General features: G+C 48.3%; 1 protein-coding gene across 2 annotated transcripts; it reads left to right on the top strand.

The window, feature by feature from the left end:
• The first annotated feature begins 39,627 nt into the window (after positions 1–39,627).
• cnmd (chondromodulin) lies at positions 39,628–140,499 on the top strand. Of its 2 annotated transcripts, none has more exons than XM_072476307.1 (7): positions 39,628–39,792; positions 40,335–40,472; positions 55,496–55,636; positions 60,928–61,041; positions 84,156–84,309; positions 99,441–99,688; positions 121,993–122,364. In XM_072476307.1, exons 1-7 carry the CDS (start codon positions 39,721–39,723, stop codon positions 122,083–122,085), a joined length of 960 nt encoding a protein of 319 aa, XP_072332408.1. In that variant the 5' UTR covers positions 39,628–39,720; the 3' UTR covers positions 122,086–122,364. The 2 variants fall into 2 exon arrangements, with proteins under 2 accessions (XP_072332408.1, XP_072332407.1); XM_072476306.1 differs by lacking the exon at positions 121,993–122,364 and adding an exon at positions 139,765–140,499 and having other exon boundaries at positions 39,629–39,792.
• The last annotated feature ends 3,680 nt before the right edge of the window (positions 140,500–144,179 follow it).

The raw sequence follows: 144,179 nt of genomic DNA, 5'->3' as shown, positions 1-144,179 counted from the left end.
TGCTAAGGAAGGCTCAGTCTTGAAATGATTTGCCAATTGCATGGCCCAAGGCAATCACCCCTCCCTTGCACCACTGCCTTTCCCTGGCACCAGAAGCCAGTCATGAAGAAGCTGCTGTGAAGACTTGCTTCTGAGCCCTGCCACCACCACCACACTGAATCTGCAGAGTCACATCCCTGTGTTCTGTTCCTCACGAGAGCTGCACTATGTTCTGTATACTCACATCGGAGTCCCCTTGAAGCTCTGGCCACCAGATGCATATCTTTCAATGACAGTGGGGAATCACGCCATTCTGAAAGCATGACTCATGGAATTTAAATTTGACGTGGGAGAATTATTCCGCCGTCTTGGCATTCTCATAAGATGCAATTTTATTACACACACACCCCACTCAAGCTCAACACAGCACGGACACCCCCCATCCCCCACACACAAAACCTTCCAAACACACACACCCTCACACCCCAGTCAAACAAACTGAACATAGATACCCACATGCCACTCAGAACAACAGTACACCCCCCTCGCAACAACACACACAAACACACAAAGTGCCTCCACACCCGCCCCCCCCACCCCCGCACTCACACACATAAAACACTCTGACAACCATGTGCACGCATGGTGTAAAATTCAGCCCCCTAGTGCTGCTGGAGCTGGAGTTCCAGAAGCCAGAGTTCCTCTTAGTGCGGTGTGCAATGCTTCAGCCGTTACGGCTTGGACAGTGCCCATGTGGGGAAGGGTGCTGCCACGGGTGTGCCAAATCTAGATGTCAAATGGCCAGTCCGGCCACTTTGATACGTACAGTCCAAGCTTTTACCATGCCAGTCTGCTCAGTGGCTTAGTTTTTTACTCACCAAAGAAAAGTCAGACAGCTGCAAGAGGGACCGACCAACTAGGATTATTTAAAGTGCCAGGTAACCAACATTTGGGGAATGAGATTTGGAAAAAATTATGCTGTTGCAGTTTCTGGAAGTAATCTGGAGTACTTTTTCCCAGCGTTGTGGTGAGTTTTGCATTTGCCAGGAGTGTTGGTGCATCCTCGACAGGAAAATCCGAGGATTCGGTGACCTTGCCACACAAAGGCTGCAAAAGGGCTGAAGGTTTCAGTTGCAGTGCCTCCAGGTCTGCAACACAAGGAGTGGGCGGAGAGGCTGCAGAGAGAGGAGGCCCTGGGTGATGCCCTCAGGATTCATACTTCTCCACGGAGAATGGGCAAGAATGTGGAGTTGAGGTTGTGGATGAACTTTGGTCTCATTCAATGGAGTAGACGCGAGGCACACTCGGCATCTATTCCTTAAGTCTTTATGTTCTGATGTTAAACGAGGGGAGAAAGTTGGAGAGGCAGGTGTGCCAACAGAAGGAATATAAGAACTTAGGAGGGAAAAGCTGGTGACATGACTGCTAATGGGGGAGGTGAAGAAAATGAGGGATGTGCAAGAGACTAGAAATGGAAATGCAGTGCTCTGGAGGCAATGTAGGACTGAAATGAAGGCAATAAAGGTGGCGCGGTGGCACAGCGCCAGGGACCTGCGGTCAATTCTAGCCTCGGGTGACTGTCAGTGTGGAGTTTTTACATTCTCCCCGTGTCTGCGTGGGTTTCCTCCGGGTGCTCCAGTTTCCTCCCATAGTCCAAAGATGTGCAGGTTAGATGGATTGACCATGACAAATTAACCCTTAATGTCCAGGAATGCGCAGGTTCGGTTATGGAGATAGGGCGGGGTGAACAGGTTAGTGGACATGGCTCATTCGAAGGGCCAGCACAGACGCCGTGGGTCAGATGGCCTCCATTGATTCTATGAAAGAGATGACTGAGATATGAAGGGGTAAGGTCATAGACAAATTTAAACACAACAATGGGAATTTTAACATTGAAGCATTGGCATACTGGGCACCAATGTAGGTCAATACCCACAGGGTGAATGGGATTTGGTACAAGTTAGGATAAGGGCAGCAGAGTATTGGATGTGCTCCCATTTAAGGAAGGTCAAGTGAGAAGGTGGTGAGATAGAACTGGATGTCGTCAGCACATGTGCAGAAGCTGATCATTCACCAGTTTGATTTGATTCTCAATAGGATATAGAAACACAGGAACGCAGACATGAGCCAGTAATTCAGCAACTCAAGCTTGTTTCAACGTTCAAACAGCTCATGGCTGAGCTGGGCCTGGTGTCCATTTACTTACCATTGCTCCTCAACACCCTTTCCTCCTCAACACCCTTTCCTCGCATTGCATTCAAGAATGCACGACTCAAATCCAACATCATTTAGCAGCTCTAGAAATAGACTAGAACACAACTCTTTAGAAGAATTTAATTGGTAGCGATTCAGTAAGAATGGATGAGAGCAAGCAAAACTAATTTGCAGCAGACAAATGTGAACAGAGATAAGATGGAACCACCCTTGACCGTTGTAGCACCGTCAATATGACGCGAGGCAGGTTGAGGTAATGTCAATTGAAGGCTTTATTAAGCAGAACTTTATCCCCAGCAGCGTGGTTACAGAATGCAGCTGCTGAGGGAAATGGAGTGAAAAACTGGGTTCTTATACCGGCATTTCTGGGTGGAGTCCAGTAGATGGCAGATCCTATCAGGACCTGGCATCCCTCCACCAATAGCCTGTCGACACGTGGTGTACCGTATTACCCCTAATACATACCACCAAATTCACCCCTTGTTGAAAAAGAACCCGGCAGGATGGTGGTTTGCATGGTGGTAGGGGTTTACAGAGTCTGTGCCGTAACTTTGAACAAAACACAAAATTATCGCTTCAACTGGGCCAACGGGCCAAACAGGGTCGGCATGATGCCATAACTATAACAAGACACAATAACTGAAAACGTTGAGAGTTAAAGTGATTCGATGAGCCGGATGGGCGCCCTGGTCGTCCGTTCCGATCGTCTCGGGCGTGGTGGTGATGGCGCTGGCTCGAGTCCCATTGACTCTGGGAGCGTAGCGCTGTCCCCTGTGTCCTTACTCCTGGGCGGGTCTGGGAGGAGAACCAAACTCCCCGGGAAGGGGGTGGCTGCGGGATGAACCGGCGGGAGTGAGGAGGTGGTGATTGGCGTTGGGGGGGGGGGTGGGTAGCTCCGGCGGGCGCCAGGTCTCGCAGGGCCATCGGGCTACTCCACATAGGCGTATTGCGCGTTGCCGTGAAGGAGATGCACCCGTTCCACCAACGGATCTGACTTGTGTGCCCGCACATGTTTCTGGAGCAGAATGGGTCCCGGAGCTGCTAGCCAGGTCGGAAGTGGTGTTCCAGAGGAGGACTTCCTAGGAAAGAGGAGGAGGCGCTCGTGAGGCATTTGATTCGTGGTGGTGCACAGCAGGGACCGGATAGAGTGAAGGGCATCCGGGAGGACTTCCTGCCAGCGGGAAATTGGGAGACTCCTAGACCGGAGGGCCAGCAGGACGGCCTTCCAGACCGTTCCATTCTCCCTTTCTACCTGCCCGTTCCCCCGGGGGTTGTAACTGACCGTCCTGCTCGAGGCTATGCCCTTGCTGAGCAGGAATTGACACAGTTCGTCACTCATAAAGGAGGACCCCCTGTCGCTATGGATATAGTCGGGGAAACCGAACAGTGTAAAAATGGTACCGAGGGCTTTAATGACCGTGGACGTGGATGGAGTGGACTCGATGGGCCGAATGGCCTTACTTCCGCTCCTATGTCTTATGGTCTTATGGTCTTATGGACGCTGTCATGTCGGGGCAGGGGATGGCGAAAGGGAAACGGGAGTATTCGTCAACGACGTTCAGGAAGTACGCGTTGCGATCGGTGGAGGGGAGGGGGCCTTTGAAATCCAAACTGAGGCGTTCAAAGGGTCGAGAGGCCTTAACCAGGTGCGCTCTATCTGGCCTGAAAAAGTGCGGTTTGCACTCAGCGCAGATCTGGCAGTTTCTGGTGACTGTTCGGACGTCCTCGATGGAGTAAGGGAGGTTGCGGGCCTTAAGGAAGTGGTAGAAACGAGTGACCCCCGGGTGGCAGAGGTCCTCGTGGAGGGCTTGTAGACGGTCCACTTGCACATTGGCACATGTGCCGCGAGATAGGGCATCGGATGGCTCGTTCAGCTTTCCGGGACGGTACAAGATCTCATAATTGAAGGTGGAGAGTTCGATCCTCCACCGCAAGATCTTGTCGTTCTTGATCTTGCCCCGCTGTGCATTATCGAACATGAAGGCAACCGACCGTTGGTCAGTGAGGAGAGTGAGTCTCCTACCGGCCAGGTAATGCCTCCAGTGTCGCACAGCTTCCAGTATTGCTTGTGCCTCCTTTTCCACTGAGGAGTGGCGGATTTCTGAAGCGTGGTGGGTTCGGGAGAAGAAGGCTACGGGTCTGCCTGCTTGGTTGAGGGTGGCCGCCAGAGCTCCATCCGATGCATCGCTCTCGACCTGGAAGGGGAGGGACTCGTCGATGGCGCACATCGTGGCCTTTGCGGTATCCACTTTGATGCGGGTAAAGACCTGGCATGCCTCTGTCGACAGGGGAAAGTAGTGGACTGGATTAGCGCACGAGCCTTAGCAGCGGCATTCTGTAACCACGCTGCTGGGGATAAAGTTCTGCTTAATAAATTGTAGCACCGTCAATATGACGCGAGGCAGGTTGAGGTAATGTCAATTGAAGGCTTTATTAAGCAGAACTGTGGTTACAGAATGCAGCTGCTGAGGGAAATGGAGGGAAAAGCTGGGTTCTTATACCGGCATTTCTGGGTGGAGTCCAGTAGGTGGCAGATCCTATCAGGACCTGGCATCCCTCCACCAATAGCCTGTCGACACGTGGTGTACCGTATTACCCCTAATACATCCCACCACAACCGTGTTGCACAATACCATCCTTGAAGTGCACGTGGACATTAAGGGTGCCATTCCCTAATTTTAATTCTAGAGCACAGAGGCATATTGCATCATACAGGAACTAGGAACTAAACAGAATCAACATGCGCAATGAATCACTTCCATTTAATAAGCCTGGGCTATGCACTGATAACAAGGTCCAAAGATCTGTAATGGTGTTTTGTGTTTGATAATGAAGGAGAGATGTTCTGATAATGACATGATGAGAGGCAGAAAAACCCCACTGGGATGAAAGGCAGATGGTAGTTTTAGAAGGATTCACAGGTAGGAGAGCAACTTACTTCCAATTTGTCTACATACAACTGGGATTTGCATACATCTGTATTTGCTTTAGTGATTATGTATAAGGACACAAGAATAAGCAGCATTCCACTGGGATTTGCCTACCTCTAAATGACATGGATAATAATACCCCTTCCACTCTTCTCTTGGCCTACATGCATTTAATATATTTTCACAGATAATTTTCACATGCCGACAATTATACTGTCAACCTCAATACTGTTTCTGCTGATGTGCATTTGATGAGCACACAGGCCACGTTCACCCCCTGCCGGCTCCTGAGTCAATACATCCCACTCTTGCGATGCCAGATGACACTGCATTGAGATGCTCGTATACCTAATTTAACAGTTATTACATTAATAGTTGCATACTGGCTGAGAATCATCACTTTTATGAACACCCATGAAGACTAAGGGCATCTAGAGAGTTTCCTCAAATTTCTCAAAAGCCTGCCTACCTAGTGCTCCCAGGCCCAGGAGTCTCCTCCCCCATCGCACCTACGTGAAGCATGGGGGTCACTTGCAGAGGGATGAAGGAGTTGCTGTTCACATCAAAAGATGACCTCGGACGTGGAAGTCAGCCTCTCCTCCTCTATCGCAAGGCACACGTGGATCTGCCTGCTGACATTGGTGAAGACACCATGCCCCATCCCACCCCCTTTACCCCTGTCTTGTCACCGCTCCCTTGTGTTCAGGGGCAAGATGATGGAATACATATTTGCGTGCATCTCCAGCAGCACTGACTGGTCTGTTAGATGTGGTTTCCCATGAAAATTGTTAATCTCTCCATGGGGTAGGCAAGCATGACCTGGATGAACACTTCCACTGTCCAAGTGGATATCTTCTAAATGTTTTGGGAGGTGGTGGTGGAGTGGTATTGTCACTGGACTAGTTAGTCCAGCAAACCAAGGATAATGATCTGGGGACCTGGGTTCGAATCCCAGCATGGCAGGCCATTTAAACTCAATAAAAACAATATCTGGAGTTAAAAGTATAAATTTAGAGAATCCAATTTTTTTTTTCCAATTATGGGGCAACATAGCATGGCCAATCCTCTACCCTGCACATCTTTGGGTTGGGGGGGTGAGACCCACACAGACACGGGCAGAATGTGCAAACTCCACACGGACAGTGACCTGGAGCCGGGATCGAACCCGGGTTCTCAGCGCCGTGAGGCAGCAGTGCTAACGATTGCGCCACCATTCCGCCCAAGTTTAAAGTCTAATGATGATCATGAAACTATTGTCAATTCTAGTAAAAACCCACCTGGTTCACTAATGTCCTTTAGGGAAGGTAATCTGCCATCATAACCTGGTCTGGCCTACATATGACTCCAGACACAACAATCTGGTTGACCCTTAACGGCCCCCTCAAGGGCAATTAAGGATGGGCAATAAATTCTGGCACACTCTGTGATGCTCAGGTCCCATGAACAAATTTTAAAAAACCTTGTGCGAGATTCTCCGACCCCGCCGGTTGCCGAATTCTCCGGTACCGGAGATTCGGCGGGGGCGGGAATCGCGCCGCGCCAGTTGGCGGGGCCCCCCCCGCGCGATTCTCCAGCCCGGATGGGCCGAAGTCCCGCTGCTAGAATGCCTGTCCCGTCGGCGTGGATTAAACCACCTACCTTACCGGCAGGACAAGGCGGGCTCCGGGGTGCCGCCACGGTGGCCTGGCCCACGATCGGGACCCACCGATCTGCAGGCGGGCCTGTGCCTTAGGGGCACTCTTTTCCTTCCGCCTTCACCACGGTCTCCACCATGGCGGAGGCGGAAGAGACTCCCTCCACAGCGCATGCTAATGCTCCCGCGCATTCGCCGCCCGGCAATGTCATTTCCGCACCAGCTGGCGGGGCACTTCTGCCAGCTGGCGGGGCGGAAATCAGTCCGGCACGGGCCTAGGCCCTCAAGGTTAGGGCTCAGCCTCCCAAGATGCGGAGGATTCCACACCTTTGGGGCGGGCGATGCCCGACTGATTTGCGCCGTTTTTGGCGCCGGTCGGCGGACATCGTGCTGATACCGGAGAATTTTGCCCCTCATGCTGAAATTCCAGAATTTGCCACCTCACGGATGATCCCAGAGATGCGTCATCAGCCTGGGGCTGCATGGGCCTAGCCTGCCACACTCCTCCAACTGTCAGTGACCTTGACTCTCACAATGTCTGACAGTTGATGAGTCACGTGTGTGGTGCTAAAACCAGGGTGTGACCCTGAATCTACTCACGAATGCTTACCCACTGAGGTGACAGTATTTGAGCTGGTGCTGGGGGGGCAAAGATGTGATGCTCTGCCCTCTTAAGTCCCTCCCTCCTCCTCAGAGGTGGGTGAATGTCTCCCAGAGATGGCAGCTCTCTGGTCTAGTGATTGACCTGCGTGAAAGAACACAATAATCAGGCCCACTTAATCCTCCAGACTGGAGCCCTCAGAATCGGTTACAGCTCAAACTTATGTCTGTCACTTGGAAGTCGTATCCATCCATCATTACACCTGATACATGCCCTGTACCTGTTTCTGTGATGACTCACTCTCACTGATTGCACTGCAGCCTCACTGCCTGTAATGGAGCTGCCTCCCTGCTAAGCTGCCACCTCCAGTTCCTCCTCCTCCATTGGGATCAGGAATGCAATGAGTGGAACACTGTCACTGCTCTATGCCAATTCCTTGGTATTCTGGGCCCTCTTCTGCTGCAGAAACACAGGAGATTTATATGAGTGGCTTCACTCAAACAAGCAAAACACCTGATCACTTTGCATAGTTACTGCAGTGCCTGTAACTAGCGGGTTTCATTTGGCATTGAGCCACACTCAATGCCAAAGTGTGGAGCAGCGATTTGGTGATGCCAGGCTCGCATCCCCTGACAGAGCTGCAGCTATGCCTATCCCAGGAGGTGCTGCAGCCTTAACCCATTGCCAGTCTCATGGTGGACTCTCCTTCCCCATCATCCACACTTCACGTCTGCCTTCATTCTGGCCCCATCAAAGAAGACTGAGATTTGTGATTCACCTTTGCAGAGCGGAGAAGGTCATTGAGTGGCTTGAGGTGCTGCAGTCCGATTCTCTGGTGAACACACGGCTGCTGACCTCCTCTGTGACCTCTATGCATACTTGGTTGGCTAGGCGGGGAGGTCTCCTTCTCCCTTGGTTCCGGGAAAAACAACTTCCCATTTTTCCAAGCAGCCTGAATGAGGACATGCAGGAAGTTGTCACTGAACCGGGGGAGTAAGGGAGGTTTTGACTTCCAATGTGCTCACAAGCGGGCTCCAACTGCATTCTGGTTGGCCAATTCGATGGCGGTTGTTTGTTCGAGGCTGATAGGAGTTTCCTTGTACGCTGGCAGAAGGAGTTCCTTTGGCTGAGTAGAGTGGTGATCAGTGGAGAATGGATGGTGTCAAGATTCTGGGGGCTGCAGGCTTCCTACTGAACACAGTTTCATTCAGGTAATGAGGCAGTCTTGGCCTCATGTCCCAGCTCCAGTTCCGTGTTGTGAGTGACCCCATCTGTCGGCTGTTAACTGACGACATGAGATTGCTAAGCAAATGGAGATTGAAGCACAGGCCCTTTGCCACAACTTCTGGTTCTGCCTTCACGACCATGTCAGTACAGGTACAATTCTGACCTGTGAGTACACCACTTGCCACATTGGTGAAGATGGATATAGAGGCATCCAAAACCTGAGGTGGATACATTTCCTCTGTAACGTACAATCGGGGCATTAGTGCCTAGTAAGAATATAGGAGATAGGGTCAGGAGTAGGACATTCGACCCCTCAAGCCTGCTATTCCAATGGATTAGATCATGTCTGATCTCCTACCTCAACTTTAGTTGGCCAAACTATCCCACATCCTGTGATGCTTTCACCATCTGTGAATCTGTTGACCTCTGCCTTGAACATATTCAATGACTGAGCTCCACAATCCTTGAGGGTAGAGAATTCCAAAGAGAGAAGAAATTCCTCCTCATCTCAGTCCTAAATGGCCTGCCCTTATTCTGAGACTGTGTCCCCTGGTGCTAGACACCACCCCACCCCTCCCCTGCCCCCTAGCTAAGGGAGACATCCTTCCTTTCCATCCACCAATGTAGAATTGAGCTACACCAAATGTGTTCAGATCATTATCAACCCCTGACTGACATCTCCCTCATTCCTGGTTGCCTCCTTCCATTCTGGTCATTCCGGTGCGTTCCATTTGCTTTCCCCAACTCTTCCAGTCACTTGCCCCATGCCCCAACTCCTGCCTCCCTCCCAGTTGTGACCCCTCCCTCCCGATCTCTTCAATCCCTTCAATAGGACCCAACTGAGGGACAGTAGTCGAAAGTCAGAGCAAGGAATTCTAATCTTTTTTCGACAAACTGCCTGAGGATACTCATCAAGTGTCTGCATCTCACTGGTCTCATGTAAATGAGGGCAAGTATTGTGCCCCCACACCTGTCTCTGCTGACAGATAGATGCAGACCAATTTTTAATCCAATAAATCATGAAAGAATGAACACTGTTTTAATAGAGATGGCAAAGGAAAGATGGAAATCAGTAACAGAACACGGCTGGTAGTCTTCAAAATTTTCCTCAAAAATGACTTATTTGTCTTTCCCTACTCCATTTTATTCCTGGATTCTTACTACACAGATATTTAAGACAACTCAATAAACAGATTGAATTATGTGCTTACTGTCTCAGAATGCTATGTACATCTTTTTGGAAAACAAGTTGAATTCATAATTGTTTACCTTAGCTTTCATTCGGGAATACTAATCATGATAATGTGCTGCTGCTGTCAAAGAAGTGGCTCTCCTGGTAGACGTACCGTTTCCTCATTGAAGCAGTTCTTTCTCTCTCAAGGCACCATTTCATTTTAATGTACTCAAATCTCTTCGCATATCTACAAAAAAGACTGGAGAAATATATTTCTTCCTGGTCTTTAAGCTGCATTTCCAATTCCTTTTTTGATTTTCCTTACCGCATGGTGGCACAGTGGTTAGCACTGCTGCCTCACAGCTCCAGGGTGCTCCAGTTTCCTCCCACAGTCCAAAGATGTGCAGGTTAGGTGGATTGGCAATGCTAAATTGCCCTTAGTGTCCTAAAGGGTAGTTGGAGTTACTGGGTTACGGGGATAGGGTGGAGGTGAGGGCTTAAGTAGGACGCTTTGACAAAGGGCCGGTGGAAACTCGATGGCCCAAATGACCTCCTTCTGCACTGTAGGAATTCTATGATTCTTAAGATACTACTTAGAATCTTCTGAGATATGTAGGATGACTACTTACTCAAGTGTTATATTTTGCTTGGCTTCTATGATGGCCAACAAAAGTCACTGAATCAAATAGTACTTTGTTAAAGAATCAAGGAGACTAGAAATCTGTACTTTTCCTACCATTTCCAAGAATGATCTTCATGTCCTTATATATGACAGCCCTTTCCAGTTGTATGATCAATTTTCTCCTCGTGGAGAATTATTTGCAACTTCTCATTACACTGAGAAGCTAGACTGGTCGAAAGCTTTTTGAAGTTCTTTTTTCCCTCCAGAGGAGTAAAAAATAGAGGATTTTTTTCTGACTTTTCTCCACAGGATGCCTGGGCCTGCACAGCTGCAATTGCTTTCGGCTTTTTAGATTTAAATTGTATTTATTGCGATTATTATAGAATATTTTCTAACCTAATTGCTTATTTCCAAAGGAAAGAGATCATTATTATTTCAGGAGCTGGAATTGCTTTGTTCACATCAGTGCCTACCCCATCAGGATTAATGGTACTGATGCATATTTAGTCATTATGGCGCAACTTTTCAGTCCAATGTTTCAAATAATTTTTTTTACTGTACCTTTGAGGCATCGTTAGATCCAATAAAATATGGGCTCCCTGGATCAGCTATTTATTTTTCAAGTTTTCATCTTTCATACTTTAAAACTAAAACCAGCCTGAAAGTTTTAGCGACTGAGATTCAACATCTGGATCATTGATGGGCAAACTAGGCGAGTGAGTGGGTCGCATGAGTGGTCCTCCTTCATCTCAGTGGGCTGCAAGATTGAAATAACTCCTGTTCACTGACTAAGACCCCATGAATAAGATTAAGTGCACACCAAGTATTTCATAATGAGTTATAGAAAGTGCGACATCACATATATTAATAGAACTAGCGTCAACTTCAAATGGTAAATACAAAGGAAATCATAGAATTTACTGTCCAGAAGGAGTCCATTCGGCCCATCGAGTCTGCACCGGCCCTGAGAAAGAGCACCCTGCTTAAGCACACACCTCCACCCTATCCCTGTAACCCAGCAACCCCACCTAACCTTCTTGCACACTAAGGGCAATTTAGCATGGCCAATCCGCCTAACAAGCACATGTTTGGACTGTGGGAGGAAATCGGAGAACCCATACAGACACGGGGAGAACGTGCAGACTCCATACAGACAGTGACCCAAGCCGGGAATTGAACCTGGGACTCTGGAACTGTGAAGCAACTGTGCTAACCACTGTGCTACCATTGCACTTTGGATGCAGGGGGGTGCACATTTATCACAGCCAATGCTGTGTGCAATCAACAAGCACCTCACTTAACTTACCCTTGCTTCACATGCGAATTACTTCAGTTATACCGGCAGGAAAAAAAGCTAAGTGGATGGAAATCAGTGTAATTCGGCAAACCTGCGCATTGGTAATGGTCAACAGAATGTCTCATGGGCTGCGCTCTGCACCCAGATGGGCCTCATGTGGCGCTGGGCTGCAGATGGCCCACCATTGATCTGGATATTTACTTATATTTTACAGTAATAGGCTTACTTTAGTTTTAAGCCCACCATTGATCTGGACACTTACTTATATTTTACAGTAATAGGCCTACTTTAGATGTCAGCCTTAGTGGTGGTCCCATTACCTCAGTCAGAAAATTGTGTGTTCCTGTATTTCCATATCCTTTTGAGAAACAAATCGTGAATAATCAGCTTCTGCATATATGCTGACAACGTCCAGTTCTATCTCACCACCTTCTCTCTTGGCCCTCCATAAACAGGATCACATCCAAAGCTCTGCTGCCCCTATCCTAACTCTTATCAAGTCTCATTCACCCTGTGTGCACTAACATATATTGGTATCTTGTAGGCCAATGCTTCAATTTTAATATTCTCGGGCTGGATTCTCCGGTCGCCGACGCCGAAATCACGTTCGAAGAAGGGCCGGAGAATCCATGGGCGAAATTCTCCCCCAACGGCGCGATGTCCGCCGACTGGCGCCAAAGATGGCGCCAATCAGACGGGCATCGCGCTGGCCCAAAGGTGCGGAATGCTCCGCATCTTTGGCGGCCTAGCCCCAACATTGAGGGGCTAGGCCGACGCCGGAGGGACTTCCGCCCCGCCAGCTGGCGGAAATGGCGTTTGTTGCCCCGCCAGCTGGCGCGGAAATGCAGCGCATGCGCGGGAGCGTCAGCGGCCGCTGAAGGTTTCCCGCGCATGCGCAGTGGGGAGAGTCTCTTCCACCTCCGCCATGGTGGAGGCCGTGGCGGAGGCGGAAGGGAAAGAGTGCCCCCACGGCACAGGCCCGCTTGCGGATCGGTGGGCCCCGATCGCGGGCCAGGCCACCGTGGGGGCACCCCCCGGGGTCAGATCGCCCCGCGCCCCCCCCCAGGACCCCGGAGCCCGCCCACGCCGTCTGGTCCCGCCGGTAAATACCAGGTTTGATTTACGTCGGCGGGACAGGCAATTTGTGGGCGGGACTTCGGCCCATCCGGGCCGGAGAATCCAGCGGGGGGTCCCGCCAACCGGCGAGGCCCGATTCCCGCCCCCGCCCAATATCCGGTACCGGAGACTTCGGCGGGGGCGGGGGCGGGATTCACGGCGGCCAACGGCCATTCTCCGACCCGGCGGGGGGTCGGAGAATGACGCCCCATATTCCCGACAGAATTGGGGGCGGCGCCCCTCCGCGATGCTCCGCCCCCTCCAAAGCCACGTATCCATGGCCTCAGGCCATTGCATGAGGCACACCCCCTGAAGCTCAGCCCCTACCGGCCGAGTTCCCGACGGCGCGGGACACGTGTTGTCTCTCCCGTCCCTAACTCGGCGTGGCAGCTGCGGACTCAGTCCAACGCCGCCAAAGTCGGGGAGGGCCGATCCGCGGGCAGATGTGGACATATTCAGGAATGGGGGCACTGTGTTGGGGCGGTCGGGGAACGCGAGCAAGCCGAAGGGGGACTATTTTGCGGGCCGGGTCCGCGAGCACCATCCGCCATGAAGCACGACACGGCCGCTATAGCCCGCCACCATGCGCATGCAGGCCACAGCCACGGACCTGGCAGTTCTCAAGGCCGTATCGGCAGCTAGAGCTGGGAGCGCTTCGCTGCCTGGCTGCGAGCCTCCCCCCCTCTCCCACCGGAACAAGAAATTGGTTGCCATTTTGCGGTAGTTTTCCTGGCGTAAAAGACCATCATTCCCATGACGGCGTGGACATGTAGGGCGTCATTCTCCGACCCCCCAGTGGGTCGGAGAATGGCCGTTGCCCGCCGTGAATCCCGCCCCCGCCGGTTGCCGAAGTCTCCGAAGGGAGAAAAGTCGGCGGGGCGTTAATGGCGCCGCAGACGTCGGAGAATGGCACGGGTGGGCGCAAGGCAGCCGATTTTGGGCCTGCCGATATTCTCCCGTCCGGATGGGCCGAAGTCCCGTCGACATGATGACAGGTCACGTCGATGTAAATCAAACCTCCTTTTAATCGACGTCAACCTGTGCTCCAGGTTCACGCCGACCAGCGTGGAGGTGAGTGACGGCCTGGGGGGTTGGCTCTGGGCAGGCGATGGCGTGGCCGCAGTCTGAATGTGTGGGGAGAGGTGTGTCTAGGGTTGTGTGTGTGTGTGTGTGCGGCGGGGGGGGGTGGTTAGAGTGGGCTGGGCTCCGGGGGAGTGCCGGGAGGGGGGGTCAGTGCCGGGGAGGGGGATGGGGGGGTCCATGCCGGGGAGGAGGATGGGGGGGTGGTCCGTGCCGGGGAGGGGGATGGGAGGGTCCGTGCCGGGGAGGAGGATGGGGGGCCCGTGCCGGGGAGGGGGATGGGGGGCCCGTGCCGGGGAGGGGGATGGGGGGCCCGTGCCGGGGAGGAGGATGGGGGGCCCGTGCCGGGGAGGAGGATGGGGGGGGGTCCGTGCCGGGGAGGAGGATGGCGTCCGTGCTGGGGAGGGGGATGGGGGGGGTCCTTGCCGGGGAGGAGGATGGGGGGGTCCGTGCCGGGGAGGAGGATGGGGGGCCCGTGCCGGGGAGGAGGATGGGGGTCCATGCCGGGGAGGTGGATGGGGGGGCCGTGCCGGGGAGGGGGATGGGGGCCCGTGCCGGGGAGGGCGATGGGGGGGTCCGTGCCGGGGAGGCGGATGGGGGGACCGTGCCGGGGAGGAGGGTGGGGGGGGGGGTCCGTGCCGGGGAGGAGGATGGGGTCCGTGCCGGGGAGGGGGATGGGGGGGCGTCCTTGCCGGGGAGGAGGATGGGGGGTCCGTGCCGGAGAGGGGGGGTGCGAGGGCAAGTGAGTTGGTCCACCTGGCCAGGTGCCAGCCTCCAACAGTTGGACCCATGCGGTCAATGCCACCTGGCTGGGGGGAGGAGGGGGTATGGGCAGCGGGGCAGGCGGCAGCCGCCCAGGCTGGAGGGACACCTGACCGACAGGACGAGGAGGGGGAGAAGGACGTCGCGGCCCCACGGAAACGGAGGCACCTGAGGGCGCCCCGTGTGTATCGGCCCTGGCAGTCATACCAGGACCTCGCGGACCGGGAATGCAGGAGGAGACTCTGGATGAGGCGGGAAACCGTGGCACACATCTGCCACCTGCTGGCACACCTGTCACCGCGTTGCACTGGCGGGGGACACCCTCTCCCCGTGTCCGTCAAGGTTACGGTGGCCCTGAACTTTTATGCAACGGGGTCATTCCAGGCACCGAGTGGGGACCTGTCCGGCATATCGCAGACATCGGTGCATCCGGGCAGTGACAGACGCCCTATATGCCATGGCGCACCGCTACATCCGCTTCCCTGTGGACCGGGCCAGCCAAGATGCCCGGGCCGTGGGCTTCTCTGCCGTGGCCGGGTTCCCCATGGTCCAGGGCGCGATTGATGGGATGCACGTCGCGGTGCAGCCACCTGCAGATAACAGGGCCGTGTTCACCAGTAGGAAGGGGACCTATTCGATGAACATACAGGGGGTCTGCGACCACCGCATGATGATCCTGCACGTGTGCGCCCGTTACCCGGGCAGTGTATACTACTCATACGTGTTGTCGCGGTCATCCATCACCGGCATGTACGAGGGACGCCATCCCCGGCTGAGGGGCTGGTTGCTGGGCGACAGGGGCTACCCATTGCGATCGTGGCTGATGACGCCTATACGGAGGCCACGCAATGAGGCGGAGAACCGCTACAATGATGCCCATGTAGCGACAAGGGGAGTGCTAGAGAGGGGGGGCGCCCTCCAGTATCGGATAGATACTGGGGGGCGCCCTCCAGTATCGGTCAGATAGGGTCGGCCGCATCATTGTGGTGTGCTGCGTCCTGCACAACATAGCCCAGCAGAGGGGCGATGTGCCGCAGGCAGAGGAGGGCGGAGTGGAGGAGCAGCAGGAAGAGGCGCAGTCCTCCCCAGATGAGGGGGATGGGGGCAATGGTCAGGGCAGACGGGCTAGACACAGGCGGGTGGCTGTCCACCGTTACCGGCTGGCCCAGCGGGCACGGGACAGGCTGATAGCCGCCCGCTTCACTGACTAGATGGGCGTGGGAATCGGGTAGTATGGCCACGACCGCACACCATGGCAACAGCCGACCACCCACACCCCCCACCCATCCACCCACCCAGCACCCTCACCCCCCTCCCCAACTCCACCCACCCGCCCTGCGATGAGCTCCTGGCTCCACATCGTTGGACTATGTCTGACCCATGGCCACAGTACTACCATCCACCGGACCATCCCTGCATGCGGCTGTGACGCTGCAGCGCACGGTCCCGTCCTCTGCCTGGGGGGATGTTGATGGCGGCCCAGGGGGAAGGGGCAGACTCAACTGGGGCTGAGGTAAGACCACCCCTCACACACACACACTTGCGCTCAACGTACATGATACCCCCGCACGCTTTGGACAGAGCACAAAGGCAACTTCTGTAGGCGTAACATTGACTTTAATAACCAAAGGAGTTCATGCACGTGCCCTAGCCCCTAAAACTCATCTGTGCCCTGCACCCGTGCCAACTTACTCAGTGTCTAATTGTTTGGCCTTACGGGCCCTTTGACTATGTCTACGTGGTTCCCCAGACGGTACAGCAGAACTGGAGGTGGACTCCTGTGATTCCTGCCCTCTGACACTGGATCCCTTTGGCGGCCGTTTCCTGGGGCGTCCTGGCCTAGATGAGCCAGGATGCGGCCCGGGCGACTGGGATGGCGAGCTGCCAGCCTGTCCTGCCCGTTGCCCACCCGATGCACCTGGGACGGAAGGGGGGGAGTCCGAGGTGTCGCGGTGTTCCGGGACCTTCCCTACAGGGGGACCCGGGACGGACCACAGCACCTCCTCCTCCCTCGGGGTGCCCGATGGCCCCCAGGCCTCTACATGGGTGGGGGATGCAAACGGACTGGCCATCCGACGCCCCCCCGACATCTGGCGCTGCCAGTCCTGGAGGCCCGTGCTGGTATCGACAGGGGTCTGCAGGTTTGCAGCCATGGAGCCCAGGGGATTGGCAAACCCTGTCTGTGACTGTGCGACGCCGGCTCGCACATGGCCAATGGCGCCGATGCCCTCAGCGATGGCCTGCAGAGACTGGGCTATGGCCTGCTGAGACTGGGCTATGACCTGCTGAGACTGGGCCATGGCCTGCTGAGACTGGGCTATGGCCTGCTGAGACTGGGCTATGGCCTGCTGAGACTGGGCCATGGCCTGCTGAGACTGGGCCATGGCGTTGAGCGCCTCTGCCATCTGGCGCTGGCACTGGCTCATGGCCTCCTGTGAGAGGGCAGCCATGTCCTGGGCCACAGACGCCGCCTGCACGGAAAGCCCCAGGCCTCGCAAACCGTTCCCCATGTCTGACACCGTCGCACCCATGCCTCCACCGCGGATGCCACCCGTGTGGTGTCGGCCTGGGTGGCACGTATGACCGGCACCACTCCCAGCTCCTGGACGCGGGTGGACTCCTCCACCTGCGACTGCAGCCGCCGCATGCAGGCCGTCACCCTCTTCGCTCGTCTCCGGGTCGGTGGTTGCATCGGATCTATGTGTGGGTGTGGTAACTCCAGGAACCCGGGCTCCATCTGGGCGGCAGATGTTCGCTTGGGCTGGGCTGCCCTCCGACCGCCCGGCCCCTCTGCTGCTCCTACCTCCACCTGCTGTACCGGGACGGCTGTGTTGTGCGCACGAGTGAGTGTGCCAGACGCCTCATCACTAAAGTGCCCAACCGAGGTGAGTGTTTCTGCGATGGTGGAGGGTGTTGGTGACAGCAGTGGCGTTGTGTCGTGCTCTTCGTCCCACTCTGAATCCATGGCACTTTGGGGTGGGGGTTCGTCTCCACCCATCCACTCTGTGTCACTGTCCGGTATTTCGTCTTCCTGGGTAGTGCTGTCCCGGGTAGGGGTGTCCCAGGTAGGGGTGTCCTGGGTAGGGGTGTCCTGGGTAGTGGTGCCCTGGATAGTGGTGTCCTGGCTCGGCTGTGACGGGGGCCTGTGGCTACCCCTCTCGTCGCTGGGTGGCACACGCCTGCGTCGTCGCACCCGCACGAGACGGGGGCGTCGTCTCCCTGTTGCTCCAGGTCTCTCCGTCTCCCGTGATCTCCAAGGGACATCCTGCGGGCGTCGCATGCCGGAGGGTCCGGGTCTCTCCGTCTCCCGTTGTGTGCGAGGGGCATCCTGCGGGCGTCGCATGCCGGAGGGTCCGGGTCTCTCCGTCTCCTGTGGTGTGCGAGGGGCATCCTGCGGGCGTCGCATGCCAGAGGGTCCGGGTCTCTCCGTCTCCCGTGGCCTCCGAGCGGCATCGTTTTGGCGGTCTGCATCTGCGGGGATGGGTGCCTCGACGTTTGCTCCTGCGATACACAATGAAGCATGCATGGTTAGACACGCAGGCAGTGATCAGGTGATATGGGGGAGGGGGGATATGGGGGAGGGGGGATATGGGGGAGGGGGGATATGGGGACAGGCTGTCGGTGGCTCACTGGCTAGTGGGCCCCCGACCTCTGCATCAGCAACCTCCCGGTCCTCATGTCCGCCAGCCACTTCCAGGGCCCTTCCCTCATGTTCGGTCAGTGGCCTCTCATCAGCAGGGCCTCCTCCAGTCCTCACATGCTCCCTGGTGTTGTGTGCGCGTTTCTCCTGTGGGGGGTGGTGGCAGGGGTAAAAGGCAACAGTGTTAGACAGGTATATGAATGCACGCCATCAGTTGCGCGTGTATTGCAGAGGTGGGGGATATGGGGAGGGGGGATATGGGGGAGGGGGTATATGGGGGATCTGGGGGAGGGGGATATGGGGAGGGGGGATATGGGGGAGGGGGGATATGGGGGAGGGGGGGATATGGGGGAGGGGGGGATATGGATATCGGGCAGGGGGGGGAGGCTCACCCTGGCTGCTCTGACAAGGTCGTTCACCTTCTTGTGGCACTGGCTGCCTGTCCGTGGTGTCAGGGCCACAGTGCTGACGGCCTCTGCCACTTCCCTCCACAGACGCCGGCTGTGGCGTGGGGCAACTCTGCGGCCGTGTTCGGGATACAGGGTCTCCCTCCTCTGCTCCACTGCGTCCAGGAGCGCCTCGATGTCGCGGGACTGGAACCTCGGGGCTGAGCGGCTGGCGGCCATCCGGTCGGGTCTTCTGGTCGGGTGGGGGGGAGCAGCGCGTCTTATGAGCCGTCACGCCGTGCGGCGTGTATGATGCCGCACGGCGTGAACCACGTGAGCCAGCGCGGATAGCGTCACGTTGCTGCAAGCCCATTCCGGGCCGGAGACTTTGCGATGTTTGGGGCGGCGTGATGCAGGTGGGATTTGCGCCGTTTTTGGCGCCGGTCGGCGGACATCGCGCCAATAACGGAGAATTTCGCCCCTGATACTTCAACGCAACACTGAGGGGGTGCTGCATGCAACAGATCGCGTGACACTTTGTGAAAAACAGGGAGCTCCTCTTCAATTTCCTAACTAAAATTCGTCTTTCAATCACCATTACTAAGGACAAATTATCTGTTTTATCTCACTTGTGGTTGTGGGACCTTCCTGTGAGTAAATTGACTGTCATGGGTTTGTGTATTACAATAATGACAATATTTCAGAACTAGGGTCCATAAATATGAGGTAGCCATGAATAAATCCAATTAAATTTTCAGGCGAAACCGAGAGAGTGGATTGAATGTGGAACTCACCACCACAAGATGCAGTTGAGTTGAATAATCGAGTTGTATGTAAAGGGAAGCTGGATTAAGATATGAAGGAGAAAGTTAGTTGAAGTTAGTTGGTTTGAAAAGGGTGGAGCATAAACATTGGTATAGATTGAATATTGGGCCAAATGGCCTCTATCTGTGCGTAAACCCCAACCATGTGTGAACTATGTTCATCTGGCTGAGGGTACTCATGAAGGCCCGCCTTCTGAACCCTGACCCCGCCTGAAGTGTGGTGGTCCTCAGGTTTAAATCACCATCAGTCAGCAAACCCCCTCAAGCAGCCTGTGGTCATCTGGGACTATGGTGACTTTGCTTTACTTTTACTTCACTATGAACTGTGTTATATTATGCATGCAATTGGATGTGAAGCAATTAGGATGTCTTGAGATTGTGAATAGTGTTATATCAATGCATGTCTCTCCCTCTCTCATTATCCTAGTTTCTAACCAATGGATTCAAAGTAGGTCATAGCAGTCACTGATACAACTAAATTCCCTGCTACTAATTGATCTTCACGGCTGTTATCTGCCAGTTTTGGTTACGTGGTTTTGTAGGCCATGCATGAAAAGGTTCCTTAGCACATAAAATGTTGTCACAAAAGAACAGAAACATTTCCCAACATTTTAAATTCAAACTGTGCCTTTCTAACATTGTTAACATTTCAGTGACCTGCACTATTTTGATTTTCCTTTAATCCAAACAGAGCTCTAGCTTTATAGCAGGTCAGCCATACCTCCTTAGATATTCTGGGCTTATAAACAGTAGATGAGAGGTATTCATGGACTGTCATAGCATACGGTTTGCCTGGTGCCTTTACATAAAGAATATGCTGGTTGGTACCCGCCTATTCTATTTATTATAAATGTTACCCGTCTCCCAAACATGACCCATTAGATTTTAATGTCCTATATGCTGATATTTTCAAAAGCAGAATAAGATATTTGCAATGTGTTTCAAAGAAGACATGAGCATGGAGGACAATATTGTTTGTCTACTGATATTAATAATTTCTTATGTTAAAAAATTCAATCACCCAATCATTCAAATGTAGGAAAGTAAGAAGTTAGTGCTAATGAATGAGTCACCCAGTAATTCAAATGAACCAAGCAAACGGGACAGACTTTTATCAGTACGAATCCAGCATTGTGTTCACAGTTTAATTAAATATCTGAAATCCTCAGCAAATATCCACTGCAGAGGAATTTAGAAAGACCCTCTCTGATTTAATGATGACTAATAATTCATCAGGTCACTCTGTTCATGTTTTTAAAAGAGCCTAAAAAATATTATATAATTTCCTCAAATATTTATTTGTTCAAGTATTTATTTAGTTCCTGAATAACCTTCTCTTCTGTTGATCAGCAGGTGAAGTTACAAAAATAATCCCATCACCACAATTTCAGCAGATACTTGCTGAGCCCAAGTAAACAGTTGACCTTTTTTTAAAATCCGGAAATCGCGCACATGGATTCAGACAATCACAGGTCAGAACCCAAGTATGCGAAAATGTTTTGGAAAATCCTGAAGCATTCAGCAAATATTAACCATACATAGATACGTAGAAGATAGGAGCAGGAGGAGGTCTTTTGGCCCTTCGAGCCTGCTCCGCCATTCATCACGATCATGGCTGATCATCCAACTCAATAGCCTAATCCTGCTTTCTCCCCATAGCCTCTGATCCCATTCTCCCCAAGTGCTATATCTCACCACCTCTTGAATATATTCAATGTTTTAGCATCAACTACTTCCTGTGGTAATGAATTCCTCAGGCTCACCACTCTTTGGGTGAAGAAATGTCTCCTCATCTCTGTCCGAAATGGTTTACCCTGAATCCTCAGACTGTGACCCTTGGTTCTGGATTAGTGGATTAATGCCTGAATCATAAAGCCAATTGTACAAACTGATTTCCCATGTATTGACAGCCCACATCAAGGTCTGCATTTAATGACTATGGTGGCAGCCCTCTCCAACGAGTAGAAAGCTGAGGGCAATGTGCTGTGCCCACTTCCGAAAGCCCCGAAAGAAGTCAATGCCTATCTAGCAGTTAAATGCCTGCTATCGGGGCTTCCTTGCCTTGAAGAGCATAGGTCCTGCCTCTAAGAGCTGACAGCCAATGGGCGGGCAGGCAGCTCTTCATGCCCAACAGCACCACCAGAAATGGTCACTAATGTAATGTAGGAAACACAGCAGCCACTTTGTGCACAGCAAGTTTCCATAAACAGTAAAATGATAATGATCAGATAATCTGTTTGAATGATGTTGATTGAGGGATAAATGTTGGACAATACATCAAGTTCTGATGTTCAGAAGTTCATGGGGGGTGGTCTGATACGAAAACAAAAAGCGTGCCAGTCTCGTGTCCATTGACCCGGAAGACTGCTTCTTTAGGCCTCGTTTGAATGTCTGCACTGCGTGCTCCGCCAACCCATTTGAAGCCGGGTGCTAAGGGGCAGTGCGGATATGGCGTATGCCGTTCATCTTTATGAACTTCGCAAACTCCTCACTGGTGAATGGAGTGCCGTTATCCGTGACCAGCCCCTCGTGGAGGCCATGTGTACTAAAAAACAAATGCATCTTCTCAATTGTTGCGCAGGACGTTGTGCCTAGCATCTTATGCACCTCTAGCCATTTAGACTGGGCGTCGATTAATAAAAGGAACATGGATCCTTGAAAAGGGCTGGCGAAATCCGCATGCAAGCATGCCCAAGGCCGTCCTGGCCATTCCCAGTGATGTAGGGGCGCGGCTGGCGGAAGCTTTCTGATGCTCCTGACAAATGGAGCAGTTTTGGGCCACCTTCTCAATGTCGGCGTCGAGGCCTGGCCACCAAACATAACTCCGGACCAACATTTTCATTTTGGTCACACCTGGATGTCCATTGTGTAAGTCTCTTAGTATTAGCTCCTGGCCTTTTTTCGGGACAATCACACGCGTTCCCCACAAGAGGATGCCGTCTTCCATGCTGAATTCTGACAGCTTGGAGGAAAATGTCCGCAATTCGCCTGGGAGTTGTCTATGCTGCCCACCATACAGGACTATGTGTCGAACCTTTGACAGTACTGGCTCCGTCTGGGTCCACTCACGGATCTGTGATGCAGTGACAGGCACTGGGCGCGATTCTCCACTCCCACACCGGTTGGCAGAATCGCCTGGGCCGCCAAAATTTCCGGGGACGCCGGTCCGACGCCCTCCCGCAATTCTCCCAAGCGGCGGGAACGGCCCGGTCGGGTTTCACGGGCAGCAGGCCGGAGAATCGCCGGAGATACCGAAAATGGCGATTCTCCGGCACCCCCGCTATTCTGAGGCCCGGATGGGCCGAGCGGCCAGGCCAAAACGGCGGGTTCCCCCCGGCGCCGTCCACACATGGTCGCTGCAGTCATGGGCGGTGCGTGAACGCTGGGGGGGCGGCCTGTGGGGGGGCGAGGGGGGATCCTGCACCGGGCTTCACCTGGAATGTGGGGTGGCCCGCGATCGGTGCCCACCGATCGTCGGGCCGTCCTCTCTGAAGGAGGACCTCCTTCCTTCCGCGGCCCCGCAAGATCCGTCCCCCATCTTCTTGCGGGGCGGACTTAGAGAGGACGGCAACCACGCATGCGCGGGTTGACGCCGGCCAACCCGCGCATGCGCGGATGACGTCCGTTATGCGGCGCCGGCCGCGTCATCTATGTGGCGCCGCTTTTACGCGGGTGACAAGGCCTGGCGCGTGTAGATGACGCGGCCCCGATACTGGCCCATTGTCAGGGCCTGAATCGGTCGGGACCGGGGCCGTTCCGCGCCGTCGTGAACCTCGACGGCCACTTCGGCGTGGGAGTGGAGAATCCCACCCAAGGTGTCCATAAAATTTAGGGTTACAACCACCTCACCGGTTGTGGGGGTCAACATGGGTCCGGTTGATAAAGGCAATCGGCTCAGTGCGTCGGCATTCGCTATCTGCGTTCCTGGTTTGTGCTCCAGAGAATACTCGTATGCAGTATATCCTCTCTGAAAAGTCCCAGCAGAGGCTGATGATCAGTCACGATAGTGAAGTGGCGGCCATACAAGTACTGGTGGAAACGTTTCACTGCAAAGACCACTGCCAGGCCCTCCTTCTCGATCTGCGCGTACATTTTTTCCGCTGCAGTCAATGTGCGGGAGGCGAAAGCTATCGGCCGCTTGGCCCCGTTCTCCATCTTGTGGGACAGGACGGCCCCAATACCATACGGGGATGCATCACATGTGACGAGCAAAGGCTTTCCAGGATCATAGTAGGTTAGTAACCCAGACGACGACAATTGTTGTTTTACCCGCCGGAAAGCGGTTTCTTGCGGCTGACCCCAAACCCAGGTGTGATTTTTCTTTAACAGAAGGTGCAAAGGGGCCACGTAGTTGCCAGATTGGGGAGGAACTTCCCGTAATAGTTTACGAGGCCGAGAAAAGAACGAAGATACGAAGTGTCAGTTGGGGCGGGGGCTTGTTGAATCGCGCGCACCTTCTCTGCGACGGGGTGCAAACCTTCGCGGTCCACCCGATAACCCAGGTAGACTACTTCCTTCACCTGAAAGACGCACTTTGTGCGATGTCAACGGACTCCAGCCTCCAAAAAGCGTCTAAGGACAGCCTCCAGATTTTCTAAATGTTCCTGCTCCGACGTCCCTGTGATCAAAACGTCATCTAGGTGGACAGAGACACGTGGTAAATCTCTCAAAATGCCCTCCATAATGCGTTGAAAAATAGTGCAGGCAGAGGATACTCCAAAGGGTAAATGTGTATATTCATACAGGCCCCGGTGTGTATTAATCGTTACATATGGCCGGGAGACACGGTCCAGCTCCAACTGTAGGCAGGCGTGACTCATATCGAATTTTGTGAACGAGAGTCCACCTGCAAGCTTTGTGTAGAGATCCTCTATGCGTGGCATTGGATATCGGTCGAGTCGGGAAGCCATATTCACTGTAAGTATATAGTCCCCGCACAAGCGAACTGTGGCATCTGGCTTCATTACAGGTACAATTGGTGCTGCCCAGTCAGCGAAATGGATGGGCCTGATAATACCCAAAGTTTCCAAACGAGTGAGCTCCCCTTCTACCTTCTCGAGCAAGGCGTAAGGCACCAGGCGCGGCGTGGCTCCTGGTTCGACTTGGATACGGGCTACGGCCCCTTTTAATTTCCCCAAACTGGGCTGGAATACATCTGGGTATCGTCCTAGCACCTCAGTCAACCCTCCAGAAACTGTTTGGAGGATGCGCTGCCACTGCGAGCACAAATGGTGCAACCAGTCCCGACCCAACAGGCTGGGCCCATGGCCGCGCACCACGATAAGTGGGAATCGCCCCTCCTGGTGTCCATAAACACCAGGGGTCATCGTAGTTCCTGCAATGTCCAATGGTTACCCCATGTAGGTGGCCAACCTGGCCTGTGTGTCGGTTAATGTAAGGGTCTGTATACCGTGCTTGATGCGGTCGAATGTCCTCTGGGCGATCACGGAGACCGCTGCGCCAGTATCCAACTCCATCTCAAGCGGTTGACCATTGACCCGTACTGTCACCTTAATGGGGGCCACACGTGGAGCTGCCACACAATACAGCTGCAGGCAATCGTCCTCCGTCTCCACGTCCTCAGGAGTAGTCGCCGCAGGTTCATCCACATGGAAAGTACGGCCCCTGGGCTGGTCCCAGTTTCGGGCGGAACGACGGTGCCTCTGGCATCCCCAGGACCGGCGTCCGTGATGGGGTCGGCGCCTACAAGTCTGACACGGACATGGCTTCTCATCCATTGGTTCTGGAGAAGGCTCTCTTCGGGGAGGAATGTCCGACGGCGACTGGCGTCGATCCGGACATCGTCTCGCCCTAGGTACCGCAGGAGTGCGGGGGGTCGTTTTCGGACAGAAGGGGTTGCGCCCCAAGGCATGCACTTCTATTCCCTGTATCTCCTGCACTCCCTGTTCTGCGCTCTCTCGGGACAATACTATTTGAATGGCCTGTTGAAGAGTCAATGTTGGCTGAGCTAACAACTTTCTCTGGGTGGCCGCATTGTTAATACCGCAAACCAAACGGCCGCGTAACATTTCTGACAAGGTCTCACCATAGTCACAGTACTCCGCAATCCTGCGTAGCCTGGATAGAAAGTCGGCAAGGGATTCTCCTGGGGTCCTCTCAGCGGTATTAAACCGGTAACGTTGGACTATCGTGTACAGGGTTGGGTTAAAATGCTGCCCCACTAAATTCACAAGTTCATCAAATGTTTTGGTGTCCGGCGCCGCTGGGTATGTAAGGCTCCTAATTACCCCAAATGTATGCGGGCCGCAAGCGGTGAGCAATATGACCACCTGGCGCTCGTTTTCAGTGATATTGTTTGCCCGGAAATAGTAGCGCATCCGTTGTGCGTACTGGTTCCAGCTTTCCAGCGCAGCATCAAAAACATCCAAACATCCGTACAGAGGCATGGTGTAATAAAAAATAACTTCCAACCTGTATCCAACAAAAATCCAGGGAGGTGGCTTCAGAAGTGTAGACAGCTATTCACTTTAACCCTCGTCGCCAGTTTTGTGAGGGCCACGAAGAATCCAGCACGAGTTTCAAGGATTCAAAGAAATAACATTTATTTACAATAATATATATACACACATTGCAGCAACCTCGCTTGCTGCTTACTCCTTCCTGCTGGTTCCAAACTGGCCAGCTTTATTTATACAGGGAGTATACTAATCATTTCTCCGCCCTTCTCATTGGGGAAGCTCATACTCCCACAGGATTGTGGGATTGTCATTAGACCCCAGCCAATGGTAAGCAGGCAGGTTATAACACAGGGGCTCAGTCCTTGCCACCCAAAGAGTCAGTGGAGAACACATCCTTGCTGATCCAGGAGTCAAGATGCCATATTGGATTGGATTGGATTGGATTTGTTTATTGTCACGTGTACCGAGGTACAATGAAAAGTATTTTTCTGCAAGCAGCTCAACAGATCATTAAGTACATGAGAAGAAAAGGGAAGAAAAGAAAATACATAATAGGGCAACACAAGATATACAATGTAACTACATAAGCACTGGCATCGGATGAAGCATACAGGGGTGTAGTGTTAATGAGGTCAGTCCATAAGAGGGTCATTTAGGAGTCTGGTGACAGTGGGGAAGAAGCTGTTTTTGAGTCTGTTCGTGCGTGTTCTCGGACTTCTGTATCTACCTGTATCTTCTGTATTACACTCTAACCAGAGGTGATAGGAATAAGGTGAAATTCCAATCTCACACAAAAGGAAGTTCTGTCTTGGACAGCAGTCAGCCAATCAGAATGGCTGGCAGCTCCCCAGTTTCTCCAAGTACAGCGCTGCAGTGGCTGGTGGAGGTACTGCAGGAAGCTGCCTGGGGCTACGGTCCAGGCCCTGGAGGACAGGCAAGTGGCCCCAGGGTAGGGGGGATAGGGAATGTCTGGGGAATCACCCGGGCAGTCGGGGTCTATGGGGATAGGCTGCGTTGGGAGGGTCGGAGGTCCGGAATTCTTTCCCCTCCTCCCCCCTCCCCATCAACAGAACTGTCATCCATCCATCAGCTTAAAAATTGACGCTGGGCGGGAAAAGGCCTATAAGTAGCCATTAAGTGGCCACTTAAGTGCCTTCACAGGTGGAAAGGTGATCTAAAATTGCAATCAGGTCAGGGTGGGTGGAAGCCTGGAGGGAATCCTGCCCATGCAGTTTCACACTGCTGGGGGAGCCTAAAACACTTCCCGGAATTGAGCCGGGGTCCCTGCTGCTGCCGCTGAGAGGCATCAGTGCTAACCACTGTGCCACCATGCCGCCCAAGTGCTGTTCTTTGAAACAACACCATAGGATCTTTTACAGCCACTTGGGAGGACATGCAGGGCCTTGGTTTCATGTCTCATGTGAAAGAAGACACCTCTGACCCTGCCACAAACCTTCAGTATACAATGGTATGTCAGCCTTGATTTTTGTGTTCAAATCCTGGGGTGGGACTTCAATCCGGAACTTTCCAACTTAGAGGTGAGAGTACTACCATGTAAAGACTGGGGGACTGTGGGGGAGGGGGTGCATATTTGTCAACCTCACCCCACCACCACTCACCACCGTCCCCTGTGGAAAAGTGAAAAGTTGGTTGTGAGCTGACCGACTTTAGAAAAAGGCTGCCCCGCAGTGATTATATGCTGGGGGAGGGAACCCAGCCTTCTAGAGCTATTGGTCAATCTGATTAGCCAGCAGCCGACTAGATCCAGCAGTGCCAGAACTCAGTAGTGGCTGCTGTTGGGACTGCACCATCAAGTGCCGGGAAGAAGATTATGGCAACCAGACTCAAAGGTGCGTCCCAGGGGTTTAGGATGGGACGAGATTGTGGGCCCGAGGGAGGGGATGGAGGGGTTTGGGGGCTTGGGTTTTGAAGGCCAGGAGGGAGGCACAAAGGCGGGGTCCCATCTTGCAGGGAGTGCTCCCAATACGCACTGAGCACCCCACAAAAGAGGGACATCCCCTTCCTTCTCTTCTTTTCATCTCTGAAAAATTGAGTTGGCCACTTTCCTCCACCTCCGAACACCCACTGTATTATATCTGCAGGGCCAGAATTAGGCTCTTAACTTCCCATTAATTGACCAGCTGAAGACCTCAATAGGCCTAAGGTTGGGCAGGCTGGCTGATGCCTTACCCACCCATTGTATTATTGCAGGCAGCTCCGGGAAAGGCTGGTTTTGATGGACTAGCGACCCCATTCTATTTCATGTGCCCCCACCTCATTCAGCTCACTGAACCCCGCAACCTCGCTCCACCCCGCCCCACTTGGCTGAAACATTTAGACAACAGTGGGCAAAAGCCAGATTTGATATCATAGTTTAGACAGGACATTCGATGTTTCCACAGTGAAATAAGGAGGCAGAATGAACCAAGCACACAGCATAGATTAAGTTTGGCAGCATTGATCAAAGTCTCTGAACATTACATAACTAAACAAGAACTAATGGCAAACCTTTCCACTTTATCATCTGGAGAATAGAACACTGAATACAAGTAGCGAATGTTTATTGACCAATGGAAAAATCATCAATCACTATAATACTCTGAGACAGAGCGATATTGAAAGAATTTGCATTGATATTAACACAGCATTGCATCTCTCAGGAATATCCTAGAATATTTCACATTCAATGCATGTCTTCAAAGGGCAATCACTAGTTATGGAAGGAAATGCAGTAGCCATTTTGTACATCCTACAAACCAATGAATTAATAATCAGCTAAGCTATTTAGCATGGAGTTTCCTTTTGATTGCATTTGATTTTGGCACAATTCGACTGAAATTCACTTCTGATAATGTAAAATGTCCTTTCCGGAAGGAGATCTGTCATCCTTACCCACTCTGGCCTACATGAGACGCCAGACTCACAGCAATGTGGTTGACCCTCTGAAATGGCCTAGCAAGCCATTCATTTCAAAGAAAATTAGGAATGGGCAACAAATACTGGCCCAGCCAGTGACACTCACATTCCATGAAAGAAATTTTTAAAAATAACTATCAAGGAACTTTAAGCAGTTTGCATCCAGTACAATTCAAGTTTCCATGACCTTTTGCATTATCTTTGAAGATGTTGGGCGGGATTCTCCGTCTAGAGACGCCCGGCTCATGTTCTCCAATGGGACAGAGAATCGGGATCGATGCCAGTCGCCAACCCAATCGCGATGCTCTCACCCCCCCACCGGCAGCAGGAACGAGGTCCACGCCGCATGCCAGCAGGAGAATGTAAATAAATGCAAATTAGTCTTAGTGACCATTTGCATGCATTTACTGAGCCTGGCACCCTGTGCTCCGGCCTTCTGTGACTCTCCAATCCCCGCGGCTGGGAATCACGTGAACACGGATCTCTATCAGCATGGTCCTGGTGTGGTCGACCTCACGGTGTGCCAAGGCAGCCCCTTAGCCCACCTCGAGGTCCACCGCGCCAGGGCCACATTGGTAGAGACTAAACACGTCCATCTGAGACCCCACACCCCACCATCAATGCACTGCTGCCCATACCTCCTCTACCAGACACCCCACATAGGGACAACCTGCGGTGATTCCGCAGGAACTCCTGTCATAGGGAGACCCCCCCACTGGCACCCCTGTAATAGGGGGCCCACTCGTGGGACCCCTGTAATAGGGAGACACTTCACAGGGACCTCTGGAATAGGAGGTCCCCCTTTGGAAAGCCTGTAATAGGGGGACCTCCCACAGGGACTTTCGATTGATTGATTGATTGACAGAGTACATTGACAGTGGTGCATCAACAAATAGTGATTGGTTACAGTGTGGAATAAGGCCAAACAAGAGCAGCATAGGGCATCATGAATAGTGTTCTTACAGGGAACAGACCAGTCCAAGGGAGAGTCATTGAGGAGTCTAGTAGCTGTGGGGAAGAAGCTGTTCCTATGTCTGGATGTGCGGGTCTTCAGACTTTTGTATCTTCTGCCTGATGGAAGGGTCTGGAAGCCTGGGTGTGAGGGATCTCTGACAATGCTGTCTGCCTTTCTGAGGCAGCGCGAGGTGTATACAGAATCAATGAGAGGGTGGCAAGCTTGCGTGATGCGTTGGGCTGAGTTCACCACACTCTTCAGTTTCTCGCAATCTTGGGCCGAGCAGTTGCCATACCAAGGCTGTAATGCAGGCGGATAGGATGCCCTCTATGGCTCATCTGTAGAGGTTTGTAAGAGTCGATGCAGACATGCCAAATTTCTTTAGCTTTCGTAGGAAGTAGAGACGTTGTTGGGCTTTCTTGACTGTTGCATCAACGTGAGTGGACCAGGACAGACTGTTGGTAATGGAGACCCCCAGGAACTGAAAGCTATCGACCATCTCCACTTTGGAGCCATTGATGCAGACGGAGGGAGGAGGGGTGGGGGTGGGGGTGGGGGGGGGTGGGGGGGGGGGGGGGGTTGTCGTGCTACGCTTCCTGAAGTTGATGATCAATTCCTTGGTCTTTCCAGCATTTAGAGACAGGTTGTTTTCGGTACACCAGGCAACCCAAGTGATCTATCTCCCTTCTGTAGTCTGATTTGTCGTTGTTTGAGTTACGACCCACCACAGACGTATCATCTGCAAATTTATAGATTGAATTGGAATTGAATCTCACCACACAGTCATGTGTGTATAGGGAGTACAGTAGAGGACTGAGCACACATCCTTGCGGAGCCCCGGTGTTGAGGACTATTGTGGAGGAGGTGTTGTTACCTATCCTGACAGATTGCGGTCTGTTGGTGAGGAAGTCAAGGATCCAGCTGTACAGGGAGGGGTCAAGTCCAAGGTTGCAGAGTTTGGTTATCAGTCTTGTTGGGGTAATGGTATTGAAGGCAGAGCTGTAGTCTATGAACAGCAATAGGTGTCCTTGTTGTCGAGATGATCGAGCATTGATTGTAGGGCCAGAGAGATAGTATCTGCTGTGGATCGGTTGCCGCGGTAGGTGAACTGCAACAGATCGAGACCATCTGGGAGGCTGGCGTCGATCCGTCTCATGACTAGCCGCTCAAAGAATTTCATGATATCAGACGTCAAGGCCATCGGCCGGTAGTCATTGAGGCAGGCTACCTTGTTCTTCTGTGATACTGGTACTATGGTGGTCTTCTTGAAGCAAGTAAGCAGGTAGAGACACCCTGCCTAAAGGGACCCCGCCCCCCAACACACAGACACCTCCTCTCTCCCCCCCCCCCCCCCCCCACCCCCCGAAAAGAAACCCTTGCCTGGAAACTAGAGAGCAGACCATATAGGGGCAGTGATAGGAATTACAACTATGTCACTTACCTTGCTGTTCCATATTTTCATTTCTGGAAGGAGAGCGGCCATGACTTGAATCTGGTTCCCACAGATCCATTAGCTGCGAGTGATTTATAGCTTTCTAGTAGTGGCCTGTGATTGACAGCTTGTACAAGCTTTGATTCATTCATCTTCCTTCATGGTTCAGTGGCCTAAATGATGAAACCCCAATGTTTGTAAACATTGACCACATCAACAGAGGTCAGTGCAGTGAAATCACATTCTTGAGTAATTGGAAGGCACTTTATGTTTGGAATGCACTTACCTCTCTTTTATGTGATCAATGTTTACAAACATTTACAAACACCACATGTTATCAGCAACATAACAATTCACACCAGACTTGGAGTAAAATTTGCCTCCCAATATCACTTGTTAGATCTGATGATCATTCATCTTATTTTCACTCCAACAATTCAACAATAAAGGTCACTTTGCTCAGTATCAGATTTAGCACATGAAGCAAACATGTATTAAGTAGGTTTTTTTCTTTATTTGTCTTTCTGAATCAGATTTAACATTGAATTCCCCCGCTCTAATTTGCCTCATTTCTCAGTCCTTCCTGTTTATTTCTCAATCTTACCTAGTTGATTGAGAAGATGCACGTTATCCTGTTGCTCATCAAGCTCATAGATGCCGTGCTTCCCTCCATGGATGGGTTGCTCACAATTCCAACAACTTTGATATGCGTGAACCAGCCTACCGAACGAGCACACCATGGGATGCTCTGCTGCAGCAAGATCAGGCCAAAGATCAAATCAGATATGGGAAAAGGCATAAGTAGAGAAAGATGAGTTGGATTCTGAAAGAGAATAAGGGATAAACCTAAAAAATTACAGTTTCTACACCTCCAATAATTCACTGCCTGAAGGAATGAAACCCAACATTTTAATTGTTCACTTTATGGGCCAGAGGAGTTGACTGGCAGTCCATAACAATTATCATGTCATTAAAAGAGTACTTATGTTACCAAACCAACCAAAAATGTCAAAATAGCAGTGAGGCTATTGGCACCCATTGTTATTTATGCGCGAGTGGCACAGTAAATTCAGACTGATTAAATGTGAAAATCTAAAATTGTTCCCAGAGATGATTCACTGCTGCTAGTTACAGTCAAATGGAATCTTGTCGTCTGATTCACCATTCAAGTGCATTGAGGGTCATCAAGTTTCAATACTTCCGCTGTAGATATGAAATAAATTTTCCACAGACATTTAAGTCAAGTTATTTCAAGCCTAAATACCTTTTTAGCAATATATGTATTAATCATTACCAGCCAATCTCCCAGACAATGGAAATTAACTATTACAAACATGGGCCGGGGTTATCCCCTACCCGGCGGGGCGGGGGGTCCCGGCGGGATGGAGTGGCGGGAACCACTCCGGCGTCGGGTCACCCCAAAGGCGCAGATTTCTCCGCACCTTTAGGGGCCAAGCCCTCACCTTGAAGGGCTAGGCCCGCGCCGGAGTGGTTGGCGCGCCGCCGGCTGGTGGGAAAGGCCTTTGGCGCCACGCCAGCCGGGGCCGAAAGGACTTCGCCGGCCGACGGAAGTCTGTGCATGCACGGGAGCATCAGCGGATGCGTAGGGGTGGTGTCTCTTCCACGTCGGCCATGATGAAGGCTGTGGCCGAGGCGAAGGGAAAAGAGTGCCCCCACGGCACAGGCCCGCCCGCGGATCGGTGGGCCCCGATCGCGGGCCAGGCCACCGTGGGGGCACCCCCCGGGGCCAGATCGCCCCGCGCCCCCCCCCCAGGACCCCGGAGCCCGCCTGCGTCGCCTGGTCCCACCAGTAAGAGAGTTGATTTGATTCTCGCTGGCGGGACTGGCATTCCAGCAGCGGGACTTCGGCCCAAGTAAGAGAGTTGATTTGATTCTCGCTGGAGGGACTGGCATTCCAGCAGCGGGACTTCGGCCCAAGTAAGAGAGTTGATTTGATTCTCGCTGGAGGGACTGGCATTCCAGCAGCGGGACTTCGGCCCAAGTAAGAGAGTTGATTTGATTCTCGCGGGCGGGACTGGCATTCCAGCAGCGGGACTTCGGCCCATCGCGGGCTGGAGAATCGCCGGGTGGAGCTCGCCGACCAGCGTGGCGCGATTCCCGCCCCCGCCAAATATCCGGTGCCGGAGAATTCGGCAACGGGCGGGGGCGGGATTCACACCAGCCCCCGGCGATTCTCCGACCCGGCGGGGGGTCAGAGAATCCCGACCATGGAGTCTCATTCTTTCTGATTTAAATTGTTACTTGAGATTGCAAAGAAAATAACATTTTTAAAATCTCATTCTTTCTGGGGTGCTTTCTAATTCTCCCTTATTCTATTCTTTAATTTCTCCTCTTTATTTTTCTTTCTGGGCCTATTATGATAAATTCAGCATTCTAACTTACATTTCCTTCTTCAGAACTTGCCCGTTATTTTCGCAGTCCTTCAATTTGCTTGGTGAAGGAGTCCCACAGTCACTTGTCATGTCCACTCTGGTCCAGGATGCCCTGCAGACACTGCCTCTTTGTTTCCATCTTGCATTCCCAGCTACTTGCAGGACACAGATTGGTCTCCATTAAACAAGCAAGAGTACACCTAGCGAACAGTAGTTGCTGTGCGTTGGCCTGTCACAGAGCATTTTCGGGCCATTAACTACTAGAAATAACTTATTGTGGTGGGTTTAATGAACAATTAACATGTAAGTACAACAAGTTCATTAAAATCTCAGGAGGGTTCAATATGTGATGGTGTTTTCACAAAGCTAATAATGGAGCAGGAAAAATTGTGCAGCAATATGTGTTTGTTCATAATTCAGAATATCTGTTCCATGCGAGGTTTATAACGTGTGATTTTGCATGCTGCTGTTTTATTCCAGGTCAAAATATTTTATTTTAGCCTCTACAGCACTTTCATTGCAAACTGTCCCCCTAAATGTTGTAAAAGGGTGGAGGTTTGCCAGCTGTGTTAAAACAGACCTGCAGTAAAGATTATAAAACATAGATTATAAACAAAAAAGAAAGACGTTGCAAATATATAAATGCCTTTAATGGGCTCAGGTCAAATGGGAAATTTTCGGGAGGCTCTCCCACTCTCCTGCTGTATTTTCAGCCGAACTCCAAGTGAAAAGACGTTAACAGTTACTTGCAGTCAGTCGTAGGGCATGGTTTTCCCAACACGTCGCACCGGCTGTGCGCCAGGCAATACAGGTGAATTTCTTATTTTTATTCGTTCACGGGATGTGGGCATCACTGGCTGGGCCAGCATTCATTGTCTATCCCTGAGGGCATTGAAGAGTCAACCACATTGCTGTGGATCTGGAGTCACATGGAGGGCAGATCAGGTAAGGATGACAGATTTTCTTCCCTCAAGGATATTAGTGAACCAGATGGGTTTTTACGACATTCGGCATTGGTATCACGGTGTTTTAATCCCAGATTTTCATTGAATTCAAATTTCACCATCTGCCATGGTGGGATTCGAACCCGGGTCCCCAGAGCATGACTCTTAGTCTCTGGATTACTAGCACAGTAACAATACCACTACACCACTGCCACAGCCTGGGAGCCAGGGGGAGTGCCAGGTGTTACCCTGCCCTGTCCCCGAATGCCCATGGGTTTCCATTGACCTGCGAGAGTCCCCAACGTACCGCCACACCTGGCCCACGATTGTGGAAACCAGTGCTAAACAGCGCCCGATTGAGGCCCGGAAGGCATGGCTGTTGACTCCTGGCTGCTGGGTGAATGCAACATTGGGATATTGAAATGAGCTTAATGGCTTATTTAAATATAATTATCTGGATCACGGCCAACGAGGGTGTGATACAGATCGCGCCTGGCGGCACGAGTCGAGTGCCACGCATGAGGTTTCATGCCCAGTGCTAGGCCTGATTTGGGGCTCTCCGACAATTCAGGTGTTTGGGGACAGGGCAGGGTAGCACCCTGTCACTCCCTCTGGCATGCAGGCACATTGGCACTGCCATCCTGCCACCCTGACAGTGCCAAACTAACACTGGTGGGGTGCCCAGTTAACAATGCCAGTGTGCCAGGGTACTGCCAGGGTTTTAGGCTGGCAGGGCCAAGGTGCCCAGGTGCAAGCTTGGCACTAACAAACCCAGGGGCCCCAGGGGGGGATGCCCACGAAAGAGGGGTAACGGGGGTTTGAGGGGGCTGCCGAAATGTTGGGGGGGTGTAAGTAGTGTCCTGAAAGTGAGGGATCCTGAAAGGGGGGAGGAGGCGTAGAAATTGGGGTAACCTTTCAAAATGGAGCCTCGATCTGGGAGGAGGCAGTCCTACTGGGGAGCTCAGCTCAAGTCTTCACCGACCCCCTCTGTACCTCAGCCCACCCCTGCCCCATCCCCATAACCCCACCCAATCATTCTGACACTAAGGAGCAATTTAGCATGATCAATTCACGTAACTCGCACATCTTTGGATGTGCCTCAACAGGAAGAAACTGTATTTCAAAACCTATCATTATCGCAGTGGGATGTTTCTCAAGTTCACAGTTTGATTGACAACTCCACGTGGTTATAAACTATTTGAACTTAGACAATTAATACAAATGCTTCTTCCAATAAGGTATTAAAGGAGGTTAAATGTAGTCAATGGGTTTATAATTAATATTTGATCTCAGCATGGATTCTGAGGTCTCCCTACTGGATGAGTATACATGATATGTGGAAGGGGAAAAGCTGGTATGTGGAGGGGCATGGGTTGGCATGTGTTCTCACTAAGTTGGGCAATAAAGGTAAATAGGGTTGGTTGATGGACATAAGTTGGCATTTGGGCTATTAAAGGCACTGGGTGGAGCAAGGCTGGCATTGGAGTTTTTAAAAGGCCATTGGGTTTGATGGAAGGGCATAGGTTGACAGAGATGACATGAGGGACCAGGAGTATAGGGAGAGGGGCATGAGGTGGCATGGTTTGGCATGGATCATGTATGGGGAGTGTGAGAGGTGTATGGGCTGGCGCGTAACAAAATGTTAGAGAACTATGGCAGGCCTTGCTCCCAGCCCATCTCAGCACTCGGAAGCCTCTAAATTCTTTCCAGTGTCACTCGCGACTCCCATTTTCAGCCATCCCACTCCTCAACCCCTGAGTGGAAATTGGAACTTCTGGGGCATTTTCCCCGGGTCGAGTTTGTGGAACCGAGATTTGTCCCAACTCTGCTCTCCCACCACCCAGGCGTAAATTCAGGCCAGACTGTTTCTCCTATTGTGTTTCCTTGGAAGAGTGGGAGAATGCCATAGAAAATCCTGGCACAGATTGCATATGGTTTAACTCAGTACGATACACAAAGCACTTTACAGCCAGTGATGTTCTTTGAAGTTTCACTTTTTTAATGTAGGCAGCACCATTTCCAATTTGTACACAAAACAGCAGTGAGATAAATGGTCACATAATCAGCTTTCGGACTTGTTTGAAGGATGAACATTAGTCAAGACACAGGGGTGGGCGGGGTGCTCTCCTGCTTTTCTTCAGCTAATGTCATGGGATTCTTTATAATTGAGAATTGATAAAGCCACAGTTTAATGTCTCATCTGAGAGCCAATATGGCCTCTGACATTGAAACATTCATTCCCAGTATTCCAGCGAACTATCTTCTTAGATAATGAGCTCAAAGGTCTGAAGTGGGCCTTGAATTCACAAATTCCTGCCTCAGAGGTGAGCAGTGAATGTATTTTGTTTTTAACATCTGCTTATAAGTTTACATCTCAATTACACTAGCTAAGGAATTTATAGAATTGAAAGAATGGTCACGGATGAACCTTCCACGTCCGATAATTGGTAACGAATTGTTAGTCAGGTCAATGATCAGTTTTAGTTGATAGTTGTGCTTTGGTTTATTCATTTTTTTTTAGAATAATATTTATTGTCACAAGTAGGCTTACATTAACACTGTAATGAAGTTACTGTGAAAAGCTCCTAGTCGCCACACTCCTGCTCCTGTTCGGGTACACAGGGAAAATTGAGAATGTCCAAATTACCTAACAGTACGTCTTTCGGGACTTGTGGGAGGAAACCGGAGCACCCGGTCTCAGTCTTATTCTACAGCATTTAGAAATAATTGGAAAGAAATGTTTATTGAGCCTCTTTGGTGGATCAATAGCAATGACTAACCCATTTGGTCATGTGGATTAGGAAGGTTTGTAAATTAACCCCTGGTTTACAATATTTCACTGATTTCATTCATCATTATAAAGGGAGGTTCACAAGAATAATACCTGGAATAAAGAGCTTGTAATATGAGGAGCGGTTGAGGACTCTGGGTCTGTACTTGTTGGAGTTTAGAAGGATGAGGGGGGATCTCATTGAAACTTACAGGTTACTAAGAGGCCTGGATAGAGTGGACGTGGAGAGGATGTTTCCACCAGTAGCAAAAACTAGAGTCTGAAGGCACAGCCTCAAATTGAAGGAACGGTCCTTTACAACTGAGATGAGGAGGAAATTCTTCAGCCAGAGGGTTGTGAATCTGTGAACTCTTTGCCACAGAAGGCTGTGGAGGCCAAATCGCTGAGTGTCTTTAAGACAGATATAGATAGAATTTTGATTAATAAGTGGATCAAAGGTTATGGGGAGAAGGCAGGAGAATGGGATGAGAAAAGTATCAGCCATGATTGAATGGCGGAGCAGATTCGATGGGCTGAATGGCCGAATTCAGTTCCTATGTCTTATGGTCTTAAAAAAAAGGTGATGTGATTGGCCCAAGTGTCCTCATACTAAGGTAAGAAGCTTTAAATTGGGTTATGCTCCTGATCATTGTCCATTGACCCCTGCTGGAGAACACATGTGTGTAAATTTTGTTTAAGAACAGGGTTAGATTTGGTTGTGGTGCTGTTTCTGGTTAAATAGGCGACTTGCACTCAAAGGGCAGGATGGCACAAGTGGCCAATTATGTGAAGACTTGGATAGCACCTTGTACCCATGGACCGATGGGGCGAGATTCTCCACTCCCACGCCGGTTGGGAGAATCGCCTGGGCCGCCAAAATTTCCCGGGACGCCGGTCCGACGCCCTCCCGCGATTCTCCCAAGCGGCGGGAACGGCCCCATTGAGTTTCGTGGGCCACAGGCCGGAGAATCGCCGGAGACACCCAAAATGGCGATTCTCCGGCACCCCCGCTATTCTCAAGCCCGGATGGGCCGAGCGGACAGGCCAAAACGGCGGGTTCCCCCCGGTGCCGTCCACACCAGGTCGCTGCCGTCGGGAACAGAGCGGGAATGCTGGGGGGGCGGCCTGTGGGGGCGGGGGTGGGGGAGGGGGGATCCTGCACCGGGGGGTACCTCAAATGTGGGATGGCCCGCGATCGGTGCCCACCGATCGTCGGGCCGTCCTCTCTGAAGGAGGACCTCCTTCCTTCCGCGGCACCGCAAGATCCGTCCGCCATCTTCTTGCGGGGCGGACTCGGAGAGGACGGCAACCACGCATGCGTGGGCCGACGCCGGCCAATCCACGCATGTGCGGGTGACGCCAGTTATGCGGCGCCAGCCGCGTCATGTATGCGGCACCGTCTTTACGCGGCGACAAAGATGACGCGGCCCCGATCCTAGCCCATTATCGGGCCCTGAATCGGTCGGGATAGGGGCCGTTTCGCGCCGTCGTGAACCTCAACGGCGTTCGCGAAGGTGTGGGCACTTTGGCACGGGAGTGGACAATCCCGCCCACATCTTTATGTGACAGCTCCAGGAGAATAGACAGTTAAAGAGATTTAAAAGGCATAAAGGAAATAAAATTAAAGTGTTCTCTCAAATAAATGTAAAGTTGAACTAAGTTGTCATCTCACTGGAGCAATGACTGGAATGGGTACTTTTATTGAGTCATCCAGACTCGAAACGTTCGCTCTCTTCTCTCCCCACAGATTTTGTCAGACTTGCTGAGATTGTCCAGCATTTTCTCTTTTTGTTTCAGATTCCAGCATCCGCAGTAATTTGCTGTTAATTTTTTATTCAAATTTGTTACATACATAGATACATAGAAGATAGGAGCAGGAGGAGGTGTTTTGGCCCTTCGAGCCTGCTCTGCCATTCACCACGATCATGGCTGATCATCCAACTCAATAGTCTAATCCTGCTTTCTCCCCATAGCCTTTGATCCCATTCTCCCCAAGTGCTATATCCAGCCGCCTCTTGAATATTTTCAATGTTCAGCATGAATTCCCATTTTGCTGAGTTGATTACTTTTCCTCCTTAAGGTTATGGGATATTTCAATTTTGATGATACAAAAATAACTTTAAATAGTTAGGCGCAGAGTACTGTAATTTTATTTAGAACTCACGCATTTTATAAAAGATATTTCTGCAGGCATGTAAAGTCAAAATGTAAAACTGAGCGGCTCTTCAAATTCCTAAATAAATGAACAGTTGCTGGAGGAAATGACGTGAGGTGGAAAATGAGAGGTGAGCAGTGGGGGCTGAGGGCTGGTCAGGAATCATTAGATATTCAGAGCACGTTACTTGCTTGGTGTTGTCGAGACTGAGATTTCACATCGACCTAGAGGGTCAGTGGAGCGCTGACACCATGGCAGAAACTTCAGAAAAAGTGCCCATAGCCCTGGCGGGACCAGCTGACCTGGAGCAATGCCTGCCGCCTGTAAGTACCTTGGAGAAAAATGAAGTCCTGGGCACTTTTAGAAGAATATTTTAACCTGTGCAAACTTTCAGAGCTTATGAAATAGAGTTCTGACATTTGAAAATCGCATCAACCGTACGCGTTTCCCTTAACATGAGGAAATTGACTAGCAGTTGTGAACTATTTGTTTTAATTGTTTTGAACCGCAAGACGTGCATTTTCAAATCTTTTCCAAAAGGCAAGATTTCAACCTTGCAGCAACCAAAACGGCCAACTCTGGAGACCAGTGTAAGTGCCAATGAAATAGTAGCTGCCAGGAGAACATTGTCAACTACCTGCATGGGGATTAGATCCAATATGATGAATTCTCTCCAGAAACTTTCTTTTAAGATTCAAATTTCTTTCTCCTGCAGTTTCAGTTTCCTCGTGAACCCTGCTTTTCAAAGTTTAATGGCACCCACTGCACAGGAGCTGTGAAGCGGTGCGAAGTTTTGTTTTGTGTTTCATGTGTCACTGGGATTTTGCGATGACTGTTTTAAGAGTTGCTCTCTCTTGTTTTAAAGGCTTACGCCATGGCTGTCAAACCGTCCAGCAGCAGCAACCTGCTGAAGGTGGGCGCCGTGGTTCTCATCACGGGCGCTGCGCTGCTCATCCTCGGAGCGATTGGAGCTTTTTACTTCTGGAAGATCAATGACAAAAATGTAAGCAACGTGTACCCAATATTTCATTCAAATAACCCTCCCCCCCCCCTTTTTTTCCACAGAAGAAACAATCGGTTAGCTGGGTCAGCCTCCAGTGGCTTTTAATGACAGCGATCAGTCTGCCTGGGGGCAGTTTGATGGTCTCCTGGTTGCACTAGGGCCGGCTGGAGGAGGAACCTTTCATTCAGTGCACAGAATCGCCTCCTCTGCCGTCCGCTGCGGGGCTGCGCCCAATTGGGAGCGCCGTGCCAAAGTCCCGCTCCCAACTGCCCCGTTAAATTTGCAAGATTAGGAATGTGGGTGGTTGCAAGAGAATGTCTGAATATAATCGACAGTGATGCACAGAACGACCGATAGCAAAGAATCACAGCGTTGTTACGGCGCAGGAGAAGGCAATTTGGCCCATCGTGTCAGCACCGACTGGCCGAACGAGCATTGTGGCTTCGTGCCATATTCCTCTGCCCTCTTTCCCCCCTCCCCTCATCCTTATCTCTCTTCACATTGACCAGCACCGTGTCATTAGAAATGCGAAGAATTGAAAGTTGGGGAATAAAACGAAATATGAACAAATTGGAGCAAACTGATGTTCAGAGTGTTTGAGAATTGAAGCGAGAAAAGTGTTTCCAGCTCCTGCATCTGCTCTGATTTGTTAGCAAGAATTCTGTATTTTAAAAAAAATTTGGAGGCATAACCCTTGCCAAATTAACAACCCATCACCTCCTGCCTAAATTCACAGACGATGGTTATTTTGCAAATAGACTAATACCGAGGTAGAAATACTTTCTACGATGGTTATACTTGGTCATTCGAGGTAAATGTGGATTTTCAACAGTCAATAGAAAGACTCTTTTGAGCCAATGCTGCTGATTCTCCTCGTCAGGAATCTCGAAATGCAGTTCAGGACAAGGCTGTCTTTATAGTATGGAATTCCATTGATGGGGAGAGAGCGCCTTCTCTGTTGGCACTGCAGAAACAATCTACCAGTTAAGATTTTCCACTGGGTGTGAGGTGAATAGTGATGATTTGTTGAGGACAGCCATTTTCTACTTTTGGGAAAATACATGATAATTCATTTAAATAACTGACTACATTCCCTCATGTATATGGGTCACACAATGGAAATGGCGGGTTATTGATTTTTGTCTCAACCAGGAGGGTGAACCTCAGCTGCTGTCTGTTCTGTTCATGATGTGAAGCAAAGTGGTTGGAAGTAGAAAATTGACAGAAAAATCTGCCTGCTGGCCACACAAGTCTAGCCCACCCACCGGAAATAGGTAGTGACCTAATTAAAATATTTAAATGAGGGCCCAGTCCACATCAGTTGAGGAAGACATGAGGTGGCAAAAGAAAATTGGGTCGGCTGTGGAGGGGAAAGAAAATTGCAGGGTTACAGGACAGAACAAGGAATGGACTGACTGGGTTTCTGTACAGAGAGCCAGTTTTGATTCAAGGGCCATAATAACTCTGAGTTCCATGTCTAGTGTGTGAGCCAGTCAGTCGATCTCTGCCAATTTGTACCAAAGGCTCAGTGGCCTCATCAGTGGCCCTCAAAGAGAACTCAGGCCAGGTGCAGGACTCTCTCAGAAAACCATTAGACTGGTAAGACATCTGTCTCATCCACTGTCCACTTAATGTGTGCCCCGATTTAAATTTATCTGCCAGATCTTTTTTCCTTCTCATTGTTTAAGCTTTCTTTTTCTTCTGGTCTGTTTTACCATTAATTATTAATTCTTCCCTTCTGTCACCTCAACAAGCCTGATGATATAACCATTGTGGCATGTGTTATGAATAGAAGGTGGCACAGTGGTCAGCATCGCTGCCTCATAGCACCAGGGGCCCAGGTTCAATTCCGGGCTTGGATGACGTGTCTGTGTGGAGTTTGCACAACCTCCCCATGTCTGCGTGGGTTTCCCTCGGGTGTTTCAGTTTCCTCCCACAGTCCAAAGATCCAGGTTAGGTGGATTAGCCATGCTAAATTGCCCCTTCGTGTCATGATTATGGGGTTGGGTGGGGAGTGGGCCTAGGTTGACTGCTCTTTTGAAGGGTCAATGCAGACTCAATGGGCCAAATGGCCTCCTTCTGCAATGTAGGGATTCTGTGGTTTAATTTAAAACAGCCCTGATTTCTCCCCTCACCACCCATCCATAAGCAGAAAGGTGCTTTTTAAATGTATTTTTGATTTCCCCATTTATAAATGGTGGCATATTTTCCCAACCCCTCAGATTTGGAGTGATCCAATCCTCTATTAATAACCTCACAGCAAAAGATATGGTAAGATTGAAGGATTGGTTTGTTTTACACACCCTCAAACTGCTGCATAACCGCCAGTACATTCAAGTAATAACATAGGAATTTGGGAAAGAAAGAGGCTCAAGGCAAAGACCACAAAGAAAATACAAATGATTGTTTTATTAGTGTCCAGAATCAGGGGCGAGATTCTCCGACCCCCCGCCGGGTCGGAGAATCGCCGGGGGCTGGCGTGAATCCCGCCCCCCGCCGGTTGCCGACTTCTCCGGCACCGGAGATTCGGCGGGGGCGGGAATTGCGCCGCGCCGGTTGGCGGCCCCCCCCCCCCCCCCGCGATTCTCCGGCCCGGATGGGCTGAAGTCCCGTTGCTAGAATGCCTGTCCCGCCGGCGTGGATTAAACCACCCACCTTACTGGCGGGACAAGGCGGTGCAGGCGGGCTCCGGGGTCCTTGGGGGGGCGCGGGGTGATCTGGCCCCAGGGGGTGCCCCCACGGTGGCCTGGCCCGCGATCGGGGCCCACCGATCCATGGGCGGGCCTGTGCCGTGGGGGCACTCTTTTCCTTCTGCCTTCGCCGCGGTCTCCACCATGGCGGAGGCGGAAGAGACTCCCTCCACAGCGCATGCGCGGGGATGCCGTGAGCTTCTGCTAACGCTCCCGCGCATGCGCCGGGTGGTTAACATTCCATCCATTAACAAGTCTGTCAGAGATTTCAGGGTCCTTTTCCCTTGCAGATGGATCGTCTCCATTGGCCAGGGCTTTGTCTCAGAAATGTCAAGTGACCTTTGCACATTTCCTTGGAATTTAATGTCTGCTGGCCCGGGCTGGCAAAGATTAACACATCTTTGGATATAATGCTATGGTTTTCAAGAGGCTAGAAATTTCTTTTGTTTAAGACATAGTCATGCTTCAGCCAGTGTGAAGCCTTTATCCATTATATATTTTAAAATAATTTTGTTAAGTAGCCAGGATGAGATATATACATGGATATATTTTTTCCTTTCATATCTTCTTGGCATGACACAAGATTTCGCAGTAATAGTGGGCTGAACTTTAGCAGATTTACAAGTGAGGTCAAAGATGGGACTGTAAAATCCGGCCACATGTCAGTTCCTGGCACTCCCCCACTGGCGCTGAAATTTTATCAGCGGAGTGTTGGACGTCAGGACTAATTGATGGGTTACATCTCAACTTTTCTAGGATATAATCTGCCATGTGAAAGGCCCACACCTAGTATGCAACCCAACAGGTTTCATTACTCAACTGTGGAGAAACAAAAGTGTGCATCCTTTATGGGCCTTCTGTGCCATTGGGGCGGGTGGGGGGGGGGGAGGGGGGGCTTGCAGTGGTTTTTCCACCCCCATGTTTTCACACAGCTGCCCTATCCAACCTGACCCTTCTCACCAGGACATGTGAACCTGGCCCCCACATACTCCAGGCTTTCTGTAAGGTTCAGGCTCCATCGCAGCACGTCTTCCTCAGGACTGGTTGCAGTCCCAGCAGTAGCCACCACTTCCAATGTCTCTGCTGGGACTAGAGAGTGGCTGGACCTGTGATTGGCTGGCAGCTCTTGGAGGCAGGTCATCCACCCCGGATAGTCATACCTTGACCAATGAACACAGCATGACAGTTGTTAAATGGCTGTGGGGCGAGCGAGTCAAGCTCACTATGGCAGTTTGAAAATTTGAATACAGTTTTTAAAAAAAAGTAAATGTGATGCTATTGGACTATCATAAAAATAACTGCTTCAGTCAAGACCTTTAGAAAAGGAAACTACCATCTTTACTTGGTCTGATCTCTATGTGACTCCAGGCACACCCCAGCTTGTTGTGTGTCAGTTGTATCAAGCAACCACCATGCGTGGTCCAAAAGAAGGCCCATCACTACATTCTTGTGGAAAAAAGGAATGGGCAACAATTGCCCATGAACAACATCTATTAATTGTCAAGACTAACCTGTTTTAAATGCAAAGTCCTATTCTCTTTCATGATGTTAATAGTAATTGTATTCGGAGCATTAGAAGTAATAGGAACAGCCTTTTTGACCCAACAAGCTTGTTCCTGTTCCAGAAATTTGTCTCCCCTTCCCGCCATTCGTGCCATGTTCTTCATTCTTTTCTGACTACACCAACACATCCAATCGCCTCTTGAAACTCCTTTATATTGCTTCAATTACTTTCTTTAGTAGTTTATATCAGATCTCTCTTACTATTTGGAATTCCCTCCCTACATCTCCCCACCTCGCTTTCTTCCTGTAGGACATTTCTTAAAACCTACCTCTTGGACAAAGCTTTTGGTCATCTGTCCTAATAGCTCCACATGTGGTTCAATATTAAATCTTCAGGCTCTTATGAAGCAGTCTGGGATGTTTTACTACATTAAAAGGTGTTATATGAATGCAAGTTGTTGTTGTTAAGCAGACTTAGATATTTATTTCAGTCAAGACACTTTCAGTAAGAATTCATGTGATGGACAATCTTTGAATTATATCTATTACTATTATTTCGATTTGACTTTCATAACTTGATCCAGGCTACTGCTGTATTGAACTTATGTTTGTATCCTAATGCAATTTATCTTGTACAAAATAACAGTTCAATATTTGAGAACAGTTGAGCATTCATTTAATGCCAATATTCTCAGGATGTATCTCGCCTCAGATTTATCCCTGTTTTGAACTGTTATCATAGAATTTCATAGAATTTACAGTGCAGAAGGAGGCCATTAGGCCCATCGAGACTGCACCGGCTCCTGGAAAGAGTACCCTACCCAAGATCAACACCTCCACCCTATCCCCACAACCCAGCAACCCCACCCAACACTAAGGGCAATTTTGGACACTAAGGGCAATTTATCACGGCCAATCCACCTAACCTGCACATCTTTGGACTGTGGGAGGAAACCGGAGCACCCGGAGGAAACCCACGCACACACGGGGAGGACGTGCAGACTCCGCACAGTGACCCAAGCCGGAATCGAACCTGGGACCCTGGAGCTGTGAAGCAATTGTGCTATCCACAACATGAAACAGTTATGAAACAGTTAAACAATATGTAAAGATTGCCGATGGGATTTTAAAGTAAATATATCATTGACATATGGCTAAAGCAAAATGCTTCTATCTATCCACTGACTTTAACCAGCTAAATTCAAAATTCAGCTGTGAGTTTTTAAAACTAGATGATAAACATACCTTTCAGATTTCTATACAATGTTACAAATTGATTCTCCCTCCAAATTAATGCAAAAAATAGGGGATCAATCCTACCCATAGATCTGCCACCCTTAGCCATACCCAGTTACAGCTGTTAATCCCTGAGCTCCGCTCGTTGACCACCGGATCTGCTATTGGAGCTAATCCTAGAATTTTGAAAGACCATTAATTCAATTAAATGAAGGAACAAGTAAAGCAAACAGATGGAGGAATTGTAGTGAACTCATCAACCTAATTTACGATGCAGGATAAATACATTCCCAAAACTAACTAGCTAAGACTAACTACACACGACACTGAACGGATCAGTAAACAAATAAACATTGAGAAAAAGGGGGAAATGATACATATAATTGCCAGAAGGACAAAGTTTCTCCCTGTGATGGATAAAAGAGAAGTTGATTAGAGAGAACAGGGGTTTGGGGGTGGGTAGCGGTGATGGGTGTCATAGCAACAGAAGCTCATCATAACAATTTTCAAATGGACCATAACAGTTCGATGTGAAAACAGCGAACAAAGCAATGCGGTTCAAACTCAGACCGAACTGAAATATTAAATATTCTGAATGGCTGCTTTCTCTAAATATTCACAAATCAAAATCAGAGGAACAAGCTCTCTCTAAACAAATATACACCAAGTAAAATAAGATGGAAATCCTAGACAGGTTAACTGGGCTCAAAACAAATAATTTATTTGGGATATAGGGGATTTACCAGAGACTGCAAAAAGAAACTGTCATAATATACACCAGTATATCATGGTGCAGACACACACACTGATGGACACACAGCAGGACCAATCAACACACACAACACCGCAGCCAATCACCAGTTAGAGCACACGCGCTATAAAGACAGGGGGCATCAGAGTTCCCGCTCATTCGAGCTGCAGCTTCCTAGTAGGACAGAGCTCACAGCCTGCAGCACAGCCATTCACCATGTGCTGAGTGCATCGACTGGTTAGGACAGGCAAAGGTCTTTAGTTAAAGCTAGTATGACCCCACAGCCATATAGTAAGAGTATGTTAAACTGCTAATGGCTCAATAAAATAGTGTTGCACTATTTCAAGGGTTGGTGACCTGTATGTGTTCCACGGATCCAGAGCACCCAACACAACATGATACCAGGAGTTGAGGGATATTAGCATTTCTTAGACCTACCTGCAAGTGATCTGCCTTCCACCAGCATTCCGTCATCCTGCAACATGGACAAAATCTGCCCGCCGCCGCCGCTCCGCATCGCCGGCAACCTAGGGGCCAACTGGAAGATATTCAAACAGCGCTTCCAGCTTTTCCTTGAGGCCACAGACAGGGAGGACACCTCGGATACCAGGAAGATTGCTCTCCTCCTATCCACGTTTTCAATTCTCTCACCTTTGCGGATGATGAAGATAAAACAAAGATCAAGATGGTCCTCCTCAGGTTTGACACTGCGGCGTAGAGGTAAATGAAAGTTTTGAATGCTACGTGTTCCAACAGCGTTTGCAGGGTAAGGATGAACCTTTCCAAACCTTTCTCACTCACCTCCACATTCTTGCACAGTCTTGCAGCTACGGGCCCACCTCCGACTCCATGATACGCGTCCAGATCGTTTTCGGTGTTCAGTCGGACCCCCTATGACAGCAGCTCCTCAAAGTAAAGCAGCTCATCCTAGTGACCGCCATTGAGACCTGTGTCCTACACAAAAACGCCACGAGTCGGTATTCCCACATCCAAGCGGCTGAAACGTCGCGGCAAGGTCCCCACGAGGCGGAACGGGTCCAAGCAATTGAGCAACTCCAGGGCCTCCGCCTGGATGAGAGCGGCCATGTCGCGCGCTTTTCGCGGACTCCCACGCTTGTGCGCACCAAACGAGGGGACAGCGACGCGAAGAACGTAATGCGCGGGCGTGCACCACGCACGACCGCACTGCGCATGCGCGGTGGCGCAGCGAACGTGCTGACGCTACGACGTGCGGCAACTGTGGCTCCGCCCATTTAAAATGGCAATGCCCTGCCAAATCACGACAATGCCTAAGATGTGGCAGACTTGGCCACGCTGCTGCCTTATGCCGAGCAGCTCACCCTGCAAATTCATATCGCTTCAGCCAGCCTCGCAGGAATGTCGGGCAATTCAACCCACGGTCACCGAGTCCGATGCAGACCTCCCACACAACAGTGACACCGAGGACCCGACGGCGCCTTTTCGAGTCGGTATCGTGACAAAAAACAAGGTGTCCCCTAAGCAAACACACCAGCCGCTGCCAGTATACAGCATTGATCCAGACGATGAGTGGTGTGCCACCCTGACGGTCAACCGGTCCCAAATACGATTCCGCCTGGACACTGGTGCACCCGCCAATCTCATTGCGTGGTCTGACTTCCAAAGCCTTCGTGTTAAACCAGCCATCCTTCCATCAGCCTGCCAGCTATTGGATTACAATGGCAATGCCATTGATGCCAGCGGCTCATGCCAACTTGAAGTGATGCACAGGTCACGCAAAACCATCCTTCCTTTTGAAATTGTGGGCTCCTCGAAAGCCTCCCTGCTTGGCGTGCAGGCATGCAAGCTGTTGAACCTAGTTCAGAGAGTTCACTCTCTCCTGATGACACGTCTGCCTTTCAGGACACCGGCTTCAGGGCGCAACTCAACGCCATCATCAACCAGCATTACGACATCATCGAAGGCATGGGTATGCTCCCATACACCTACGAGATCTTATTGAAACAGAATGCCACGCCTGTGGTGCACGCACCTCACAGGGTCCCAGCAACCCTCAAGGACCACCTCCAAGCAGCAGCTGCAGGACCTCCAGGACCAAGGAGTGATTTCCAGAGTAACGGAACCAACCGACTGGGTCAGTTCCATGGTATGTGTAAAAAAAGCCTTCCGGTGAATTGAGAATTTGCATTGATCCCAAGGATCAGAATCGCAATATCTTGAGGGAGCATTATCCAATTTCCAAGCGCGAAGAGCTCACATGCGAGATGGCTCGCGCCAAGCACTTCACCAAACTCGACGCCTCAAAAGGATTCTGGCAAATCCAGCTCGACAAATCCTGCAGGAAACTGTGTACATTTAATACCCCCTTTGGCAGATATTGTTACAACAAGATGCCGTTTGGGATCATATCTGCTTCAGAATTATGGAACAAATGATGGAAGGCATTGAAGGTGTTCGCGTCTATGTCGACGACATAATCACTTGGTCCACCACCCCGCAGGAGCACTTCAGTCGCCTCCAGCGCGTATTCAAACGTATATGTGAGCAGGGCCTCCGCTTCAACAGGGCCAAATGCTCTTTTGGTCAGACAGAACTCAAGTTCCTCGGGGACCACATCTCCCAGTTGGGTGTGCGGCCGGATGCGGACAAGGTGGCTGCTATCACAGCTATGGAAACACCAGAAGACAAGAAGGTAGTCCTCCGATTTCTGGGCATGGTCAACTTTTTAGGGAAGTTCATCCCTAACCGCGCCTCTCATCCACGGCTCCCAGGAACCTGGTCAGGAAGATGACAGACTTCCAATGGCTCCCTGCCCACGAGCGCGAATGGAGAGAACTCAAAACCAAACTCACAACGGCACCGATCTTGGCTTTCTTTGATCCAGCAAAAGACACCAAAATCCGGCATTGGGGCAGTGCTCCTGCAACGCGATGAGGCCTCATCATGGGCCCCCGTTGCATATGCATCACGCGCCATGACCCCCATGGAGCAGCGCTACGTGCAGATAGAAAACGAGTCTCTGGGCCTTCTGACCGGTGTGGTTAAGTTTCACGATTATGTGTACGGACTTCCTCAATTCACCATCGAGACCGACCATCGCCCGCTGGTTAATATAATACAGAAAGACTTGAATGGCATGACGCCTTGCCTCCAGCGTATTCTTCTCAAGCTCCGGCGATATGACTTCTAGCTGGTGTACACCCCAGGCAAAGACCTCATCATTGCTGACGCTCTCTCCAGGGCAGTTAACACTCCATGTGACCCAGCGGGATTCGTCTGCCAGGTTGACGCCCATGTGGCCTTTGTGGCCTCCAATCTACCTGCCACGGATGAACGCCTCGTCCAAATTCGTCGCGAGACGGCGGCTGACCTTTGCGACAGCGTGTCATGCGCCACCTAACAGACTGGTGGCTCAAGGGCCAATGCCTTCAGTTCTATAATGTCAGAGGTGATCTGGCGGTAGTAGACGGGGTTCTTCTGAAACTGAACCGCATTGTCATCCCGCATAGCATGCGCCAGCTCGTCCTGGAACAACTACACGAGGGCCACCTTGGCGTGGAAAAGTGCCGCCGACGGGCCTGAGAGGCAGTGTACTGGCCCGGCATTAATGAAGACATAGTCAATACAGTGCTCAACTGCCCCACTTGTCAGCGCTTCCAGCTGGCCCAACCACTTGAGATCCTGCAGCCCCATGAGTTGGTCACATCACCTTGGACCAAGGTGGGCATCGACCTGTTCCATGCGCTGGGTAGAGACTATGTCCTGAGCATGGACTACTTTTCAAATTACCCGGAGATGATACGGTTGCACAATATCACATCGTCTGCAGTCATCCGTGACTGTAAGGACACCTTTGCTCGACACGGCATCCCACTCACGGTTATGTCGGACAATGGCCCCTGCTTTGCAAGCCAGGTATGGTCCAACTTTGCCAGGCGGTACAATTTTGCCCATGTGACATCCAGTCCCCTGTACCCCCAATCCAACGGCAAAGCGGAGAAGGGAGTCCATATAATCAAACGGCTCCTCTGCAAGGTTGCCGATGCTGCGTCCGATTTCTACCTCGCCTTGCTGGCCTATTGCTCCGCCCCACTGTTCACTGGCCTGTCACCAGCCCAATTGCTCATGGGTCGTACCCTGATGACGGTGCCGTCCATTCATGTCCCAGACCTCGACCACGTTCCGGTCCTTCGACGGATGCAGCTGTCTCGTGCACATCAAAAGGCGGCTCATGACTCCCATGCAGCTGATCTCCCTGCTCTGGCTCTAGATGACAACGTCCGCATCCATCTTCCGGATGGTAGCTGGTCTGCAACCGCTGTTGTCCTTCGGCAGGTGGCCCCCCGCTCGTTCCTGGTTCGTCAACCGGATGGCTCCATTCTGCGCTGCAATCGACGCGTCCTTCATCTCATTCCACACTCGCTACGTGATCCTCCACTGTCGCCTCGCCCTCCTGCTGACCCTGCCATGGACTATGCAGAGACCCCTGTCACTCTGCATCCTCCTCACTCTGAAGCAGACCAGCCCGCTCCTCAGCCGGCGGCTCCCGACCCACCCTTGAGGCGGTCAACCAGAATTGGTTGCCCACCTCCGACACTTAATTTGTGAACATTGTGGACTTATAGACTTTTTGAATTGTTCTGTTCTTCCGTTTGATCGTTTACATGGTTTGTATATAGTGTTCATCTCGTTATTCTTGCTGCATACTGTTTTTCTGCACCAGGCACCTTCCCATGTAAATAGCTTAGTTCTCATGTACGTAGTCCTGTAAATTTGTCTTTCGCTCACACGTAGTTAGCGACATGCTCACCATACACTATTTATTGCCACACATGTACATTCTTTTATAAAAGGGGAATGTCATAATATACACCAGTATATCATGGTGCAGCCACACACACTGATGGACACACAGTGGGACCAATCAACACACACAACACCGCAGCCAATCACCAGTTAGAGCACACGCGCTATAAAGACAGGGGGCATCAGAGTTCCCGCTCATTCGAGCTGCAGCTTCCTAGTAGGACAGAGCTCACAGCCTGCAGCACAGATGTTCACCATGTGCTGAATGCACCGACTGGTTAGGACAAGGCAAAGTTCTTTAGTTAAAGCTAATATCGTGTTAACCCACAGTGAGAGTATGTTAAACTGTTAATGACTCAATAAAATAATGTTGCACTATATCAAGTGTTGGTGACCTGTATGTGTTCTACGGGTCCAGAGCGCCCAACACAACAGAAACTAGGGAAGAGTTTTGAGAGCATAGCTAATCATTATGATGGAGTTATTGGATGCTGTGAATGTATTAGAAGGTTGGAAGTAAGTTAATGTGCTTCCTGTATTCAAAATTAGTCTCCAATCCAACACAGGCATCTACAGACACATCTTCCATTTCATGTCAGAAATGGAACTGATTATCAGTTCTCTACTTCAGTATCATCTGTGTGATAATAAGCCATGTAACAGTCGCCAGCATATTTAGAAATGGAGGTTCTGCCTGATCACCCTCTTCAAATTCTTTGGGGAAGTATCTATTCAAGTGGACTATGTAGCATGGTGACTTTCAAATGGTCCTATTGATTAGACTTAAAATTGTGAGGATTCAGGGTACGGAAATGGAACTAACTGAAGGGTAGGTATTAATGAGCATTCATTAGTTAATTTAAAATGAATGAGGTTTGGGGTGGGTGGGGGCACTCTTGAGTCAGTGCTGGGACCAATGAATTGGACAAGATATTGTGAGTGGGCAGATCAATTGGAGATAAAATTTGATTTGGCAGAATTAGAATACACATATAGGAAGGAAAAATAAATTAACTTGTTTACTCAGGAATGGTGATAAAATAGTGAAACAGGAAGTCAAAAGATATCAAGGTACTTTAGTTGATTCAACACAGTTTTCAAAAAAGCTAATAGGATATTGAACTTCATACCAAAATGAGAGAATATCAGTTAAAAATCTAATGGTCAAATTTTATAATGATCTTGTCAGGCTGCATGTTCAATACTGCATTCTAATTGCCAAGAAAGGAAAAATATTCTGGTTCTGGAGGCAATATTGAAATAAGGCATACTCGCAGAGTTGGAGCTGTGTTGCCAGGAATAAATGAAGTATGCGAGCCCAGGAAGGAAAGTGCCTGAGAGGTGACCTTCCGGGTAGAATGTGGTTAGCCGTACAGGAAACGTTAACCTAAAATATTGCTTAAAGGTAGAACAATGGGACACAGGTTTACACTGGTGCAGGAAGTTTTAAGAAAGAAATCAGGACGACTTTCACCACATAGAGGTAGACGTTGACTTTGTGCACATACGTAATTTGGGTGATGGCGAATCAGCAGTCCGTTTTACATTTTGAGTCATGGAAATAAAAATTGGGAGAGATGTTAGTGGAGTTGATTTTTGCACAATTGAAGTCAAAATCTACTTCAAAGAATAGTTTAACATGTGGAATAAACTACCAGGGAGATTAGTGCAGGCACTAACCCTGGAATCCTTTGAGAAATAATTGGATAATTCAATGCACTGACATTGAGATCTGTCTGAATGGGCGAACCAAAATGAGGGTGATTGGTCATACTCATCTGCAATTACCTCGTGACACCCTGGAAGAACACAATGAATTGAATGAACGTCACAAAATATTCTAACTGTAAAAATGCTTTGAAAGGGATACAATAGTAAGGAACATCTTTACATTAAATGAATGTTCAAAAATAAAAATAAGAATTCTGACCTGATTATTAATCTGGATAATGGTTTTCAGAACAATAGTGAATTTGAATCACTGTACAGCACTAACCTTTTGATGTGAGGAATGATTGAGTGATTTTGCTAGCTAATACATTTTGCTTCAATTTCTGAATGTACTGCCATCTGATCTGGTGTATGTGGCACTTATCTCTACAAAGGCAGCATGTCAGAGCTCTTAAGTAAAATTAGATGATTTTCCAAGGGCATTGCACCACCTCTGGCACCCACCCACTTATTCTTCCGTGTGAACAGCCATTTTCTGACATGCTGTGTTTAGATAAATGGAAGTGGGCAGCCTTGCCAACATCTACTACGTCATTTGAGAAACTGTACAGTTCTGTAACCATTTGCACAAATGATGGCTACAGATGAACTGCAATGAATTAAAACAGGTGGATAATATAGCACACAGAGAAAGGAATTCATTACATTAATGTTTGGTCCATCAAAATGTCTGAGGTATTAAGCCCAAGGCATACAGTTTGCAGCTTAACAAGTAATTAAAAATATTCAAGTGTACCTAATCTAGCAATCTGGTGAATGGTACCTTTATATAATGCATTGCCCATTATACATTTATTTCTCTCAGTCGATGTGACAATTATCCCATATTGCATTAAAAGATACTTTACAATGTTGGGCCTTCTTAATTTGTTTGGCACATCAATTTTTACTGATTAACTTACTAAAGAAGTCCAACTGGTTGGATTTGAGTTTTTATTTGTCATTTATCCAGATAAATATTTTAGATCTTGATCACCAGATTGGGAGCTGTTGTGCATGGAAGGTTTCCATACGCCATTAGGGAAGGAAACTAAAGTAGACTCTCAGGGCACGATTTAACCAAATGGGAACTATGTCCCATAGCGAGCGCATTTAGTCGTGTGTTTTCCGGCGCTTGCAGTATCTAACGTGACTCCAGTTAGATACGGGGCCTCAGTCGGGAACACATGGCCACAATTAGTCCCGTTTCCTGCACGGGGGAGCCGCACTCGCTGAAACTCCTCAGTGCAAGGAGAATGGCATCCTGGTCTCTCGAGCCCCTGACGTGACTCCCAAATCCTCCCCCCCCCCCCAGTACCACCTCACACCCCACACTTGCACAGCGTACCCCCCTGCCCAATCACCGCCATGCAAGTAATGCCAGCTTGGCACTTTGGCAGTGCCAGCCTAGGACAATGGCAGTACCCCTGCAAGCTGGTTATGCCACTTGGGTTGCTTGGCAGTGCCAGGGTTCCCAGGTGGCACGAACAGTGCCAGAATACCAACCTGCCCAAGGGGCCTCCAATCTTTTGGGCAACCCACACGAGCGCCGTTCGTCTGGTTCCCGTTTGTGGAGATCAGTACTGAATGGCGCTCGCCCGAGGTCTCTGAGGCGAAGGGGATAAATCCCACCACTTTGGTCACCTCAGGGAACTGCATATTAAAGTGAGACTAGCTGTCTCACTCTAATGTGCAGATTTGCCAAAAAGGGATCCAGCCCACAATGGACAGACTTCACATCGCGACAGCTCGCGTGATCGCATTAGATCTCGAGAGGTGTGGCGAGCCAGGTAGATCCAGGGGGTGGGGTCTCCTGCGCCGCGGCACGCTGCTTTTCGGGTGCCATGTTGCCGGTAGATTACGCCCTCAATCTGAGTAGCTCTTGTACACTGCACCACACTGCTTAAGAGCCAGGAGAAATGATAGCAAGTCTTAGTCAGTAAATTATGAAGATTTTGCCTCTTTAGAACTAGTATGTAAACTAATGCCCAGCTGAAGTGTATAGAGCAAACTCAGACAGGACTCTGCTGCAGTGGCCAAGACCAAATTTGCCACATGGGAATTCAAGACATTTCATGAATACCCCAGTGGTTGGTCCCAGAATGCTTTATTGTCTCCTCTATCCATGAAAGTGCCAAAGAATCTCCAAACCTTGAGGAGGCAAACAGTCCCTCTCATCCCCACCTCATTTTCCTTTGTGCTTTCTCAGCTGCTTAAAAGGAATTTAGCCTCTTTACAGTCTCACCTTTCCAAATGTGGCAGCCTTCTCCAGAATACTGAGCCTAAATGATCTGCCCTTCGTGTTTAACCATTTCCTGATAGTAATAACAATGTTGGTTTGATTACAGATATATAACATGCATTACAGCATGAGCATCAATGGAAAGGTAAAGGATGGATCTCTGGAAATTGATACTGAAAATAACCTTGAAACATTCAGAACTGGAAGTGGCAGTGAAGAGGCAGTGGAAGTTCATGATTTTCAGACAGTAAGCCAAACTTGTGTTTTAAATTTTGAGAAGTACAGCCTGTTATTAGAAACCTTCAATTTCTGGCTTATCCACTAGGATCCATTGTCAATAATAGTAATATAGTAACTGTACATTGTGAATTATATTTATTTGCTTTTGATCGAAATCATTTTCATAATCAGGCCTCATTTGAATGTGTTTGTTACAGTATCAGTGCCCAAGAGACAGTTCACTGATTAGGAACTGAGTCAGAAATCAAGCCTTTAACGGAGGAATGAGCCATCCTGGGGAGGAAGGTCTGTGGGGGAAGCAGCTGAGTGATGGCAGCCCTTGACAAGATATTTGTGTGGCTGGCAGCAACATTCACACTCTTCCTGGTCCCACACACATTACTCACACCATAGTTTATATGGCAATCGTGAAGCTTCCTGCAGCAGTTCCTTTAGAAACTGCTAGTTAGGCCATTTTTTTCATCCAGTGAGCCGACTCCTGCGCGATGCATGTTCTGCTTCTTAATACCTGCAAGTTGCATGGAGATCCTGCAACCAGAGTAGGACCGTAATTGTAAAATTTGAATAAAGCTCCTGCCTGCTTTTGGGCAGGAATGTTTGTCTCCATTTTGAGTCCCAATCTGGTGTGCCTTTGGCATAAAAAATAATTCACTTGCTTACTGCATGTATTCCACTGTGAACAACCTGAATGATAGTCAATGTATTGTGATACTATATAAAACAGTTTGGGGCCTGTTTCCTGATTATTTTGTTTAGAAATGTTCTATGAACTCAGCCTGGATGTACACAGTTTGGGGCTTTCATGCATCGTTAGGTGTATTGCAAAGAGCCAAATAGATCCGATATGAAATAAAAATGAAAGAAAGAACTTGCATTTGTACATGAATTCAAGATGTTTATGATCAATGAAATGGTGTTGTAATGTTGGAAGCTCAGCAGCTAATTTGCACACGCAAAAGGATCACAAACCATATTGTAGCCATGACCAGATAATCAGTTTTAGTGAATTAAAGGATAAATGTTGGCCAGGTCACCAGGGAGAATTCCCCTGCTCATCTTCAAATAGTACATTGGGATTTTTTTTACATCCACCTGAAAGACAGGTAAGGCCTTGGTTTAAGGTCCCATCCTCAATACTGCATTGAAGTATCAGCCTAGAATATGCATGTATTCCACTGTCTACAGTATCTGGAATGGGGTTTGGACCTACAATCTTCTGACTTGGTTCTGTAATGGAAATATGTAGGCTTACAAAGCAAAAAAGATATCATAGCATTACAAGGCAAATAATTAGATAATGATACCCAGAGTGTGACAAGAAGGAATCGAGTGTACAAACATTTTTTAAAAAAGCAACAAATAGGGTGAAAAGGGGAAAAAGGGTAACAAGGGAAAATTAATGGTTCCTTACTTAAATGCACGTAGCATTTGATAGAAAATAAATTAATTAATGGCACAAATTGGGATTAATTGGTATGATCCTATAGCCATTGTAGAAACATGGATACAAGGAGATTAAAGCTGGCAACCAAATATTCAGGGCTATGTGACTTTGTAAGGACAGGAAGGAAGGAAGGAAAGGGTGGTGGGGTAGTTTTGTTAATACGTGATGGAATAAGTACAGTAGCAAGAAACAATCTTGGATCAGAAGATGTAGAATTCATATGGGTGGAGGTAAGAAATAACAAGACACTGGTGGGAGTAGTCTATAGGCTCCCTAGCTATACTGTATTATCTCCTGAGATAATGAAGACATGTAAAAAAGGCAGTACATTAGTCATGGGTGACTTTAATCTTCATGTAGATTGTAGATTGGGAAAATCAAATAGGCAGAGGTAGCCATAACAAAGAATTCATTAGAGTATATTCGGGATAGTTTCCCAGAACAATATGTTGTGGATCCAATCAGGGATCAGGCAATGTTGAATTTCGTAATGTAAAATAAGGCAGGTTTAATATACAATCTCCGAGTAAAAGCTCCCCAGGAAATAATGACCGTAACATGGTAGAACTTAGTATTCAATAGGAAGGGGATAAATCAACCATGGTTTCCCAAGGAAATGAAGGACAGCATTAAACTGAAAGGAAAAAAACATATTATATAACAAAGATTAGTGGAAAGCCAGAGAATTGGGAAAGTTTTAAAAACCAACTAAAGATGACCAAAAAAAAAGGGGAAGATGAGGTTAAACTGGCAAATAATATAAAAACAGAAAGCAAGACTTTCTGTAAATGTATGAAATGAAGGAGAGAGGCTAAAGTGTACAGATACTGGGCAAATAATAATGAGGAACCAGATACTAGTAACATTCCAAAAATAAATAATCAAGGGGCAGAAAAGGGGAGGAAATAAATTCAGTAACAAAGGGGCAGCACAGTTGCACAATAGTTAGCACTGGTGCCTCACAGCACCAGGAACCCTGGTTTAATTCTGGCCTTGGGTGACTGCCTGTGTGGAGTTTGCATGTTCTCCCCGTGCCTGTGTGGATTTTCTTTGGGCCCTCAGGGTTTCTCTCGCAGTCCAAAGATTTTTTTAAATTTAAATTTAGAGTACCCAATTCATTTTTTCCAATTAAGGGGCAATTTAGCGTGTTCAATCCACCTACCCTGCACATCTTTGGGTTGTGGGGGCAAAACCCACGCAAACACGGGGAGAATGTATCAACTCCACACGGACCGTGACCCAGAGCCGGGATCGAACCTGGGGCCTCTGCGCCGTGAGACTGCAGTGCAATCACTGTGCCACCGTGCTGCCCTTCTCGCAGTCCAAAGATGTACAAGTTAGGTGAATTGGCCATGCTAAATTACACCTTAGTGTCCACAGATGTTCAGATTAGGTGGGGATAGAGCAGGGGAGTGGGCCTAGGTGAGGTTCTTTTTCGGAGAGTCAGTGCAGACTTGATGGCTGAATGGCTTGCTTCTGCACTGTTGGGATTCTATGGAAATGAATTCAATGGAGCAATCACTTGGAAAAAATTACAATGGAAACCAAAAGAGCTAAAAGCCAATAAGTCGCCTGGACCTGATGGGTTGGATCCCAGGATATTAAGGAAGTAGCTACAGAGGTAGTGGATGCAATGGTGGTAATCTTCCAAGATCCCTTAAATTCTGGAAAAGCCCCAGAGGATTGGAAAACTGCCAATGTAATACTCTTATTTAAAAAAGGAGGGAGATAAAACATAAATAACTATAGGCCAGTTAGCTTAACGTTTGTCATTGGGAAAATGTTAGAGTCCATTACAAAGGATGTATTGGCAAACCATTTAGAAAGGCATAATATAATCAAGCAGAGTCAGGCATAATATAATCAAGCAGAGTCAGCATGGCTTCATGAAGGGGAAAGGTCTGACAATCTATCAGCATTCATTGAGATGGTAATGAGCAGGGTAGATGAAGGGGAGCTAGAAGATGTAATATATTGGATTTCCAAAAAGCATTTGATGAGGTACCACACAAAAGATTACTTAATAAGATGAGAAGTATATTAGCATGGATAGAAGACAGAGAGTTGGGATAAGAGGAGCATTTTCAGGATGGTAACTTGTAACTAGTGGAGTGCCACAGGGATCCGTGCTGGGGCCACAATTATTAACATTATATATTAATGACTTGGATAAGGGGACTGACACAAAAGTAGGTGGGAAGGCAAATGGTGAGGATGACACAAAGAGTCTACAGAGGGATGTAGACAGGTTAGGTAAGTGGACAAAATCTTGGCAGATTGAATCAAATGTAGGAAAATGTGAAGTTATGCACTTTGATGAGAAGAATAAAGGTTCTCAATATTATTTAAATTGAGAAAGGCTGCAGAAAACTGCAGCTCAAAGGGATTTGGGATCCTTATCCATAAATCACAAAAAGCTGGCATGTAAATTCAACAGGTGATTGGGAAGACAAATGGAATTATTGGCCTTTATTTCAAAGAGAATGGAGTATAAAAATAGGAAAAACCTAAAAGCTAAACCTATACAAGACACTAGTCAGATCACAGCTGGAATACTGCGAACAGTTTTGGTTCCCTTATCTAAGGAAAGATATATTGGCATTGGAGGCAGTCCAGAGAAGATTCACTAGGTTGATTCTGAGTATGGAGGGATTTTCTTTTGAGGAGAAGTTGAATAGATTATTCCTGTACTCCTTGGAGTTTAGAAGAATGTGAGGTGACCTTATTCAGACATAAGGGGTGGGATTCTCCGACCCCCCGCCGGGTCGGAGAATCCCCAGGGGGTGGAGTGAATCCCGCCCTGCCGCTCCAACGCCGGCTGCCGTATTCTCCGACGCTGGTTTTCGGGCGGGGACAGGGATCACGCCACGCCAGTCGGGAGCCATTGGCAGCGGCCCCTCCAGGCCCCGATGGGCCGAGCGGCCGTCGGTTTCTGGCCAGTCCCGCCGGCGTGGATTGGCCATGGACCCACACGGTGGGGCCTGTCAGGTAAGTTGGCTGGTGCGGTCCTCGGGGCTGGTGGCGGCTCCCACGGTGTCCTGGCCCACGATCGGGGTCCACCGATCTGCGGGCGGGCCTGTGCCGTGGGGGCACTTCTTTCTTCTGCGCCAGCCCCTGTAGGGCTCTGCCATAGCCGGCGCAGAGATGACACCCCCCACGCATGCGACAGAATAAGCCGGCCGGTCTGCACATGTGCCGAACCACGCCGGCGGTTCTGCGCATGCACTAACCCACGCAGTCCCTTCGGCGCCAGCTGGCGTGGCCCCTAGCCCCCGGAATTCCGCAACTTCTGGCGTAAGGCCACCTCGCTGAACCGGGAGAATCACGCCTAAAGGATTCTCAAGGGTGTTGACAGGGTAGATGCTGAGAGGATATCTCCCCTTGTGGGAGAGTCTAGAACCAGAGAGCATAATCAAAGAGTGAGGGGTCACCCATTTAAGACAGAGATGAGGAGGAATTTCTTTACTCAGAGGGTGGTGAATCTATGGAATTCTTTACCACAGAGAGCTGTAGAGGTTGGGTCATTAAGTATATTCAAGGCTGAGACATACAGATTTGTAATCAGTCAGCGAATCAAGGGTTATGGGGATAAAGTGGGAAAGTGGGGTTGAGGATTATATCAGGTGGGCCATGATCTCACTGAATGGCGGAGCAGACCCGATGGGCCGAGTGTCCTACTTCTGCTCCTAAGCCTTGTGGTTTTGGAGCACTGAGCAATGGCTACTGAGTCGGTGAAAGCAGAAGAACAAAACTAACAATTTGTAAATGTATAATTCTTGTTGTTTTTATCAAACTGAGAGGAAGTACGGATGTACTTATGGATTTTCTAAGAGTAACTGATTTCTGTGTTACAGGGAATTACAGGAATTCACTTTGCTGGAGGAGAGAAGTGTTACATCAAAGCCCAAGCTAAAGCACACCTGCCGGATATTGCGAACCTGAAAACCGAAGCGATTACATTTGAGCTTGTAGGTGTTACGTGTTTTTAATTTCTAACAGTTTTAGAACAGTAAGAATCAGGGAACATAATCTTCAAATGGAGAAAATATATGTATTAATGCAATCTGGAGCCGGGGCTTGTAGTATCTCTCAGTTGAGTGGACACATAATTTGCAGGCCCTTCATTTCTCTAGACCTCTGCTACGTCAATCAACGGGAGATGCAGCTTGCTGCAGGGCAAGATTTTCCCCTTGAGTATGACATTCGGATTCATAAGGGAACCTGGCCTAGTTGCCCAGATACTGTGAAATTCATACAGTTGGACAGCTGAGAAAAAGCATTTGAAGTCTATTCACCTACTGTCCCAGTGGGAAGGCAAGAAAAAAGAAGGATCTGTGAGCACAAATAGAAGAGTTGAAATCGCATTGCAGAACTAAAACAAATAGGTTAATCTGTCTGCTAAAATGATAGACAAAGTAATTACGAAAAGCATATAGAGCAAATTCAATGCAGAAGTCTTAAATATTTGTCACGCCCTTATTAAAACAGAACAATTTGCATATGCCAGTCTAACAATAAGTCTATTTTAAGTGAGCAGCTATGATACATTACACCTTTCTTCCTATCTATTATTAGAAGCCCCAGCCCACCTGGGGTAGAATTACTGATATGCAAATTTATTTCAGATGAGACAGAGAGAGAAGTGGCCCTTTTAATAATGTGTGTAGCAGGTCAAAAAAATGAAATAATAAGAACTCCAGACGTGTTTTAATCTCAAGAATGGGATGTTTAATTAGACTAATTTTTGACCGTGCACGGTATATCTGACAACAAAGGGTTTTTTGTTTGGAATTTGAGGGATTGTGTTCAATTAAAACTTTAATTGAAAATTTAACGTGCTTTTTTAAAAACCTGACAAGTTTCAAAGAACTGTCGACGTGAGTTCATGGCCTGTGGGCTTCGAAAGCACTTTAGACAGTTATCCAGGATTACTGCTACATCTCTGACATGCAGTATCAATACTTATCATGGTAGTATATTGGACTGCTATATCAATGTACAACTAGAATAATCAGTTCAAGCAACTTTGTAACCATGAAAATGGTGCCTAAATCCTTTAAATCACCAGGTAGAAATTCCTTCAAACTGTGTTAACGTTGTCAAAGAAAGGGACAAAGCTCTAATTGTGGAGATGTAAGTGGTCAAGAGGATGTCCTATTCGGCGTGGGTCCATATGCCATTTCCATGTGTAAAAAGGTTGTGTTAAACTAGCAGAAGTAGGAGGAACATGATGGGAAGTGAAAAGGTTACTTTCATAACAAGGGGCATAAAGTTTTTTTTCAAGTTTAGAGTACCCAATTATTTCTTTCCAAGGCAACCTAGTGTGACCAATCCACCAGCCAGCACATCTTTGGGTTGTGGGGGTGAAACCCATGCAGACACTGGGAGAATGTGCAAACTCCACACGGACAGTGACCCAGGGCCGGGTTTCAAACCCGGGTCCTCAGTGCTATAGTCCTAGTGCTAACCACTGTGCCACATGCCGTCTCCCAAACAAAGGGCATAAAGGTTAACAAATTTAACCACCAGACAAGAAAAGCAACAAGCTTCATTATGCATTCTTGGCTGAGAGCCTAGTTGCAGCGCAGTGGCACAGTGATTAGCACTGCTGCCTCACAGCGCCAGGGAGCCGGGTTCAATTCCGGCCTTGGATGACTGTATGGTGTATGCACTTTCTCCCCTTTTCTTCATCGGTTTCCTCCGGTTGCTCCAGCTTCCTCCCACAGTCCAAAGATGTGTAGGCTAGGTAGATTAAGAATGAAGAACAAAGAGAAGTACAGCATAGGAACAGGCCCTTCGGGCCCTCCAAGCTCGTGCCGATCAAGGTGCCCTAACTAAAAACTAAATCTTCTGCCCTTATTCGGTCCGTATCCCTCTATTTCCTCCCTCTTCATGTATCCATCCAGATGCCTCTTAAATGTTGCCTGTTTCCACCACATCATCTGGCAATGCGTTCCATGCCACCTACCACTCTGCGTGAAAAATGTACCCCACACATCTCCCTTAAACTTTCTCCCTCTCACCATGAACCTGTGCCCCCTTATAATTGGCACTTCCACCCTTGGAAAGAGCTTCTGACTGTCCATTCTGTCTATGCCTCTCATTTTGTAGATCTTTATCAGGTCTCCCCTCAGCCTCCGTCTTTCCAGTGAGGGGTGCTGTGCTCTGACTGTGAGATGTGGCAGGTCCGGGAGGCTTCCAGCGTCCCGGATGGCTTCATCTGCAGAAAGTGCACCCAACTGGAGCTCCTCACAGACCGCATGGTTCGGTTGGAGCAGCAATTGGATGCACTTAGGAACATGCAGGTGGCGGAAAGCATCATAGATCGCAGTTATGTAAATGTGGTCACACCCAAGGTGCAGGCAGAGAAATGGGTGACCACCAGAAAGGGGAGGCAGTCAGTGCAGGAATCCCCTGTGGTTGTCCCCCTCTCGAACAGATATACCCCTTTGGATACTGTCGGGGGGGATAGCCTATCAGGGGAAAACAGCAGCAGCCAGAGCAGTGGCACCACGGCTGGCTCTGATGTTCAGAAGGGAGGGTCAAAGCGCAGAAGAGTAATAGTAATAGGCGACTCTATAGTCAGGGGCACAGATAGGCGCTTCTGTGGACGTGAAAGAGACTCCAGGATGGTATATTGCCTCCCTGGTGCCAGGGTCCAGGATGTCTCCGAACGGGTAGAGGGAATCCTGAAGGGGGAGGGCAAACAGGCAGAGGTCGTTGTACATATTGGTACTAACGACATAGGCAGGAAGGGGCATGAGGTCCTGCAGCAGGAGTTCAGGGAGCTAGGCAGAAAGTTAAAAGACAGGACCTCGAGGGTTGTAATCTCGGGATTACTCCCTGTGCCACGTGACAGTGAGGCTAGAAATAGGAAGATAGAGCAGATAAACACGTGGCTAAACAGCTGGTGTAGGAAGGAGGGTTTCCATTATCTGGACCACAGGGAGCGCTTCCGGGGCAGGTGTGACCTGTATAAGTAGGACGGGTTGCATCTAAACCGGAGAGGCATAAATATCCTGGCCACGAGGTTTGCTAGTGTCACACGGGAGGGTTTAAACTAGTATGGCAGGGGGGTGGGCACGGGAGCAATAGGTCAGGAGGTGAGAGCATTGAGGGAGAACTAGGGAATAGGGACAGTGTGGCTCTGAGGCAGAGCAGACGGGGAGAAGTTGCTGAACACAGCGGGTCTGGTGGCCTGAAGTGCATATGTTTTAATGCAAGGAGCATTACGGGTAAGGCAGATGAACTTAGAGCTTGGATTAGTACTTGGAACTATGATGTTGTTGCCATTACAGAGACCTGGTTGAGGGAAGGGCAGGATTGGCAGCTAAACGTTCCAGGATTTAGATGTTTCAGGCGGGATAGAGGGGGATGTAAAAGGGGAGGCGGAGTTGCGCTACTTGTTCGGGAGAATATCACAGCTGTACTGCGAGAGGACACCTCAGAGGGCAGTGAGGCTATATGGGTAGAGATCAGGAATAAGAAGGGTGCAGTCACAATATTGGGGTATACTACAGGCCTCCCAACAGCCAGCGGGAGATAGAGGAGCAGATAGGTAGACAGATTTTGGAAAAGAGTAAAAACAACAGGGTTGTGGTGATGGGAGACTTCAACTTCCCCAATATTGACTGGGACTCACTTAGTGCCAGGGGCTTAGACGGGGCGGAGTTTGTAAGGAGCATCCAGGAGGGCTTCTTAAAACAATATGTAGACAGTCCAACTAGGGAAGGGGCGGTACTGGACCTGGTATTGGGGAATGAGCCCGGCCAGGTGGTAGATGTTTCAGTAGGGGAGCATTTCGGTAACAGTGACCACAATTCAGTAAGTTTTAAAGTACTGGTGGACAAGGATAAGAGTGGTCCGAGGATGAATGTGCGAAATTGGGGGAAGGCTAATTATAACAATATTAGGCGGGAACTGAAGAACATAGATTGGGGGCGGATGTTTGAGGGCAAATCAACATCTGACATGTGGGAGGCTTTCAAGTGGCAGTTGAAAGGAATACAGGACCGGCATGTTCCTGTGAGGAAGAAAGATAAATACGGCAATTTTCGGGAACCTTGGATGACGAGTGATATTGTAGGCCTCGTCAAAAAGAAAAAGGAGGCATTTGTCAGGGCTAAAAGGCTGGGAACAGACGAAGCCTGCGTGGAATATAAGGAAAGTAGGAAGGAACTTAAGCAAGGAGTCAGGAGGGCTAGAAGGGGTCACGAAAAGTCATTGGCAAATAGGGTTAAGGAAAATCCCAAGGCTTTTTACACGTACATAAAAAGCAAGAGGGTAGCCAGGGAAAGGGTTGGCCCACTGAAGGATAGGCAAGGGAATCTATGTGTGGAGCCAGAGGAAATGGGCGAGGTACTAAATGAATACTTTGCATCAGTATTCACCAAAGAGAAGGAATTGGTAGATGTTGAGTCTGGAGAAGGGGGTGTAGATAGCCTGGGTCACATTGTGATCCAAAAAGACGAGGTGTTGGGTGTCTTAAAAAATATTAAGGTAGATAAGTCCCCAGGGCCTGATGGTATCTACCCCAGAATACTGAAGGAGGCTGGAGAGGAAATTGCTGAGGCCTTGACAGAAATCTTTGGATCCTCGCTGTCTTCAGGGGATGTCCCGGAGGACTGGAGAATAGCCAATGTTGTTCCTCTGTTTAAGAAGGGTAGCAAGGATAATCCCGGGAACTACAGGCCGGTGAGCCTTACTTCAGTGGTAGGGAAATTACTGGAGAGAATTCTTCGAGACAGGATCCACTCCCATTTGGAAGCAAATGGACGTATTAGTGAGAGGCAGCACGGTTTTGTGAAGGGGAGGTCATGTCTCACTAACTTGATAGAGTTTTTCGAGGAGGTCACTAAGATGATTGATGCAGGTAGGGCAGTAGATGTTGTCTATATGGACTTCAGTAAGGCTTTTGACAAGGTCCCTCATGGTAGACTAGTACAAAAGGTGAAGTCACACGGGATCGGGGTGAGCTGGCAAGGTGGATACAGAACTGGCTAGGCCATAGAAGGCAGAGAGTAGCAATGGAGGGATGCTTTTCTAATTGGAGGGCTGTGACCAGTGGTGTTCCACAGGGATCAGTGCTGGGACCTTTGCTCTTTGTAGTATATATAAATGATTTGGAGGAAAATGTAACTGGTCTGATTAGTAAGTTTGCAGACGACACAAAGGTTGGTGGAATTGCGGATAGCGATGAGGACGGTCGGAGGATACAGCAGGATTTAGATTGCCTGGAGACTTGGGCGGAGAGATGGCAGATGGAGTATAATCCGGACAAATGTGAGGTAATGCATTTTGGAAGGTCTAATGCAGGTAGGGAATATACAGTGAATGGTAGAACCCTCAAGAGTATTGAAAGTCAAAGAGATCTAGGAGTACAGGTCCACAGATCATTGAAAGGGGCAACACAGGTGGAGAAGGTAGTCAAGAAGGCATACGGCATGCTTGCCTTCATTGGCCGGGGCATTGAGTATAAGAATTGGCAAGTCATGTTGCAGCTGTATAGAACCTTAGTTAGGCCACACTTGGAGTATAGTGTTCAATTCTGGTCGCCACACTACCAGAAGGATGTGGAGGCTTTAGAGAGGGTGCAGAAGAGATTGATCAGAATGTTGCTTGGTATGGAGGGCATTAGCTATGAGGAGCGATTGAATAAACTCGGTTTGTTTTCACTGGAACGAAGGAGGTTGAGGGGAGACCTGATAGAGGTATACAAAATTATGAGGGGCATAGACAGAGTGGATAGTCAGAGGTTTTTCCCCAGGGTAGAGGGGTCAATTACTAGGGGGCATAGGTTTAAGGTGAGAGGGGCAAGGTTTAGAGTAGATGTACGAGGCAAGTTTTTTACGCAGAGGGTAGTGGGTGCCTGGAACTCGCTACCGGAGGAGGTAGTGGAAGCAGGGACGATAGGGACATTTAAGGGGCATCTTGACAAATATATGAATAGGATGGGAATAGAAGGATACGGACCCAGGAAGTGTAGAAGATTGTAGTTTAGTCGGGCAGCATGGTCGGCACGGGCTTGGAGGGCCGAAGGGCCTGTTCCTGTGCTGTACATTTCTTTGTTCTTTGTTTGAAAGCAATCCTAGTTTATTCAGCCTCTCCTCATAGCGAACACCCTTGAGACCAGGCAATATCCTGGTGAACCTTCTGTGCACTCTCCCCAAAGCTTCCACGTCCTTCTGATAATGTGGTGACCAGAACTGCATGCAATACTCCAAATGCAGCCTAGCCAAGGTTTTATATAGCTGCAACATGATTCCCCAACTCTCGTACTCAATGCTCCAACTGATGAAGGCAAGCATGCCATATGCCTTCTTAAACACCTTGGCCACCTGTGTTGCCACTTTTAGGGATCTGTGGACATGCAGGCCCAGATCCCTCTGAATGTTAATGTTCCTAAGGGTTCTAACATTTACAGTATAGTTCATACCGAGATTTGAACCTCCAAAATGCACCAACTTGCATTTGTCCAGATTGAACTCCATCTGCCATTTCTGTGCTCAAGTCTCCAATCTATCTATATCCTGTTGTATCCTCTGACAATCTTCGACACTATCAGCAACTCCGCCAATCTTTGTGTCATCTACAAACTTACTAATCAGACCACCCACATTATCCTCCATTTCATTTATATATACTACAAACAACAGAGGTCCCAGAACTGATCCCTGAGGAGCACCACTAGCTCCAGATCTCCATTCTGAAAAACATCCCTCCACCACTACTCTCTGCCTTCTATAACCAAGCCAGTTCTGTATCCATCCAGCCAGCCCACCCCGAATCCCATGTGATTTTTGTTTTTGTACCAGTTTGCTATGTGGAATCTTGTCAAACACCTTACTATAGAAACTACATCCACAGCCCTTCCCTCATCAATTTTCTTTGTCACTACTTCAAAAAACTCAATCAAGTTGGTGAGACATGATCTTCCCATACAAAACCATGCTGCCTATCACGAACTAGTCCATTTTCCTCCAAAAAAGCATATATTCTGTCCCTCAGTATCTTTTCCAAAAACTTCCCCACCACTGATGTCAGGCTCACTGGCATATAATTTGCTGGATTGTCCCTGCTTTCTTTCTTAAACAAGGGAATAACATTGACTATTCTCCAGTCCTCTGGAACCTTGCCTGTGGTCAAAGAGTATGTGAAAATATCTGTTAAGGCCCCAGTTATTTCTCCCCTTGTCTCCTGCAGTATCCTGGGATAGATCCCATCTGGCCCCGGGGGCTTGTCTACCTTAATGCCATTTAGGATACTGAACACTTCCTCCTTTAATACATTGACGTTCTCAAGATCGTTCACACATCTATCCCTGACCTCAACATCTATCATGTCCTTCTCCCTGGTGAATACTGATACAAAGTACTCATTAAGGATTTCACTCACTTCTTGTGGTTCCACGCATAACATTGTCCAAGAGTGGGCCTACTCTTTCTCTTGCAACCCTCTTGCTCCTTATATGCATAAAAAGCCTTGGGATTCTCCTTGACCATGTTTGCTAAAGGGATTTCATGCCCCCTTTTAGTCCTCCTAATTCCATGTTTAAGTTCCTTCCTACCCTCACTGTACTCCTCAAGGGCTCCATCAGTTTTTAGATGCTAAATAGCCCCTTGATATCCAAAAAGGTTAGGTGGGGTTGAGGGGAAAGGGCAGGGGCGTGGGCCTAGATAGAGTGCTCTTTCAGAAGGTAAGTGCAGACTCAAAAGGCTGATTGGTCTCCTTCTGTACTGTAGGAATTCAAGGAAATCCATTGATCCGTTGAAACACCTGAACCCCAGGGAAAACATCTGGCTCTCTAATCTCTGCTATCACTGCTACCAATTACACAATGTTTACTTATGTAACGTTAAGTGAATATCACTTGACCGGTATGCTTCGTCTACAGTTCAGCGACTAGGAAAGCTCAAAATGTTTTTTTAAATGATGTATTTGCAAAGATACGAACCTGCAAATAACAAAAATGGGACCCTGCAGCTGAACCCAAAGGTAGTGATGTGTTTAAGAGGAACAAGATCTTGCCTGCCTAGTGTATAAAAAACCTATAGCTCACAAATTATATGAATAAAAAGATCAGAAATCTTAAAAGATGTGAATATTTACGATATACAAGCCATGCAAAACCTACCGACAAGCCAGATCAGGACGAGTAATCAAAATATATCACTGAGGAGACTTGCGTCAGCCCCATGTTTTAGATTGGCAATAATACAGGCAAAATGCAATTTGGACTAAAGTAACATGCACTTCAATACATATGTATGAAATGTAGTCACAGCTTGAGTGCAAACAAATCCATGGTTGAAATTCCTTTTCCAGATTGTCAGACAGGTGTAAGCAGCGATGCTCCTTTCAAAATGTGTTTTTCCATAAATCAGTGAATTCTAGTTGTTTAATGTGTAGATAAAAATGTGTGCAGTGTTGGAGTTTACTCGCTGAACAATTTGAACAGCAAGAGGAACATGTTGGCAATCAAGGTCTACTTTCCCATCCAGAGTGGCTGAACCTGACCTGCAGAGAATCGAGATGTGAAATAGCAGGGACAAAAACTGAGAAATAAGAAACTTCATCTAATGTCTATGGATCTTCGTACAATTGACATTTATAGCCCTCAAATTTAACATTCTGAAGCAGCGTCTTCACTCTTCCTTCAAGGAACCCCAAAGCCAAGGCAAGCAAATAATATTGTTATGCGTAACAAGCTACTTGCTGTAAGTAAACTTGCAAGAAGTCAACCCTAGTAAATATTTCATTCGGTCATGCTGTAAAGCACTGAGCTATAATAAGTCACTCAGATTCATGGTAAAACTAACTGGAGGAAGGTTTTATATAAATTGAGACATTTCTAATGTATGTTGTGCTTAGAATTGCCAACTGCTCCTGCAAAGTAATGCACTAAGTAGCAATTCTTAAAAGGCCTCACAAGAGAAACATTCATCGTAAGGTTCGAGCGTGTGGTTTGCTCCTGAGTTTGTGCAGTTGTTTGGTGCTGTTGCAGTTGCCTGCAATCTCTACTACAAGAATACACCTGCTTGCAAGATGAGATGCGCCGAAAAGCTCCGGCCTAACTCGCGGCTGGAATTCTCTGGTGAATGGAGGTTTGGTAGGAACGGCAATTCTCCGTTCTCACTTACAATGGGGCAGCAGCGGACAGGACTGGTGTAAAATCATCAAGAACAGAGGCCAGGATTCTCCAAGGCTGTCCACGAGCTGCAGGATTCACAAATCACGTGATGACGCCTGCCGCCGGTCCGCCAATTCTCCGGTGAGCGGAGAATCGCCGCCATTGGCGCCAGAGCGGTCGGCGTGGCGTCGGTTGGGGGCCGCTCTATTTCGCACGCCTGGCGATTCTACGCCCAGGATGGGCCGAACGGCCGCAAAAAAAATCTGAGTCCCACGAGTGCCGTCCACGTGTGGTCTTACCTGGCGGGGCGGTGGGGGGGGCGAGGGGGGGGGCCCTGTAGCCCTATGCCATGTTGCGTCAGGGCCGGGTCGGAGAAGGAAGCCACCGCGCATGCACGCATTCGCGCCGGTCACAGCGCGCATGCGCAGACCCGCGGCGCCCATTTGACACCGGTATCGGCAGCTGGAGCAGCGTGGGTCGCTCCATTGCCGTGCTGGCCTCCTGTTGGGCTCAGAATCGCTGCTCCTGGGGGCCTGTTGATGCTGTTATAAAACGTGACGGCGTTTACAACAGCGCCTCAGGATCAGAGAATCCTGCCCAGGGTGCCTGATTCAGCTGCCACCTGGGATGCTCCAGCTCCCCAAACTAGAGTCAGGTGGCATAAATTGTGCAAGTCCTGAGGGACATGGACCTGGCAGACCAAGGAGTGGTAGGAGGGTGAGTATTCTCCCTACAATTGCCCCCAGGGTGCTGAGGGGTGTCCTCCATGGGAGGTGGGGGGCAGGGGTCAAGTGTTGGGCTGGAGGAGCTCAGGTCGGGTGTCTGTCCTAGGATGGGCGTAATTTGGCTGCTGTTCCCATCTGCAGCCTTTAAACCCTTTAAACAGCCACTCCGTGGGCTGGATTCTTCACCCCGTGATGCCAGAAATGCAGATTGCGATTGGGTGGCGAATTGGGTATCCAGCCGAAATCGAGGTTCGCGCAGAACTGACTTGCTGGTGGCAGGATGGGGGTTCATGCCCGTGTGCCAGTGGGACAATGCTAATGGATGCAAATAGGACCTAATGACTCATTTGCATCCACTTAGTGGGCTCATCACCAGAGTGTCCGAGCCCTTGCGATTCTCTGGTCCTCCGGCTGTGCTTCACGTGGATCACTCCTGGCCTTTACCAGTGTGGCCCTGACATGGTGGACCTCGCCATGGGCCAATGGTGTAACCCCTTAAGGGAGTTGCCCCAAAGTCCACCCAAGAGCTACCCTTCCCCCCCACTTGCCCTCCCCTCCCAGAGACCCCCTGGCTAGGGGGAACCTTCTGAAGAAGGATCAAGGACATTCCTAATTAAGGACTTGACCGCGATGAAGGAAGAGATCAAAGTGGACATCCAGGTGTCGGTCAAGGTGGTAGTGGAGGAGGCACTGGTCGGCATGCGGATGGCGCTTGGTGGAATGGGGAAGAAGCTGAAGGCTCAGGGAAAGACAATCCAGGAACTCAAAAAGGCATCGACCGCCCAGAGCGACAGGATCAATGCTCTGGAATCAGAGATAAAATGGTTGGTGGTGACCCAAGGGAGCCTGAAGGTGAAGGTCGAGGACCAGGAGAACCGATCTCGGTGACAGAATATTTGAAAAGTGGGCCTTCCAGAGGGGATCAAGGACAGGGACCTGACGGACTCCATGGACCAGATGCTGGGCAACCTGATTGGAAGAGACAGCTTTTCAAAGCCACTGGAAATCGACAGAGCCCACAGGTACTCCGATCAAAGCCCAAGGCCGGGAGCAGCCAAGGGCGATAATTGCCAAGTTACACAGGTACCAGGATCGGGAAACGATCCTGCATTGGGCTCGGCAGATCAAGGCATGCAGTTGGGAAGGACACAGAATACAGGTGTAGCAAGACATTGGGGCAGTCTTGGCAAAGGCCAAGTTTAACCACGCAAAGTCGGCCCTGTAAACAACTTGGGATGTTATTCCCAGCCAGGCTCTGGGTGACAAGAATAAAGGACGCTATTTCACCACCCTGGCAGAGGCAGATATGTTCATGCGGGCAAAGTGGCCTGGACAAAAGGCAAACGAAGCAGCGATGAGGAAGATGCGCGGGACGGTACTGTCTCATATTGAGTAGGTGCACTAGCAGCGGAGTACAGGAAAGGGGGATAGAGGAGACAGAGAGAACAGCAATTGATTGGGCATGAGGAGAAAGATCAACTCCGGGAGGGGGGCCACCAGATTAGCGGGGAAAGCTAGCGGCAGGAGATATGAAAGAGAGGGGGGTCGCGGGACATCTCGTAGTGGGGACGGAGTGCCTGGCAAGTGTGGGGGGGAATCACAGGGATAGGAGTGGAAGATAGGAGGATGCATGGGGGGGGGCAGGGTAGGGCACCATAGGCAGCCACTTTGGATGATCCCTGAAAAAAGGGAAGCCCCGGAGTGCAGAGGCATGTCCACCAGGTAAATATGGTTGATCCCTCCGGAGCGGCGAGACAGAACACCCCCATCAGGATTATCAACTGGAATATTAGGGGACTTAATGGACCAGTGAAAAGACCAGGAGCTGGATTCTCCGCACCCCGACGCTGAAATCGTGTTTGGCGACAGGGCGGAGAATCCAGTTTCCCGCATGAAATCGGGCCCGGCGCTGGTTCCGCGATTCTCTGCCCCCAGAAAAGCAGCGTACTTGGGGAGTGTGCCGCGTTGAGTATCCACCACCTGAGGCCAATGCCTGAGGCCCGTCCGGCTATTCCTGCCCCCGACTGGCCAAATTCCTGACGGTGCATTTCTAATGTGGTCCTGCCGTTCGGGAAACTCGCGTGGCGGCTGTGGACTCAGTCCGCAGTCGCCCTCCAGGGGACGAGCCGATCGGAGAGCAGGGGGGCCTCATTCGGGACTGGGCTTTTTTTGTACGGACGGTCCGGGTGGGGCGAGCGGCCGATTGGGGGCACTATTTCCACGGTCCAGGTCCGCGGGCTAAGTCCGCCATGGAGCACGGCGCAGCCGCTGGAGGCCGCCGCCATGCGCATGTGCGGCCTCTGACCTGGAAGTGTTGGGGGCCGTATCAGCAGCTGGAGTTGCTAGCTCCACGACAGCTGCCTGCTAGCCCCCTGCAGGGCTGTGAATCTGTGGCCTTTTGACGCTAGTTTTCCTGGCATAAAAGAGCACAGTTTTCACAACGGCGTGGGGACATAGTCCCGAAAACGGAGAATCCAGCCCAGAGTCTTCACCCATCTAAGAAGTTTGAAAACCAACATAATCGTCTTCCAAGAAGAAGGACCTATGGGAGAAAGACCGACTGTGGGTAAGGAAGGGTTGGGTGGAACAGACCTACCATTCCTACTATGGGATGAACGCTAGGGGAGTAGCCATACTGATCAGCAAGAGGACTGCATTCATGACGATAAAACGGTCATGGGCCAAGGGAGACGGTGCATCATGGTCAGCGGTGTCCTGTACGGGGCACCAGTAGTCCTTGTGAACGTGTACGCACCCAACTGGAACAACATTAAGTTTATAAAGAAGACCATGGCGGAAGTCCCTGACATAGATCCTCTTCCACATTCTGGGAGGCACTGAAGGTGGTGATTTGCGAAGAAATTATAGCCTACAAGGCTCATAGAGACTGGGAAGAAAGGCGGCTAGATAGCAACACAATCCTGGAGGTCGACAGATAGTACTCCAAAGCTGCGATCGTAGAGCTTCTGGCGGAGAGGAAAAGGCTACAAATGGACTTTAACCTGTTATTCACCAGGAAGGCAGTGTTCCAACTCCTCCAGGCATGGGAAAAAGCAGGCAGTCATGAAGGAAATAGCACAGGTGAAGGACAGCAGAGGTGGCCTGGTAGCTGAACTAAAAAATGTCAAAAAAGCATTTGAAGCCTTCCAACAGGGACTGTACACCTCCGAGCCCCCCAATGGGGACTCGGGGATAAAACAGTTTCTTGATGGACTGGACATGCCAGTCGTGGGGCACAACAGACGGGTGGGGGGGCGGCGAGGGAGCTGGAAGCACCAATGCAACTGGGGGAAGTCGCATCAACTCCATACAGGCAGGAAGGTGGACCCAACGGATTCCTGGTGGACTTCTACAAAGAATTTGCACTCCCTCGCCCTGCAGACTCACTGGTGAGGGGCACCCTGCCCCCAATGCTAACACAGACCACCATATCGCTGATACCCAAAAAAGACAAAGACCCAATGGAATGTGGATCATGAGGGTGGGGGGAACAGAGCCCGGGGGGCGGGGGGGGGGGGGGGGGGGGGGATGCACGGGAACCATCAAGGCCACAGAAAGCAGACAGGAATGAGGGGGGGGGCAACAGAGGGGAGAGACCCAAGGAAACACCAGGGAGGCCGACACAAGACCAGAGGGCCCCTCACAAAGCTACAAGAGTAAAAGGAACGCCAGAACAAATTATCTATGGTGAAAGGAAGAGCCTAAGGTAGGACCGGGAGACAGCAGAAAAGGGGAAGGGGGGAGCAGAGGGGAGGGGGCAAAGGGGGGTGGAGGGAGGGTGCCGTAAAGGAACAACGCATAAATTGTAAATTAGAACCATTTCATCCATTTCTTGTACAGTGTAAAAATGCAAACATTAATTAAAATATATATACAAAAACAATATGTCAAGTTCAAACGTCTGTGATATGAAGGTAGAAGTAATCCCTTTAATGTGGTGGAAGCTTTTGAAGTAATTTTCTCACGGTCAATTTACAGCCCTTTAAAGTATAGAAGCCTGTTTGTATTCCTAGAAACTAAAAGCTTTGAACTGCATTGTTTACATTCAATTTAACGTCCCTTTGCCTCCTAAAAGTTTTTTGATTGACAGACCAGGGCAGTTTCAAAGAGGAGATTGAGATTATTTATTTGCCTAGATCTGCATGGATCCATTAACTCAGGAGAGCAGCTAGTTTTCTAACCACACTTCTTTTTATGAGGCTGCCTCTTTGTTCTCAAGTGCTTCCTAGAAAGATCGGCTGCCTGCTTCCTCTCACATACCTTTGAATTTGGCATACTGACAGACTTTTTAAAGGGTTTAGGGGTACATATGAGAACTCTTTCATTTTATTATGAGAGAACTTTAATTTTTGCTTAATGACTGACTGTTTAACGGGTTTAAAGGCTGCAGATGGGAAGAGCAGACCAATAAACCCCAACCCAGGACAGGCCCTCTATCTGAGCACCTTCAGCCCAGCACAAGCCGCCCCTGACTCACGGGTCCCCTGAAGGACCTCCCTTGGCAACAACTTCAGGGAGGGTACTCACCCCCTTGCCACCGCGCGGACATCAAGGTGCCAGGCTGGTGCTGTCAGGGGGCAGGCCTGGGGGGGAATGAGTGGGGGTGAACATTAGGGGGGAGTGAGGGGGTGTACTGAGAGGGGGTGCCCTGCCAGTAATCTGGGGGGTGACGGGGGTGACGGTGCTGCAGCAGCATTTTGGGACTGGGGAATGCGAGATCTACCAGAGAGAGTAGATCCCATCCCCCTCAGTCCCAGCAAGGACTCAATTGAATGGCACTGAGCACCTGTTTGAGGGTTCAATTTATTCGAAGTGCCATGGAATGGCATGTTGGGGTCGCTCCTAAGGCCAGCAGGAATCACTGTGGTTTTCCTGCTGGCGATCAGAGGAACCGCGGGCAGAATTTCACGTGCAGTAGTGCCAAATGCCTGACGCCCCTCATGCCTTCTGGCAAGACTACACTTGAGAACACTGAAGGCGGACGATGTAGTAAAGCTAGAGCCCTTCTCGAAACTTGTGGCAAGTACATTTGTATAATGTTCATGCCTTGCTATGTAATACAATGTGAGAATGTCATAGAAGCACGTTCTTAATTTCAGTACCCACACAGAGAACATTAGATCAGTTGAAGAGTTGCTGGAAAATGTACTTGGAAAACCAGATTTTGACATTTTGCTAGAAATGGGAGAACAGACTCCTTTCATGCATTATATATTTAGGTATGCCAGTACAGCACAGCACCCTGTTTCATTATCACACCTCAGCGAAAGGAAAGGATGTACTTGCATTGATATTATGCTTACCACATCCTCCGGACATCCCAGACCACCTTGGAATTGATGGATGACTTTTGAAATGCAGTCACTGTTATAGAAGCAAACACAGCAGCCAATTTGTGCGAAAGGTTCCACCAATGAGAAGAGAGTGAATGGCAATATAACATGTTTTTAGTGCTGCCACTTTGAAACAGAATCATCTGTATGAATCACTGATCTCCTCACAAAACACACTGCAAAGCCAGATGAATATGGAAGTGTGCAGTGACAGATTTGTGGTTAAACAATTGTCTCACTGCTGTCTTCAATGGTACATTGCTCCTGGGCATCAGTGATGGAGCTCTCAGTGACACAGGCCACAAGCACCATGAGAGTGTCTTCTGTCACCAACCACGCAGATGCTATAAGGGCACGGGATGTAGCTCTAAAAGATGGTTTCTAATCAGCACCAACATGCTTGGAAATTGGCAAGAGACATCCATGAGGCAAAAATTCACAGATTTCATAGTTGTCCAAAACTCACTGCTGATATACAATTGACAAGAGCATGTGGCCAGCACCAAAATGGATGCACTAGGAACAGATCACGCCTGTCTCTCAGGACAATACATCTAGCCCATCAAGCATCCCTGCTGAAGTGCTGTTCTATGTGGCTAAATAGCTACAAAAACACCAAATATCTATGTGAATAGGCTCAAGCAACCAACACACCAGCAGTGATTGAGGAAGATGCACAGAGTGAGTCACAGTACTAGGGTAAAGTGGAGGGAGTATTGGTGCCTACTGAAACCAAGATAGTTATTGAGAGACAAGCATTATTTCTGCGTCTGTTGCAGCAGCTAAGAATTCAACTTCCATAGGACTAACTGAGACTCCTTAAAAATCTAATGTCTAAGGTTGTCAATGGCTACCAGTATCCCAGAAAGCTACCAGTGAAACCCTGCAGCTAGTCAGCAACTTTTTTCATAAAAGAACCGCTTTAGAAAAGTAGTAGGATAAATGTAGTATATCACACATAATCACATAATGCATCAACACAAAGGAGAAGCATTTACAGAGCATACAATGGTTTGAAAAAAATGTCCTGTACTTAATTAGTATATTGCACAGAGGATTTATATGTAATTATTTTGTATAATGTCAGAGACATTGATTGAATTGAAGGTGATATTTTAGGAAAGTTTATTTTGTAGTTGTTCTCAAGCAGTTTGAGAAATTGGGCAACTTGGATACTTGTTAAGTGTCTGATGAACTAGCCTTTTCAGGTTATGCAGATATTTCACCAACTCCTTCCTCATGGATGCTGCTCTTACCATCCTGCTCTGGCATGGCTTCAATGGGTTATGCTTTTGTTGGTTGACGGGTGTGGGGTGGGTTATGCAGCAGCTGACAATGATTTGGGGACCCTGGGTTCTGTACTGCTTGTGTTCTCTGATACTTTGAGAAATCAAATGCCATCCTTGTTATCTTCCTACTGCTTTTTGCCATAAAATAAAAATATCTCCAGAGCGGCCTGAATTGCAGTCATTGACCTGCATGGTGCTAGGATGAGGATCTCAGACCAGCTGCACAGTCTTAAAAAGCCCTTTCAGTTCATGGATGTCACAGCATTGTGCATGAGTTCAGAATGTAGAATTGGCCATCCTGCTGCTACCGGTACATGAGGAAGATGGCAGCTCTACGAAATCTGAACCCCTCCCACTTCCATACCTGTGCAGAGAGAACTGGCTCACACCAGTATTTGTTTGGGAAGAGTTGGTTGCTTACAGTTTGAGGCTATTCCACTTTTGACAGCTACTGGTAATGCCGTACCAACGTTAGGTCTTGTCTGCCAGTGGTGTACAAGAGTTGCTTCTCTGCCAAACCTTATTATCCTGAAGCACAGACCTTCAGTCAACGCCACATGATGGTGCCAAGATAATATATCTGATGGGCAGAATAGCAGTCGTACAGTACTGTATAAATTATGTGACCTGGGCTGGAATTCTCCAGTCGTTGCGACCAGCTTGACCCAAGGGTTTCTGGGTGGCATGGGGTGGCTTCAATGGGAAATCCCATTGGCAAGCGGTGGGAAGATAGAATCCCGCTGGCAGCGAATGGCACGTCACCGAGAAACACGCAGATGGGGAACTAGAGAATCCTGCTCCTGATGTCTTTAGAACCCCTTTCCTTCGCACTTTTGCTGGCCTTCCTTAACTAAGTTACATGCCATGGGAGCACAGAATATAATACCCATATCTGGCAGATTTCAGTATTGTGAAACTATTATGATTTGACCTGTGACTACTGACTCATGGCTATTGCCTACTCAAGGGTTCAAGTCTTGAAAATATTTACTTTCAATTAGTTAGAAGTCCCAATAATAATAATAAACCTGCCTTCAGCATTGTGGCATAGGAGCCCCTTCCCCACCTCTCCAGCTCGAACCTCTAGGTCCAAAGTTTTTGAGAGAATGGTATGTATTCCTAAATATATTTAAAAAGAGAGGCTCAGAGAAAATACGAGGAAAGGTCACTTACATTTCCAGAACAAATGCGAGTGAAATGAGAATATCTTTTTCTCCTGAAAATACTGCTTCTGAAAATCCATTCAGAAGCCCATTGAATAATGGAGCACCATAACCACTTTGAATAGAAAGTTAAGACTTAAACATTGAACGGTGGTTGGATTGTTTTGCAGAGGCAATGGCACCCCAGCTGAAAGGTCAGTAAGAGCGTGCCTCCACACGGTTGTGAAAACACAGTCTAATTGTATGGCTCTCGGGTGGTTAAGTGGCTCAGAACGTGATTTCTGCCCCGATCCAGGAGGGTGTCCCGCCTCTGAGGGCTGCTGGTCAGGCCCAGGGGTGTCACCAGGTGCAGTGGTAACTAGTGAGACTTACAGTCAGTCCCCATACGGGGCAGTATGGAGGTCAGATTGCTGGGCAAGTGGGCTGGTTTCACCAGAGCCAGGCAGGCCCCAATGAAGGGCGTGAGGGGCTGCAATCAGGTAGCCAGAGATGGGGCAGGGAACAGAAGTGGAGGCAGTGATCACCATTGATGGGAGGAGGTGGGGTTGTGGTCACCATTCGCCAGAGGGTGCTTGAACAGGAAGGACCTCTTCCCCAACCCTTGCAGACAACCTATCTACCAAGTTTCACCTGACAGCCTTGCCAATTGGTATAGGCACCTTTCATTGCTGGGAAAATGCTAGTGGTGATGGGAGGAGGTCCTTAAGTAGCCATTAGTTGCTCATATAATACTAATAATAATAATATTTATTGTCCCAAATAGGCTTACAATGAAGTTACTGTGAAAAGCCCCTAGTTGCCTGTTCGGGTACACCGGGAGAATTCAAAGAGAACAAAGAAAAGTATAGCACAGGAACAGGCCCTTCGGCTCTCCAGCCTGTGCCGACCATGCTGCCCGTCTAAACTAAAATCTTCTACACATCCGGGGTCCGTATTCCTCTATTTCCATCCTATTCATGTATTTGTCAAGTGCCCCTTAAACGTCACTATCATCCCTGCTTCCACCACCGCCTCTGGCAGAAAGTTCCAGGCACCCACTACTCTCTGTGTAAAAAAACTTGCCTCATACATCTCCTCTAAACCTTGCCCCTCGCACCTGAAACCCATGCCCCCTAGGAATTTACCCCTCTACCCTGAGAAAAAGTCTGTGACTATCCACCCTGTCTATGCCCTTCATAATTTTGTAGACCTCTATCAGGTCGCCCATCAATCTCCGTCGTTCCAGTGAGAACAAACCGAGTTTATTCAACCTCTCCACGTAGCTAATGCCCTCCATACCAGGCAACATCTTGATAAATCTCTTCTGCACCCTCTCCAAAGCCTCCACATCGTTCTGGTAGTGTGGCGACCAGAATTGAACACTATTATCCAAGTGTGGCCTAACTAAGGTTCTATACAGCTGCAACATGACTTGCCAATTTTTATACTCAGGCAAGCATGCCGTACGCCTTCTTGACTACGTTCTCCACCTGTGTTGTCCCTTTCAGTGACCTGTGGACCTGTATACCTAGTACAATTCAGAATGTCTAAATTACCTAACAAGCACGACTTTTGGGACTTGTGGGAGGAAACCGGAGCACCCGGAGGAACCCCACGCAGGCACAGGTAGAACGTACAGACTCCGCACAGACAGTGACTCAAGCCGGGAATCGAACCTGGAACCCTGGAGCTGCGAAGCAACAGAGCTAACCACTGTGCTACCATGCCGCCCCTATTGGCCCAAGGATGGACAGGTAGCCCAACGCCTATCCTGCTTCTGGTAAAATTCAGTGGAAGCAGGTAAGACACAGGCATGACTTCCCTGCTGTGCCACTCGCTTTTACTACCAACCTGCCTGCCTGCCCTGCTTCTGCAGGGCAAGGTTGTAAAATTCTGGGCATACAGTTCAATGTTAACCGGTGAAATTCAAATTCAATTAATAATCTTGAATTGTACAGCTAGTCTCAGTAATGGTGACCACAAAACCATTGCCAATTGTCATCAAAAACCACTTATGTCCTTTGGGGAATGAAATATGCCATTGTTGCCTGGTCTGGTAATAATCGCTTATTGTCACAAGTAGGCTTCAATGAAGTTACTGTGAAAAGCCCCTAGTCGCCACATTCTGGCGCCTGTTCGGGGAGGCCGGTACGGGAATTGAACCCGCGCTTCTGGCATTGTTCTGCATTACAAGCCAACTACTTAGCCCACTGTGCTAAACCAGCCGCTACTACACCTGACTCCAGACCCACAACAATGTGGACGACTCTTAACTGCCCTCTGAAATGAAGGGGCAAGCCCCTTGGAATAAGGGCAATTTGGGATGGGCAGCAAATGCTGGTCTTGCCAGCAACGCTTACATTCCACGAACACAGAAATTAAATGATTACCTGAGTGTAGAACATCAAAACCAATAATGACAAATTCAGAAAAAAAGAATTGTGAATTTCCAAAGGGAACAATTTGGGGAAACCTAATCCTACATTTTGGGTCTTGGTCAGTGTGTTAACATCTGTAAAGAATTCTAATCACTGAAGTCAACCAGCAGAATGCTACCCATTTTCACAATTGCTTTCCAGGTGTGAGCAGTCTGTGCAGATCCCAGTGTCAATTGTCATTGTGGAGACACCTCTCTCCACAATGATGATTAGGAAATCAAAGGTGGAGAGTATAAAAATTTGATCGTGTTTTTTTGCAGAATATAACAATAGGCAGAAAACCAACTAATCTCATTGCAGACATTATAGCATCAAATCACGTATTCGTGAAAGTTTCAGCTTTCCGATCACACCTAGTGCAGGCTGAGAACAGTAGGAATTTTAGCTTCTGGTCCTGAAAGTTTTTTTTTAGGGAAAGTCACTGGAACTGAGGTACATATCAGAAGAAGGATGCTAAAATAAAGTCGAGCTTTCTATGATTTACAAGTGGGTCAGATAATGAAGTAGTGAAAAACATGGAGTAGTTTTAATAAGATTCCTCCAAACATAAGTATCTCAATGTTTTGAGTGAAGTGAACATGACAAAGATCCCCAAATAATCAAAGGAGGCCAATAACTAACCCAGAGGCACAATAAATTGAGGAAAAATAGAGGATGTGATTCTCCAGCATTACCCGCCATCGGGATTTTCCCGTCTCGCCGAAAGTCAATCTTAAGAGTATTTAGTAAGCACAGAAGAGGACCGTTCATTCCTGAAGCATGGACATGTCTGAAAGTAGGAAATGCTGTGAATACTCAGCAGGTCAGGCAGCATCTCTGGAGAGAAACAGAGTTAAAGGGTGGAATTCTCCGGCCGTTCGCTGGCGGTCGGATTCTCTGGTTCTGCCGGCAGCGTACCCTCACTCGTGGGTTTGCCGATGGCGTGGGGTGGTTTCTATGGGAAATCCCATTGACAGGGTACGGGAATGGGCGGCACGCTGGCACAGTGGTTAACATTGCTGCCTCACAACACCAGGGGCCCCTAGTTTAATTCCGCCGTTGGGTGATAGTCTGTGTGGAGTTTGCACTTTCTTCTCGTTTGGTGAATGGAGGTAGAATTCTCCATTCTTGTAAACTACAACATAATGAAAGAGCTGAAAATGACCTCCTGAGAATCTGCATGATGAGGTGCAGTGGTTGTCTGTGCAAGTGGCCATGTCAGAATCATAGAATCCCTACAGTGCAGAAGGAGAAATCAAATGTTTTATTGAACAAATCTGATAGATCAAACCTGACATTCTGCCAAGTCTTACCACCAAGCACCAGTTTTAATTAATTGTAGGTGCAAAATAAATGCAAGCATCTATCTAAAAGGAAAGAGAGGAGTGAAGAATAATACCAAAGACAACACTGCTGTTACCATAAAATATGATCTCTAAGGTTTGACTGATTTCATGACCACACTCCAAGGGATACAATTTTAATTCGTATTGATATGAAATTATGGTAGTTTATGAATTGTTCTCTAATTTTTCAAATGCTTGCTGTAGATTTACAGCGTAGGTTGGGTGCAAGGTCTTACAATATGCTTAACGGTCATTCATTAATAAACAAAGAGAAAAACAAAATTTGATTCTTTGTGGCAGCTCTAACCTTTTCACCTATTCCAAGAATCATTAATTTTCATATGTTATTTTCATATGGTTAATTCTCTAGTTTCTATTGTCATTTTACTTGGATAGCCTTGGTTTTTAAATAAATAAATACATAAATAAGTACATAAATAAATCTTCAAACCTACCATTGAAACCTAATATTTAATACAGTTACATTTATACATAAATATATGGAAGAGGTTCCATATTAATATCCCTTAACATATATTGTATGTGAAATGTATTTTTTTTAAACTTGGGAAAACAAATTCTGATAGTTTCTATTTTACTTAAATTTTGTTTACATGAGATTGCCAAATAATTTTCCAACAGCTGACAATTGTACTTCTGGATATTTAAGTACGAGACCTTTAAGCAATAGCAAGGCATGTCTGTATGCCTGTCTGAGCAATACAAGGTGCCCTTTTCACAAGATCTTCTACCAATTCCCTTTTCAAAGATGCCTAAAGGGGAATACTCAGAAACCTCTCATCAATCAATTAGATTGGAGAATTTTCCTTGAAGAAGTGGCTTAACAAGAGGTGGAAGTTTGCGCTTTCTGCACAATAGGTGTACACTTGTGTAACCGTGAAGGAATAATATCTGTGATAACTTCAGTACGAGCCTGTCTCTGAAGTACAGCAGGAGATTTGTAGGAGTTTGGCGATTATTCCTCTCTAGTCACATCCACAATGAACCCATGCATAAGCACTATTGTGTCAACAGTGCCATCATGTGGTAATATGGCTATAAAATCAGACATTTCTGGAAGAACCATTTTAAGAAGGGAAAAGACGACCTAAGCTGCACACTGAAATAGGTGTTCTGCTATCAGGCTGTCTGAGGGTGAAGCAGAGTTGCTTTGTCTCCCTCCAGCATTTGTAAAATATTATCACTCTTGATTGCATAATTATAGACAACTGGACCTGTAATCACCTCAGTTTGAAGAGATGACCCTAATTATTAGCTGCAAATGTCCAGCTGTGTGATACTGCTAAATGTCAGACATTGTAGAGCACAGATGGTCCTGTCAAAGCTTAAGAAATGTTCCTGTTTAGTGATTTTGGGTTACATTTAAGAGAATAGGATTGGAAAAAAATCAGAACACACTCCATAAAAGGCTCCATATTTTTAAACAGCTCCTTAAATATTTGCAGTGAACAAAACTGAATTAGTGCATCAGAAGGTTACCTTTCTGGGAATTCAGAACCGTCTATCCATAAAATAGAAAAATAAGCCTCTGCTTTCAACAAAATGCTTGAATGGTTTTGGACAGCGGGACTCCCTTTAGACATTCTATGCGACAATAATACAACAGTTGATTCATGAGTGCATTATTTTTTGAATAATTGATAAATAATCTGCAATGCATTATCTGTTCTCTTATTTAAGGAAGACAAAATCATGCCTGCAAAGTTTGAAGAAGAATCTCTCATCTGGGTTGCTGCAGAACAGCCAGTCAAAGACCATGCCTTCTTGAGCCCTAAGATTTTAGAATTGTGTGGTGACCTCCCTATATACTGGCTCCGTCCAACATACACAAAAGGTAACCTGTGCTGCTGATGAAGCAACAACTGTTTATTGCTGAAGTCTTAAGCCTACATAGCAATGGCTTCAGATGAGACAAAATGCTTTTGGGGAACCTACATGTAGGACTTCTTGAAACAAAAAAAAATCGGTTAGTGTTTTAACCAATCTACAGCCATGAACTTTAATTTTGAGCTTCATGTTTTCACCCTTGCACTGATGCTGTGCTCAAAAATCAGGCTTGCTCAACCACAACATTGATTGGAAGCATAGGTCAGCATTCTGGACATACACGTCATTAAAATTTATACTTTTAATAAGTCAATTGATAAATAAAAATCAATTGTGGAATGAGAATCATTGAATGGTTACAGTACAAAGGGAGGTCATTTGGCCCATCGTGCTGTGCCAGTTCTCTGCGAGACCTGGTCTCATCTGGCACATTTTCCCCATAGCCCTGCAAATTCTTTCACCTCAGATAATAACCCAATTCTCTTTTTGAAGCCATGATTAAATCTGCATTCACCATAATCTCTCAGACTGTGCATTCCATATCCTGACCATTTGCTGTGTACATCAGCTATTCCATCCGTCACCATTGCTTCCTTTGTCAATCAACTTAAATCGGTGTCTTTTGGTTCTCAACTCTTCCACCAAAGGGAGGACATCTATTCTGTCCAGACCCCTTATGACTTTCAGCACCTCTATCAAATCTCCTTTCAACCTTGTCTTCTCAAAAGAGAACAGCTCCAGCTGCTCCTATCCGCCCATGTAACCAGAGTTCATCATCATCCATGACTGAGGGCAGCACGGTAGCACAGTGGTTAGCACAGTTGCTTCACAGCTCCAGGGTCCCAAGTTCAATTCCCGGCTTGGATCACTGTCTGTGCGGAGTCTGCACGTTCTCCCCGTGTCTACGTGGGATTCCTCTGGGTGCTACAGTTTCCTCCCACAGTCCAAAGATGTGCAGTTTAGGTGGATTGGCCATGAAAAATTGCCCTGAGTGTCCAAAAAAGGTTAGCTGGGGTTACTGGGTTAGGGGATAGTTTTGAGGTGTGGGCTTAAGTAGGGTGCTCTTTCCGAGAGCCGGTGTGTCGGGGTAACATGGATTGCAAATGGATGCAGTTATACTTGAAAGTAGACTCCAAACTGTGATGTTGGTTCAATACACTTTATTGAACTTGTTAAGCAGTGCACACAGTTCGCTGTGGGTTTGACACTCTACTAATCTAAGCGTGCTTGTTATAACTAACTAGACCAGACTAGCTCTGAGCCACATGTAGAAGGTGCTAACTGATCTATACACCCTGACTGTCACTACAGTTGTCACCAGTGGGAAAAAGGCAGAGTGCTGATGTCTCGTGTGTTTTATAGTGGGAGACCACCCGTTAATGTTCTGCCTGGTGATTGATTGTGTTCTGTCCTGTGTGTTGATTGGCTGTACTGGGTGTCTGTCACTGCCTGTCTGTATCTCATTATGTACATGCGTGCATATCATGACATCCCTTTTTTAAAAAGAAATGTTGGTTGCTTGGAGCAAATGCGACTGTATTTACATGTATGACTATTTACATTAAATGGCGAGTGGACGAATATATACATGAGAGGTGTCTAACGTACAGATACAGAACAAAATTTACAAGATAAATGTCTATAAGTCCAATCTTTGGGGCTTGCGTGGGATCCTTGTCGACCGCCTGAGAGGTGGAGGTGGGGATGACGGCGCCTTGACCGGCGGGATTGATGCCAGATTGGTGGCCTCAAAGAACAAAGAACAAAGAAAAGTACAGCACAGGAACAGGCCCTTCGGCCCTCCAAGCCTGTGCCGACCATGCTGCCCGTCTGAACTAAAATCTTCTACAATTCCTGGGTCTGTATATCACTATTCCCATCCTATTCATGTATTTGTCAAGATGCCCCTTAAATGTCACTATCGTCCCTGCTTCCACCACCTCCTCCGGCAGCATGGTGCGAGATGTCCGGAGGAGGCATAACAACATCTGGAAAAGTAAGATCTGGTGGAGGGCAGGCAACTTTGCGCAGTGCCCTTCTGTTGCGCCTGACAATGGAGCCATCAGCCATACGAACTACAAACGATCTGGGAGCAGCCTGTCGAACAACAACAGCTGGAGCTGACCAGCCTCCATCAGGTAGCTTGATCCGAACAGCATCTTCCGGAGATAGCACAGGCAAATCGGTGGCATGAGCATCGTACGTCACCTTTTGCCGGTTCCTCAGTTGCTGCACCTTTCGCAGCACTGAGAGGTGATCCAGGTCTGGTAAGTGTATGGCTGGAACAGTCATTCGCAGGTCTCTATTTATGAGGAGTTGAGCCAGAGACATACCGGTGGACAGAGGGGTTGCCCTGTATGCCAACAGCGCAAGGTTGAAGTCAGAAGCAGAGTCCGCAGCCTTGCAGAGCAGTTGCTTCACTATATGGACCCCTTTCTCAACCTTCTCGTTGTACTGCGGGTAGTGTGGGTCGAGGTAATGTGGTTGAATTGGTACGACTTGGTGAAATTGGACCACTCTTGACTGTGGAAGCAGGGACCATTGTCACTCATGACAGGGAGTGGAATACCATGCCTGGCAAATGTCTCCTTGCAGGCCTTGATGACTGTCCTTGATGTGAGGTCTGACAGCTTCACAACTTCCGGGTAATTTGAGAAGTAGTCTATGATGAGCACATAGTCACGCCCATTGGCGTGAAAAAGGTCGATTCCCACCTTGGACCACGGAGAGGTCACGATCTCGTGTTGCTGGAGTGTTTCTTTTGTTTGAGCAGGCTGGAAACACTGGCAGGCCGCACAATTGAGGACCACGTTGGACATGTCCTGGCTGATTCCAGGCCAATAGACAGCCTGCCGAGCCCTGCGCCTACACTTTTCGACACCTAGGTGTCCCTCGTGGATTTGTTTGAGCACTAAGCCCTGCAGACTGTGAGGAATAACAATACGACCTAGCTTAAGGAGGATCCCCTCGACGGCTGTCAAGTCGTCCTTCACATTAAAGAACTGAGGGCATTGCCCTTTTTGCCAGTCATTTGCGAGGTGGTGCTGATCACTCTTTCATCTGAGGCCGGGAGGTTGCTGGCTCACAGCTGCACCTGTGCCTCAATCTGGCGGATGAAGTCAACCTGTTCACAGGGCGAGGTGATGGAGCGGGACAGGGCATCTGCAATTATCAGCTCCTTGCCTGGTGTGTAAACTAACTCAAAATCGTACCTTCGGAGTCGAAGGAGAATGCGCTGAAGCCTGGGCGTCATGTCATTCAAGTCCTTATGAATGATATGGACCAAGGGTCTGTGGTCAGTCTCCACTGTGAATGTAGGTAGACCGTAGACGTAGTTATGGAACTTTACAATGCTGGTTAGGAGGCCCTGGCACTCTTTTTCTATTTGGGCGTACCTCTGCTCAGTGGGAGACATGGCCCTTGATGCATAAGCAACTGGAGCCCAGGACGAGGAGTCATCCCTCTGGAGGAGTGCCGCACCAATGCCATCCTGGCTTGTGTCAGTGAAGATTTTTGTTTCCCTGTCCGGGTCAAAAAATTCTAGTACCGGAGCAGTGGTGAGCTCTGCTTTGAGCTCGAGCCACTCTGCTTAATGTGTGGGTAGCCACTGGAATGCAGTGGACTTCGTCACCAGATGCCTGAGAGCCGTGGTGTGTGAGGCCATGTTGGGAATGAATTTTCCCAAGAAGTTCACCATTCCGAGGAAGCGTAGTACCTCCTTTTTTTCTTCCGGGGTCTTCATGGCGTTAATGGCCTTGACCTTGTCCAAATCTGGTCGCACACCCTGCTGGGATATTTGGTCGCCCAAGAACTTGATGGATGACATGCCAAAGGAGCACTTGGCCTTGTTCAGCTTGAGGCCGTTTGCATGGACATGACGAAAGACTTGTTTGATACGAGATATGTGTTCCTCGGGGGTCGTGGACCATATGATTACATCATCTACGTAGATACACACACCCTCAATGCCCTCCATCATCTGCTCCATGATCCTGTGGAAGATTTCAGAGGCTGAGACAATGCCGAACGGCATACGGTTATAACAGTACCTGCCAAATGGTGTGTTAAACGTGCAGAGCTTCCTGCTGGACTCGTCCAGTTGTATCTGCCAGAAACCACGCAATGCATCTAGCTTCGTGAAGAATTTGGCGTGTGCCATCTCACTGGTCAGTTCCTCCCGCTTCAGGATCGGGTAGTGTTCCCGCATTATGTTCCGGTTAAGATCTTTGGGATCTATGCATATCCGCAACTCCCCCGAGGGTTTCTTCACACAGACCATCGAGCTGACCCAGTCAGTCGGTTCCGTCACTTTATGCCCTGGTCTTGGAGCTCCTGTAGCTGTGCCTTTAAAAGTTCCTTCAGAGGAGCCGGCACCCGGCGTGGTGCATGGATTACAGGCGTGGCATCAGGCCTGAGTAGGATCTTGTAGCAGTATGGCAGAGTACCCATTCCATCAAATACATCCGGGTATTGAGCAAGGATGTCATCAATGTCAGCCTGAAGATTCACATTGGAAGAAGACATGGCATGGACTCGCTGTACGAGGTTGAGTAGCTTGCATGCATGGGCACCGGGCAGGGATGCCTTATCAGGCTTGACGATTTCGAATCTCAGTGTGGCATTGATGGTCTTGTTGGAGACAAATAGATGACAAGATCCGAGTGCTGTTATGGCATTGCCATTATAATCGAGGAGCTGGCAGGCTGGCGGAAGAATTTTGGGTTGCTTTTTAATGCGGTCAAAATCAGCTTGAGATTGGCAGAAGCACCAGTGTCCAGCTTGAACTGGATGCTGCATTGATTAACTTGTATGACAGCACGCCATTCGTCTGCGGAATCCACATTGAGGATAGATAGGCATCTTGCTGAATTTGAGGAGGCATACTCACTACTGCCCACACGATAGGGGAACTCCAGGCAGTCGTCCTCTGGATCCGTAGTGCTACCAGGATCAGAATCCAGTAAACCTTGCTGTACACATCGAACGCGCTTGCATTGAAATTGGGATCGCTGGCCCTTGACTGGTGGTGCAGACCTGCACAAGGCTGCATAATGTCTAGGCTTCCCGCAATTTAAACATCGCCTGCCTTTTGCAGGGCATTGCCGCTTTAAGTGGGCGGTGCCACAGTTCGGGAACGTCATGACGTTGACATCGTTACACTCCGTGCATCGTTGCACCTGCGTAGTTTGGTTTTCGGCCGCTTCGTTCTCCCGTTCGTGTTGCGCATGCGTGGGGTCCTGGGAAAAGTGCGCAAAATGGCCGCTATCATCGATACTGAGGCGCTACATCCGGGTGATGGCCTGTACACTCTCTGCCGTGTGGGAGGCAAGTTTTTCGTATTCTGCCGATTTGAAATGGGAGTACCAATTTCTCGCATGCTCATGCACTATACACGTCTCGATTGCGACTGGCAGGGTCATGTGCTTAATTTTGAGGAGTTGCTCCCGCAAGAATTCGGAGTGCACCCCAAACACGATCTGATCCCTGATCATGGAATCATCAGTGGCACCATAATTGCAGGACTGCGCTACACTCCGGAGATGAGTTAGAAAGGATTGGAAAGGTTCATCCTTACCCTGAAGGCGTTGCTGGAAGATATAGCACTCAAAGCTCTCATTTGTTTCAACTTCACAGTGACTGTCGAACTTCTCTAAAACGGTCTTGATTTGGTCTTGTCCTGGCCGTCGGTATAATTGAGCGAGTTGACAATCTGGATGGCTTGGTCCGCCGCAATTGATAGGAGCAGCGTGATTTTTCTGGCATCTGACGCATCCTCGAGGCCTGAGGCCTCAACGTAGAGAAGGAGCCTTTGTTGAAGACCTGCCAGTTGGCGCCGAGATAGCCGGAGATCCGTAGCTGTGGAGGGGTCTGGATCTTCTCCATGTCGCTGGAAGGCACTTGCTGGTCGTCACGGAATCACTCGAGGTAAGCCACTTAGAGAAAGTAGACTACTGGTACCATGTTGTGTTATTCACCCTGAGGTAACACGGACTGCAACTGGATGCAGTTGTACTTGAAAGTAAACTCCAAACTGTGATGTTGGTTCAATTGAACTTGTTAAGCAATGCACACAGTTCGCTGTGGGTTTGACACTCTACTAATCTAAGCGTGCTTGTTATAACTAACTAGACCAGACTAGCTCTGAGCCACGTGTAGAAGGTGCTAACTGAATAATACACTCTGACTGTCATCACAGTTGTCATCAGTGGAAAAAGGCAGAGTGCTGATGCCTCGTGTGTTTTATAGTGGGTGACACCCTCCAGTGTTCTGCCTGGTGAATGGTTGTGTTCTGTCCTGTGTGTTGATTGGCTGTACTGGTTGTCTGTCACTGCCTTTCTGTATCTCATTATGTACATGAGTGCATATCATGACACGGTGCAGACTCGATGGGCTGAATGGCCTCCTTCTGCACTGTAAATTCTATGATATCTAGGATTCTCTTGAATCGTTTCTGCACCATTTCTAATGCCTTCACAGCGTTCATGAGAACTGGATACAGTGTTACAATTGAGGCTGAACCACTGTTTTATGCATTTTTATCAAAATGTCCCTGACTTTGCACTTTATGGGTGGGATTTTCCAGCCCTTTTTTCCGGTGAGATCTTCCAGTCCTGCCAGATTTGAATGGCCCGCTGCATCCACTGCGGGGAAAACCGCCACGTCAGGGCTGGAAATTCCTGGCCTATGTCTCTATTTATAAATCCCAGGATCCAGTATGTTTCTTAACCGCATTCTCAACCTGCCCTGCCACCTTTAATGCCTTGCACACATATGGGCGGTACAGTGGTTAGCACTGCCTCCTCACAACACCGGAACCTGGGTTCAATTCCAATCTTGGGTCACTGCCTATGTGGAGTTCTCCCCGTGTCTGCATGGGTTTCCTCCGGGTGGTCCGGTTTCCTCCCACAGTCCAAAGATGTGCGGGTCAGGTGGATTGGCTGTGCTAAATTGTCTCTTAGTGTCCAGGATGTACAGGTTAGGTTATGGGTGTCATGCGAGAGTGCCTTTAAGAATTGGATGTTGAAGAAATGTACCTTCAACAAATGAAGCTGATCATATTACTGAAGTGATGTCAAAGGGTGGGGGGAGCTAAGCTGAGCTCACTTCTGCTTTTGCTTTCAGTTTGAGAGAGCAGCTTGGGTGTGTCTATGTGTTTCCAGAGAGCTGCAGGAAGAAAAGCAAGGTGCTGGAGCTGAAGTCAACCAAGCTGATATATCTCTGTCATCCAACAGAAAATATATATATTCTGTGACCTGGTGTGTTACTGTTTTGAAGGTTTGAAGCCTTTTGGATGTTTGAAGGAACATTTTGAGGGATTATTTAGTGTTGTATTATTTTCGGAGTTATCTTTGAAGTAAGGGGTGTGACGGGATCCAATGTTGATTTAAAAGGTTAAGTTGAGTTCATGGAATAAACATTGTTTTGTGTTTAAAAACCAGGTGTCCATAATTGTAACATCACACCTGGGGAACAAGCCGTGTGCTTCAAAAGCAGCAATCCATTAAAGGGGGAGGGTGGTTGAACTCCATGATACATTTTGGGGTTCTGAAAACACCTCGCCCATAACAATTGGGGGCTCAAGGGGGATAAAAGTCTATCTATTGAATTGGGTTTTGTGAACTTAAAGACAGTGAAGGATTGTTGCTTTTCTGGTGTGGTATTTTAGTTTAAGTGGGGAGAGTGTTGTGAACAATGGCTCTTTCGGAGGCTCAGAAGTTTTTGGGGGTGGACGCGGTAACACGTGATACCTTACGGACAGAGACTAAAAACAGACTGTTAGGTTTGGCAAAAGCATTGCAGTTAACACTGCCTAGCAAAATACAAAAAGATGAGGTAGTTATGGCGGTATCTGCGCATTTACGTTTGCCTGTGATACATTCTGACTTATTAGATATGGCAAAGCTCCAGTTGCAGATTAAGCAATTTGAACATGAAAAAGAATTAACGAAACTTGAACATGAAAAAGAATTAAAGCGGCTTCAATATGCAATGAGAGAAAAAGAAAGAGATAGAGATAGAGAGGAAAAAGAAAAGGAGAGAGAAGAAAGAAACAAAGAAAGAGATAGAGAGGAAAGAGAAAAAGAGAGAGAGTTTGAACTTCGGAAAATGGCTCTGAAACATGAAAATCAGTTAAAATTGGCAGACGCAAAGGGACACGTACAATTGGAGGAGATGGATGAGAATAATGAGACAGAGCCTCATCGTCGAAGACGTGGTGCGGATCTATTTAAATGTGGCCAAGCATTGCCAAGGTTTGACGAGAAGGAGGTAGAAGCCTTTTTCATTTCATTTGAGAAGGTAGCTAAACAAGTGCAATGGCCACAGGACATGTGGGTATTACTGATTCAAACAAAGCTGGTAGGTAGGGCTAGTGAAGTGTTTGCATCACTACCGGAGGAGGTATCTGGAACGTATGAGGGGGTGAATAAATCCACCTTAAATGCATATGAGCTAGTGCCTGAAGCTTACAGACAAAGGTTTAGACATTTAAGGAAAGAATTTGGTCAAACATACATGGAGTTTGAAAGGCTCAAACAGATTAATTTTGATAGGTGGATAAGGGCTTTGAAAATAGACCAAACGTATGAAGCTCTCAGAGAAATTATACTTTTGGAGGAGTTTGAAAATTCAATTCCTGATGTAGTGAGAACTCATGTGGAAGAACAGAGGGTTAAAACTGTGAGATTAGCAGCAGAAATGGCAGATGATTATGAATTAGTTCATAAATCAAAGATTGGTTTCCGACATCAGTTTCAGCCGGTGAGGGATAGAAACTGGGGACATGAGAAATACTCAAGTGGTAAAGGTAAAGGTGATCTGATGGGAGACAATAAAGAGAGTGTACCTCAGATTAAAAAAGAAATCCAGGAGGGTGAAAAACAGATGAATAGTTGCAAATGTTTTCACTGTAATAAACTAGGCCATGTAAAGTCACAGTGTTGGTGGTTGAAGAAAAACACTGGGAAGGCTGATGTGGTAAAACAGGATAAGACAGTTGGATTTGTTAGAGTGGTAAAGGAAAGCCCAAGGGAAGCGAAGGAGGTGCAAATGATTGTACAGCCTGTTCAAGAAGTAATTGTTAAGAAGATGCCAGATGTCTTTAAAGAATTTACTTGTGTGGGTAAAGTTTACTCATGTGTATCAGGAGGAGCAGGGAAAGAAGTCACAATTTTAAGAGATACAGGGGCTAGTCAATCTTTAATGGTAAGAAATGAGGAATTATGTAGTTTGGGAAGAATGTTGCCAGAAAAGGTGGTGATATGTGGAATTCAGGATGAGAGGAGTAGCGTTCCATTCTATAAGGTAAGGTTGGAAAGTCCAGTGAAGAGTGGTGAAGTGGTAGTAGGAGTAATAGAGAAACTATCTTGTCCAGGAATACAGTTTATCTTGGTTAATGATATAGCTGGATCGCAGGTGGGAGTGATGCCTACTGTGGTTGATAGGCCAGTGGACAGTCAGTCAGCTGAAGGGTTGAAGGACGAATATCCTGGGATTTTTCCGGATTGTGTAGTAACAAGGTCGCAAAGTCACAGGTTAAGACGCGGAGAAATCAAAGAGCGAAGATGAAGTTGAAGTGCAATTATCAGAAACGATTTTTGATCAGATGGTTGAAAAAGAACAAGAACAGGTGGAGGATGAGGCGGATATTTTTAGTTCAGGAAAATTGGCGGAGTTACAACAGAAAGATGTAGAAATAAAACGGATATATCAGAAAGCATATACGGAAGAGGAATCTGAGAGTATACCAGAGTGTTATTACCATAAAAGTGATGTCTTGATGAGAAAATGGAGACCTGTACATATGCAGGCGGATGAAAAGTGGGCAGAAGTTCATCAAGTAGTATTGCCGGTAGGGTATAGAAAGGAGGTGTTGCGAGTTGCACATGAGGTACCAGTGGGAGGTCATTTGGGAATAAGGAAAACTCAAGCTGAAATCCAGAAACATTTTTATTGGCCTGAACTACATAAAGATGTAGTTAAATTTTGTCAATCATGTCACACATGTCAAGTGATAGGGGAAACCTCAAGCAGTGATAAAGCCAGCGCCCTTAATACGCATTCCAGCATTTGAGGAATCTTTTACAAGGGTCCTAATTGATTGCGTATGACCGCTTCCTAAAACAAAAAGTGGGAATCAATATCTTTTGACTATAATGGATGTGTCTACTAGGTTTCTAGAGGCCATTCCAGTTCATAATATTAGAGGTAAAAGGATTGTGAAGGAGTTACTTAAATTCTTTACTAAATATGGACTACCCACAGAAATTCAATTGGATCAAGGATCGAATTTTACTTCAAAGTTATTCAAAGAAGTTATGGAAAGCTTAGGAATAAAACAATTTAAATCAACTGCGTGCCATCCTGAATCGCAGAGAGCGTTAGAAAGGTGGTATCAGACATTAAAGACAATGTTGAGGGCGTATTGTCAAGATTATCCAGAGGATTGGGATAAAGGAATTCCATTCATATTGTTTGCAATTAGGGGTGCACCTAATGAGTCTACCAAATTTAGTCCTTTCGAACTAATTTTTGGTCATGAGGTAAGAGAACCACTTAAATTGATTAAGGAAAAATTGGTGGGTGAGAAATCGGAAATTACACAATTGGATTATGTGTCAAATTTTAGGGAACGATTAAATAGAGCAGGTGAATTTGCTGGACAACATTTGAAAGTTGTACAAAATGTGATGAAACGGGTAGCAGACAAGAAATCCAAAGTTCGTAGTTTTGCCATTGGGGATAAAGTTTTAGTGTTGTTACCAGTGGTAGATGAGCCTTTAAAAGCTAGGCTTTGTGGACTGTATCAGATTGAAAGGAAATTAAGTGAGGTGAATTATGTGGAAAAAACACCAGATAGAAGGAAGACTCACCGAGTGTGTCACGTGAATATGCTTAAAAGGTACTTTGAAAGGGAAGGCGAGGAAAAGGAGATTTTATTGATTCGAACTCAAAGTGACAAACCAAATCCAGATGACTGTGAATTTGACATACCTCAAATTAAATTGGAAAATGAGGATGTTCTTGAAAATTGGGATGAATTGTTAAGTTACCTTCCAGAGGAAAAACAAACTGACCTGAAAGAGTTATTGATATCACATGGGCGAGTTTGTAGAGATAAATTGGGAAGTACGAAAATGGCTATACATGATCTAGATGTGAGAAATGCTGTTCCTATCAAACAACATCCATACAGACTTACACCTTTACAATTGGCACAGGTTAACAGAGAGATTGAGAGTATGCTTAAAAATGGCATAATTGAAGTGGGTTGCAGCCAATGGAGCTCACCCATGGTGATGGTACCTAAACCAGATGGTACCCAACGGTTGGGTGTGGACTATCGAAAGGTGAATGCAGTTACAAGAACGGACTCTTATCCTATCCCACGTTTGAAGGATTGCATTGAGAAAGTGGGACAATCTGCTTTTATTTCCAACTTCCAGACATGGAAAGAACATTTAAAACATCGTATGGAGTTCTTCGATTGATTTCAGGAGGCGGGTGGTGATGAAACTAGCCGAAAGTGAATTTGGAGAAGCCCAAATCACTTTCCTTGAGGAGTTTCCGATACCCTCAAGGCAAAGGGAAATAATGCAATCTCGTAGCATGAATGAATTTGATCGAACCTTTGCAATAGATTTGTAGCGTGGGTGTTCCACTGACGGAATTGCTGAATAAAATTTTAAAAATTTCAATGGACAGGAGACTTTCAACAGGCATTTGACTGCCTGAAAGCTGTGATCACCAATGCTCCTGTTTTGGAGAATTGCAAGGGGCTCTGGGGTCAGATTGAACTAAAGTATCTGATTCTAAAGAGTAATGCCGAGGAGTAGAAGGATGGATGGATCGTGCAGAGACTTTTTTATTCCAAGAGACTGTCAATCAAGAAGGATTTTGGTTGGAGGAAGAAGAAGAAAGAAAAATTGACTATATTATTATACCTGTTTGCGTGTGTTGTTTTTTTAAAAACGAAAAGGTATATTTACTGTGTACATTTCTTAGTGGATGGTGCAAAAGTAAAAAATGAAACCATCATGAAGTTGATGGTTTATTTATTTTTCTTGCGGGGAGGTGTCATGCGAGAGTGCCTTTAAGAATTGGATGTTGAAGAAATGAACCTTTAACAAATGAAGCTGATCATATTACTGAAGTGATGTCAGAGGGTGGGGGGAGCTAAGCTGAGCTCACGTCTGCTTTTGCTTTCAGTTTGAGAGAGCAGCGTGGGTGTGTCTGTGTGTTTCCAGAGAGCTGCAGGAAGAAAAGCCAGGTGCTGGAGCTGAAGTCAACCAAGCTGATATATCTCTGTCATCCAACAGAAAATATATATATGCTGTGACCTGGTGTGTTACTGTTTTGAAGGTTTGAAGCCTTTTGGATGTTTGAAGGAACATTTTGAGGGATTATTTAGCGTTGTATTATTTTCGGGGTTATCTTTGAAGTAAGGGGTGTTAAGGCATCCAATGTTTATTCAAAAGGTTAAGTTGAGTTCATGGAATAAACATTGTTTTGTGTTAAAAACCAGGTGTCCATAATTGTAATATCACACTGGGGAACAAGCCGTGTGCTTCAAAAGCAGCAATCCATTAAAGGGGGAGGGTGGTTGAACTCCATGATACATTTTGGGGTTCTGAAAACACCTCATCCATAACATGGGAATAGGGCGGGGTCGACAGGGGAGTGTTAATGGGTGGCTCATTCGAAGGGTCAGTGCAGACCTTTCTGCATTGTAGGAATTCTATGATGATACCTCTGTGATTTACCCTCAGGTTCATCATATCTCAAAGTCAGTCAGGGATGGGCATCAAAGGCTGGCCTAGCCAGCAACCCCCACAGTCCATGGAAAGTATAAACAAATTCCATGCTTTCGTAAGCGGGGCTTTGCACCACTTAGTGAGCCCTCACAAAACTTACTCTTAACTATCTATATTGAATAATATGATTTGTGTCTCCAGACGAAGATTGTATCTTTCTGGATAGTGTAGTTTTTCTTCTGTTTCTTGTAGACACATAGAGCAATATCACACAAAAGGAACCCATTCAGCTTATCGTGCGAGTGCTAGCTATCTGCTATCCAATTACTCCCACTCCCCCACACTTACGTTTATAACCGTACAAACATTTCCTTCTCGTGGGTTTTCTCCGGGTGCTCCGGTTTCCTCCCATAATTCAAAGATGTGCAGGTTAGGTGGATTGGCCATGATAAATTGCCCTTAGTGACCAAAAAGGTTAGGAGGTCTTATTGGGTGACGGGGATAGGGTGAAAGTGAGGGCTTAAGTGGGGCGGTGCAGACTCGATGGGCCGAATGGCCTCCTTCTGTACTGTATGTTCTCTATATAACCAATTCCCTGGAGTATTGTGTCTAGTTTTGGTCTCCCTGTTTCAGGAAGGATATGGTGGCATTGGAGGCAGTTCAGAGGAGGTTCACCAGATTGATTCCGGGGATGAAAGGGTTGATAGATGAGGAGAGATTGAACAGTTTGGGCTCATACTCGCTGGAGTTTAGAAGATTGAGGGAGGACCTGATCGAGGTCTATAAAATACTAAGAGGGATTGATAAAGTAAAGGTAGACAAAATGTTCCCCTTTCTGAGGCAATCTAGAATGAGAGGCCACAGATGTAGATTGAGAGGCGAGAAATGAGAAACTATTTCTCGCAGACGGAGGTGAATTTGTGGAACTCGATGCTCCATAGCATGGTGGAATCTGAATCATTAAATGGTTAACAAGAAGGAGATAGAAATATTTCTGATTTTAAAAACGGTTTAAAGGGATGTGGAGAACAGGCAGGGAGGTGAATCTGAGACCAGGAAGAGAACAGCCATGGTTAATTGGCGGAGCAAACTCGAAGGGCTGAATTGCCTACTTCTGCTTCTAATTCCTATGTTTCTATGCTCCCTTCTGAAAGTTACTATTGAATCTGCTTCCACCATCCATTCAGGCAGAGCTTCCAGATCTGAACAACTCCTCCTTAAAAACCTCCCCTCATTTGCCCTGATCTCCCCAAAATAACAAAGGACTTTGATGTGTCGATGAGAAGGAACTCTTTCCACTGGCAGGAGGGTCAGTAGCTAGCGAATATAACTTGAGGATAATTGACAAAAGAATCAAGTGGAGAGAGATAGGATGCTTTGCTTTTATGCAATGGATTGCTTTGAACTAGAAATGGGGCAGCATGGTGGCACAGTGGTTATATAATAATCTTTATTGTTACAAGTAGGCTTATATTAACACTGGAATGAAGCTACTGTGAAAAGCTCCTAGTCGCCACATTCCGGCGCCTGTTCGGGTACACGAAGGGATAATTCAGAATGTCCAAATTATCTAACAGCACGTCTTTCATGACCTGTGGGAAGAAACCAGAGCACCCGGAGGAACCCCACGCAGACATGGGGAGAACGTGCAGACTCTACACAGACAGTTACCCAAGCCAGGAATTGAACCTGGGGCCCTGGAGCTGTGAAGCAACAGTGCTACCCATTGTGCTACTGTGCTGTCCTGCTGGCTCATAGTGCCAGGTTCAATTCCGACCTTGGCTGACTGTCGTGTGGATTACATATTCTCCCCATGTCTGCATGGGTTTCCTCAGGTGCTCCGGTTTCCTCCCACAGTCCAAAGATGTGCAGGTTAGGTGGATTGGCCATGATCAATTACCCCTTAGTTTCCATGGGATGTGCAGGTTAGGTGGGGTTATGGGGTTAGGGCGGGGGAGTTGGCCTAGGCAGGGTGCCCTTTCAGAGGGTCGGTGCAGACTCAATGGGCCGAATGGCTTCCTTCTGCACTGTAGGGATTCTATGGTTCTAAGTGCTCTGGCAGGAAAGCTGGCAGAAACAAATTTAACAGTAAGTTCCAAAAGGGAATTGGATAAATACTTGGAGGAAAAATGTGCAGGGGTAAGGGAAAGAGCAAAGGGGTTGTAACTAAATGGATAACTTCTTCAAAGACGTGGCATGGTTTCCTTGAGCCCTGTGGGTTTTTTAAGACTGTGTACAGCCAATGGAGACCAAATACTTTTGTACCATTAAATCTGGACTGGATTCAACCCAAGTCCCCAAAATGGATGACATTGTTTTCAACATTTAAAAAGAAAACGTCCTTGCGGCCAATCAATTTGCTCTGTAATTACTGTTGTGTTCACAGAAGGTCAAAGGAAGAAAAGATCAGTGGCTGATGAGAGACCCCAGATACTTGATCCTTACTACAACGAGTTTGAGTACGATACCGGTGTGGTAGATGAATATGGTCAGATTGCAGGAGCGCCTGCTGAGGTCGATATTGACACAGCTGATGTTCAAGCTCAGGATGCAAGACTGGAACAAAGAGTAAATGACACAGTTCCAGAAGAAGAAGGGGTGCCATCTACTTTCAATGCAGAAAACCCCTATCATGTGAGTATTGAACTGTCTTTCAAGCATTCTGGATTATTTTACAAAGAGTCTGCATAGCAGTTAATCCAGTAACAGAGCCCAGACAAGCATGGGCATCTGTGCCAGAAACAACTTAACGTTTCAAAGAATGCACAAACAAACATCTTTATATGAGTGTAATTCAACCTTAATCACCAGTTATGATTGTCCATGGACAAAATTCCTTTCTAACAATAAAGCAAACACATTGACTGCAATCATGTAGAACATTCCCTAGTTTGGTCCAATGGAGGTTTCATCTTTCAGGACTCAATTTCCAAGTGATGTAGCTCTATTAAGTAAAATTGATTATGCAGTTTCATGCAGTTGGAATTGCTTATCACCCTCAGTCTTTTCCTTCTATCGCCTTCAGGCTTTTCACAGCTAAGCATCATGTGGTAGCACAGCCCCATTAAGGGGGGGGCCCCGTGGGCCCATGTGGCGGGGTCTGAGCCAATCACGCGGGAGTGCACAAACTCCGGCCAATAGTACGCCAGTGCGGGGCCTGGCAGAAAAAACCCTGGAGCTGGGGAGTGAGCACCTGTACATAGTTACTCCGTGCCAATATTGCGCTTGCCTTTGACTTCCCTAATAAACCCCTTTTGGTTTATACCATACACCTCCAGCGTGTGACCTCGAACCAGCACATTGGCGACGAGGTTAAAACTTGTCCGCAGCGAAGTGATGCAAAATTGAGGGGGGAAGAAAAAGTGCCCCAAGAAGGGAGAAGTCCAGAAAAACTTTGTTGAAAAGTTGGGATCCAGCAATTCATCAAAGAAAAAGTGAGTCAAAATGCCTATCATAGGTAACTTGGAACCGTTGGGCCAGGGGGCTGAGGATTGGAGTCAATACATGAGAACGGTTCTGTTACTTTGCCACTGAAGTGGAATTAGGAATCTAATGTTCTCTGAGGCACCCGACTCAAAGTCCTTCAACCATTTCATCAGACTCGTGAAGAAGCATTTTAAAACAAGGCCCCTTGATCACTCTTCAGTGTTACAAATTTAACTCAGGCAGTCGAGGACTCTGAAGGTCCATCTTAGCCTTCATCACCAAGCTTCGACAACTCACTGAGCACTATGAGTTCGGAACCACGCTTAGCAACATGTTTTGCACCGGTTGCTTTGTGGAATTCAGGATCTCAGTGAGCAAAAGAAGCTTTAAACCCCAATAACACTGGAGAAGGCTATTGAGATCGCGCAGATGATCGAGTACACAGCAAATGGTGCCAGTAAACTCCAGAGTGTGTCTAAAGAGAAAGTAAATTTAGTTTGAGGTGGTATGGCCGCAAGTCGAGTGGCAAGATCAGCAGGCATGGTGGGGAACCAGACATGGTCCTGTGTATGTGACCAAACGCCGAAATCAAGGGTCTGGTTAGGTTGTCAACCCCAAGCTGAAGAGGACTGCAATTGTTGTGGAGGGGATAATCCCCAGAAGAATTGCCCTTGTCAGGAGTTTGTATGTTTTAAATGCAGTCGGCGAAGTCACATCCAAGCACGTTGTCGGGCCAAAAAGGGGGCAGGGATGCCAATCAAAAGGAGCAGCCACTGCAGCAGTCCACGCAGCAACTAGTGCCTAGTGTAAAGGAACTGTAATGAGGAGCTCATCTTGCGTCAATTAAATGTCGTCCAAGTGAATATGACAGATCCTGTTGAGACTGTCCTTAATGTGAATGGCAAACCCTTCAAGATGGAGGTCAATAACGGGGCACACAGTTTTGGTTGTTATTACCGTAGTCGTCTATGGCCTGCGATGTTTTTTGGCAGAAAGCCTTGTCGGCCAGGAGGTCCGTGTCCAGCCTCCACGTGGGGCATTGGGACCGGCCTGTCTCCAAAGTCACATCCATATAATGTGGAGTGTGGTCGGAGATAACAATCGGAGTAGTCCGTTCCCATGATCCCTGGAAGCACCGATTTCCCCACTGCAAAGAAGTTGATACGGGTGTATACCTTGTGCACCTGCGAAAATAACAAGAACTCCTTTTCTCCCGGGTGCAGGAACCTCCATGGGTCCACCGCCCCCATCTGTTCCATAAATGCTCCTAGATCCCTAGCCATGCCAGACTTTTTCCCCGTTCTGGGGTTTGATCGGTCGGTCAATGGGTCCAGCATGCAGTTAAATTCGCCCCCCATAATCAGTCTGTGTGTGTCAATGCCGAGGTTTTCCGCCATGGTCTTCTTTATGAAGTCTGTGTCCCAGTTGGGAGCGTACACATTTACCAATACGACCGGTGCCCCTTCCAGGACACCGCTGACCATGACGTACCGTCCCCCTGGGTGCGTGACTGTCTTGGTTTCCGTAAACCTCGTCCTCTTGCTAATTAATATTGCCACCCCCCCCCAGCCCTCGTCCCGTAGCATGAATGGTAGGTCTGTCCCACCCAGCCCTTCCTTACAAGCAGTCGGTCCTCCTCCCTCAGGTGTGTCTCTTGTAGGTAGATTATGTCTGCTTTTAGGCTTTTTTTGTGGGCGAACAATCCAGGTAACAATCCTGGTGGGGGGTTTCTGAAACACCGGTCCTGTGGGCTCACCCATACTTACCTGGTGGACGGGCCCCTGGGTTTCCCTTTGCTAGGGGCCGTCCAAAATGGCCAGGGTCGCCACTCTCATCATGGGGTCGGGCCCCAGCGCTCTGGGATTTCCCTTTGTCCAGCGGCACCCAATATGGCCGCCAGCTGTGTGTATGCCACGTGGGTACGCCCCTGCACTCCAGGGTCTCCCTCCGCCCTGATGCCCTCCCGAGTGGCTGTTTGTGGCGCCCTCTTGGTTCCTCACTTCCTCCATGCCCGCCGAGGCTGTTTGCGGCGCCCTCTTGGTTCCTCGCTTGCTCCATGCCTATGTCTGTACTGCTTCACTATCTCACCCATCACTTTGCTTCTCCTTTGTTCTGTGCTCTCCCCCAACTCCTCTCCCCCGTCCTTCTGCCCCCCTCCCCCTGTGTTCTCCCCCCGCCGCTTCTGCCCTCCCTCCCCTTCTTGTGCCAGGCACTCCCTCTCCCCTGAGAGACGCGCCGCGGCCCTCCTTCCTTCCTGCCCTCCCATGCTGGCCCTCCTCGGTAGTATGGTGGCCCTCCTCCCAGTATTCGCCCAGTTCTGGCCCTGTTTAACCTTCCTCCTACTGGCCCTTGTCTCGCCCTCCTGTTTGCTTTTCTCACCCTCATTTTCCTCACTCCACCCCCCACCCAGTGCATTGAGAGAGGAGACAAGCTCTGAAATGAGGCAGCACAGTCCCACGCAAGACATAAAACACATGTGCATAGTTCATGGTCCCATTGTCCTTGTTTGCGATCTGTCTTCCGCTCTTTGTTCCGGTTTTCCCTTCCTTTTCCGTCCCCGTGTCTTTCATCGCGGTTGCGTCTGCTCCTCCCCCAGTTTGTTCGCTCTAACGAACCCATCAGCCGCCGCTGGGGTGTTAGTATACAGCTCCTTCCCCTGAAATGTTACCCAGAGGTTGGCCGGGAATAACATCCCAAATTTCACCTTCCTTTTGTTAGTGCTGATTTCGCCTTGTTGAACTCAGCCCCTCTTTTGGCCATGTCTGCCCCAATGTCCTGATACACCCTTATGTTCTTCCCTTCCCGCGTGCTCTGTTTCGTTTGCCAGGCCCACTTTGGGATTCTCTCCCAGTCTTGGAACAGGTGCAGCCTTGCGATAAGCGCTCTGGGCTTGTCCCCGGCTTTGGGCTTGGGTCAGAGCGGCCTGTGTGCCCTGTCTATTTCTGGTGGGTTTGGGACTATCTCCTTTCCCACTTGCTTGCCCATCATTTGGGTGATGTAGCCTGTTGGGTCTCTGCTCTCTATCCCTTCTGGCAGACCCACTATTCTAATGTTCTGCCATCTGGACCTATTTTCCTGGTCCTCCACTTTCCCTCTTCGGCTTCCCTGGGATGTTACTTACCTTTTCACTTCAGCTTCTAGGGTTTTCACCCTGTCGCTCTGGTCCGAGGCGGCCCTCTCCAACTCCAGAATTGTTTTTCCTGTGCCTCCACTTTCCTTTCCAGACCCTCAATGGTCTGCTGCATTTTGTGCGTCGTCTCCGCCAGCGCCTCCTTTATCATTGCATGGACCTCCGACCAGGACGCCTCCTTTATGCTAGTCGCTGCGTCCTGCTCCCGCTCCGCTGTTTGGTCCGCCACCCTTTTCCCTTTCAGGCTCGCTCGATCCTCCATCTCGTCTTGTGGGACCGCCTGCCTGCGCGTCCGCCGCTCATGCACCTTTCGCTCGCTGCTGCTGCTGCTTGCATCTCGCTGTCCCTTTGCTTTGGTGTTTTTCTTTCCTCCAGCCTTCTGTCTGTCTCTCTCTCTTTCCCTGCTGCTGTTCCGTACCCTGAGGTGGCTCTTCCTTCCCCCGCTCCTCTGCTCTCGCTGGGCCTGCCTCAGGCTTCGGGTTTCCTTTGTTTTTTGTGGGGGTGTTTGTTGTGGTTCTTTCTTTCTTTCTTTCTTTTCTCCTTCTCCTTCTCCTTTTTTCCCTTCCCTCACCCTGGATCAGGGGGGTTCGCGAGAGAAGTTTCCTGGTCTGGACGGGAGTCCTTCTTTGTCTCCCCGCTCACCACGTGGTCGCCACCGGTCCGCCAAAATATCAGTAAATTCAATCATCGTAGTCACTGTATGCTAGACCGGCTGAGAAGACAATGGAGAGATGTTGCTTGATGCCATCTGCATTGGAGCTTCAATGGGCACTCTGACTGCGACAGTTCACTTCCTGATCAGAAGACACTGTAATGTTTCCAGCACCCACCGCACATACATCTACAGTCTGTCCTCTTACTTTTATCCAAGGCCTGACCACAACCAGAGGGGCGAGCAGGCCAGTGGTGCTCCAGTTTCAGTGCATTGCTTTCTTGCTTGGTGAGGACATCGAGATTGGGAACACCACCACCTATTCTTCAGCACTCCACCGCTTGTCTTTTATGGCTTGTCTTCTCCTGATTAGGAAAAATCAAAAGCCTCATTAGTGCTTTGTCTCCCTGAAGGTCCATTCCAGCCCCCAAATACCCGGGCATTAACTGGGCAGTGTCACCGTGTTACATCTCACCTTACAATGAGCTGAGGCCAATCGGGCTGACATCCCAGCCCTGACAAAACAGGCTTCAGTGCAAGTTGACATACACACTCTTAGACCCCTGACCGCCCAGAGGAACGGAGACCTGACTACATCTCTCTACACAGCTCCATGTCATCTCTGCACTTAACCCTTGCCAACCGCAGAAGATCATTTAACCTTTTGTGGCACTTAAGCCACTTGCGGCGTTTCATGTCATGCCCACTCACCTTGGTAACAACCTCTGACCAAGCCTTTTTGGTCAGGTGGGTCGCCTTCTCTCGCCGTCCCTAGGCATTAAGCCCCCAAGCATTCACTTCTTCGTGCAGGGTTCCTCTGAGAAACAGAGAGGGGGGGAGGAGGGTGCGGGCAGAGTGCCCACTTGACTCGCCCTTGCACCTTCCATGACCACCAATTGCTCAGGCCACTGCCAAACAATGGGAGACCTCTAATTAAAGGTGCCGGCAGCTCCCTCAGCCTCGCCACAACTGCTGAAGTCTTCAAGGTGTAGTGAGTGATATCATGGTTGTGTTGTAATTCACTGATTGATCACTAGGAGTCGCATTAGTAAAGAAGTGAATGTTAGAATCAGGTGACCTCAGACTGACAGGAGAGCTGGAGAGAGAGGTTGCCTGCGTATAATCATACTGTTATTCATCTGTTGTTTTGTATAGACCCACAGTTAATGTTAATAAATCATTTATAGCTTAGCTATAAGTGTTCTTGGAATATAAATCAGACAAAAACAATACACAGGGAGCTGCCTTTTCAATTTTTAAACTACCCGCTGGGTCCCCAGTGGTGCCTGGTGTGTTCCCAGTCCGACCCACTGAAAGCCCCACCGGGAGTCATGTTTCATGCTGGACTGCTGGGCCTAATTTGGCCACCCAACGTAATATCGCAATCTTGGCCAAGCTTCTGCTTACAGCCGTGCCGACCTCTTCAGGCACAACCCGAAGGTGGGAATTCGGGAATTGAGGCTATCTGAGGGAAAATAAATTACACTACAATTGATGATGTTGGATCCAGTGAAGGCGAAGGCGGTAGAAGCAGATATAATAAATACTTTCAAAATGGAATTGGATAAGTACTTGAAAAAGGAAACATTTGCAAGGCTGGTGTGAAAGAGTGGGAGTGTGACTAATTGAAGGAGCCGACACAGTTATGATGGGCCAGGTGTCCTCCTTCTGTGAGGCATCATTCTATGGTACTATAATTCAAAATTTCCTATGCTCGTTAAGCTTGTATCCCACGAGTCAGCTTCTACATGCTCTCCGCCAACCTCACTATCACTGTCAATATTGGCAAGTCATTACACAGCTGTAAATGTAATAGCTGCTAAGCTATATTCTCGTCCACACAGCAAAGATATCAGATGTTAGATATGGATTCTGATACCGCAATGGGTACATCTGGCAATGAGCCACCTGAATGTGATCCACCAAACATAATTAGAACAAATGTTCCGGGCCTTCTCTGAAAAGGTGGCTACAAAGATAATGATGGAGCTGCTATCAAGTCAACCAGCTGTCAAGACAAGTCGACATCAAATGTTTACAAATGAGGAAATGGATATTTTTCTTCCGGAAACAAACACTAAGGAAAATAAAGTATGTTGCATCTCAATCAAAAGATTTAATGACCAACATCTGATAGGAAGAAATAAAGTATCCGTTGCCCCGATGAACTAAGCAAATCATTAGAACGTTCCCTCTGGGCCTTATAACAAAAATGGGAAGAATGTAAACCAGTAATAAGTGGACCAATCTTTTATGCTGTTAAGGATAGTGAAGCTATATAGTCACTTTTCACTATTCTGCTTCCCATGGAGCCATCGGGTTCCTCGAATAATATAACTTCGAAAATAGCAGCAAACAGAGACAATTGAAGCAGAATTGAAGAATCAAAAAAAAAAGCTGACGGACAGAATATTTCAAAAATTCACATGGAACACGACTGTTAATGATCAGTTTGTAGTCTGCCATCATGTGTTTGTGACTCCCTAATGAGGAATCTTTGAGAGGTTGCACACAGATGTGATCTAAAGTTGGAAATGTAGAATTGAAAATACAAATTGAAGCTAATCCACTTCTTGCTCACAGCCTCTCTTCTCCAACTCCCAGGCTCCCAGAAAGGAAAGCTTTTGAAAAAGAGGCAATTTTGTGATCTACAACGTTGGTGATGTACCTGCTGAATTCATGTTGCACATGGATGAAAGTCCATGTGTTCTTTCTTCCTGGGGATTAACCTCACGACCCTAAAACTGACCTGTAGCATTCAGCTGAACTTCTCTGAGACAGGGAACAATTTAAATAACAGTGAATAAAGTCAGCCTGCAAAGTTTAAAACCGGAATTCTCCGGTTGTTGGGATTCACTTTTCCCACTGACAGCGCACCCTCGCCTGTGGGTTTTGCCGCGTTGTAGGTTGGTTTCAATGGTAAATCCCATTGACAAGAGTAAGGAGGATACAATCCCACGCGCAGTTCAAAGTGAACTGCGTGTGGCCAAGAAACACTTGGCTGGGGTTCCAGAGAATCCAGCTCCTAAATCAATTTACCAAGAAGAATTCTGCCAAAGAAGAAAGGATTAATTTTAACATTATTCCACAATCAAATTATACTTACAGAAACGTATCAAAAATCTGTCCTGGATCTAAATGCACACAATAACAGAAAGCCTGCAGAGCAAATGATTCCGAGTCACATTTCCAGAGGCCATATCAACACTTATAAACATCAAAACCCCACTATGTCTACCAGCCTCTGAATCAAAGTATAAGAGAAAGGATTTTGTAATGACTCCTTCAGACAAAAGTGCTGAAAATGTCATTATCATCTTGTGCAAAGAAATACAAATAATTATGCTTTCTTTTATCAATTTTGTAATGTCAATCGTGTCGCATCAGAAAATTTTTGAAAATCTCATTTACTATAAATACTGGCACAAATTATTCCACATGTCCGCCTGTTTTCAAGGGGCCCACATTGCGCCCGACCACCCTATTTTCCCTGAAATAATTCAAACAAATGCTTGTGTTGATTTTGATTTCCCTCATCGGTTTCTTTTCACACTCCCTCTTTGTATCTCTCACAGTCTGTTTTGTCACATTTTGCTATTCTTCGTACCTTTTTCATTCATCAGAACCTGTGCACTTTTTGCTTCCCTTTTAGTTTTAAGTTGGGAGGGATTTTCCGTGCAACCCGCCATGTATTTTACAGCAGCGGAGGACAGCTTGCCATTGGCCGGCAGCGGGATCTTCTAGTTTTCCGTTGAATGCAACCCTTGTTGCCAGGAAACCAGCGGCAAGGGTGTGCCGTCAGTGGGACCGGAAGATTCCGCTGGTGTTAACGGTCAGAAAATCCTGCCCCATATCTCTTACCTCTTAGTCATTCATGATTTGTTTTGGCTTCTAGAACTCTTGCTCCTCAGGGGTATAAACTCCTTCTTCATCACATTAAATTAGTTTTTGACTATCTCTCACTAATCTTCTAATTTTACGCATTATCAGACTTGCCTGTTCATAGTGAATAATCTTTGTTTCATCAGTGAAGTCAATTTTGCCTAAAATCCAGAAGCATACTAGCTGTTTCATATTTGCCCCTTTCAAGGACTATGTTGATCACGATCGAACAGAGTTAGGCGGTGAACTAAATGTGCCTTAATAATCACGACCTAATCTAACAGAGTATTCACATCAGAAAAGCTGCATTGGTTTCTCCTTTTGTTCTTCAACTGCTCTCTGCCTACCTGCTTGCAAGAGTTCATGATGGCAAAGTTGTGTATCATGCTGCGGACGTTGATAAATCTTGAAACACATTCTGACTTGTACTGCACCACTCCTCCAGAATGGTCCAGGCAACAAAAGCATGTTTAAGCACCCTGATGTTCCTCTTGATCAGATTCCATATGGCAACATGAGCAAGAGCCATGTTGTATGCCTACTTCCCATGTGTGCTTGAGTTGCGAGCTGGAGTCATGCGTCAGGTGGCCAGCGGATAGGCTTTGCTGTCCTGTAGCCACTCGTGGCTCGAATGATGATGTTACAATGGACCACCACAAAATAAAGGCATTTGGTGTCCTTCTGTTCATAACTGCTGCTAGTGTGATGAGCACTGAACACCATGATGCACTGCATATGGTCACATACCAGCTGGATGTTGAGGGAGTTAATCTCTTATGATTCTGGTATGTCTTAAGAATGGCATGCAACACCTACAAAGTGGCTGATGTGCATCCCGCACCTTGGGGAAGCCTACAGTATTGGCAAAGCCGGATGGTCATCCTGTCTGCCTTTCATGAGCAAGAGAGGTTTAAATGCATTTAATTCTCTTTGCTTACAGAGCCACAAATGGACCCTTATACAACAGTGGAGGACAAAATGAGAGATGTTACAGTTATCACCTGCTCCATCGTGGAAGGCGCTCAATACATCACAGTTGATAACCACAGGCATCTCCACAGTTACATACCACGCTGTCCTTGTCCTGCTGTGAACATAGAACATCGAACATGACAGCGCAGTACAGGCCCTTCAGCCCTCGATGTTGCGCCGACCTGTGAAACCACTCTAAAGCCCATCTACACAATTCCCTTATCGTCCATATTTCTATCCAATGACCATTTGAATGCCCTAGTGTTAGCGAGTCCACTACTGTTGCAGGCAGGGCATTCCACGCCCTGACTACTCTCTGAGTAAAGAACCTACCTCTGACATCTGTCCTATATCTATCTCCCCTCAATTTAAAGCTATGTCCCCTCGTTCTAGACATCACCATCCGAGGAAGAAGGCTCTCACTGTCCACCCTATCCAATCCTCTGATCATCTTGTATGCCTCAATTAAGTCACCTCTTAACCTTCTTCTCTCTAACGAAAACAGCCTCAAGTCCCTCAGCCTTTCCTCATAAGATCTTCCCTCCATACCAGGCAACATTCTGGTAAATCTCCTCTGCACCCTTTCCAATGCTTCCACATCCTTCCTATTATGCGGCAACCAGAATTGCACACAATACTCCAAATGCGGCCGCAGCAGAGTTTTGTACAGCTGCAACATGACATCATGATTCCGAAACTCAATCCCTCTACCAATAAAAGCTAACACACCGTCCGCCTTCTTAACAACCCTCTCAACCTGGGTGGCAACTTTCAGGGATCTATGTACATGGACACCGAGATCTCCCTGTTCATCCACACTGCCAAGAATCTTACCATTAGCCCAGTACTCTGTCTTCCTGTTATTCCTTCCAAAATGAATCACCTCACACTTTTCTGCAATAAACTCCATTTGCCACCTCTCAGCCCAGCGCTGCAGATTATCTATGTCCCTCTGTGACTTGTAACATCCTTCCGCACTGTCCACAACGCCACCGACTTTAGTGTCATCCGCAAATTTACTCACCCATCCTTCTACGCCCTCCTCCAGGTCATTTATAAAAATGACAAACAGCAGTGGCCCCAAAACAGATCCTTGTGGTACACCACTAGTAACTGGACACCAGTCTGAACATTTCCCATCAACCACCACCCTTTGTCTTCTTCCAGCTAGCCAATTTCTGATCCAAACTGCTAAATCACCCTGAATCCCATACCTCCGTATTTTCTGCAGTAGCCTACCGTCGGGAACCTTATCAAACGCTTTACTGAAATCCATACACACCACATCAACTGCTTTACCCTCATCCACTTGTTTGGTCACCTTCTCAAAGAACTCAATAAGGTTTGTGAGGCACGACCTACCCTTCACAAAACCATGTTGACTATCTCTAATCAAATTATTCCTTTCCAGATGATTATACATCCTGGGCGTCATTCTCCGACCCCCCGCCGGGTCGGAGAATGGCCGTTGGCCGCCGTGAATCCCGCCCCCGCCCCCGCCGAAGTCTCCGGTACCGGAGATTGGGCGGGGGCGGGAATCGGGCCGCGCCGGTTGGCGGGACCCCCCGCTCAATTCTCCGGCCCGGATGGGCCGAAGTCCCACCCAGAAATTGCTTGTCCCGCCGGCGTAAATCAAAGCTGGTATTTACCGCGGGACCAGGCGGCGTGGGCGGGCTCCGGGGTCCTGGGGGGGGGCGCGGGGCGATCTGACCCCGGGGGTGCCCCCACGGTGGCCTGGCCCGCGATCGGGGCCCACCAATCCGCGGGCGGGCCTGTGCCGTGGGGGCACTCTTTCCCTTCCGCCTCCGCCACGTCCTCCACCATGGCGGAGGTGGAAGAGACTCTTCCCACTGCGCATGCGCGGGAAACTGTCGGCGGCCGCTGACGCTCCCACGCATGCGCCGCATTTCCGTGCCAGCTGGCGGGGCAACAAACGCCATTTCCGCCAGCTGGCGGGGCGGAAATTCCTCCGCCGCCGGCCTAGCCCCTCAATGTTGGGGCTCGGCCCCCAAAGATGCGGAGTTGTCTCTACTCCCCTTCTTGAACAAGGGGACAAGATTTGCTATACTCCAGTCTTCTGGCACTATTCCTGTAGACAAAGATGACTTAAAGATCAAAGGCTCAGCAATCTCCTCCCTAGCTTCCCAGAGAATCCTAGGATAAATCCCATCCGGCCCAGGGGACTTACCTATTTTCACACTTTCCAGAACTGCTAACACCTCCTCCGTATGAACCTCAAGCCCTTCTAGTCTAGTAGCCTGAATCTCAGTATTCTCCTCGACAACATTGTCTTTTTCCTGTGTGAATACTGATGAAAAATATTCATTTAGCACCTCTCCTATCTCCTCGGACTCCAAGCACAACTTCCCACTACTGTCCTTGACTGGCCCTACTCTTACCCTAGTCATTTGTTTATTCCTGACATATCTATAGAAAGCTTTAGGGTTATCCTTGATCCTACCTGCCAAAGATTTCTCATGTCCCCTCTTGGCTCTTCTTAGCTCTCTCTTTAGGTCCTTCCTAGCTAACTTGTAACTCTCGAGTGACCTAACTGAACCTTCATGTCTCATCTTTACATAAGCCTCCTTCTTCCTCTTGATAAAGGGATCAGGGGTGAGCTGGCAAGGTGGATACAGAACTGGCTAGGTCATAGAAAGCAGAGAGTAGCAATGGAAGGATACTTTTCTAACTGGAGGGCTGTGACCAGTGGTGTTCCACAGGGATCAGTGCTGGGACCTTTGCTGTTTGTAGTATATATAAAGGATTTGGAGGAAAATGTAACTGGTCTGATTAGTAAGTTTGCAGACGACACAAAGGTTGGTGGAATTGCGGATAGCGATGAGGACTGTCAGAGGATACAGCAGGATTTAGATTGTTTGGAGACTTGGGCGGAGAGATGGCAGATGGAGTTTAATCCGGACAAATGTGAGGTAATGCATTTTGGAAGGTCTAATGCAGGTAGGGAATATATAGTGAATGGTAGAACCCTCAAGAGTATTGAAAGTCAAAGAGATCTAGGAGTACAGGTCCACAGGTCACTGAAAGGGGCAACACGGGTGGAGAAGGTCGTCAAGAAGGCATACGGCATGCTTGCCTTCATTGGCCGGGGCATTGAGTATAAGAATTGGCAAGTCATGTTGCAGCTGTATAGAACCTTAGTTAGGCCACACTTGGAGTATAGTGTTCAATTCTGGTCGCCACACTACCAGAAGGATGTGGCGGCTTTAGAGAGGGTGCAGAAGAGATTTACCAGAATGTTGCCTGGTATGGAGGGCATTAGCTATGAGGAGCGGTTGAATAAACTCGGTTTGTTCTCACTGGAACGAAGGAGGTTGAGGGGCGACCTGATAGAGGTCTACAAAATTATGAGGGGCATAGACAGAGTGGATAGTCAGAGGCTTTTCCCCGGGGTAGAGGGGTCAATTACTAGGGGGCATAGGTTTAAGGTGAGAGGGGCAAGGTTTAGAGTAGATGTACGAGGCAAGTTTTTTACGCAGAGGGTAGTAGTGGGTGCCTGGAACTCGCTACCGGAGGAGGTGGTGGAAGCAGGGACGATAGTGACATTTAAGGGGCATCTTGACAAATACATGAATAGGATGGGAATAGAGGGATACGGACCCAGGAAGTGTAGAAGATTGTAGTTTAGTCGGGCAGCATGGTCGGCACGGGCTTGGAGGGCCGAAGGGCCTGTTCCTGTGCTGTACATTTCTTTGTTCTTTGTAAGTGTTTCGACTGCTTTAGTAAACCACGGTTCCCTTGCTTGACCACTTCCTCCCTGCCTGACAGGTACATACTTATCAAGGACACGCAGTAGCTGTTCCTTGAACAAGCGCCACATTTCCATTGTGCCCATCCCCTGCAGTTTTCCTCTCCACCCGATGCATCCTAAGTCTTGCCTCATCGCATCATAATTGCCTTTCCCCCAGATATAACTCTTGCCCTGCGGTATATACCTATCCCTTTCCATCACTAAAGTAAACGTAATCGAATTGTGGTCACTGTCACCAAAGTGCTCACCTACCTCCAAATCTAACACCTGTCCTGGTTCATTACCCAGTACCAAATCTAATACGTCCTCGCCTCTCGTTGGCCTATCTACATACTGTGTCAGGAAACCCTCCTGCACACATTGGACAAAAACAGACCCATCTAAAGTACTCAAACTATAGCATTTCCAGTCAATATTTGGGAAGTTAAAGTCCCCCATAACAACTACCCTGTTGCTTTCGCTCCTATCCAGAATCATCTTTGCAATCCTTTCCTCTACATCTCTGGAACTTTTCGGAGGCCTATAGAAAACCCCTAACAGGGTTACCTCTCCTTTCTTGTTTCTAACCTCAGCCCATACTACCTCAGTAGACGAGTCCTCATCAAACGTCCTTTCTGCCACCGTAATACTGTCCTTGATTAACAATGCCACCCCTCCCCCTCTTTTACCACCTTCCCTGAGCTTACTGAAATACCTAAAACCCGGCACCTGCAATAACCATTCTTGTCCCTGCTCTATCCATGTCTCCGAAATGGCCACAACATCAAAGTCCCAGGTACCAACCCATGCCACAAGTTCACCCACCTTATTCCGGATGCTCCTGGCTGCAGTTCTATCTGAAATGGGTGGCAGGTTTCTGTGAACACCTCCATAGTGAGGCAGAGACTTCTGACTCACTATTCTCTGCTGAGAATGAAGTGTGACAATTGCTGTGGATGCATGTGACCTCCTACTGACATCCTTCTCCACTTTGTCCTACTCCCTCTTCAAGTAACTTGCCTGCATCTGTGCTGGCTCTGCTTTTTCTCTCTATCATGCAGCAGGCCATACGATTTGCGACTGCATCACCCAAGACTGGGACCAAATGGTCTAAGAGGAACCTTTGAAGTCAAAGCCAAAGTTTTTACCAGCACAAAACACCAAGCACATGTACTAACTGAGAAGTATATAGTAGAATCAGCCAGCAGGTATACTGAAACTTGTTGATGATCACTTTAGATAGCGCAGGTTGGGGAGGGGAAGGTCTTCCCACTCCTCAGTATGTGTTCAGCTATGTTTGATGAAGAGAGGACATTAGTTGTAATGCCAAAGGCAAAATGGTACAGCTGGCATCAAATCAGTCGCACATGGTGACTGACATCAGGATCTGCCACATTGTGCCTCTGGTGCCGCTCCCCACCCCCGCACTAATGATATCTGAAATGGAATTTGCCATGGCCCACATCAGCAATATGTGCACATGACCCATTGGCCATTTTGGTACCAAAACAGCGTCTGCAACATCGGAAATATGGGGGCTGCACAACCAAAGTTTGCACTAATAATGTTCATATTAGTAGCGATCAACAAAATATTTTTATAAATAGCTTGGTTATTTGATTGAATATGTTATACTGAATTGGTTTTGGATGTTGCCACATATAGAGGAAAAGTCTTGTGATGCAGTGGGTAGCATCTCTATCTCAGAAGTTCCTGGTTCCTGCCACCATGGGACTTGATAGCCAAGGAAGGTAGATATTCTTCCAGGACATGCCTGTGGCAAGAGCAGGAGATATTCCAGGTGAGCCATATGATGGAAAGAGAGTTGGGGCTTCTGCCACCATTTTCCATAGCTCTAAACTACAATGTGCATGTTGCCACAGCAACCCAGACCCCCTGAATGGTCTATAAACACACCACCACCCACATATGTAAGTTGCTATCTAATGAGGGAGTTGTACATAACCCATGATGCATTAGAGGAAGTTTGACACCACAGATGAAAAGACAAATTCTCCCATCGTGCCCAGAGCAGGTTTGGTGACAGGCAGGACCAGAGAATCCCGTGGGAAACAAAAAGTCAGAAACCCCCCGGCGTAAAATCACGTTGCAATTCTTCCAATGGCAGGTTAATGGAGGGTCAGTCATTCCACTTGCTGGTGGCGTGAATGCAATTTGCATGTATTTGCATCTCATGACTGCTCATTAAAACAGCTGCCTGCCAGTCTCCATCAGGTCTTCCAATCTTGTGTCACACCAGCAGCAAATCACGTTGGTATCAAACCCGAGTGCAGAAAAGTGGCATGCAGAAGACAGCCCTCAGCTGGCAAGAGACTTTGAAGTGAGTGCAAGAAAGCCTTTCTGCCATAGTGCTATGCTGCTCCAGATGTACTGGGGGCATTCTGGCTAAGTTTGCCGATGATACAAAGATAGGTGGAGGGGCAGATAGTATGGAGGAGGTGGGGAGGCTGCAGAAAGATTTAGACAGTTTAGGAGAGTGGTCCAAGAAATGGCTGATGAAATTCAACGTGGGCAAGTGTGAGGTCTTGCCCTTTGGAAAAAAAAATAAAGGCATGGACTATTTTCTAAACGGTGACAAAATTCATAATGCTGAAGTGCAAAGGGACTTGGGAGTCCTCGTCCAGGATTCTCTAAAGGTAAATTTGCAGGTTGAGTCAGTAATTAAGAAAGCAAATGCAATGTTGTCATTTATCTCAAGAGGCTTGGAATATAAAAGCAGGGATGTACTTCTGAAGCTTTATAAAGCATTAGTTAGGCCCCATTTAGAATAGTGTGAGCAATTTTGGCCCCACACCTCAGGAAGGGCATACTGGCACTGGAGCGGGTCCAGCGGAGATTCACACGGATGATCCCAGGAATGGTAGGCCTAACATACGATGAACGTCTGAGGATCCTGGGATTATATTCATTGGAGTTTAGGAGGTTGAGGGGAGATCTAATAGAAACTTACAAGATAATGAATGGCTTAGATAGGGTGGACGTAGGGAAGTTGTTTCCATTAGCAGGGGAGACTAGGACCCGGGGGCACAGCCTTAGAATAAAAGGGAGTCACTTTAGAACAGAGATGAGGAGAAATTTCTTCAGCCAGAGAGTGGTGGGTCTGTGGAATTCATTGCCACAGAGGGCGGTGGAGGCCGGGACGTTGAGTGTCTTTAAGACAGAAGTTGATAAATTCTTGATTTCTCGAGGAATTAAGGGCTATGGAGAGAGAGCGGGTAAATGGAGTTGAAATCAGCCATGATTGAATGGTGGAGTAGACTCGATGGGCCGAATGGCCTTACTTCCGCTCCTATGTCTTATGGTCTTACTGTTCACCACTCTGCCGTGACAGTTCCTGCCATCCATCTCCATGCCAACCTGGCCTTCATGAACTATGCTGCTGGACCCATGCACCCTTCTGTGTCACTACTGGGTTCAGTACTGCAACCTGGGGTTGGAGAGAACAGAGATCTCCATCCCTCTGGTGCCACACACAAGTGTCTATCTGGAAAGCATTGTGCTCCGGGCCTCAGGTAATCACCGCAACAAAGGTCATGTGGTAGGCTATATTAGGGGTATTGCGGTACCTAGGTGGGATGTACCTTATACTGTAGTATGAGTGGTAGAACCTGCCTGCTGGTTCCGCCCAGCAGGCGGAGCATGAGAGTCTGTGTTTCACCCACAGCAGTCATTCTGTACCGGAACTGCTAGGGTAACTACTTGTTCATTAAAGCCTTCAATTGGATTACAATCTCGCTTCAGTAGTGATTGATCGTGCATCAATTTAATGAACAAGATTGAAGAATGGCTGCTCTCCGCATCAAGCCAGAGTGTCTACAAATCAACCCCCACGCGGCAAATGCAGCAGCAACTTTTAAACATTGGCTGGCATGTTTCAACGGGTACATCAGGATGGCCCCGACTACCCCCACGGAGGAACAGAAAATGCAAGTCCTCCACTCAAGGGTGAGCCCAGAAATCTACAAGCTTATCGAAGACGCGGACGGTTTCGAGGATGCAATGACTTTGTTAAAAGAGCACTACGTCCGCACTGTGAATCAGGTATACGCTCGGCATCTTTTAGCTACCAGATGGCAGATCCCAGGGGAATCACTGGGCGATTTTTACCGTGCATTGTTAGTGTTAGGTAGAAACTGTAACAGTCCACAAGTCTCAGCCAATGACCACGCCAAACTCTTAATACGTAATGCTTTTGTTGTGGGCATGCTGTCCTCTAAAATCCGCCAGTGACTGCTGGAAAACGACACGCTAGGGCTTAAAGAGGAACGGAAACTTGCGCACTCCCTAGATGTAGCCTCCCGCAATGCCCAGGCCTACGTTCCCGACCGCGCGGTACCCGCATCCCGCATGGACAGGGTGAACCCCACCCGCAGCCGATTCCAAAGCACCCCTAAATTCCCCACAAGCTTGCGCAGTGCGGCATCCAGGAAACGCTGGGGGGGGGGGGTGCGATGCTATTTTTGCAGGCAAAACAAACACCCCCGGCAACACTGCCCGGCCCCATCCGCAATCTGCAAGGGCTGCGGGAAGAAGGGGCACCTCGTGGCAGTATGCCAGGCCCGGTCGGCTGCCGCTGTCTCCACAGGCGAACCGGGCCCGCTGCCATTTCTCTCCTCACAGGCCATGTGTGATTCATGGGGGCAACCATCTTGGATGATGTCTCAGGACCCCGAGTCGGGTGGCCGTGTATCGCCCAACGAGATATCTCAGCTTCTGCCACAACTTGCCTCAGTGACACTGGACCAGTCTCGGCCCCGAACGCTTTCAACCGCTACGACGTCGGTACTCATCAACGGGCACAAGACATCCTGCTTGATCGACTCTGGGAGCACGGAGAGCTTCATCTATCCCAATACGGTAAGACACTGCTCCCTCGCTGTACACCGGATTAAACAAATGATCTCCCTGGCCTCTGGATCCCACTCTGTGGAGATCCGGGGGTACTGCATAGCCAACCTCACGGTCCAGGGCGTGGAGTTCAATAACTCTACATCCTCCTCCAACTCTGCGCTGCCACACTCCTGGGACTGGACTTCCAGTGTAACCTGCAAAGTTTAACGTTCAAATTCGGCGGCCCCATACCCCCCCCTCACTGTCTGCGGCCTCGCGACCCTCAAGGTCGACCCGCCTCCCTATTTGCAAACCTTACCCCCGATTGCAAACCCATCGCCACCAGGAGCAGATGGTACAGTGCCCAGGACCGGACCTTCATTAGGTCGGAAGTCCAATGGTTACTAAAGGAAGGCATTATCGAAGCCAGCAACAGCCCCTGAAGAGCTCAAGTGGTGGTTGTAAAGACCGGGGAGAAACATAGGATGGTCATAGACTACAGTCAGACCATCAACAGGTATACGCAGCTCGACACGTACCCACTGCCCACATATCTGAAATGGTCAACCAGATAGCGCAATACAAGGTTTTCTCCACAGTAGACCTTAAATTAGCCTACCACCAGCTCCCCATTCGCCCTGGCGACCGCAAGTACACTGCATTCGAAGCAGATGGGCGGCTCTACCACTTTCTAAGGCTTCCCTTTGGTGTCGCAAATGGGGTCTCGGTCTTCCAACGGGAGGTGGACCAAATGGTTGACCGGTACGGTCTGCGTGCCACGTTCCCGTACCTCGACAATGTCACCACCTGTGACCACGACCAGCAGGACCACGACAACAACCTCCGCAAATTATTCCATACCGCAAAAATCCTTAACTTAACCTATAACAAGGACAAATGCGTGTTAGCACCGATCGCCTAGTTATCCTCGGCTATGCAGTGCATGATGGAGCCATAGGCCCAGATCCCGAAAGCATGCGCCCCCTCATGGAGTTTCCCCTCCCCCCTGCCCCAAGGCTCTGAATTGTTACCTGGGCTTCTTTTCTTATTACGCCCAGTGGGTCCCCAATTGGCCTTTTCACGCACTCTCCACGCCTCAGAAATCCGCCATTCCTCCATCGAGAAGGAAGTCCAAGCCATCATCGAAGCTGTGCGGCATTGGAGGCATTACCTGGCCAGCAGGAGATTCACTCTGCTCACTGACCAATGGTTGGTAGCCTTCATGTTTGACAATGCATAGCGGGGCAAAATTAAGAATGATAAGATCTTACGGTGGAGGATCGTGCTCTCCACCTATAACTACGAGATCTTGTATCATCCCGGGGAGCTCAACGAGCCTCCTGATGCCCTGTCCCGCGGCACTTGTGCCAGTGTACAAGTAGACTGACTCCGGACCCTCCTCGGCAACCTCTGCCACCCGGGGGTCACCCGGTTCTTCCACTTTGTTAAAACCCGCAATCTGCCCGACTCCATCGAGGAGGTCAGGGCCGTAACCAGAAACTGCCAAATCTGCGCGCAGTGCAAACTGCACTTCTACAGGCCAGAGAAAGCACACCTGGTGAAGGCTTCCCTCCCCTTTCAAAGCCTCAGCATGGATTTCAAAGGGCCTCTTCCCTCCACTGACCGCAACACGTATTTCTTAAACGTGATTGATGAGTACTCCCAGTTCCCTTTCACCATCCCGTCTCGACATGATGGCTGCCACCATCATTAAAGCCCTCCACTGCATCTTTAACCTTTTCGGTTTCCCCGCCTGCATCCATAGCGATAGGGGGTCCTCCTTCATGAGTGACGAGCTGCGTCAATTCCTGCTCAGCAAGGGCATTGCCTCCAGCAGGACGACCAGTTACAACCCCCGGGGAAATGGGCAGGTAGAGAGGGAGAACGGGACGGTCTGGAAGGCCGTCCTACTGGCCCTACGGTCCGAGAATCTCCTAGTGTCCCGATGGCAGGAAGTCCTCCCCGATGCACTTCACTCCATCCGATCACTACTGTGCACTACTACCAACGAAACATCTCATGAACGTCTCCTTGCCTTCCCTGGGAAGTCCTCCTCGGGGACCTCGCTCCCAACATGGCTGGCAGCCCTGGACCCGTCCTACTCCGCAAACACGTACGGGCCCACAAGTCGGACCCACTGGTCGAGAGGGTACATCTCCTCCATGCTAACCCCCAGTACGCCTATGTGGCGCACCCAAACGGCTGACAAGACATAGTCACCCTCCGGGACCTGGCCCCCGCTGGATCCCCACCCACACACCCCCACCAATCCCAACCATTTTTTCACTGGCGCACACCACCGCAGCCCCCTTCCCAGGAGGATTCGTCCTCCCACTGACCCCATCCGGATGTGATGAAGCTGAAGACGACACGCTCCCAGAGCCACGGATGCCTGAGCCGACGCCAGCATCACCGCCGGGACTGCGACAATCGCAGATGACGACCAGGACCCCCGACCGGCTGATAGTTTCATTGTAAAACGAACTTGTAAATAATTGCCTGTAAATTTGTGTATTGCATGTAAAGGCACCGAAGGGTACCGCTATAACCTCTACCACTGTAAAAGCAAGGCCACCACCGCCGCCGAACTCTTTTTTAGACAGGGGGTGAATGTGGTAGGCTATATTAGGGGTATCGCGGTACCTAGGTGGGATGTACCTTATACTGTATTATGAGTGGTAGAACCTGCCTGCTGGTTCCGCCCAGCAGGCGGGGCATAGGTGTTTGTGTTTCACCCACAGCAGTCATTCTGCACCGGAGCTGCTGGGATAACTATTTGTTCATTAAAGCCTTCAATTGGACTACAATCTCGCTTCAGTAGTGATTGATCATGCATCAGGTCCAAAGCCTGACCGTGGGTTGAATGTGACGTGATGCGGTGGCACAGATGTTGGTGGAGGCTTAATAAAAACAAGGGGTGCAATATGGAAGGAGAACTGTGCAAGGAGCGTGGTGTGGGAAGGGAAAAGACTCACAATGGCAGGCAGAGGGATGACCGGGGAGAGGGAGGATGGGGGGGGGGGGGGGGGGGGCGGGGGGGGGTGGACAGCTGGTAGCTGGAGCCTGACAATACTGCATGAAAAGCTCACAAACAAGGGGGTCAAATGGATACCACATTGTGTATTGGAAGGGTGTGGATAAAAACTCCAAATGTTATGGGCAAGGATGCAAGTGGAACATGGGTGCCTCACAGGCTTGGGGGGAGTGTGGCTGTATCGAGAAACAGGCTTCTTCTTGTGGCTGCTAGCCTTTTTGCTCCTGGTTGATGGCATCCTTCATGATCTGATGAAGAGAGGTGGGCTGGAGAGAGTGATGTGAGTGTGCTGGACAGGGAGGCAGTGGCGTATTATCGCTGGACTTGTAATCCAGAGACCCAGAGTCATGCTCTGGGGACCCAGGTTCAAATCCCGCCATGGCAGATGGTGGAATTTGAATTCAATAAAAATCTGAACTAAAATGTCTGAAAGGTGACCATGGAGCCATTGTTGATTGTCGTAAAAACCCATCAGGTTCACTAATGTCCTTTCGAGCAGGAAATCTGTTGTCCTTACCTGGCCTACATGTGACTCTAGATCCATAGTAATGCGGTTGACTCTTAAATGCCCTCAGGGATGGGCAGTAAATGCTGGCCCAGCCAGCGGCACCCACATCCCATGAACTAATTTTTTAAAAATATGGCACCGGAACCTTCGAACCCCCTAGCTGAGCATGGGCAGATGAATCATTTGCCGGCCCACCAGGAGAGGCGAAGAGGAAGTCACCTGTGCATAATTAATAAGCTTCCAAGCACAGGATCTATTGTGGGCTATTCTGTAAAAGTGCTACATTGCTGGAGCTGCCCTCCACCTCACTTTGCCTCAAAGTGTTTCGTGATAATGAGGAGCAATGATGTGAGACATAAGTGATGCAATATTACAATAGCATTTTGTATAAATGCTGTAACGTTACATGTCCACACTAACTCAGGACCCATGTCTATATGTGCAAATTAATCGTGACTAACACATTGTTCATAATATATATATATTGCGTACATATGTTTGTATTTTACATCTATGACTATATGCCGTGACTAAAATCCCAACTCAGATTCCTTGTAGAGGATGAATTTGACTTCTGTCTGCCTGGTTGTCGTGAGGAATGAAAGGAAAATTGACAGAAGAATGGGCCTTCTTGCATAGTTTATATGCACCTAGTGGGGGAAGGTTTTCTCTCTGTGGTATATCTCATGAAATTGTAAATCTATTTATAAAGGTTTATGATTTCATTACCCAAAGCACACAGAAGAAAACTATGACAGTCAAATCAATCAAGGAGTGGCAATGATGGTATCAAGTATGGTCACCACTGACCCAACTCCATCCTCCTAATTGAGAAAATGTGGACCTGAAGGAAGATGACAGAAAATGGGACAAAAATATCAAGAGTTTTTAAATATTACATTATGCCATACCCAGTACTGTCTACCTTACAAATCTTGAATGTTCCATGCACTATAATTGATTCACCTATAAATAATTGAATCTGACAATTCTACAGATAGGCATTAATGAATTAAAAGCTAATACAGATGACAGTAAATTATCTTTTTGCAGAATAATGCACATTTAGTATAATGTTCATTCACAATAAAATTACAAATCTAACAATGCTGAACTTTTATACTAACATTCTTATTTCATTGAAGTCTCTATCGATATTTTACCTGTTACTCAATTTAGCTGAAGATGTTTTTGATGTTTCGGACTGATAGTAAATTCATAACACGAAGTGTCTCAGCATATAATAATCATGTATAGGTTCGTAGCAGGGCTTGAATGGTCTCTAAGCAATAATATAGTTTCATTCATTGCTAATACTCAATACTGAAATCACAGTATATAACAGGCAAGCTAAGATATATCTGCATGTATTTTGACTCCAATCACATGATAGCAGGATATGAAATGAGTTAAAAATGTAAATTTTAATTTATGGCTGAATATGGTTGCAATATTTGTGCAGAATGAAATTTCTGATTACCATGAAGGGGAACCACAGACCCATTTGCAAGACACAAGTTCTGGCAGATTAGTGGCAGGAAGCAAATCTAATATTTTGCATCCAAAATAAATTATACAATTTATAGTGCAGAAGGAGGCCATTCGGCCCATCAAGTTTGCACCAGCCTAGTAACCCCACCTATCCTTTTGGACACTCAGGGGCATTTTAGCACAGCCAATCCACCTAACCTGCACATCTTTGGACTGTGGGTGGAAACTGGAGCACCCGGAGGAAACCCACGCAGACACCGGAAGAAAGTGCAAACTCCACACAGTTACCCGAGGTTGGAATTGAACCTGGGTCCCTGGAGCTGGGATGCAACAGTGCGAACCACTGTGCTACCGTGCCGCCCAAATATTATTGTTTAGCTAAGTGTTTGTACAGAGAATGATTACAGAGAAGGATGCTGGTGGCAAGGATTTTTTTTTTTTAAATATTCATTCTCAGCCTGTGGGTATTGCTGGCAAGGCTGTAATATATTAACCATTTCTGGTTGCACCGTGAAGGAGAGCCTAACAGATCCCATACTTGGGGAGGGAATCAGCCATGGAGGGATTTGAAAACAATAATGTAAATTTTAAATTCAGGACATTGCTTGAGTGGGAACCAAAGGCAGTACTCAGCACAGAGATGATAAGGGAAACGGGCACACTGCAGGTTGAGGCACAGGCAGCAGAGTTTTGGATGACCTCAAGTTTACCAATGAATCTGGGGCGGGATTCTCCCAACAGGCGGCTAAGTGCCGACGCCGGAGTAAAAACGGGAGTGTTTTACTCCAGCGTCGGCGCCTATTCCGGGGCCCAATTCTGCGGCCCACAGGGGGCTAGGACGGTGCTAGAGCAGCCTCCGCCGCCCCAGCTGCCGATCCTGTCCTGAACCCGGCGCATGCACAGTTGAGCCGGCGCCAACTAGCGCATGCGCAGTGGCCTTCTTCCCCGCGGTGGCCCCAACGACAAATGGCGCACAGCTACAGGAGCCAGCGCGGAGGAAAAGAGACCCGGGGGGACAGAGAGGCCGGCCCGCCGATCGGTGGGCCCCGATCGCGGGCCAGGCCACTACGGAGGTCCTCCCGCCAGGGTTGGACCCCCCCCCCTACACAGGCCGCCCCCGGATCCCTCAACGCCGTGGTCCCGCTGGCTCAGAGCAGGTTAGAACTGCGCTGGCGGGACTCGGCTTTTTGTTGACAACCGCTCGGCCCATCCGATCCGGATAATCGGCACGCCAGCCCTGCCGGCCCGTGCCGGAGAGCCGACGCATACCCCGAACGGTGCCGTGCCGACCAAGCCGGCACCAATGGCACTGATTCTCCGCATTGTGGAGAATTGCGTCCTGGCGTCGGGGCGGCGTGGCACGATTCGCGCTGCGCAGCGCTGATTCTCCGACCCGGCGGGGGGTCGGAGAATTCCACCCCATATTAATTATAATAATAATAATCGCTTATTGTCACAAGTAGGCTTCAATGAAGTTACTGTGAAAAGCCCCTAGTCGCCACATTCCGGCGCCTGTTCGGGGAGGTCGGTACGGGAATCTGATTACAATCTGATCATTTTGAAAGATTGAGGGTGGGATTTTTGCCCGTCCCCACAGCGTATTTTCCAGCTGCGGAGGCGGCCTGCTATTGGCATTTTGCACTGCCTGCCCGTTTCCTGCCGGGAACTCGCCATTGGGGTGGAGTTGCTTTCGGTGGGCCCGGAAGATCCCGTTGGTGGGAGGGCCCAGAAAATACCCCCCCCCCCCCCCCCCGCCCCCCCACTTATTATTTAACAGATCTCTTCATGAGCAAGTGTTAATTTTGCAGGCAATTTTAAAATGAAACTTAAGCAATGCCATTGAATGTTGATATTCCGCCTCTTTGCAACAGCTGCATTAGTAAACGAGACTGCCTTTGCCTTTGTCTGTACATTAGCTTGACCAGGATTCTGCACCATAGACTGCACTGCTGTCCACTGAGGCCAAGTACAGCTTTGCTCATACAGTGCCCTCCAAGTACCAAGGACATTTTTAATATTGCTAAAATTGTCAGATTGGCGATGTCATGAGAATTAAGCCAGACTGGAACCAGTGTCCTTGGGGGTGCTTTTGCTAACGCTGTTGGGGAGGGTTTAAACTAATGTGGCAGGGGGATGAGAACCAAATGAGGAGGTTAGTGGAGACAGTAAGGAGGTAGTAACTAAAGCCTGTAAGGAACTAGATCATGAAGTCAGCGTGACTAAGGGGAAGAGTAGGCAGGGAGCAGCTGATGAACGCAAAGGGACTGGTGGTCTGAGGTGCATTTGTTTTAATGCAAGAAGTGTAATAGGTAAGGCAGATGAACTTAGGGCTTGGATTAGTACCTGGGAGTATGATGCTATTGCTATCACTGAGACTTGGTTGAAGAAAGGGCATGATTGGCAACTAAATATCCCAGGATATCGATGCTTCAGGCAGAATAGAGAGGGAGGTAAAAGGGGTGGAGGAGTTGCATTACTGGTCAGAGCAGATATCACAGCTGTGCTGAAGGAGGGCACTATGGAGGACTTGAGCAGCGAGGTGATATGGGCAGAGCTCAGAAATAAGAAGGGTGCGGTAACAATGTTGGGGCTGTACTACAGACCTCCCAACAGCGAGCATGAGATAGAGGTACAAATATGTAAACAGATTATGGAAAGATGTAGGAGCAACAGGGTGGTGGTGATAGGAGATTTTAGTTTTCCCAACATTGACTGGGATACACTTAGTGTCAGAGGTCTAGATGGAGCAGAATTTGTAAGGAGGGTTTTCCAGAGCAGTATGTAAATTGTCCAACTCGGGAAGGGGCCATACTGGACCTGGTGCTGGGGGATGAGCCCGGCCAGGTGGTTTAAGTTTCAGTCGGGGATTACTTTGGGAAGTCACAATTCCGTAAGTTTTAGAATACTCATGGACAAAGACGAGAGTGGTCCTAAAGGAAGAGTGCTAAATTGGGGGAAGGCCAACTATACCAAAATTCGGCAGGAGCTGGGAAATGCGGATTGGGAGCAGCTGTTTGAAGGTAAATCCACATTTGATATGTGGGAGGCTTTTAAAGAGAGGTTGATTAGAGTGCAGGACAGACATGTCCCTGTGAAAATGAGGGATAGAAATGGCAAGATTAGGGAACCATGGATGACAAGTGAAATTGTGAGACTAGCTAAGAGGAAAAAGGAAGTATACATAAGGTCTAGGCGACTGAAGACAGACGAAGCTTTGGAAGAATATCGGGAATGTAGGACCAATCTGAAATGAGGAATCAAGAGGGCTAAAAGGGGTCATGAAATATCTTTAGCAAACAGGGTTAAGGAAAATCCCAAAGCCTTTTATTCATATATAAGGAGCAAGAGGGTAACTAGAGAAAGGGTTGGGCCACTCAAGGATTAAGGAGGAAAGTTATGCGTGGAATCAGAAAAAATGGGTGAGATTCTTAACGAGTACTTTGCATCGGTATTCACCGAGGAGAGGGACATGACGGATGTTGAGGTTAGGGATAGATATTTGATTACTCTAGGTCAAGTCAGCATCAGGAGGGAGGATATGTTGGGTATTCTAAAAGGCATTAAGGTGGACAAGTCCCCAGGTCCGGATGGGATCTATCCCAGGTTACTAAGGGAAGTGAGAGAGGAAATAGCTGGGGCCTTAACAGATATCTTTGCAGCATCCTTGAACATGGTTGAGGTACCGGGGGACTGGAGAATTGCTAATGTTGTCCCCTTGTTTAAGAAGGGTAGCAGGGATAATCCAGATAATTATAGACAGGTGAGCCTGACATCAGTGGTAGGGAAGCTGCTGGAGAAGATACTGAGGGATAGGATCTATTCCCATTTGGCAGAAAATGGGTTTATCAGTGATAGCAACATGGTTTTGTGCAGGGAAGGTCATATCTTACCAACTCATTAGAATTCTTTGAGGAAGTGACAAAGTTGATCGATGAGGGTAGGGGCCATACATGTCATATACATGGACTTTAGTAAGGCATTTGATAAGGTTCCCCATGGTAGGATGGTGGAGAAAGTCTCATGGGGTCCAGGGTGTACTAGGTAGATGGATAAAGAACTGGCTGGGCAACAGGAGACAGAGAATAGTCGTGGAAGGGAGTTTCTCAAAATAGAGAACTGTGATCAGTGGTGTTCCACAGGGATCCGTGCTGGGACGACTGTTGTTTGTGATAATAAATGATCTGGAGGAAGGTATAGGTGTCTGATTAGCAAGTTTGCAGATGATACTAAGATTGGTGGAATAGCAGATAGTGAAGGGGACTGTCAGAGAATACAGCAGAATATGGACAGATTGGAGAGGTAGGCGGAGAAATGGCAGATGGAGTTCAATCCAGGCAAATGCGAGGTGATGCATTTTGGAAGATCCAATTCAAGAGCGAACTATATGATAAATGAAAAAGCCCTGGGGAAAATTGATGTACAGAGAGATCTGGGTGTTCAGGTCCATTGTACCCTGAAGGTGGCTGAGCAGGTCGATAGAATGGTCAAGAAGGCATACGGCATGCTTTCCTTCATCGGAAGGGGTATTGAGTACAAGAGTTGGCAGGTCATGTTACAGTTGTGTAAGACTTTGGTTCGGCCACATTTGGAATACAAATTGGCGTACAGTTCTGGTCGCCACATGACCAAAAGGATGTGGATGCTTGGAGAAGGTGCAGAGGAGGTTACCAGGATGTTGCCTGGTATGGAGGGCGCTAGCTATGAAGAGAGGTTGAGTAGATTAGGATTATTTTCATTAGAAAGACGGAGGTTGAGGGGGACCTCATTGAGGTCTACAAAATCATGAGAGGTAGAGACAGGGTGGATAGCAAGAAGCTTTTTCCCAGAGTGGGGGACTCAATTACTAGGGGTCACGAGTTCAAGGTGAGAGGGGAAAAGTTTAAGGGAGATATGCGTGGCAAATTCTTTACGCAGAGGGTGGTGGGTGCCTGGATCGCATTGCCGGCGGAAGTGGTAGAGGCAGGCACGATAGCATCATTTAAGATGTATATAGACAGATACATGAATGGGTGGAGCAGAGGGATACAGATCCTTAGAAAATAGGCGACAGTTTTAGATAGAGGATCTGGATCGGCGTAGGCTTGGAGGGCTGTAGCACAATCAATTACTCACGAGACGAGAAGAGATTAAGTCAATCGAAGGCTTTATTAAGCAGACTTGTTCCCCAGCAGCTCAGTTACAGAATGCGGCTGCTGGGAGAACCCGGGTTCTTATACTCCGCCTTACTGGGTGGAGCCAGCAGGCGGCAGATCCAATCAGGACCCAGTGTCTCTACCAAAAGCCTCTCGGCATCACAGGGTACCTTACTACCCCTAATATGTACCACCACAAGGGCCAAAGGGCCTTTTCCTGTGCTGTAATTTTTCTTTGTTCTTTGTTCTTTGGATCCTCGCTGTCTTCAGGGGATGTACCGGAGGACTGGAGAATAGCCAATGTTGTTCCTCTGTTTAAGAAGGGTAGCAAGGATAATCCCGGGATCTACAGGCCGGTGAGCCTTACTTCAGTGGTAGGGAAATTACTGGAGAGAATTCTTCGAGACAGGATCTACTCCCATTTGGAAGCAAATGGACGTATTAGTGAGAGGCAGCACGGTTTTGTGAAGGGGAGGTCATGTCTCACTAACTTGATAGAGTTTTTCGAGGAGGTCACTAAGATGATTGATGCAGGTAGGGCAGTAGATGTTGTCTATATGGACTTCAGTAAGGCCTTTGACAAGGTCCCTCATAGTAGACTAGTACAAAAGATGAAGTCACACGGGATCAGGGGTGAGCTGGCAAGGTGGATACAGAACTGGCTAGGCCATAGAAGGCAGAGAGTAGCAATGGAGGGATGCTTTTCTAATTGGAGGGCTGTGACCAGTGGTGTTCCACAGGGATCAGTGCTGGGACCTTTGCTCTTTGTAGTATATATAAATGATTTGGAGGAAAATGTAACTGGTCTGATTAGTAAGTTTGCAGACGACACAAAGGTTGGTGGAATTGCGGATAGCAATGAGGACTGTCGGAGGATACAGCAGGATTTATATTGTCTGGAGACTTGGGTGGAGAGATGGCAGATGGAGTTTAATCCGGACAAATGTGAGGTAATGCATTTTGGAAGGTCTAATGCAGGTAGGGAATATACAGTGAATGGTAGAACCCTCAAGAATATTGAAAGCCAAAGAGATCTAGGAGTACAGGTCCACAGGTCATTGAAAGGGGTAACACAGGTGGAGAAGGTAGTCAAGAAGGCATACGGCATGCTTGCCTTCATTGGCCGGGGCATTGAGTCTAAGAATTGGCAAGTCATGTTGCAGCTGTATAGAACCTTAGTTAGGCCACACTTGGAGTATAGTGTTCAATTCTGGTCGCCACACTACCAGAAGGATGTGGAGGCTTTAGAGAGGGTGCAGAAGAGATTTACCAGAATGTTGCCTGGTATGGAGGGCATTAGCTATGAGGTGCGGTTGAATAAACTCGGTTTGTTCTCACTGGAACGAAGGAGGTTGAGGGGAGACCTGATAGAGGTATACAAAATTATGAGGGGCATAGACAGAGTGGATAGTCAGAGGCTTTTCCCCAGGGTAGAGGGGTCAATTACGAGGGGGCATAGGTTTAAGGTGAGAGGGGCAAGGTTTAGAGTAGATGTACGAGGCAAGTTTTTTACGCAGAGGGTAGTGGGTGCCTGGAACTCGCTACCGGAGGAGGTAGTGGAAGCAGGGACGATAGGGACATTTAAGGGGCATCTTGACAAATATATAAATAGGATGGGAATAGAAGGATACGGACCCAGGAAGTGTAGAAGATTGTAGTTTAGTCGGGCAGCATGGTCGGCACGGGCTTGGAGGGCCGAAGGGCCTGTTCCTGTGCTGTACATTTCTTTGTTCTTTGTTGTTGTTGTTCTTTGTTCACTCAAGGAAATGTTTCTGAACCTATAATTTTCTGCTTTAAAAATTGGAGACAATGATATTGTTATATTACACTGGTATGAAATCTAAAATAGAAGGCGCTTTCTTGTCATTTGTTACTTCCTAGATGTTTATAATCACTGTGCATTGCGCACAAATTCAAGATCTTTGAATATTACAGCACAGACAGGGGGAGGGGGAAGGGTTATTCCGCCCATTGAGCTGGATTCTCCATTCCTGAGTCTTAAGCGCTAACGCCAGCGGAGGACCCATGGAGTTCCACGTCAGAAAAATCGGCACCACACCCGCACCGATTCCGCTACCGGTGAGGGGCTAGCACCGGTGCCACATTGAATACCCACAGAACACACGAAAAACGGTCTGTGATGGACACGCACAGGGCTGACAAACCCCCCAGACAGATATCGATCACGGCCGTGAAGATGGCACTGGTTGTGCTGGACTACGTCCCCGAGTACCCCAACCCCCAACCCACCTCCTGGCCCCCCCCCACTACTCTTTCTAGCCCTGGCAGAAGCACCCCGGTAAGCGCCATGACACGACGACAAAGTATGGCGGTGCTGAATACTGTCTGCACGCCTTTCTCTCCACAGTCACACGCCAGGTTCACAACTGTTGAGAGCACACGTGGACTGCGGCATCGGGAATTCAGTCCATCGGAGGCGGAGCATCATGAGTGGGTCCGCTATTGAGATGCGAACACGGTTGCAACTACGCACGGCGAACATCACAATGACGCTGTTTTTGAGGGGGCGGAGCATTGCAATTCAGCATCAAACCGCCGCCTGCCGTGAATTTGCCATTGTGAGCTATTTTCCGTCCGATCGCACAACCCGATTTAGGCATCGGCTACCGGAAAATCCCACCCATTGTCTCTGTGCCAGATATTTGAAAGAGTCCCATTTCGTCCCATTTTCCCACTCTTTCCTCATAGCTCTGCAATTTATTGCTTTTATTGTGCATTTTGAATTTCCTTTTGAAGGTTACTATTGAATCCACCGTGCTTTTAAAAGGCAGCTCATTTCTCTGCGTCTTCCCTCTCGATCCTTTGCCTAATATCTTAAACCTGTGCCTCCGGGTTACTGACCATCCTGCCAGCCAAAGCATTTTCTCCCTATCAACACGATCAAAACCCGTCATAATTGATGCGCAATCAATTACTCTCAAGACAAAGTGATTCATAACTGAAGGCTTTAATCTGCTAGAACTCTTCCCCAGCAGCTTCGATACAGAAAGTGAAGGCTGCTGGGATGGCACCGGTTCTTATACACCACCTCTCAGGGTGGAGCTACTTACATCAGCCAATGGTAGACTCCTGGGTCTAACCAATGGTCATCCATCTCTCAGGTACTGCAATACCTGGTATTACCACATTCACCCCCTGTTAAAAAAAGAGCCCGGCGGGGTGATGGCCAGCGTTAATAGTCGCCTTTTGCATGGTGTGACCAGGTATGGAGGTACCGTGATGTCGAGGGTATTAACAAAGTGTTCATAGTGCAGCAATCAGTCGATCGGGTGACCTGGTCGTCCTTCTGGAGTGTCTGGGCTTCGGCGGTGATCCTGATGGGGGTCCCGGTGGTTGCGACTCCGGGAGCGTGATGTCGTCCTCCCAGGCAGCTTCGTCACCCCTAGGCAACGCTGTTGGGGCAAAAGGTGGACAGGGGGGGGAAAGCGCCTGTAGGGGGCGTAGGTGTGTGTTCGGGCCTAGGCAGGAGCGGCGGGAGTACTGACTCTCCAGTTAGGTGCTGTGGGGAGGGTGGGGGTGGGGCAATGGTTCGGGTGCGCGTGGGGTTCCGGCGGGCGGCAGGTCCCGAAGGGAGACTGTGTCTTGGCGGCCGTCAGGGAACGCTACCTAGGCGTACTAGGGGTTGGCGTGCAGCAGGTGGACCCTCTCGACCAACGGGTCCGACGAGTGCGCCCTCACATGTTTCCAAAGCAGGATGGGTCCGGGTGTCGCTAGCCAGGTTGGGAGCGAGGTCCAGGAGGAGGACTTCCTGGGGAAAACAAGGAGACATTCATGATGTGTCTGATTTGTGGGTGTACAGAGCAGTGACCGGATGGAATGGAGGGCCACCAGGTAGACTTCCTGCCAGCGGGAGACTGGGAGATTCCTCGACCGTAGGGCCAGCAGGACGGTCTTCCAGACCGTTCCGTTCTCCCTCTCTACCTGCCCGTTTCCCCGGGGGTTGTAACTTATCGTCCTGCTCGAGGCGATGCCCTTGCTGAGCAGGAATTGACGCAGTTCGTCGCTCATAAAGGAGGACCCCCTATCACTGTGAATGTATGCGGGGAAACCCAACAGTATAAAGATACCCTGGAGGGCCTTGTTGATGGTGGTTGTGGTCATGTCTGGGCAGGGGATGGCGAATGGGAACCGGGAGTACGCGTCAATCACGTCAAGGAAGTACGTGTTGCGGTCGGTGGAGGGGCGGGGGCCTTTGAAATCCATGCTGAGGCATTCAAAGGGACGGGAAGCCTTTATCAGGTGCGCCCTCTCTGGCCGGTAGAAGTGCGGTTTGCACTCCGCGCAGATTTGGCAGTACCTGGTGACGGTCCTTACCTCCTCGATGGAGTGGGGCAGGTTGCGGGTCTTGATAAAATGAAAAAAATGAGTGACAGCCGGGTGGCAGAGGTCCTCGTGGAGGGATCGGAGGCGGTCCGCTTGTGCGGTGGCACATGTGCCGCGGGACAGGGCATCAGGAGGCTCGCTTATCTTTCCCGGACGGTACAAGATCTCGTAATTGTAGGTGGAGAGTTCTATCCTCCACCGCAAGATCTTGTCGTTCTTAAACTTGCCCCACTGCGCATTATCGAACATGAAGGCAACCGACCGTTGGTCCGTGAGGAGAGTGAATCTCCTGCCGGCCAGGTAATGCCTCCAGTGTCGCACAGCTTCTACTATGGCCTGGGCCTCCTTTTCAACCGAGGAGTGGCGAATTTCAGAAGCATGGAGGGTAAGGGTGAAGAAAGCCACAGGCCTGCCCGCTTGGTTGATGGTGGCCGCCAGAGCTACGTCGGATGCATCGCTCTCGACCTGGAAGGGGAGGGACTCGTCAATGCACGCATCGTGGCTTTTGCAATGTCTGCTTTGATGCGGCAGAAGGCCTGGCGGGCCTCCGTCGACAGGAGGAAGGTTATGGACTGGATCAGGGGTCGGGCTTTGTCTCCGTAGTTGGGGACCCACTGTGCGTAATAGCTAAAGAACCCGAGGCAGCGCTTTCGGGCCTAGGGGCAGTGAGGGAGGGGGAACTCCATGAGGGGGCGCATGCGCTCAGGGTCGGGGCCTATGACTCCACTTCGCACTACGTAGCCTAGAATGGCTAGACGGTCGGTGCTAAACACGCATTTATCCTTATTGTATGCCAGGTTAAGGATTTTCGCGGTCTGGAGAAATTTTCGGAGGTTGGTGTCGTGGTCCTGCTGGTCATGGCCGCAGATGGTGACGTTATCCAGATACGGGAACATTGCGCATAATCCGTACCAGTCAACCATTCGGTCCATCTCTCGCTGGAAGACCGAGACCCCGTTCGTGACACCGAAGGGAACCCTTAAAAAGTGATGGAGCCGCCCATCTGCTTCGAAGGCAGTGTACTGGCGGTCACCATTACGGAGGGGTAGCTGGTGGTAGGCAGACTTGAGATCCACCATGAAGAAAACCTTGTATTGCGCGATCCTATTCACCAGGTCAGCTATACGGGGGAGAGGGTACGCATCCAGCTGCGTAAACCTGTTGATGGTCTAACTGTAGTCAATGACCATCCTATGTTTCTCCCCGGTCTTTACCACCACTACTTGAGCTCTCCAGGGACTGTTACTCGCTTCGATGACCCCTTCCCTCAGCAGCCTTTGAACCTCCGACCTGATAAAGATCCAGTCCTGGGCACTGTACCGTCTGCTCCTGGTGGCGACAGGTTTGCAATCCGGGGTGAGGTTCGCAAACAGGGAAGGCGGGTCGACCTTAAGGGACGCGAGGCCGCAGACAGTAAGGTGGGGTATAGGGCAGCCAAATTTAAAAGTCAGGCTTTGCAAATGGCACTAGAAATCCAGCCCAAGGAGGGTAGCTGTGCAGAGGTGCGGCAGTACGTACAGGCGGAAATTGTTGAATTCCCTGCTTTGGACAGTGAGGTTCGCAAGGTAGAACCCCTTTATCGCCACCGAGTGTGACCCGGAGGCCAGGGAGATCCTTTGATTTATGGAATGCGTGACAAGAGAACAGCGCCTTACCGTGTCGGGGTGAACAAAGCTTTCCGTGCTCCCAGAGTCAATCAAGCACGACGTTTCATGGCCATTGATGGAGATCGTCGTTGTAGCTGTTGCAAGCGTCCGGGGTCGACTCTGGTCCAGAGTCACCGAGGCCAGCTGAAGTAATTGAGAGTTCTGGTCGGGCAGCATGTAGTCCGCTGTGCTGGGGGCCTGGGGCCCCATCCAAGATGGCGTCACCCATGGGTCGCACATGGTGTCCGGGGATGAGGAAGATGGCGGCGGCGAGGGACAAAATGGCGGCGCCCACCTGTCCAGCGTGGTGTCCGGGGGGCGAAATGGCCATGCCCGTGGGTAGCACGTGGCCTTAGGATACGGGGGTGGCGGTGAGCGCTGGGCGGTCGGGGCCTGAAGGGGTGTTGCCAATAGTCGCTGGAGGCCGCGGCCACGGCACAGGCCTGGCAGACCCCCACATAGTGGCCCTTCTTGCCGCACCTTTGCAGGTGGCGGTGCGGGCCAGGCAGCGCGGGGGGGGGTGATTCGCCTGCCCGCAGAAGAAACAGCGGTGTCCAGCGGCGTTAGCGAGCCGTTTCACCGCGCAGGCTTGCGGGGTCAGGGGAAAGGTCTGAGGGGCTGCCGCTACGGGGTGCCACGCAGCCCAGGGGGCCGCCGCGCGATCGGGTGCAAAGGACAGCGTGTTTTTATAGGCAATGTCTATGGACCCTGCCAGGGCCCGTGCCTCTGTACGTCCCAGAGTGTCCATTTCTAGGAGCCTTCGGCGGATATCGGGGGAGGTCATACCTGCCACAAAAGCATCCCTGATCTAAAGTTCTGTGTGCTCGCTCCCCGAAACTGGCGGGCAGCCACAGTTTCGGCCCAGCTCTAGCAGCGGCCGGTAGAAGTCTTCCAACGTTTCCTCGGAGCTTTGCCTCCTAGTCGCCAGCAGGGGACGAGCGTTGACCTGGTTCACAGGTTCTAGTAGCTCGATCGCGGCAGCATAATTCTCCGCCTCCTCGATAAGAGGGTAGATCCCAGGGCTGACTCGTGAGCGTAAGAGATGCATCTTTTGTCTTTCCGTGGGTGTGTCGCCGCCGTGTCGAGGTAGCCCTTAAAGCACGCCAGCCAATGTTTGAAAATAGCAGCAGAGTTGACCGCGTGGGGGCTGAGCTGAAGGCACTCCTGTTTGATACGGAGATCCATCCTTCCAACTGAAGTTGTAGCAGATTAAATTGATGCGCAATCAGTTACTCTCAAGACGAAGTGATTCATAACTGAAGGCTTTAATCTGCTAGAACTCTTCCCCAGCAGCTTCAATACAGAAAGTGAAGGCTGCTGGGACGGCACTGGTTCTTATACTCCGCCTCTCAGGGCGGAGCTACGTACATCAGCCAATGGTAGACTCCTGGGTCTAACCAATGGTCATCCACCTCTCACGTACCGCAATACCTGGTATTACCACAATAATTTTAAAAGGTACCATTTTATCCCCATTTACCACAGGTGAACGTTTAAGGTCTCAGTGAAAGTTCATATATCGGAATATTGTAACATTACTGAACATGCCCTTCAACTTTGTTGATCTTGACATTTTGCGTGCCTTTCATGAAGAGTTAATGGGGTGCATGTTAGCAAGCTGGTGCAGTGATTGATTCAAGTTTTCAGCTGAATGAACTGTGTTCTCGATCTCAGGAGACACGCCATAAAGAGTTGCCAAAGATTACATTTTTCATAACCCTTTCAGTAGAATCTTTTGGGACCATCACAATGAAAGCAGTTTCTGCAGGCAGAACTGTAAATTTTCACCTTCTGACACTTAACAGTATTGGAATTGCAAGTGTCCAGTGATGCTGAGAATGCCACAAAGTGCACACGAGCCAGAGACATGAACGCAGCAGACATGCTCCACAAGACGCTATTTTCTCCTTGAAATTTAATTAGTAGCTTTATATAAAAGCAGTTGAGTAAATCATTAACCCTGGCTGACGATCAAAAAGGTTTTTTCCTCCATTTAAATGTTATTCCAACATGAGGGTTGGAATTATTTGTGGGAATATTTATGTACAGATGTTTAATTGTTTATGCGTCCATTTAAATAGCAGAGTGTGGAATTTGATACAAATGCATAAAAAAATGGATACAACACTGCTGACAGAAATTGGATACAAGGAGACGGGATACGGGTGCATCTGTTTGAAGGTATTTTTGATATGAGAATTGGTTTAACAGCAGGAAGACACGTGTTTATCGAAGTGTCTAAGGGGTGAACATTGGTGCATAGAAATAGATTATAGAAATGTAGAAGAGGTGAGTACAAAGTGGAAAGATAAGAAAATAATTTGCATCTATATGCTAAAAGCCTGGTTCCCCAGGTTATCCGGATAGGGTCACATCAAAGGAAGGAAACAATATCCCATAGCTGGATAACTGAATACAGTGGGAGAGGAGCAGCTACGACCATAGCCACACCCAGTTGGTAAAGCAGTCTCTCCCAAAAACAAAATGTTGTTGACAGCTGCTGTTTTTAACATTCTCAAAGAGAAGACATGCCAAGCTAAACTGAAGAAAGGTTCCCAAACTGGAAGAGAATGTATTGGTGGTAAGGATGTCCTGGATTTAGCTTATCGAGTTATATAATATTGGATAGTGTTTGGGAAAGAGGTATTTCTCAGAGTTCAGGATCATAGCCAGCTGGCAGAAGGGACAACTTCATGAGGTACTGTGTGTGTACACCGTTATTGTACTCAAGTGTGCTGTTGTAGTCTATTGGAATTTTAATAGCAGAGTGTGGAATTTGATACAAATGCGTAAAAAAATGGATACAACACTGCTGACAAAAATTGCTACACTAGGGGGTGAATTTTCACAGATTCATCCACCAGGGAATGGTGGAAGAACAAGCAGGAGTTGGGAGAAAAGGCAGCCCCAAAGTTTTGAAGGCTGCTTGGAAGCACCTCCTGCGAGCAGCCTCATAATGTATCCATTGTTTTAAAGTTAACTTTGAGCAACCGGATTTCTTTTATGTTAATAAATATTATTTATTAATTGATCACACCAAGACAGGACTGTTCCTCACTGGTTTTGCATATCCCTCCTCAAATTATACCAAATTAAATACATACACCACTAAGAACGGATGTACCAAATTACCTTTCTGGGTTTTGGATACCCTCACACTTAACACCAGCGGGTTTCTTAACAGGAGTCAAAGAGCAAAGCGGGGGAAGTTGGACGCCTTCAGGGTGAGGGGGTGGGGAGATCAGGATGATCGGAGGGGCGTCGATTGCAGGGTGCTGGATTCAGGAGGTGAGTAGAACAGCATCTATCTCCTGGATCCAGAAGTCCATAGCTTCCTGGAACCAGTGGGTTCCCAAAGCCAAGGAAATCCGGTTGGTCAAAGTTAACTTTAAAATGATGGATACATTATGAGGCTGCTCGCAGGAGGTGCTTCCAAGCAGCCTTCAAAACTTTGGGGCTGCTTTTCTCCCAACTCCTGCTTGTTCTTCCACCATTCCCTGGTGGATGAATCTGTGAAAATTCATCCCCTAGTGTAGCAATTTCTGTCAGCAGTGTTGTATCCATTTTTTTACGCATTTGTATCAAATTCCACACTCTGCTATTAAAATTCCAATAGACTACAACAGCACACTTGAGTACAATAATGGCTGTACACACAGTACCTCATGAAGTTGTCCCCTGCTGCCAGCTGGCCATGATCCTGAACTCTGAGAAATACCTCTTTCCCAAACACTATCCAATATTATATAACTCGATAAGCTTAATCCAGGACATCCTTACCACCAATACATTCTCTTCCAGTTTGGGAACATTTCTTCAGTTTAGCTTGGCATGTCTTCTCTTTGAGAATGTTAAAAACAGCAGCTGTCAACAACATTTTGTTTTTGGGAGAGACTGCTTTACCAACTGGGTATGGTCGTAGCTGCTCCTCTCCCATTGTATTCAGTTATCCAGCTATGGGATATTGTTTCCTTCCTTTGATGTGACCCTATCCGGATAACCTGGGGAACCAGGCTTTTAGCATATAGATGCAAATTATTTTCTTATCTTTCCACTTTGTACTCACCTCTTCTACATTTCTATAACCTATTTCTATGCACCAATGTTCACCCTTTAGTCACTTCGATAAACACGTGTCTTCCTGCTGTTAAACCAATTCTCATATCAAAAATACCTTCAAACAGATGCACCCGTATCCCGTCTCCTTGTATCCAATTCTTTATTTTATCCCAATTTTACTTATAGTATCGATTTTACTCAGTCCTTGAATCTTTATGATACTCCAGTATCTTAACATTCCTCAGGTTTCCCTACTTCCCTCAGACCCGCACCCCATTGTGTATGATCCCTTAGGCCTCAAATTCTTGCTCCCCCACCCCTGCCATCTGCCCCCTCATCATGACCCTAAATCCCTGATTCCCTCCTGGCCTTGACCAATGACCTTGATCCCCAGACCATTGATCCCTCAGTTCTCCTACCCCAACCAGATCCCTACCCTGGCCTCCAGTCTCTCAAGCCTTTGAATCCAATCCTCCCCCTTCATCCCCCATTCCATACCCAATCATGATAAGATTTATCCTAGTTTTAGATCCTCCAGCTTAGGGCTCAGACCTATCCAGTCCTTAAGTGCATTCTACAGCCGATCGGAAGCCAAACCTGTTAATCAAACAGCTTCAGTCACATTCACACAGGTTTTCCACATGCTGTGAGGTTCCGCCTACTCCTGGCAGGTTTGCATGATGGGGGAGGATCAAGGTTGGTTAATGATGGTTAGAATCAGAAGAAACTGAACTAAACTTCAGGCTTTTCTCAAGTGTCTTCCCCTCATTAGCCAGGTCATAATAACATTGGTGAAGACTTGGAGGTCAATCAGCTAGAACCCTTCCTATTACAATTTGAGGGATTGAGGGCGAGGAGGGTGGAATCAGGATTTTAAAAGTTGTAGAATAAAGGATTTTGGCCGATTGACTATATTGAATATAAACATTAGAAGAACTGTTTTCACAACAGAGATATTAGGGCATTTTGCACACAAATTGGGAGGAGGCCATTAAGCTTCTCGAGCCGCTCCACCATTTGATAAGATCAAGACTGATCTAATGGTTGCCTGAACTCTACATTCTTATTGACCTCTATACCCTTTGACCCTCCTTGTCAATCAGAATCTAACTAACACAACCTTCAAAATATTTAATTACCCTACATTCATTGCTCCCTGGGCAAGAGAATCTTGCAGACTAATGACCCGAGAGAAAAGATTTTTCCTCAGCTCCGTCTTAAATAGGAGACCCTTTATTTTTAAACCGTGTCCACTAGTTCTAGTCTCACTATCATGGGGAAACATTCTCTAAGCATCTCCCCTGTCAAGGCCCCTCAGGATCTGAAATCATTTAATACAACCACCTCATTATTCTAGCTTCAATACCTACAGATCCAACCTGTCCAACCTTTCTTCATATGGTAAGCCCTTCATCCCAGGAATCAGTCAAGTGAGCCTCTCTGAACTGCTTCTGATACTGTTACATCCTTTATCAAGTAAGGAGACCAAAACTGTATACAGTACTCCAGATGTGGTCTCACCACACATGTTTGTGGCAATAGTTGACAGATTTTGTCATTCAATAAGTACAGTAACCTGTGTGAATTTGCATACACTGATTTGCCTGACAGAGAAAGATGTACATTCATTACATGAACTCACTGTTTCCTAACCTTATTGAAATCAGTCAAAATAACTTTCCTCACCTTAACCTTTTAAGAATCAGACTGTGTGGTTATTATTTTGATATGTTGCTTTACTATAAATGTATTTACTTGGAAAGAAATGAGTTTAAAAGGAAAAGAAAAACAATCTGAATCCACACAATACTAAAATCTCTCTCTTGTTTTTCCAGCGAATCTTAGAAGGTGAGAGTGGCACCATGACCTTTGACCCTATGTTGGATCACAATGGAATCTGTTGTGCTGAGTGCAGGCGCAGTTATTCACATTGCCAGCGTATATGTGAACCCCTGCGTGGCTATATCCCTTGGCCTTACAACTATCAAGGGTGTCGCGTTGTTTGTAGATTGATTATGCCATGCACCTGGTGGGTGGGACGTATACTTGGTTTGGTGTAAGTTACTGAAGAAGTCTCTTTGAAATGGAGTTCGATCCAGTGACAAATAACTATTGGCTACGAATTTAATAAACGGTTATTGTTGGAATGAATTTTCAGAAAGAGGTGCAATTTAAAGTGCCTTTGTAACGCTATTCGTTTTAAAGCACCTCAGTCCATGGCAACATGTTTTCTGCAGATGTACTGTCTGGTTTGGTTTAAAAATTGAAATGCTCCAAACGCATCCAAATTGTGTAAAGCTAAAACAATATTCGGCAAATGTAGAATTACATAAGATGATTCTGTTTATTTCGAAAATTGTACAGACATTTGTAATTGTGCAATAAAGCATGCAGCAAAATGTATGTGTGCTTATATCCTTGTTTGTACAGATAATATCATTTGGTGGTGTTCTTGTAACTCTGAGATTAAAGAGGCCAATTAATACAATAGAACTAGATGACTAGGACTGTTAAATGCCTTTTGTTATTAAGCTTCATTTTCAAATTATTAAAAAATGTCGTGCATTGTCGTGTGTTGTTTTCCAGTTAAATTCAACGTTATTCTGCTACATACAGATAGCCAAAAAAACATCAACACCCCTTCATGGTTGTTTTTGGTAAATAAAGAAAATGAACCTGTAAGAATTTGCCCTATTGTTCAAATCTGCAATGATGGCAAGTTGCTGGTTTCATTTTCCCTGGTATGCTGAGCTCTTGATGTCATCTGTATTGCTGTGACTGACAAAAAGCAATGGTCCACAAAAGAGGAAGGGCAATGTGGAGGCATGCTGGACTGCCCTCAAACACCACTCAGCACCCAGCTTTAATGGGAATGGCAGGACCATGGGGAGCAGGGTATCTACCTACTGCCTACTCAGCTGCATGAACGTATGGCCATGGCTGTGGAATAAAGCATCTGATGCCCTCAAAATAGTCAAAAGGCTAAATGAAGTGTATACTTAGAACCAAAAATGTTATGTGGATCATTAACATGCAACAACCTGGTACATTAAAAGTACAGTAAGGAGTCTTACAACGCCAGGTTAAAGTCCAACAGGTTTGTTTGAAATCACTAGCTTTCGGAGCACTGCTCCTTCCTCAGATTGACCATGGAAGGAGCTGTGCTCCGAAAGCTAGTGATTCCAAACAAACCTGTTGGACTTTAACCTGGTGTTGTAAGACTTCTTACTGTGCTCACCCCAGTCCAACGCCGGCATCTCCACATCATTAAAAATACAAGTAGACTTCGGAAATAAACTAGTAACTCCTCCGCTGCTCAAGCTGGTGATATTGGACAGGCAGAAGGAACCTTTAGATTATCTTTTAAGGTAAAAAGACAACTAGCAAATAATGGATAAAGGGCACAACGAGATCAAAGGCCGTGATCTAGTGGCCCCATTAGCCGCGGAGTAAATGCTGCAATGGCCGCTAAATCTAGCAAGTGGCCAAAAGCAGGATTTGCACTGGTGAGATCCCATTTTTAGATCTTTTCCACCGGTGATGTGATCACGTTCAAACCCAGACAGGGCCTGAACTTGATTTCAATACATTATCATGTTTTAACATAATATTAAAGGGCTTGACACCATAGTGACTGACCATGACGCATCCTCCAAACCATCTCCCTCCCCAACAGCTGCGTTACATCACCCCAGGGTGGTACACCCACAAAAGTGAAAACCAGTAGTGATGACCACGCTGGGGCACAAAGGTGCCTGTACGCCTCAGGGGTTGAGGAACAAGGCTGGCCATTGCACCCTGGCAGTGCTGGGGTACTGCCGGGGACAATGCCAAGGGGGCCCAAGCAGAACGCACAGCCCAGGGTGTACATGCAGAGGGCTCTGGCAGGGGGGTTACCCTCCTCCATTATGGGGATTGGGAGGTGTCCACCAGGGGGGCCCTAATAGCCATTGGGGGAGCCTTAAATTTAACTTTAATCTCAGAATCCCAGTGTTGCTGGCGGCTTTAGGCCCCAACCCTCCAACTGGCTATATGACCCTTGCCAGCACTTATTGCATAGAGCGCTGTTAGGTCGGTGGGAATAATGTGTCTGTGAAGCCAGCCAGTTTCAAACAGCTTTTCTCACCTGATGCAACACTGCAATTTCGGGAAAATGACACCCATAATGTGGAATTTTAGACCCCCCCCCCCAGATATGAGAATGGAGGCGAGTGGGCAGGGATGTTTGTGCAGCTGGTTTGCATGCCAGTCCCTCAGCTACTTTCCATCCTGGAGCCGTTATCTTAGAGGTTGGGTGGGGGGAACAGCACTCCTGGTGGCAGGAAGCCAAGGATGGCCACTGGAGAAGGCTAGGAATACTGGAACATAGATGCCACCAGGCATAAAGCATGCACAAGTGCAAAGATTTTTACGAGTTAAATCCTGCTGATATAATAAATTAGAACAAGCATGGAACAATGCTGTTGCAATTGCAATAATCACCTTATTTCTTAAGCTTAAATAATGACCAACAATAATAATGTATGTTGCAAAACCATGACTTAAATCAAAAAATGATTTTGAATTAACTGGCTGGAAACTTCTTACAGGTTTTATTTTTAATGCTAAAGACACATTGCAGTTATTTGGGATCATAGTCAAAGATAGCTCCACATTTGCATCACTAACTTTTTCACTCCAAACTATTGAAATGGAGATAATCTGTCTGCAAAGCCATATGAGAAACAATTGTCTTGCAAGAGATAAATAGGGCCATCTCCTATTCCATTGGCAAAGCATCTGGATGCTCAACTAGGTGAAGAAAAACAACATGGACAATTGGACTTTTACTGAGAGAAGAATTATAAGCCATAATCTAACTAAGATAACTGGAATACACTAGCTATGACCTTATTTTGTCACTGGATAGTTGGAGATAGAAGGTTCTGTGATAAGGCAACCCTTTGAGATGCTGAAGGAACAAGACACAGGGTGAGTTCCTTCTCTCCCTCCTTCCAACTTGCAATTTGAACTCTGTCTGCTGATTTCCCCTAATCAGCTGCCGCAGACAGAGACCTTAATAGGAACTCAACCTAGCACTGTTGAAGTACAGATAAATCATCCATCTACAGTTTCAAACTGCCTCGACCCCTGAAACAGTAGGACCATTGGATTCAGCCAAAACCAATTGATTCATCAACCTTCAAGAACCCCATACCTCTTTAATTTTCCTGGAATCAGAATTACTTAAATCTACCCACCCCACTCTGTATTCAATTGGTGCATGTGAGAACTTAAAGTATGTTTGTGAAAAAGGAAGCAGCTTTATTATTTTCCTCAGTCCAGTTTAAATACAATAAAATGATCCTGTTTTATTTTTCAAAAACTTAAGACCTGTCTGATTGTGTCCTTTGTGGACACAGCATGTAATGAGTGTAACATTTATGGAATTGACAAGTTCATCCATTTTTTAAAAAGCTTACTGCAGTCAAAAGAGAAAAGAGGGCGGTAATTTGACTTCTCACATGAACGTAAAAAGGCACGGAATGTACCAAAATTTGGCCAAGTGTCAGGCTCAGACTGAAAACTGGCATGTAGCTCTCCAGTTGCACAAACCAGTTTACTCTCCAGATCTTGAGCCTCTTTAAAGGATAAAATAGAAGTGGGTGAGGTTTGCGTCATCACTCTGGTGGGGCAGGGCCTGATAGAGCCGGTTCCACAGAGATTTGGGCACCATAATTAAAGAGCACTCTGATTAGAACTGAAACTGAATGGCCCCTAGACCAGGCAAATCATGTCTTCTCCCCCCCATCCCAGACAATGACTCCATCCCCCGCCCCCACCCCTGGACAATCATTGATAGTTTCCCCAACCCTCTGAGAATCATCGGGTGCACTTCCACCAATCATTGGAGCTTCATCCACCACTGCCGCGGAGGTATCACCATTGCTCCACCCATTTGGTGCCCGCTTCCCCCCTCCCCCCCCCCCCCCCCCCCCCCATGCCTGGAAATGTCCCCCTCACAGTCTGCTTTAGCCCACCGCTGCCCCCACCACCACTTCCACCACCACACATTAATGGAAATTCCCCCCATGGGCTTCCATGAGGGCCTGCCCTGGCACTCCCCCTGACACAGGTTGGCACTGTCAGGTTTGCACTTCCAACTTCTCCACTTCTACCCCTCTCCCCCTGGGGGCCACACTTACTTTTGCATCCCTGGGGTATCCCTTTGATTGTTGACATCACATCAGCGAGGTATGAATATTTAGTG

Source organism: Scyliorhinus torazame, chromosome 15 (genome assembly GCF_047496885.1).
Source record: "Scyliorhinus torazame isolate Kashiwa2021f chromosome 15, sScyTor2.1, whole genome shotgun sequence".
Classification (NCBI taxonomy): Eukaryota; Metazoa; Chordata; class Chondrichthyes; order Carcharhiniformes; family Scyliorhinidae; genus Scyliorhinus; species Scyliorhinus torazame.
This window is presented reverse-complemented; position numbering and strand designations above follow the sequence as displayed.

What these genes read in the sequence shown, in the direction of transcription:
- cnmd (XM_072476306.1), top strand. Translation starts at nt 39,721, where the DNA reads ATGGCAGAAACTTCAGAAAAAGTGCCCATAGCCCTGGCGGGACCAGCT. An exon ending in AAGTTCATGATTTTCAGACA is followed by an intron (nt 55,637 to 60,927) that starts GTAAGCCAAACT and finishes TCTGTGTTACAG; the next exon opens with GGAATTACAGGAATTCACTT. An exon ending in CCGTCCAACATACACAAAAG is followed by an intron (nt 84,310 to 99,440) that starts GTAACCTGTGCT and finishes TTGTGTTCACAG; the next exon opens with AAGGTCAAAGGAAGAAAAGA.